Source organism: Pongo pygmaeus, chromosome 19 (assembly GCF_028885625.2).
Source record: "Pongo pygmaeus isolate AG05252 chromosome 19, NHGRI_mPonPyg2-v2.0_pri, whole genome shotgun sequence".
Classification (NCBI taxonomy): Eukaryota; Metazoa; Chordata; class Mammalia; order Primates; family Hominidae; genus Pongo; species Pongo pygmaeus.
The window spans coordinates 47883825-48016483 of NC_072392.2; the positions used below are offsets into that span (position 1 = coordinate 47883825).

At 42.6% G+C, this 132659-nt stretch overlaps 2 protein-coding genes, 1 non-coding gene and 1 pseudogene across 6 annotated transcripts; 1 reads left to right on the forward strand and 3 right to left on the reverse strand.

Annotated features, from left to right (window-relative positions):
- Window positions 1-722: 722 nt before the first annotated feature.
- ATAD5 (ATPase family AAA domain containing 5) lies at window positions 723-63598 on the reverse strand. Of its 4 annotated transcripts, none has more exons than XM_054459950.2 (23): window positions 63072-63598; window positions 59434-61334; window positions 58177-58285; window positions 54713-54877; window positions 51162-51288; window positions 50301-50382; window positions 40489-40673; window positions 38710-38867; window positions 37489-37651; window positions 35235-35414; window positions 30361-30457; window positions 27756-27835; window positions 26756-26895; window positions 26500-26650; window positions 20133-20309; window positions 19124-19257; window positions 18575-18668; window positions 17201-17265; window positions 9167-9347; window positions 3801-3982; window positions 2443-3299; window positions 1871-2029; window positions 723-1758 (listed from the first exon to the last, which is right to left on the reverse strand). In XM_054459950.2, exons 1-23 carry the CDS (start codon window positions 63135-63137, stop codon window positions 1680-1682), a joined length of 5532 nt encoding a protein of 1843 aa, XP_054315925.2. In that variant the 5' UTR covers window positions 63138-63598; the 3' UTR covers window positions 723-1679. The 4 variants fall into 4 exon arrangements, with proteins under 4 accessions (XP_054315925.2, XP_054315924.2, XP_054315927.2 ...); XM_054459949.2 differs by having other exon boundaries at window positions 35235-35417; XM_054459952.2 differs by lacking the exon at window positions 35235-35414.
- On the reverse strand, window positions 33931-34032 carry LOC129018457 (U6 spliceosomal RNA). Its single transcript, XR_008495285.1, has one exon. It is a non-coding gene; the product is annotated as a U6 spliceosomal RNA (small nuclear RNA).
- A 583-nt stretch (window positions 63599-64181) lies between the features above and the next one.
- On the reverse strand, window positions 64182-64599 carry LOC129018338 (small ribosomal subunit protein eS17-like; annotated as a pseudogene).
- Window positions 64600-70687: 6088 nt separating this feature from the next.
- On the forward strand, window positions 70688-120583 carry CRLF3 (cytokine receptor like factor 3). The gene is made up of 8 exons (XM_054459955.2): window positions 70688-70939; window positions 91273-91480; window positions 97924-98011; window positions 99001-99178; window positions 101663-101885; window positions 103198-103330; window positions 117238-117350; window positions 118814-120583. Exons 1-8 carry the CDS (start codon window positions 70811-70813, stop codon window positions 119068-119070), a joined length of 1329 nt encoding a protein of 442 aa, XP_054315930.1. The 5' UTR covers window positions 70688-70810; the 3' UTR covers window positions 119071-120583.
- Window positions 120584-132659: the final 12076 nt, after the last annotated feature.

Here is a 132659-nt window from a genome sequence, read left to right on the forward strand (position 1 = left end):
CTGGACAACAAGAGTGAAACTCAATCTCAAACAAATAAACAAACAAACAAAAATGAAAAGGCTGGGTGCAGTGGCTCACACCCATAATCCCAATGCTTTGGGAGGCCAAAAAAGGAGGATCACTTGAGCTCAGGAGTTTGAGGCTGTGGTGAACTATGATTGTGCCATTGCACTCCAGCCTGGCAACAAGAGTGAGATCAAGAGTGAGACCTCTTAAAAAAAAAAAAAAAAAGATAAAGATTTTTTCCCTGAATTATTATAAACCTAAAAATAAAAAAAAATTTAAAAATATTTTAAAAAATACTTCAGGCTGGGCACAGTGGCTCATGCCTGTAAACCCAGCACTTTGGGAGGCCAAGGCAGGCAGATCACCTGAGGTCGGGAGTTGGAGACCAGCCTGGCCAACATGGAGAAACCCTGTCTCTACTAAAAATACAAAATTAGCCGGGCATGGTGGCAGGTGCCTGTAATCCCAGCTACTCGGGAGGCTGAGGCAGGAGAATCGCTTGAACCTGGGAGGCGGAGGTTGTGGTAAGCCGAGAGCACGTCATTGCACTCCAGCCTGGACAATCAGAGCGAAACTCTGTCTCAAAAAAAAAAACTTCAGAAGATCTTATTCTCTCTTCTGTATAGGGATGAAATCTTTAAGTTATATCCTATATTCAAACCCATACAATATACATATTTATCAAGATGATTACATCTGAACTCTTTTTTAAACATTTCGTAAAGCCTTTAGCTTTAACCTTTAATTAGATCAATATACTAATTAATACAAGAAAAAGTAAATTGAACAAATAAGAGGTAAAAATATCTATCTTCATACACATTTGTAAACAGGTATGCATCTATACTGTTCAAAACTGTACAATATAGGCCAGGCGTGGTGGCTCATGCCTGTAATCCCAGCACTTTGGGAGGCCAAGGCAGATGGATCACTTGAGGTCAGGAGTTAGAGACCAGCCTAACCAACATGGTAAAACCCTGTCTCTTCTAAAAATACAAAAATTAGCTGGGCAAGGTGGCACATGCCTGTAATCCCAGCTATTCAGGAGGCTGAGGCAGGATAATCGCTTGAACCCGGGAGGCAAAAGTTGCACTGAGCCGATACCAGGCCACTGCACTCCAGCCTGGGTGACAGAGCGAGATTCCGTCTCAAAAAAAAAAAAAGCACACACAAAAAAACTGTACAATATAAGGATCCTTAACTTTTAGGTTAAAAATATAATTCACCAGATAATGTTTTTGTTTTACTTTTTTTTTTTTTTGTAAAGCCAGTCAAATTTAGCAGTGGGAGATTGTATACCAACTTTAGTGACACTAATGTTAGCAGCCAAGATAATGTATCTGAATATTAAGCTAATATATAATATAAACACTTGAAATAGGGAGTTCATCTTAATGAACTCTACCTTCCAGAAACAGTTCACTCACATACAAAAAATACTCCAACAAAGCTAAATCAGATAATACAAAAAATTCAGAAAAAAATATTACAATCATATATACAATTTGTAACTCAAATATTTTAAATATTTACCCGCCAATAAAAAAATATACAAATTGTTTGTTTAAAATGTACATTGAGAAATATACTTTTCCATGAAGATCTACGTAATATAAAAATGTATCTTGAGGACCACATGATAATCTATACAAAGCATTGTTAGTATGGAACATTAAGGGAAGTCAGCTGCCAAAGTATTCACAGTCTCTTTTGGAATGTCAAGATGAATTCCTTCAAAGTAGTGCAGGAATCTGTCAAAATTACAAAGAAAAATACAATTTAATATTAACATTTTCATCTTATGAAAATATGTATTAATCTTGAAAAAGCTATCTAAAATGTTGTTTTTAATAAAGCTTTTACCTTCTTTTACTTTTTCCTTGTTCTTTTAGCTTCTCAGTCTTACAGATGTTTCGAAGGGTTGGCAGGTATTCAATTATACTAGCTTGTCTATTACCCACATAGAGAAGAGATCGACTCGAAAATACACTTTTAATGAGTGATATCCTCTTCCAAGCATTGCTGTAAAAGTAATGCATTGTTTTTAATTTTTAATGCCCAAGAAAAATGCAGTAATCCCAATCACAACCAGTTTAGTTTCCTTGCCTCTGGTCTAGACCAGATGACATTTCCAGATTAATTTCCTGTCAACACATCAATCACTCCCATACTGAAAAATCTCAATAACTATCACAGCAAGACCAAACTCCTTCCTGAGTCATTCAAGCATTACCTAAATCCACCCCAATCACTCATTATTTCTCTTCCCAGTGATCAAGCTGGTCTCTTTAACTGTCTCATTAGAAGCTACATTATTAATGTTAAGGGCTTACCATGATCAATAGTACAGCATTTTTAAATTAAGAAAAAACTCTAATGATTTCCCCTTTACCATTTATTACCAAAAAATAAAAAGCAAAGGAAGTAAGACTTACTCTAAATTAGCTGCTGACTGACTAAAGTATACATTATTGCGCTTTTGTGAAACATAAAAAGTAAGATCGTTGGTTGGATCTCTTCCTAATTTCTTGCAAGAATTCAAGGTTTCCAATGCTTTTGAAATAGCAGAAGAACATTTAGTAAAGCTGAGAGCTTCTGCAGCTGCCTTTAATTCTCCAGAGCTTTGAGAAGTCCATCCATCATTACTCTCAAGACTAAACTCATCACAAAGTCCACTTTTAACATTTCCATTTGTCCAACTAAAGTCATTTCTACCGTATTCGTTTTGTTCCCTTACATCAGTTAAAAGGGCATCTAAGAAGGACATGTTATCCATGAACTCAGAGAGAGAATTTAAACAATGAGAAACAAGGGCAGAACATTTTTTTTCTGCAGTTGTTTTAGGAGGACAAGGAATAGATTTCTTTGTCTCTGGATTGTTTCCTTTGTCTCTGGCTTTGCTTTCTTCGTCCCTGGTTTTGCTTTCTTCTGAATTTGAGGAAGACGACACAGAGGACAGGCTAACAGATTGATCAGGAAAGTCCAAGTCAGTGTCAAATAGATCACTATCATCTAATATTACCAATATTTTCTTTCGTTTCTTTTTCTGGGACTTTTTCAATGGCTGTTCTCTTTCAGAATGTTTCCTAGCAAGACAATTCATACTTTTTGTTGCTGCACTGGCATCCACAGTTACTGATGGGCCACAAAAGTTTTTAGTTTCTGGAATGGTATCAACTGGTAATGGTAGAATGAACTCAAGATTACTATATAAAAAATCTACATTCCGCATTTGGAATTCTGTAAGAAGCTGGATGAGTTTATGCCATTCTTCCTTCGTTGTGATTTTGTGCTGAAAAACAATTTTGAGTAAAGAAATGTTACAGCAGTACATAGTTTGAATACTTTTCTACCTGTATGAATACAGTGTTATCCCTATTCTAAATTCAAAGTACTGAGTCACTACCCCTCATAATTTTATTTATCTATATTTAATATATCAAAATAGTACTATGTCTAAAAATTAAATTTAGACTATTAATTTGGAGAATTAAATTCTCTATGTATTTAGTATATACTCCAATATTATTAGAAGCTCATTTATTTAAAACCACTTCTCTGAAATAGTCTATCTGAAAAATTTTCTAAATTCTATTCTAAATCCTATAATATGCATTCAGAGCAATGCCTATGCACCATTTGTCAAAGTGGTAGGATGTGTTAAAATCGGAGACCTAAGGCTTATACAAATCATAGGCACATTTAAGTTAACTTAAGATTCAAAAGATAGGCTAATGTTGGGAATATGAAAAGGAATATAAATTCAACATTGCAAAATAGACATTGAAAATACCTTTAAAAATGAAAATAAGTCTTCAGATGGGGAAAAAATGTTCTTAAGGCCAAACAAGGTCTCAGCACAGCCACTGTCACATTTTGGAAGGTCTACACGTTTCTTTTTAGTATTTTTAGGGTAAATTTTGTTATCAAGGCCATGTTCAGAGCAAACTAGTTGTACATTTCTGCTATTTCCACCTACAAAATAAAAGAAAATCTTAGCTCTCTCTATATATATTAAACAAATTGTATCAAACAATTATTTAAAGCCTGAGATCCTTTGACATCTTCTGGACAAATACCCCCATTTAGTTCTCCACATATGTGTTTAATTCATTAAGAGTACAATATAAGCATTATTATTATTTTTTTTTTTTAAAAGACAGAGTATCACTCTATCACCCAGGCTGAAGTGCAGTGGTGCAATTTCAGCTCACTGAAACCTCCAGCTCCTGGGTTCACGCAATTTTCCTGCCTCAGCCTCCCAAGTAGGTGGGATTACAGGCACGCGCCACCACACCCGGCTACTTTTTGTATTTTTAATAGAGACAGGGTTTCACCATGTTGGCCAGGCTGATCTCGGACTCCTGACCTCGAGTGATCCGCCCCCTTCGACCTCCCAAAGTGCTGGGATTACATGCGTGAGCCACTGCGCCTGGCCATAAGCATTATTTCTACCAAGAGATAAATTAAGTGAGGTGATGGTGGGGGACTTTCAAAGCCATCCAACAGAAAAAGTGCAAGGACTGTGAGCAGGCAAGTCACAGAAGAAAAATAAATACCTAATAATTTCAGGCCAGGTGAGGTGGCTCACGCCTGTAATCCCAGCACTTTGGGAGGCTGAGGCAGGTGGATCACTTGAGTTCAGGAGTTCAAGACCATCCTGGGCAAGTTCGAGACCATCCTGGGCAACATGGTGAAACCTTGTCTCTATTCAAAATACAAAAATTAGCCAGGCGTGGTGACGCATGCCTGTAGCCCCCGCTATTAGGGAGGCTGAAGCAGGAGAATAGCTTGAACCTGGGAGGCGGAGGTTGCAGTGAGCCGAGATCACGCCACTGCACTCCAGCCTCGGCAACAGAGCGAGACTCCGACTCAAAGGGGGAAGAAAAAAGAAACAGTAATTTCAGCTGGGCGCAGTGGCTCACACCTGTAATCCCAGCACTTTGGGAGGCCAAGGCAGGTGGATCACCTGAGGTCAGGAGTTCGAGACCAGCCTGGCCAACATGGCGAAACCCCATCTCTACTAAAAATACAAAAAATTAGCTGGGCATTAGTGGTGTGTGCCTGTAATCCCAGCTACTTGGGAGGCTGAGGCAGGAGAATCACTTGAACCCGGGAGGCAGAGGCTGCAGTGAGCTAAGACCACGCCACTGTACTCTGGCCTGGGTGACTGAGTGAGGCTCCGTCTCAAATAATAATAATAATAATTTCAAAGACCTAATAAAAAGATATGCAATTTCACCACTAAGCATGGAAATGTAATTTTAAAATAAGATACTGTACATGTTTCACTTTTTAAATTGGCAAAATTAAAATAATTATAATGTAGTTCTGTCAGCAGTACACATAAAAAAACCATCATATACTATTCATGGGAGCATAAGTTGGTACAATTATCATCAGAGGGCAGTCTGACAACAACTATCAAAATGTAAAGTATATACACCGTTTGTGACCCAGCAGTCATACTTCTAGAATTCTCTCCATCAGTATTACAGACATTTTCAAGGATATATGTATAAAGATATTCACTGTATTTTAATGACAAGTCGAAGATAATGTAAATGTCTGTAAGTAATGGTTAAATTACAGTACATCCATTCTATTCTATAGAAAAGCATGCAGCTGTGAAAAACAGTGGGATAGGACCGTATGTGCCAACAATAAACTTAAAAATAACTAACAACATATATAATACTGGTTAATTTTGCTAAATAAGTATGTATCTTTATGTTATACGCATAAAGGTCTAACTGTGGCTACTTTCAAGAAGTAGGGGAATATTGTTTTATATATCTGTTTTTTTTTTTAAGGGCAGGGATGAAATGTATATAAAAAAAGATTTTTAAGAAGAGAAACTGGCCCCAGCCAAGTGCTGTGGCTCATGCCTGTAATCCTAGCACTTTGGGAGGCTAAGGCAGGCGGATCACAAGGTCAGGAGATCGGGACCATCCTGGCTAACTCAGTGAAACCCTGTCTCTACTAAAAATGCAAAAAATTAGCTGGGCGTGGTGGTACACGCCTATAGTCCCAACTACTCGGGAGGCTGAGGCAGGAGAATCCCTTGAACCCAGGAGGTGGAGGTTGCAGCAAACCGAGATCGCGCCACTGCACTCCAGCCTGGGTGACAGAGCCAGATTCCGTCTCAAAAAAAAAAAAAGAAGAGAAATATGCTGTACTTATTTTGTGTCTTCTAAAGTTTCTTGCTGTAACAATTTATATCTAGTGGTATATCAAAAAGTTATTAACTAATTTGTTACACCAGGATATTTTCCATGTGTTATGTATTATACTTACTTTTGAGAAATGGTTAAAGCTATGGGCTTACACGGAATAGAATATATAGGCATATCTACTTTGAAAAAGAATAATGTGAAGCTGGGTGAGGTGGCTCATGCCTGTAATCCCAGCACTTTGGGAGCCCGAGGGGAGCGGATCACTTGAGCCCAGGAGTTCAATACCAGGCTGGGCAACATAGTGAGATCCCCGTCTCTACAAAAAATAAAAAAAATTAGGTGTGGTGGTGCACGCCTGTGGTCCCAGCTACTCAGGAGGCTCAGGGGGGAAGACAGCTCGAGTCCAGGAGATTGAGGCAGCAGTGAGCCATGACTGCACTGCCACTGCACTCCAGCCTGGGCAATAGAATGAGACACTGTCTCAAAAAAAAAAAAAAAAAAAAAAAGAAAGAAAAGAAAAAAGAAAAAGAATACGTTAAAATGTTAAACTAATTAAAAGAAAAAACTGATAAGGATTAGTATTACATAATTTCACCTTGGTTTCCTTGAAATATTTGTGTATTTACCAGAATAGGATCTGTAACTACAGAACCATGACTATGGAGCATGGAAACCAAACTAAAACTTCAGGCAAGGAACCATGTGTTAACACCATGTAAACACAAGACCTGGCATGGAGAAGGTACTCACTTGAATTAGGTAACAATGATGACTGAAAAAAAATAAGAAATAAAAGCATTTCTGAAATAATAAAGTATTTAGGAAAGATAGAATTTAAAGACTCCTGAAGCTAAAAGTGATTGTACATTATAGTTACATAAGAATACTATATATCTATATATATATACTCATGTAGAAAAATCAATGTTTTTAGTAAGTGAAAAAGTTGTTAAATAATAATTATAGTATCATTTGTTTGTAAGTACTATGTTATAAGTACTTATATATGTTAATACATGTATAAGTAACAGTTTGAAAATTTAAGAGTCAAATTTCTGGGGAGGAAGCTGAACACAGTGGCCTTCTCAGGAGGCTAGGACAGGAGTATCCCTCAAGCCCAGGAGTTCAGGGCTATGCATTATGATCCTGCCCCGAATAGTCACTATACTCCAGCCTGGGCAATATAGCGAGACCCTACCTCAAAAAAAAAAAAAAAAAAAGAAAAACAAGAAAAACTTTTGAAGAGGAAAGGAGAACAGGGTGGGAGGTTTTTTGTGTGTGTTTTTTAATTTTTTTTTTTTTTTTTGAGACAGAGTCTCACTCTGTCGTCCAGGTTGGAGTGCAATGGTGCGATCTTGGCTCACTGCAGCCTCCGCCTCCTGGGTTCAAGCAATTCTCCTGCCTCAGCCTCCCGAGTAGCTACAGGCACGTGCTGCCACAGCCGGCTAATTTCTGTATTTTTAGTAGAGATGGGGTTTTACCATGTTGACCAGGAAGGTCTTGATCTCCTGACCTCATGATCTAACCGCCTCGGCCTTCCAAAGTGCTGGGATTACAGGCGTGAGCCACCGCACCCAGCCTGTGTGTGTTTTTTTAAAATTAAACAATGAGATAATCTTAAAAGTTCAACTACAGAAGAATAAGTAACTTATAGATTAGTTCAGATCTCTCCTTTTTTAGGTGAAAAAACAGGCTCAAAAAGGTAAAGTGAATTTTGGAGCTTATATATTAATTGTAAAGAGTAGCATAACCAGGAAAAAAATCCAACTTTCTAGATCCAGTTTAATTCTATTTACTCACATTAACTGCAAAATTTTTTTTTTAGTCAGAGTCTCACTCTGTCACCCAGCTGGAGTGCAGTGGTGTGATCTTGGCTCACTGCAGCCTCGATCTCCCAGATTCTAGCGATCCTCACATCTCTGCCTCCCAAGTAGCTAGGACCACAGGCACGCACTACCATGCCCAGCCAATTTTTTGTAGAGATGGGGTTTCGCCATGTTGCGCAGGCTGGTCTCAAACTCCTGACCTCAAGGAATCCACGCCCCTTGGCCTCCCAAAGTGCTGGGATTACAGTTGTGAGACACTGTGTCAGGCCAAAATGTTTTATGAACAAAGTTGACATGTGCATATTTATTTTGAAGATTAATATAACAAGTTGCTTAAAATTTTTATAATCTTTCAACTATTCTAGCATAGCACAGAGTTTTTTTAATTAAAAAAAAATTTTTTTTAGGGCCAAGTATGGTGGCTCACGCCTGTAATCCCAGTACTTTGGGAGGCAGGTGGATCACGAGGTCAGGAGTTCGAGACCAGCCTAGCAAACATAATGAAACCCCATCTCTACTAAAAAGACAAAAAAAATTGCCGGGCATGATGGTGGGGGCCTGTAATCCCAGCTACTTGGGAGGCTGAGGCAGGAGAACTGCTTGAACCTGGGAGACAGAGGTTGCAGTGAGCCGAGATCGCACCACTGCACTCTAGCCCAGGCAACAGTGCGAGACTCCATCTCAAAAAATATAAATAAATAAATTTTTCTTTTTTTAGAGATGGGGTATTGCTCTATTGTCTGGGCTGGAGTGCAGTGGCATAATCATAGCTCACTGCAGCCTCAAACTCTTGGGATCATGTGATCCTCCTACCTCAGCCTCCCGAGTAGCCAGTATTACAGGCACATGCCACCCTGCCCAGCTAATTTTTGCAAATTTTTTTGTAGAGACAGGGGTCTCGCTTTCTTGTGCAGGCTGGTTTTGAACTCCTGGCTTCAAGTGATCCTCCCGACTTGGCCTCCCATAAATTTTCTTGTAGAGACAGGGGTCTCACTACGTTCAGCAGACTGATCTGGACCTCCTGGCCTCAAGAGATCCTCCCACCTCACTCCCCCAAAGTGCTGGGATTACAGGCATGAGCCACTGCACCCAGCCATAGCACAGATTTTTAAATAGGGTCCCATAATAGAAATTCCTTTAATAACAAATCAACTTACGATAAAGGGTTAATGGTCGTTCTTCTAAAACTCCACCTCCACTTCTAATCCAGAATTGTAAGTAAAGGATACTTTTTCTGATATCACAAGTATTTGCAGTTAACAAGGTTACAAAGTCTTTTACATCAGTTCTAAAATTCTCAGTTAAGCAAATCATTTGTAGGTAGCTGGCAACATTTAGCTTCAAAACAGAGAGAGAAATGTGGTTAACTGCTGAGTTCAAAAGATACAGCAATAATACATACAAATAGTATCTAAAAGTGAGACAAATTTTGCTAAAATTCACATTATCTTAAATGCTCTTCTTGAGGATGAAACTGCTTTAAAAATATAAGGGAATATACTACTAAATTAAAAGCATTTACATGTATTTCTTTTATTAACTGTATATTGTGCAAGACAGCAAGGAAACTTTTATAGGAGATTCTCCAACCTGAACACTGAAGGCAGTTTTATAAACCTTGATAAAACCCCTTAGGATTAAGTAACAGTATAGCTTGATAGAATATCTTACAACAAAATTATAAACATGAATACTATAACACTGAAACATACACAATTTTTTAAAAACCAGGTTAGAAATTGTACTAATGAGTGCATAAAGCTAATTAATTTTTTTTTTTTTTTTGTAGAGATCAGGGTCTCACTATATTGCCCAGGCTGGTCTCAAACTCCTGGCATCAAGCAATCTTCCTGCCTTAGCCTTCCAAAGTGCTAGGATTATAGGCATGACCCACTGTGCCTGGCCAAGAAATTGAGAGAGGCTGAGGCAAGGGGATCACCTGAGGTCGGGAGTTTGAGACCAGCCTGCCCAACATGGTGATACCCCATCTCTAATCCCAGCTACTCGGGAGGCTGAAGCAGGAGAATCGCTTGAACCTGGGAGGTGGAGGTTACAGTGAACCAAGATCACAGCATTGCACTCCAGCCTCGGCGACGGAGCAAGACTCTGTCTCAAAAATAAATAAATAAATAAATAAATAAATAAAATAATTCAATTTATCAAAGATTTTCCCACAAAGAAAACTCGTAAATTCACTGCTGAAGTATATCAAATACCAAAAAATAAAGAATATCAACCCTATACAAACTCTTAGAAAAAAGAGAAGGAAACATTTCTCAACTTTTTTTTTTTTTTTAATTTATTATTATTATACTTTAGGTTTTAGGGTACATGTGCACAATGTGCAGGTTAGTTACATATGTGTATACATGTGCCATGCTGGTGCGCTGCACCCACTAACTCGTCATCTAGCATTAGGTATATCTCCCAATGCTATCCCTCCCGCCTCCCCCCTCTCAACTCTTTTTGAGGGCAGCTTAACCTTAATACATAAAGCTAACAAAGATAATTCTTAAAAAAGAAAAAAAGTTACAAAGTAGTATTCCTCAAGAAAATAAACATATAAATCCTTAATAAATTAATCACAAATCTAATCCATCAATATATAAAGTGGATAATACATCATGACCAAGGGGGGTTTATCATTAGAAAATCAGTCAGTATAAATTCACCATAGAGATAAAGTAGAAAAATATGATTTCAACACATGCAAAAGAAGCTGTTGATAAAATCCAACACCCACTCTCGATAAAAATTCTAAGAAAATTGGAATAGGCCCAGGGCCAAGGCTCACGCATGTAATCCCAGCACTTTGGGAGGCCGAGGCGGGAGTTCAAGACCAGCCTGACCAACATGGCGAAATCCCATCTCTACTAAAAATACAAAAAATTAGCCAGGCATGGTGGCACTTGCCTATAATCCTAGCACTCAGGAGGCTGAGACAGGAGAATCGCTTGAACCTGGGAGGTGGAGGTTGCAGTGAGCCAAAATCGCCCCACTGCGCTCCAGCCTGGGCGACAAGAGCGAAACTCCATTTCAAACAAAAAAAAAAAAAGAAAGTTGGAATAAAAGAAATTTCCTTAATCTGATAAAAAGAAGGTATGAAAAGCCTATAGCTAACTTTGTATTCAACAGTAAAATAGTAAACACTTTCCATCTAAGATCAAGCACAAGCTAAGGATATCCATTGTTACCACTTCTACTTAACATTATATTGAAGGTCCCACCCAGTGAAATAAGGCAACAAAAAGAAATAAAAGGCAGAAAAAACAAAGGAAAGAAAACTATCTCTGTTTGCAGATAACATGATTGAGTACATAGAAAAACCTAAGAAACTGACAGTTGTGGTGGCTCATGCTTGTAATCCCAGCACTTTGGGAGGCCAAGGTTGGGGGATCACCTGAAGCTAGGAGTTTGAAGTTACAGTGAGTTATGATCACACCACTGCACTCCAACCTGGGTGACAGAGAGACCCTGTCTCTAATAAAAATTTAAAAAATAGAAAAAAAGCAAAGAAAAACCTAAGAAACCAACAAAATAACTACTATAACTAATAAGAGAATTTAGCAAGGACAAAGGAAAAGAACGTCTAGAATCTACAGCAGTACTGTCCATTAGAAACATAAGGCAAGGGCAGCTGGGCACAGTGGCTCACACCTGTAATCCCAGCATTCTGGGAGGCAAAGGCGGGCAGATCACACGGTCAGGAGATCCAGACCATCCTGGCTAACACGGTGAAACCCCGTCTCAACTAAAAATACAAAAAATTAGCCGGGTGTGGTGGTGGGCGCCTGTAGTCCCAGCTACTCGGGAGGCTGAGGCAGGAGAATGGTGTGAACCCAGGAGGCGGAGCTTGCAGTGAGCCGAGATTGCAACCACTGCACTCCAGCCTGGGCGACACAGCAAGACTCCGTCTCAAAAAAAAAAAAAGAAAAAGAAATATAAGGAAAGGGGCAGGTGCGGTGGCTCATGTCTGTAATCCCAGCATTTTGGGAGGCTGAGGCGGGCGGATCACTTGAGGTCAGGAGTTCGAGACCAGCCTGGCCAACATGGTGAAACCCCATATCTACTAAAAATACAAAAATTAGCAGGGCGTGGTGGCACGTGCCTGTAGTCCCAGCTACTCGGGAGGCTGAGGCAAGAGAATTGCTTGAACCCGGGAGGCAGAGGTTGCAGTGAGCCGAGATCGTGCCACTGCACTCCAGCCCAGGTGACAGAGCAAGACTACATCTCAAAAAAAAAAAAAAAAAAAGTATAATGCAAGTAAAACACTGTAAGCTATATACATATTACGACTTAGATGAACCTTGAGGATGTTATGCTAAGTGAAATAAGCCAGTCACAGCCTGGCGCAATGGCTCATGCCTGTAATCCCAGCACTTTGGGAGGCTGAGGCAGGAGAATCGCTTGAACCCAAAGGCAGAGGTTGCATGACCAAGATTGTGCCACTGCACTCCAGCCTGGCAACAGAAGGAGACTCCATCTCAAAACAAAAAAGCCAGTCACAACAAGCCAAATCAGTATGATTCCATTTATATCTAGCGTAGTCAAATTCATATAAACAAAGTAGAATGGTAGTTGCCAGCAACTACTGGACAGGAGGAAACAGGGAGTTTCATTTAACAAGCGTAGAATTTCAGTTTTGCAAGAACAATGTGAATATACTTAACACTACTCAACTGTACACTGTTATGTGTTCTTTACCAAAAGCAAATTTTTTAATACAAAAATTTTTAAAACCAAGCCATATATGTAATTTAAATTGTCTAGGAGCCACATTAAAAAATTAAAGAAACAAGTAAAATTAATTTTAGGGCCAGATGTGGTGGCTCACACCTCTAATCCCAGCACTTTGGGAGGCCGAGACGGGCGGATCACGAGGTCAAGAGATCGAAACCATTCTGGCTAACACGGTGAAATCCCATCTCTACTAAAAAATACAAAAAAAATTAGCCGGGCATGGTGGCAGGCACCTGTAGTCCCAGCTACTCGGGAGGATGAGGCAGGAGAATAGCATGAACCTGGGAGGTGGAGCTTGCAGTGAGCCAGTGATTGCGCCAGTGCACTCCAGCCTGGGCAACAGAGCGAGACTCCATCTCAAAAAATAATAATAATTAATTTTACTACATTTCTTTTACAACAATATATCCAAATATTGCAAAATGTAACCAATATAAAAATTAGTGAGATGTGTTACATTCCTATTTTTTGCACTGAGTCCTCAAAATCTGGTGTTAGCCAGGCACTGTGGCTCACACATGTAATACCAGCACTTCGGGAGGCTGAGGCAGAAGTATTACTTAAGCTCAGGAATTCAGGACCAGTCTGGGCAATATAGTGAGACCTCATCTCTACAAAAAAAATTTTTTAATTAGCTGAGCGTGGTGGCACATGCCTATGGTCCCAGCTACTCGGGAGGCTGAGAGGGGAGGACTGCTTGAGCCCAGGAGGTAGAGGTTGCAGTGAGCTGAGATTGAGCCACTACACTCCAGCCTAGGAGATAGAGTGAGACCCTGTCTCAAAAAAAAAAAAAAAAAAAAAAAAATCTGGTGTTTATATTACACTTTAGCACAAAGTAGAGACGGGGTCTAGCCACATTTTAAAAATATATAATAAGTCGTATTTAGATATAATTCATATACTATACAATTCACCCACTTAACATGTAAAATTCAATGGTTTTAGTATATTTATAGAGTTTTGCACCCATTACCACTATCTAATTACAGAGCATTTTCATCATCCCCAAAAGAAACCCCAGACCAATCAGCAGTCACTCCCTATTTCTACCTAGCTCCTCTATGCTTAGGCAGCTATGAATCCACTTTCTGTCTCTATAAATTTGCCTATTCTGGACATTTCATACAATTATTATCATACAAAATGTGATCTTTTATTAACTGTAGACTAGCCACATTTTAAAAGCTCAATAGCTTCATTTGGGTAGTGGAGACCATATTAGCATATAGCTGAAAGCCAACAGTGAAGGTAAAATGAAATAATATACTTGGTTAATCCAAAAGACTGCAGAAAAGGAAGAATGAAGAATTGTCTAGACAAATTGTTTTTTTTTTCTTTTTTTCCAGAATCTCACTCTGTTGCCCAAGCTGGAGTGCTGTGGCACAATCTTGGCTTCCTGCAACCTCTGCCTCCCAGGCTCAAGCAATCCTCCTGCCTCAGCCTCCCAAGTAGCTGGGACTACAGGCACATGCCACTACACCCAGTTAATTTTTTTTCTTTTTACATCCAGCTAATTTTTGTGCTTTTAGTAGAGACAGGATTTCGCCAATGTTGCCCAGGCTGGTCTTGAACTTCTGGGCTCAAGGGATCTACCCACCTTGGCCTCCCAAAGTGCTAGGATTATAGGCATGAGCCACAGCGCCCAGCCTGTTTAGACAAAAATTTTTTTTTTTTTTCAGACAGAGTTTTGCTCTTGTTGCCCAGGCTGGAGTGCAATGGCGTGATCTCAGCTCACCGCAACCTCTGCCTCCCAGGTTCAAGCAATCCTCCTGCCTCAGCCTCCCGAGTAGCTGGGATTACAGGCATGCACCACTACGCCCAGCTAATTTTGTATTTTTAGTAGACACGGGGTTTCTCCATGTTGAGGCTCATCTCGAACTCCTGACCTCAGGTGATCCGCCCGCCTCAGCCTCCCAAAGTGCTAGGATTACAGGCGTGAGCCACTGCGCCTGGCCTAGACAAATTTTTAAAAATATTCAATTATGTGTTATTTAAGAGAAACAATTTTTTTTTTTTTGGGTGGGGGGACAGGGTCTTGCTCTGTCACCCAGGCTGGAGTGCAGTGGCATGATCTTGGCTCACTGCAACCTCTGCCTCCCATGCTCAAGTGATCCTCCCACCTCAATCTCCCAAGTAGCTGGGACTACAGGTGTGCGCTACCACGTCAAGCTAATTTTTAAAATTTTTTGTAGAGACAGGGTTTCACCACATTTCCCAGGCTGGTCTCAAACTCCTGGACTCAAGCGATTCGCCTGCCTCTGCCTCCCAAAGTGCCGGGATTACAGGTGTGAGCCACTGCCTCCAGCTAAGAAACACAATTTAAAAGTAAGAACAGGGTCGGGCGCGGTGGCTCACGCCTGTAATCCCAGTTCTTTAGGAGGCCGAGGTGGGTGTGTTACTTGAGGTCAGGAGTTCAAAGCCAGCCTGGCCAACATGGTGAAATCCCATCTCTACTAAAAATACAAAAAAAATAAGCCGGGCTTGGTGGTGTGCGTCTCCAATCCCAGTTACTAGGGAGGCTGAGGTGGAAGAATTGCTTGAATCCAGGAGATGGAGGTTGTAGTGAGCCAAGATCGTGCCACCGTACTCCAGCCTGGGCAACAGGGCAATTGTGCCACTACACTCCAGCTTGGGTAACAGAGAGAGACCTTATCTAAAAAAATAAAATAATCCATACAGTAAAATTGACCTGACCACAATCATACCTCACTGCAGCCTGGAACTGTTGGCCTCAAGCAATCCTCTAACCTCAGCCTCCCAAAGTGCTGGGATTACAAGTATGAGCCACCATGCCCAGCAACTCAATGTTAATTTTAAACTTTTTTTTTTTTTAGAATGAAAAACAAACAAGAAAAAGGAAAAAATAAGAAAAAAAGACACACACACGAAAACACTTTCTTTTTAAAGGTTAAAAAAGTGCCTTGTTCATCATCGTAAGAAAAAAAAAAGGTGGCTATTTCTGGTGGAAAAGGGGATTCTTACTAGAAAGGGTCCATGAGAACTTTAGGAGGTAATGGAAATGCTCTATATTCTGATCTGCATAATGATGACACTGATTTTTACATGTTATATGTACAAAATATATTCATTAGGTTATTCATGTAAGGGCATTTTAACTCCATTTAAATTTTACCTCAGAAAAGCACTTTTACTAGGCAAAAAACCTAGTGAACATTGAAGCCTAGTAAAAATTATTTTAAATTTAAGAAAAAACATTTTTAAAGCAAAAAAAAGAGAAATAATCAGAAGTTTCCTAAAACTTAAAAATTTTAACATATTCCTTAGAAACCACATTTAAATTATAGCTTTTTTTTCTTTTTTTTTTTTGAGATGTAGTTTCACTCTTGTTGCCCAGGCTGGAGTGCAATAGCACGATCTTGGTTCACCACAACCTCCATCTCCCAAATTCAAGCGATTCTCCTGCCACAGCCTCTCAAGTAGCTGGGATTACAGGCATGCGCCACCACGCCCAGCTAATTTTGTATTTTTAATAGAGACGGGGTTTCACCATGTCTCTATTAGCTGGTCTCAAACTCCCAACCTCAGGTGACCCACCCTCCTCGGCCTCCCAAGTGCTGGGATTACGGGCGTGAGCCACCACGCCTGGCCAGGTATTTTTTTTGAGACAGAGTCTTGCTCTGTCACCCAGGCTGCAATGCAGTAGCACAATCACAGCTCACTGCAGCCACAGCCTCGACCTCCTGGGCTCAAGCAATTGTCCCACCTCAGCCTCCTGAGTAGGTAGGACTACAGGCATGTGCCACCAAGCCTGGCTAATTTTTTGTATTTTTGTGTAGAGACAGGGTTTTGCCATGTTGCCCAAGCTAGTCTCGAACTCCAGAGCTCAAGCAATCCGCCCTCCTCAGCCTCCCAAAGTGCTGGGATTACAGGCATGAGCAACTGTGCCTGGCCTTATTGATTGATTGATTGATTGACCAGGCTAGAGTACAGTGGCACAATTTCAGCTCACTGTAACCTCCGCCTCCTGGGCTCAAGTGATCTTCCTGCCTCAGTCTCCCAAGTAGCTGGGAGTACAGGCGTGATACCACACCTGGCTAAATTATAGCTATATTGGGCCAGGCGCAGTGGCTCACGCCTGTAATCCCAGCCTTTGGGAGGCCGAGGCGGGCGGATCATGAGGTCAGGAGATCAAGACCATCCTGGCTAAAATGGTGAAACTCCGTCTCTACTAAAAATACAAAAAATTAGCCAGGCATGGTGGCAGGCGCCTGTAGTCCCAGCTACTTGGGAGGCTGAGGCAGGAGAATGGTGTGAACCCGGGAGGCGGAGCTTGCAGTGAGCCAAGATCGCGCCACTGCACTCCAGCCTGGGCAACAGAGCAAGACTCCGTCTCAAAAAAAAAAAAAAAAAAATTATAGCTGTATTTAATAATAAACAACTTTTACATGATTGTGATATGTAATTTATGGTTATCAAAATTTAAAACTTACCAGGGAAGGAGTACTGAACTTGATTTCTTCAAAGCAGCCATCAAACATTAAACTAAATGTTGGGTCTACACACACACACACACAAAAAAAAAAAAAAATCTTAAACACTAAGACCACTAAATAACTTTTTCGAGTTAGACTCTTCTATGAAAATATTCAGCACCCGCCTCCCCACCACCGCCTAGTGCTATGGTGCAGTCATAGCTCACTGCAGCCTCAAACTCCTGGGCTCAAGTGATCCTCTGCCTCAGCTTCCCAAGCAGCTAGGATTATAAGCTCAAGCTGCCACGCCCAGATAATTTTTAAGTTTTTTTGTAGAGATGGGGGTCTCACTATGGTGCCCACGCTGATCTCAAAACTCCCAGGTTCAAGTGCCCACCTTAGCCTCCCAAAGTGCTGGGATTAAAGGCATGAGCCACCACACCTGGCCAACTATGATCTTCTAATAAAACTACCAGCTGGGCACAGTGCCTCATGCCTATAATCCCAGCACTTTGGGAGGCCGGTGGATCACATGAGGTCAGGAGTTCGAGACCAGCCTGACCAATATGGTGAAACCCTGTCTCTACTAAAAATACAAAAATTAGCTGGGCATGGTGGTGTGTGCCTGTAGTCCCAGCTACTCAGGAGGCTGAGACAGGAGAATCGCTTGAACTCAGGAGGCAGAGGTTGCAGTGAGCCAAGATGGCACCATTGCACTCCAGCCTGGGTAACAGAGTGAGACTCTGTCTCCAAAAAAAAAAAAAAAAACCCACCACCTAACTTGTGATTAATAAGATTTTTCTCCTCAATATTTTAAGAGTAGAATCACTACCAAATGGGCATTAATTTGTAAGTAGAGACTAGCCTCATGAATATTTATAATTCGAAAAATATTAGAATATTATAGTATTTCCAATTTTTTGAAAAAGAAATTGAATGAGTTTTTAAAATGAAACATTCTGTGATAATTCTTTAGAAGATGGATCAATTCTATTAGGCTGGTGATAGCTAAATATACAATAATTCCTAAGAAAGTGTTATCAGGGGCAAAAGAGTGGCTAAGTTCAGTATTAAGGAACAGCAGAAAGGTTGGGTTCCATAAAAAATCCTGACCACTAAATCAGATTTAGTGATCTGATTATGGGTATGATAAGGACACCAGGAGAAGAATCTAGTATTTTCCCTACCAAAATACCTTTACTAGATCTCTTATTTGCATTCTAGAGATTGTTCTCCAATTCCTAAATATCTAACACCCAACACAGTAACCCAAAGTAGTATAAATTTTAAAAAAGTAATTGCTATTTGTGAATTAATTATAATTACTCCAGTCTGCAGATGAATTACAGATTTGAGCAACTGTTTAACTGAAGTAAAATCATTGTTACCTACCACTTGTAGTAAGGATTACAGGTCGTTTAGTTGTTGCCATGAATGTTTTGATTGCATTCAAAAACCCAGCATCTTCATCAAAAATTACATCAACCTACAAACAGTTTATTAGAATATTAATATATTAATACACTTACTAATATCAGTTATGTATACATAGTAAATATTCTATATGTTAGAGACAAAATTTATGAATTTATGAAGTATGAATTCAGCTCATGTTGAAAGTTTATGTCATACACTATAATGAATTTTAAAATGATCAACTATCAAATGTTAAAAACAAACGCAGCCACCTATAACTAGACAGATATGAATCAGAATAATTTATACAATCATTTAACAATAATTAGCAGCTGTGAATTACATTAATCATCTTCCTGAAAAATTATTCTAGAGTGGACAGTTTCATTTGCTTTAATTTCAAATAGATACACGTATTCCTGACCTCCTTAGCTATTTTACAATTCTTTATAAGAAAACATATAGTATTCTTTAAAGTAAGTCTTTGTCATGAGCTCTCAGAAATGTATACTTCTATAAGCCTACCTCCTCAAAAAGAATAAGAGATGTTGCATTTTTTCTGCTGGGTTCTTCAGCTCCAACGTCTTTGACATTTGAATTAGTTGCATTTCTAGATTTAGTCTGAGTAATTTGTTTCTGTTCAAAAGAATTTTTTATTCCTGCATAAATACAATATTAATATTTTAGGTAAAATCAACTTTTGCTAAGACATTGGATATGTCCACAGAATAAGCTCAAACTGAAATCCATTATCAAAACTGAAACAGGACGGGCGTGGTGGCTCATGCCTGTAATCCCAGCACTTTGGGAGGCCGAGGCAGGTGGATCACCTGAGGTCAGGGGTTCAAGACCAACATGGCGAAATCCCAACACTACTAAAAATACAAAAATTAGTTTGGTGTGGTGACACACACCTGTAATCTCAGCTACACGGGAGGCTGAGGCAGGAGAATCACTTGAACCCAGGAGGCGGAGGTTGCAGTGAGCCAAGATCGCGCCACTGCACTCCAGCCTGGATGAAAGAGTGAGACTCCGTCTCAAACAAACAGAAACTGAAGCAAGCTGGGCGTGGTGGCTCATGTCTGTAATCCCAGCACTTTGGGATGCTAAGGTGGGTGGATCACTTGAGGTCAGGAGTTCAAAACCAGTCTCACCAATATGGCAAAACCCCATCTCTATTAAAAATACAAAAATTAGCTGGGAGTGGTGGTGTGCACCAGTAATCCCAGCTACTCGGGAGGCTGAGGCAGAAGAATTGCTTGAACCCAGGAGGAGGAGGTTGCAGTGAGCCAAAATTGTGCCACTGCACTCCAGCTTGGCCTGGCAATAGAGCAAGACTCTGTCTCAAAAAAAAACAACAACAACAACAACAACAAAAAAACGGAAACAAAATATTAACACTTCTACATGTAGAACCTTCAGTGTAGCTGAGATTTAATAAATAGCAACAGGAACTCGTAAAATGTGTTCACGTTTTTAGGTATAAGGGTCATTATTATTAAAAAATATCAAATTCGTCAATTTAATGTCTTACCTTTATTATTTTCTAGAAGCATTCCTATTTCTTCATTATTTTTAGGTTTGGGAGATACTTTAAAATAATTTGCCAAGGTTTTGGGAGGAAGTGCTCGCTTTGGTCCACTACTTTTTGGTGATGGTGGAGGAACTTTTCTTGGTGATGTAACAACTTTCTTAGGGGAGCTTATTTTTTCTGCCCAAAAACAAATTGCATTTAAAGATAAATATTCTAAAAATCATACAGGTAGCAAGATAGTTAGCCACATTCTGTACTTCTACTCTTAACAGTTAAAAATCAAAGACACAGAAATTTTCTTTCATTCTTACAAATACTTTGTACATTCAAATATTACTATATTTATTTATTCTACCAGTACAGAAGGTTAAGCCAATCATTTATTTATTTTATTTTATTTTATTTTTTTGAGACAGGGTCTCGCTCTGTCGCCCAGGCTGGAGTGCAGTGGCGTGATCTTGGCTCACTGCAAGCTCCACTTCCTGGGTTCACGCCATTCTCCTGCCTCAGCCTCCCGAGTAGCTGGGACTACAGGCACTCGCCACCACGCCCAGCTAATTTTTTGTATATTTAGTAGAGACTGGGTTTCACCGTGTTAGCCAGGATGGTCTCTATCTCCTGACCTCATGATCCACCCGCCTCGGCCTCCCAAAGTGCTCGGATTACAGGCATGAGCCACCGCACCCGGCCAAGCCAGTCATTTAGAAAAGACACTCTACTCCAAAGAAACACACTTTTTTTTTTTTTTTTTTTTGAGTCAGGGTCTCACTTTGTCACCTAGGCTGGAGTGAAGTGGTATGATCTCAGCTCACTGCAGTTTCCACCTCCCAGGCTCAAGTGATCCTCCTGCCCAGCCCCCCAAGTAGCTGGGACTATAGGAGCACACCACCACGCCTGGCTAATCGTTTGTATTTTTGGTAGAGATGGGTTTTGCTATGTTGTCCAGGCTGGTCTCAAACTCCTGAGCTCAAGCGATCCGCCTGCCTCAGCCTCCTAAAGTGCTAGGATTACAAGCATGGGCCACTGTACCCGGCCAGAAATACACATTCTTACAACAAATACTGTTCACAGTCCCTCTGTTCATTTTTTTCTACACCTGCTTAAAGAAAGAAGACGGTGGAGGGAAAATAACAGTATACACTGAGCACATTACAGAACTTTGTTGTTCAACTTTAATTTAGACCTGCAGTAAATTAATATTGCAAGCCAATAAAATGTATTTTTAGAGATGCTTTGGAAGATAGATACAAAGTTAAAAAATAAATAGTTCACCTCTATTCTCCAAAAGCCCCATGGCATTTTTCCTCAAAATATATCCTCTCTTCCCCTCTAGGTACCTGGATTTAGTCCTTACAAATCCTAATTACTGTATGGCCTCAGAACAGGATCTTCCTCACATACCATCTCATGATCACAGTTCCATATCTGTGTCCTATTCTTTTTTTATACCCTCTATCTCCATAGATCTTATCATAGCCCTTGTATATTATTTTTTTTGTTTCTTTTGAGATGGAGTCTCGCTCTGTCACGAGGCTGGAGTGCAGTGGCACAATCTCAGCTCACTGCAACCTCCGCCTTCCGGGTTCAAGTGATTCTTCTGCCTCAGCCTCCCAAGTAGCTGGGATTACAAGCACATGCCACCATGCCGAGCTAATTTTTGTATTTTTAGTAGAGACGGGATTTCAACATATTGGCCAGGATGGTCTCAATCTCCTGACCTCGTGATCCGCCCGCCTCAGCCTCCCAAAGTGCTGGGATTACAGGCATGAGCCACCGTGCCTGGCCTTTGTCCTTATTTTTCTTATTTTGATATAGACCAAGGACTGCTTGATCATGTATGAATACCAGTCCAAAGACTGGTTTTATCTATTTATTTTTTTGAGACGGAGTCTCACACTGTCGCCCAGGCTGGAGTGCAGTGGCACAATCTCAGCTCACTGTAACCTCCACCTCCCAAGTTCAAGCAATTCTCCTGCCTCAGTCTCCCAAGTAGCTGGGATTGCAGGTGTGCACCACCACACCTGGCTAATTTTTCTATTTTTAGTAGAGATGGCATTTCACCATGTTGGCCAGGCTGGTCTTGAACTCCTGACCTTGTGATCCACCTGCCTCAGCCTCCCATAGTGCTGGGATTACAGGCGTGACCCACTGTACCTGGCCCAAAGACTGGTTTTAAAAATACATGCTTAGCCAAGTGCAGTGGCTCATACCTGCAATCCCAGCACTCTGGGAGGCTAAAGCAGGAGGATCATCTCCTAAAGCAGGAGTTCAAGTTTGCAATGAGCTATGATTGCATCACTGCAATCCAACCTTGGCAACAGAGGAAGACCCCATCTTTTCAAAAAAAAAAAAAAAAAAAAAAGCAATTTTTATTTTAAGATACTCCGTGAGTAGTTGGCTAAACTATATCAATATATTCTTTCTAAAAAAAATTGGCCAGGCACAGTGGCTCATGCCTGTAATCCCAGCACTTCAAGAATCCAAGGCAGATGGATCACCTGAGGTTAGGAGTTCGAGACCAGCCTAGCCAACATGGTGAAACCCTGTCTCTACTAAAAACACAAATATTAGCCAGGCATGGTGGCACACACCTGTAGTCTCAGCTACTCGGGAGGCTGAGGCATGAGAATCACTTGAACCCGGGAGACGGAGGTTGCAGTGAGCCAAGATCACGCCACTGCACTCCAGCCTCGTGACAGAGCAAGACTCCATCTCAAAAAAAAAAAAAGAAATTTCACACCAAAAGAACTACCTTCTTGCAGAAACAGCTAACTAGGTCTGGGACATCCTGACATGCCAGAAAGCAAGGAAAATATCAACTATTGCTGGGGTAATGTCAAAAGGACACAAACCAATTAAAATAGTTCCTTGCTAGTCAAAGATGGAAAAATATGAGCACCAAAAGAAAATAAGATGGGATTCTGCTTCTAGTCAAGGTATAGAACTGGCACTGGATTTATCCTCCCATCATAAATAAGAACAAGAAAACTGGACATAATATATGAAATAACACTTTTCAAGACTTTTGTCATGATGCAACAATGGACAGTAATCTCTGAGATACAAAAAACAAATAAGGTGAACACTAGGATTGCCCAGCCTATTGCCCTGAGAAAATTTCCATAGTGAGGGGAAAGTCAATCCATGTTTTCTGAGTTGAGACTGCACTAGAAACCTGAGGAGGTTGGCTGGGTGCGGTAGCTCATGCCTGTAATCCCAGCACTCTGGAAGACCGAGGCGGGCGGATCACGAGGTCAGGAATTTGAGACCAGCCTGGCCAACATAGTGAAACCCTGCCTCTACTAAAAATACAAAAAAATTAGCTAGGCGTGATGGCAAGCGCCTGTAATCCCAGCTACTTAGGAAGCTGAGGCAGGAAGATCACTTGAACCTGGGAGGCAGAGCTTGCAGTGAGCCAAGATCGCACCACTGCACTCTAGCCCAGGCAACAGTGTGAGACTCCGTCTCAAAAAAAAAAAAAAAAAGAAAAAGAAACCTGAGGAGGCCAAGCAGACAGAGATGGGAAGAATACAGAAGAAACAGCTGGGCAAAGCTCTGGAAATTTGCAGAGTCCCCCTCAAGTCTAAAATTGAGTACTCTTCAGTGAAAGATCAGAGGAAACAATCTCTGAGGCTCACAGAGAGCTGTGAATGATTTGTCTTCCCATCAGGTAGACCGGCAAACATAACTAATGGAATATTGAAGCACTCAGAAAGGTTTTGCCTAAGGAGTGGGGCAAAATTAGCCCTAGACTAAATGCTGCTACTGTTTTGCCTACTACAGTTTAAAAGACCTGAAAAAGCTGGGCGTGGTGACGGCTCACACTTGTAATCCTAGCACTACGGGAGGCCAAGGCAGGAAGACTGCTGGAGGCCAGGAGTTTGAGACTAGCCTGACAACACAGCAAGACCCCCTCTACAAAAAAAAATTTCTTTTAATTAGCTGAGTGCGGTGGTCTGTAGTCCTAGCTACTCAAAAGACTAAGGTGGGGGGATTGCCCAAGCCCACTTCGAGGTGGCAGGGAACCATAATCATGCCACTCCACTCCAGCCTTGGCAACAGCTTGAGACTGTCTCAAAAACAAACACATACAAGACCTAAAGATAAACTTTTCCCAACTAACTTAACCACATCACAGAAGAAAGTTAACGAACAGTTATAGGTACAAAAAGTGCAGGATTGATAAATTAAAAAAAAAACCAGTCAGGAATACATAAATATCCAGCACCCAAGAAGGTAAACTGTACAAAGTCTCACATGCAATCAGAATTATCAGGCATCCAAAGAATCAGAAAAATACAATCCATAATGAAAGAAGGAATAATCAATCAATTGAAAAAACAACTCAGAAATGACACAGGTGGGCCAGGTGCGGTGGCTCATGCCTGTAATCCCAGCACTTTGGGAGGCCATGGCGGGTGGATCACCTGAGGTCAGGAGTTTGAGACCAGCCTGGCCAACATGGTCAAACCCTGTCTCTACTAAAAATACAAAAAAATTAGCCGGGCGTGGTGGCGGGTGCCTATAATCCCAGCTACTCGGGAGGCTGAGGCAGGAGAATTGCTTGAACCTGGGAGGCGGAGGTTGCAGTGAGCCAAGATTGTGCCACTGCACTCCAGCCTGGGCGACAAGAGCGAGACTCCGTTTCAAAAAAACAAAAATTACACAGATGATAGAATTAGTAACCAAGACCATTAAAACAGTTGTTATAACTGTATTCCATATGTTCAAAAACCTACAGGAAAGACTGGGCACATGGTAAGTAGAAACACAGAAGATATAAAAAGGACCCAAATCAAACTTCTAGAAATGAAAACTATACTTATAGCAGTGACAGCATACTAGATACTACAGAAGAAAAGATGTGTAAACTTGAGTCAATAGTAATAATAACTAACCAAACTGAAACAAAAAGAGGAAAAAGACTGAAAAATTGAACAAAGCATCAGTGTGCCAGGAGACAATTTCAAGTGGTCTAAAATACCTATAATAATAACTGGAGTTGCCAAAGGAAATGGGGAGGACAGAAAAAATATTTTAAGAAACACTGGTTGAAATTTTATCAACTTTGATCTTCCCAACTATAAACTCATATATGCAAGAAACTCAACAAATCCCAAGCACAAGAAACATGAAGAGAAGTACACCAACATCATAATCAAATTACTTGAAACCAGTGAGAAAATCTTCAAAGCAACAAAGAATAAACACAAAGAGGTGAAACATATTATATATATAAAAATCCATGAGTTCATAACAACACTTAAAAAATTAAACTACACAAAAACTCACTGGTCAACTGTCAAGGTTGCTAGGACACCATCACTCTAAGTACTAATAAATAAAGGAAAGAATGAAGTATTTCTGGTGCCTATAAACTGTATTCCAAAGCATCCAAAGAGTTGATGAGGAATAGTGCTTCCTTTTAAAATTCTAATAAATGCAAAAAAGAGAATTATAAAATTATCATTTTGTAATTTACAATGGATAATCTGCTATGATGTCATAGGAAGTACACAGGCCACCTGTATATGTATGCCAGACCCAGAAAAGAACCTGAATCTAATAAAGCCCATAGATCTAACTGCCAGTTTACAAGAAATATAGGGAAGAGGACTATATTAACTGACACTATGAGGATATAATCAGCAGACAAATCCAGAATGTGAAAAATTTCATGACAAATGACTCAGATTCTTTAACAAATTAATGACATGAAAAGAAAGGTGAGTGAATTGTTAGCGAGATTAAAAGAAAGTTAAGAGACCTGACTCAAATGTAAGATATGAACCTTGTTTGGATCCAGATTTGAACAAATCATTTGAAACAATAGAAAATTGACATTAGACTATGTATGAGATGATATGAAGAAATACAGTTAATAGATCTTTTTTTTTTGGAGATGGGATCTCACTCTGTCACCCAGGCTGGAGTGCAGTGGCCCAGTCACAGCTCACTGCAGCCTCAACCTTCTAGGCTTAAGTGAAACTCCCACATCAACTTCCAGAGTAGCTGGGACTACAGGCATACACCACCACACCTAGCTACTTTTTTTTTTATTATTTGTAGAGACAAGGTCTCGCTATGCTGCTTAGGCTGGTTGTTAACTCTGTTGGGTCTGATGATGATATTACAGTTATGCTTTTTTAAAAGTCCTTATCAGATAGAGATAAATATTGAAGAAGGTATGGGTGAAATGATATGATGGTCTTCAGATTTGTTTTAAAATAATCTGGCAGGGGTGGGCAGGGAACATGTGTACGTGTAGAAGATAAAAAATAAATGGCAAAATGCCGAGAATTAACATTATTTTCTTAGATTTTGTTTTTTTCAAAACATTATGGCTTAAGGAAAATAATTTACTTACTTGGTGACTTGCCTATGTAGTAGCTATTAAAAAAGCAGGGTTTTTGTGAGTTTACACCTTGTTTGTCTACTTGATGGGACTGAGTAGCTTCCTTCAACTGAGATAGAATTTGTCTACCACTGCGCTGGGAAGAGGCATTCACTTCAAATATCTAAAAGAAGAATATAAGAAAAAATGAAGGGAGAATGGTTTATGTTTCCTTTTAATCCAAGGGTAATTATTACATTAACATTCTCTCATCATAGCTGTTACTAACCTTAAATCCAAGCTCCTGGGCACAAGCATACACTGCAGCAGTTTTTCCCACTCCTGTTGGCCCTGTTATAAGGACAGTATTGCAAAGACGACTCTCTTCATCATCTGAACTGCCTTTAAAGTCTATGCCACCTGAGAAATCTGAAAAATTATTCAAATGCATATAAAATGACGATTGCTGAGGAAGCAATTCTACCTTATGAAACCCAATGATCAAATCCCACAAACTTCTTGCAATAAATGCAGAAAAATTACTTTATACAGGCCGGGCGCGGTGGCACATGCCTGTAATCCCAGCACTTTGGGAAGCTGAGGCGGGCAGATCACAAGGTCAGGAGTTTGAGACCAGCCTGGCCAACATGGTGAAACACCATCTCTACTAAAAATACAAAAATTAGCCGGGTGTGGTGACACACACCTGTAGTCGCAGGTACTCGGTAGGCTGAGATGGGAGAATCGCTTGAACCTGGGAGGTGGAGTTTGCAGTTAGCCGAGATCACACCATTGCACCCTAGCCTGGGTGACAGAGTGAGACTCCATCGCAAAAAAAAAAAAAAAGTAGAAAATCAAATATAAAATACCAATTAAGAAATTTTATAGGCCAGGTGCAGTGGCTCACGCCACTGCTTAATCCCAGCACTTTGGGAGGTCGAGGTGGGTAGATCACGAGGTAAGGAGTTCAAGACCAGCCTGGCCAAGATGGTGAAACCCCGTCTCTACTAAAAATACAAAAATTAGCCGGGCGTGGCGGCAGGCGCCTGTAATCCCAGCTACTCAGGAAGCTGAGGCATGAGAATCACTTGACCCGGGAGGTGGAGGTAGCAGTGAGCTGAGATTGCGCCACTGCACTCCACTATGGGAAACAGAGCAAGACTCTGTCTCAAAAAAAAAAAAAAAAAAAAAATTAAAAAAAAAAAAGAAATTTTACAGAAAGTTTTAGTTAATGTAACTCTAAAAATGTTCAGTGAGATGGTTAAAAAAAAAAAAAAGACACAAAATACCTTCATGTTTCTCATCTCTTTTTCCCTTCAGATTCTGCCTTTCTTCCAATTCAGCTCTTCTTTTCCAGTCTTTCAACCAACTGCCACAAGAAAACGTAATAAAAATAATTCACAGAATATACCTATGCCTTAGGCTTTATGTTAAAATGATTATCGGGGGAAGTTATGGTATATTGTTAGTTTCTCTGCCACTGGCCATTCAACTGATGAAGGCTTTCTTGTTATTTTTACTAGTACAGCTTTATATGGCATATTGTTAGTTTCTAAACACTCCACAGTGCTTGTGAATCAACTAAAGAGTAAAATAGTTTTACATGGACATGAACATTTTTAAATGAAGTAGTTTCTGCCAAAATATACAAGACTATATGTGTAAGAATATTCACTGTAGCATTGTTCATATTAGCCTCTAACAGGAAAAACATAAAAATACACCACTGGGGAAAAATACATTATAGTACACTCACTTAGAAACTGGTATACAGCAATTAAAAATAACTGAGGTGGCAGGGCAGGCACAGTGGCTCAGGCCTGTAATCCCAGCACTTTGGGAGGCAGAGGCAGGTGAATTGCTTGAGCCCAGGAATTTGCAACCAGCCTGGGCAACACAGCGAAACCTGTCTCTACAAAAAACAACATTAGTCAGGCATGTTGGTGCACACCTGTAGTCCCAGCGACTTGGGAGGCTCAGGTGGGAGGATGGCTTGAGCCTGAGAGGCGAAGGTTGCAGTGAGCCAAGATTCCACCACTGCACTCCAGCCTGGGCAACAGAGCAAGACCCTGTTTCAAAATAAAAAAAAAGAACTGCAGTATATTGTGTAATTACATGAAAGATGCCTAATATACAATGTACAACAGAAAGATTAAGTGCTAGTCTAGAGCTAGAATGCCTGAGTTTAAATCCCAGTTCCATCACTTTCTAGCTGTGTGACTTTGGACAAATAACTCAGCCTCTCTAGGCCTTGGTTTCTTCATCTATGAGATGAGGACAACAGTATTTATGCTCATAGTATTTTTCTTTTTTTGAAACAGTCTTGCTTTGTCACTGGAGTGTAAGGGTGCGATCATAGCTCACTGCAGCCTCGAATCCTTGGACTCATGTGACCCTCCCACCTCAGGCTCCTGAGTGGCTCAGAATCCAAGTGGGCGCCATCATTCCCAACTATTTTTTTTATTTTTTGTAGAGATGGGGTCTCCCTATTTCGCCCAGGCTGCTCTCAAACTCCTGGCCACAAGCAATCCTCCTGCCTCAGCCTACGAAAGCACTGGGATTACAGTACAGTTGAGCCACTGTACCCAACTGCTCACAGTACCGTTCTAAGGATAAAATGAATTAAGAAGAGTACAAGTAAAAAAAAAGAAAGAAAGAAAGAAAGAACAATACAAGTACTTAGAACAGTAGTACCAAGTTCACACTATTAACTGTAATTATGGGTCCGTAAATCCTTATATGAAATCCTTTGGACCAGGTTGTTTTAGAATTAATTTTTCAGATACTTAAAAGGTTATTTGGTACATATACTGCATATTACATAATACCCCTAATGGGGTCCAAGCAGTACACCCATAATCACTTAAGTTGGTTTGGTTTTTTTTTTGTTTTGTTTTGGGACAGAGTCTTACTCTGTTGCCCAGGCTGGAGTGCACTGGCACGACCTCGGCTCACTGCAATCCTCACCTCCCAGGTTCAAGAGATTCTCATGCCTCAGCCTCTCCAGTAGCCAGGATTACAGGCATGCGTCACCACACCCACCTAATTTTTATATTTTTAGTAGAGATGGGGTTTCACCATGTTGGCCAGGCTGGTCTCGAACTCCCAGCCTCAAGTGATCTGCCCGCCTCAGCTTCCCAAAGTGCTGGGATTACAGGTGTGAGCCACTGTGCTGGGCCATCACTTAATATTTTTATTAAAAAATATATGAATTTTGGCCAAGTGCAGTGGCTGACACCTGTAATCCCTGCACTTTAGGAGGCCAAGGCGGGTGGATCACCTGAGGTCAGGAGTTTGAGACCAGCCTGGCCAACATGGCGAAATTGTCTCTACCAAAAATACAAAAATTAGCCTGGCATGGCGGTGCACCCCTGTAGTCCCAGCTACTCAGGAGGCTGAGGCAGGAGAATCTATTGAACCTGGGAGGCAGCGGCTGTAGTGAGCCAAGATCGTGCCATTACACTCCAGCCTAGGCAACAGAGTGAGACTCTGTCTCAAAAAAAAAAAATTTGTAAATTCTACTAAGTGTAAAGGTATAACAAATTTCATGTAATAAAGTCAATAAATTTTCATTATTCAGAATTTTTTGGATGTGAGAATTGAAGATGAAGGACTGGGGACCTGAATTAGTAGTAATGTGATCCCATTTGTTAGAAAGGAAGGAACTAACATATGCATAAAAATATTTTTCTGGAAGCTTTTACAAAAAATTTTCAATGATTATCTCTGAGAAGTAGAAATGTAAGAAAAGAGGGCTACTTTTCACTTAAACTTCTACCAGTTTTTTGAAGATTTCATCATGAGATATATTACTTTGTAACTACAATTTCGAAACAAAAATAGTAAAACTAAGTTTGTAAACTATTTCCCAATTCCTTTACACATTTTACCAACCTATGTAACTTTTTTATAGCTAACTCATTTCCTATAAGTTCACTGGCAGTCTGAGGTTGATACTTGTCTGTCCAAAGCATGTCTTCAGTTCCAGAATCTAAAGCAAAAAAAAAAAAAAAAAAAAAAAAAAATTTAAGGTATTCATTCCTTGACATAAACATATATGTAAATGACATATATATTAGTCATTTACATTATTGTTACAATGTCACAGTAGGTATTTGCAGAAATATTTATATTTACAAAATGCCAGAGGTACTTTTAAAACAACATTACATTTAAAATTCTTCACACCAAACCCTTCCCCCTAAAAAAAAAAACCACCATAATCTTATTAAAATATTAAAGTGCACACTTACACATTGTTTTTTTTTTTTTTAGGATGACCATCTGGCCCAGCAATCACATTACTGGGTATATACCCAAAGGAAAATAAACTGTTCTACCAAAAAGACACATGTACTCACATGTTTATCAGCACTATTTAGAACAGCAAAGAGACTGAACCTGGGAGACGGAGGTTGCAGTGAGCCAGGCTTATGCCACTGCACTCCAGCCTGAGCAACAGAGTGACAGTCCATCTCAAAAAAAAAAAAAAAACAAAAAAAAACAAAAATGGAATCAACCTAAGTGCCCAAAAATGGTGGATTGGATAAAGAATTTGTAGGACATATATACACCATGAGATAGTATGCAGCCATAAAAAAGAAAGAAAGAAATATCCTTTGCAGCAACATGGTTGCAGCTGGAGGCCATTATCCTAAGTGAATAAATGCAGAAACAGAAAACCAAATAATGCATGTTCTCATTTATAAGCAAAACCTAAACACTGGGTACACATGGACATAGAGACGGGAACAAAAGACGCTGGAGGCCACATGTGGTGGCTCACACCTATAATCCCAGCCCTTTGGAAGGCCAAGGCAGGTAGATCACTTGAACCCAAGAGATCGGGATTGGCCTGGGCAACATAGTGTGACCCTGTCTCTTAACAACAACAAGAAAGACACTGGGGACTACAAAAGGGAAGAGGGAAGAAGTGAGGACAAGGGTTGAAAAACTATCTATTGGGCACTATGTTCACTATTTGGGTGACAGGTTCAACTGAAGTCCAAATCTCAGCATCATGGAATGTATCCATGTAACAAACCTGCACATGTGCCCCTTGAGTTGAAAATTAAAAATAAATAGTTTTTTTCTTTTTTTAAGAGATGAGGTCTTGCTATGCTGCCCAGGCTGGACTGCAGTGGCTATTCACAAGCACAAACACAGCTCCCTGCATTCCTGAACTTCGGGCCTCAAGCTCCCACCTCAGCCTCCCGAGTAGGTGGGACTACAGATGTGAGCCACCACAAACAGCAATATTTAAATTTTTAATAACCACTGAAGAAACATGAACGATGAGAAATAATTTGTGGAATAAAACCGATAATCGGGATGGGTGCAGTGGCTCATGCCTGTAATCCCAGCACTTTGGGAGGCCGAGGTGGGCAGATCACTTGAGATCAGGAGTTCGAGACCAGCCTGGCCAACATGGTGAAATCCCATCTCTACTAAAAATACAAAAAGTAGGCCGGGCTCGGTGGCTCACATCTGTAAGGCCGAGGTGGGAGGATCACTTGAGGTCAGGAGTTCGAGACCAGCCTGGCCAACATGGTGAAACCCCGTCTCTACTGAAAATATAAAAATTAGCCAGGCGTGGTGGCACACGCCTGTAGTCCCAGCTACTAAAGAGGCTGAGGCAGGAGAATAGCTTGAACCTGGGGAGGTGGAGGTTGCAGTGAGCCGAGATTGTGCCACTACACTCCAACCTGGGTGACAGAGCGAGACTTCGTCTCAAAAAAAAAAAAAAAAGCTGGCCTGTAATTCCAGCATTTTGGAAGGCTGAGGAGGGTGGATCACAAGGTCAGGAGATCAAGACCGTCCTGGCTAACACGGTGAAACCCCATCTCTACTAAAAATACAAAAAATTAGCCGGGTGTGGCAGCGTGCACCTGTAGTCCCAGCTACTCAGGAGGCTGAGGCAGGAGGATGGTATGAACCCAGGAGGCAGAGCTTGCAGTGAGCCGAGATCGCACCACTGCACTCCAGCATGGGCAACAGAGTGAGACTCTGTCTCAAAAAAAAAAAAAATACATAAAGTAGCTGAGCATGGTGGTGGGCTCCTGTAATCCCAGCTACTCAGGAGGCTGAGGCAGAAGAACCACTTGAACTCGGGAGGTGGAGGCTGCAGTGAGTCCAGATCATGCTAGCACAGTCCAGCCTGGGCATTTTGACTGTGACCAGAGGTTAGATATGGAATTTTCTTTTTTTCTTGAGACAGGGTCTTGCTCTGTCACCCAGCCTGGAGTAGTGGTACAATCATGGCTCACTGCAGCCTTAACCTCAAGTGATCCTCTCACATCAGCCTCCTGTGGAGCTGAGACTACAGGCATGTGCCACCATGCCTAGCCAATTTTTTTTCTTTTTTTTTTTGGTAAAGGTGTGGTCTCCCTGTGTTGCCCAGCCTGGCCTCAAACTCCTGGGCTCAAGCAATGCTCCCACCTCAGCCTCTCAAAGTGCTGGGATTATAGGGATGAGCCTGGTGCCTGGCCCCAGGTATGGAATTTTCCACTTATGGCACCATGTCAGCACTCAAAATGTTTTGGATTTTGGAGCATTTCAAATTTCAGATTTTTGGATTAGGGATACTCATCCTGTATAAAACTATATAAATGAATTAAATCAATAGCATACTTTGGAAAAGCTACATAAACTGAATGGGGCTGGGTGCGGTGGCTCACGCCTGTAATCCCAGCACTTTGGGAGGCCAAGGCGGGTGGATAACCTGAGGTCGGGAGTTCAAAACCAGCCTGACCAACATGGAGAAACCCAGTCTCTACTAAAAATACAGAATTAGCCGGGCGTGGTGGCACATGCCTATAATCCCAGCTACTCAGGAGGCTGAGGCAGCAGAATTGCTTGAATCCGGGAGGCAGAGGTTGCAACAATGAGCCAAGATCATGCCATGGCACTGCAGCCTGAGCAAAAAGAGTGAAACTGTCTCAAAAAAAAGTAAATAAATAAAATAAACTGAATGGGAACATGTCAGAGATACGTGAAACATGGTGTAAAATAATATGTATGGGATAATACCAGATTTTTTTTTTTTTAACTTTGTTACCTTTTTTTTTTTTTTTCCCCTAGACGGAGTCTTGCTCTGTCTCCTGGGCTGGAGTGCAGTGGCGAGATCTTGGCTCACTGCAGCCTCCGCCTCCCGGGTTCAAGCGATTCTCCTGCCTTGGCCTCCCAAGTAGCTGGGATTACAGGCACGCACCACCACACCTGGTTAATTTTTGTATTTTTAGTAGAGACAGGGTTTTGCCGTGTTGGCCAGGCTGGTCTCGAACTCCTGACCTCACATGATCCACCCACCTCGGCCTCCCAAAGTGCTGGGATTACAGGCATGAGCCACTGTGCCTGGCCACTGTGTTACCTTTTTTTAAACTTTTTAATTTTAAAATTGTCATCCCTTCACTTGAGGTCAGTTTGAGGCCAGCCTGGCCAACATGGCGAAACCCCATCTCTACTAAAAGTACCAAAAAAAAAAAAATTGTCATCTTTGCACAAGGGGCCATGCTAATTTTCTCTGTATCATTCCAAGTTTAGTATATGTGCTGCCGAAGCGAGCATAATACCAGATTTTTTTTAAAAGCACATATATTGGCCGGGTGCAGTGGCTCATGCCTGTAATCCCAGCACTTTGGGAGGCCAAAGTGGGCAGATCATTTGAGGTCATGAGTTCAAGACCTGCCCAGACCACACGGTGAAACCCTGTCTCTACTGAAAATACAAAATTTAGCTGGGCATGGTGGCGTGTGCCTGTAGTCCCAGCTACTCAGGAGGCTGAGGCAGGAAAATCACTTGAACCCGGGAGGCAGAGGTTGTAGTGAGCTGAGATCAGGCAAGCGACGGAGAGAGATGCTGTCTCAAAAAATAAAAAATAAAAAAATAAAAGCACATGTATTTATGGAAACACAGAAAAATCAAAGACTGAACACTTATCTATTAATATGGTCATTTGTAAGCCCATAATCTGTGAGGTTCTATTTATTTCAAAGACATATTTATTGTTTGAAAGTTGCAATGAGCAAAAGAAAAAAAAAAAAAAGAGAGAGGAGAAAGAATGAAAAGTTAAAAAACAAAAGAGTTCTAGGACTAGAAGGAAAAACTTGAATTTACCAGGAATGGAAGATGTTAACATTTCTGGTCATCATCTATTAGAATATCAAAATCTGCACTTTGGGAGGCCAAGGGGTGGATCACCTGAGGTCAGGAGTTCGAGACCAGCCTGGCCAACATGGTAAAACTGTCTCTACTAAAAATATAAAAATTACCTGGGCGTGGCCAGGCGTAGTGGCTCACACCTGTAATCCCAGCACTTTGGGAGGCCGAGGTGGGTGAATCATGCGGTCAGGAGTTTGAGACCAGCCTGGCCAATGCCGTCTCTACTAAAAATACAAAAAATTAGCTGGGCATGGTGGTGGGCTCCAGCCCGGGCAACCGTGCAAGACTCCATCTCAAAAAAAAAAAAAATTATCTGGGCGTGCAGGTGGGTGCCTGTAATCCCAGCTACCCGGGAGGCTGAAGCAGGAAAATCACTTGAACCCAGGAGGTGGAGGGAGGTTGCAGTGAGCGAAGATCGTGCCATTGCACTCCAGCCTGGGTGACAAGAGCGAAACTGTGTCTCAAAAAAAGAAAAAGAAAATCTAAAATTAAAATACAATTGAATTAAAATTTTTAAAGAAGAATATCAAAATCTTCTACTGCTTTGGTTTCCACTTTGCATGTACTCAAAGCAATCTATTTCTTTTGGGATGTTTTAGAAAATATACCTTTGGAAGAATCTAGCTTTATCCCAGAAGAGCTGTTTCTTTTGCTAAGTTCTTCTGACTTCCTATTGGTCTTCTCCAGATTTTTTGAATACTCATTTGGTTTCTTTCTTTTTGACTTAGAATTTTCTGCTTCCACAAGTTTCCTTTTGGTTTCTTTATGGCTGACATCAGCCTCTAGTTCTACTTTGGGAATTAAAGAAGTACATGTGCTTAATAATCAACAAAAACCAGTAATATTAATATCACTTCCAAGTATCCAATAGTCTTGTAACTTTAAAATGCAAAGGCAATCCAGGTGCAGTGGGTCAGGCCTCTAATCCCAGAACTTTGGGAGGTTGAGGTGAGCGGACTGCTTGAGTCTACGCGTTTAAAACCAGCCTGGGTAACATGGGGAAACTCCATCTCTACTAAAGATACAAAAATCAGCCAGGGGTGGTGGCATGCACCTGCAGTCGCAGCTACTTGGGAGGCTGAGGTGGGAGGATCACATGAACCTAGGAGATCGAGGCTGCAGGGAGCCATGATCACACCACTGTACTCTAGCCTGGGCGACAAAGTGAGACCCTGTCTCTTTAAAAATAAATAAATAGGCCGGGCGCGGTGGCTCACACCTGTAATCTCAGCACTTTGGGAGGCCAAGGTGGGTGGATCACCTGAGGTCAGGAGTTCAAGACCAGCCTGGCCAACATGTTGAAACCCCGTCTCTACTAAAAATACAAAAATTAGCCAGGCATGGTGGCGTGTGCCTGTAATCCCAGCTACCTAGGAGGCAGAGGCAGGAGAATCGGTGGAACCTAGAAGGCTGAGGCTGCAGTGAGCCGAGATCACACCACTGCACTCCAGCCTGGGCGGCAGAGCAAGACTCCGTCTCAAAAAATAAAAATAAATAAATAAATAAATAAATAGGCCAGGTATGGTGGCTCATGCCTATAATCCCAGTGCTTTGGGAGGCTGAGGCGAGTGAATCACTTGAGGTCAGGAGGTCAAGACCAGCCTGACCAACATGGTGAAACCCCATATCTACTAAAAAATACAAAAATTAGAAAGGCATGGTGGCAGGTTCCTGCAATCTCAGCTACTAGGCAGGCTGAGACACCAGAATCACTCAAACCCGGGAGGCAGAGGTTGCAGTGAGCTGAGATCGCACCACTGCACTTCAGCCTGGGTAACAGAGCAAGACTCTGTCTCAAAAAATAAATAAAATAAAATAAAATAAAAAGGCAAGAATCAAATATAACATACTGAAAGCAAGCTGGAGATTTTAATACTTAGACTGTCTTTTATACAAGCTATATAAGCTAAAATTATCTAAGGCATTCCTTAAGTAAATAATATTTTAACATAATTAAAGCTGTCTTTGAGTTGGCATTTTTGGAAACTGGCAGGGATTAACGTTGCACATTGCATTGTACAAGATACTTTTACTTCAGCTGAATAATTCTCCCTGCCAACTGTAAGCAACGTTGTCTGTGGTGAACACTTCCAAGTGTCATTGGTTAAGTCTTAGTGTTTTCAAAACTGACATGTTAGGCCGGGCGTGGTGGCTCATGCCTGTAATCCCAGCACTTTGGGAAGCTAAGGCGAAAGGATCACTTGAGCCCAGGAGTTCAAGACCAGCCTGGGCAACATGGCAAGACCTGGTCTCTACCAAAAATACAAAAACTAGCCAGTCTCATAACTCAGTCTCAAGAGAATAAGTAAAAATTTAAAAATAAAATAAGCTAGGTGCAGTGGTGCAAGCCTGTGGTCCCAGCTACTCGGGAGGCTGAGACACAGGAATCACTTGAGCCTGGGAGGCGAAGGTTGCAGTGAGCCAAAGTCGCACCACTGCATTCCAGCCTGGGTGACAGAGCAACACTCTGTCTAAAAAAAAAAAAAAAAAAAATAGGCCAAGCGCAGTGGCTCACGCCTGTAATCCCAGCATTTTGGGGGCTGAGGTAGGTGGATCACCTGAGATCAAGAGTTCAAGACCAGCCTGGCCAACATAGTGAAACCCCATCTCTACTAAAAATACAAAAATTAGCAGGGTGTCATGGTGGGTGCCTGTAATCCCAGCTACTCAGGAGGCTGAGGCAGGAGAATCGCTTGAACCCAGGTGGCGGAGGTTGCAGTGAGCTAGGTTTGTGCCATTGCACTCCAGCCTGGGCGACAAGAGCAAAACTCTGTCTCAGAAATAAAAATAAAAATAAAATAATAAATAATATAAAAACCCAAAACTAGTATGTTAACATAAATGATAATAATGATCACTAACCTTGTTTACTATGACACTCGGAAGAAAGTACTTGGTGCTCAATTCGTTTTTTTAGGAGTAAGGGAAAATATTTTTTCAATGAAAATTCAGGATTTGACCACCTAATTTCCTCAAGCAAAAGATTTCTTACTTCTTCAGTAAATTCCTTCCTTGTCCTCATGAACTGCAATAAAGAATAAAATGCACAATAACAGACCAACATCATCCATTCATGTTAATTACAATACTACCAACGACTTTCTGTCCATCATAAATCAGTATCAACATAAGATTAGCTTTAGGCCGGGCATGGTGGCTCACGCCTATACTCCCAGCACTTTGGGAGGCCAAGGAGGTTGGATCATCTGAAGTTAGGAGTTTGAGACCAGCCTAGCCAACATGGCAAAACCCCGTGTCTACTAAAAATACAAAAATTTGCCGGGCATGGTGGCGTGTGCCTGTAATCCCAGCTACTAGGGGGAGCTGAGGCAGGAGGATCACTTGAACCTGGGAGGCAGAGGTTGCAGTGAGCCGAGATCGTGCCACTGCACTCCAGCCTGGGCAACAGGGCGAGACTCCATCTCAAAAAAAAAAAAAAAAAAAAAAAAAAATTAGCTTTAGTCACTAAATACAAAGCTTATGAAGGATTAATTTATTTTTCTCCCTTTGAACTAATTACATCTATTAGATTATATGACCTACTTATAAAGTATCTAAATGTGCTATGTAATCTAACATTCTTTCAGAACTGGCAATCATTAATTCTTAAAATGTTTTTAAAGCTCTATGGGTATTTAAAAGAAATGTGTACTACAATTAGGATTTATTTTTAAATATTAGGCTGGGTGCAGTGGCTTACGCCTGTAACCCCAGCACTTTGGGAGGCCGAGGCGGGGGAATCACCTGAGGTAGGGAGTTCAAGACCAGCCTGACCAACATGGACAAATTCCGTCTCTACTAAAAATACAAAAATTAGCCGGGTGTGGTGGTGTGTGCCTGTAGTCCCAGCTACTCGGGAGGCTGAGGCAGAATTGCTTGAACTCAGGAAGCAGAGGTTGCAGTGAGCCAAGATTGTGCCACTGCATTCGGGCCTGGGCAACAGAGGAAGACTCTGTCTCAAAAAAACAAAAAATTAAACTCTAGGACAATACTCGAGGCTATGAGAGTAGATATCCAAAAATGTTTTTCCTCTGCAAGATGTAAGGGAAACACTCTACAATGGATGAACTATTTAATACTTACCACAGCAGCAGAGTTACTGCTTCTCAACTTTGAATTCAATGTTGAAAATTCACCAAGAGCAATACCACATTTTGAGAGATCTATTACTTTAGTGTTCAGTTCTTTAAATTTAGTTAAGAGAGGACAAGAGGGTGGTTTCAAATGCCACAAACAACACCCTAAAGAAAAATAGAAAAATATCTTAATAAACCTTATTTATACACTATCCATTTACTGAATGTCAAATATGTAAACATGAAAAGTCTTGACAACGGCATAATTAACACAAACGTACCAAAAACCACATGACTATAAAGGGAACAAAATCCTACCCTCCAACAAATAGAATTAATAAAAATCACCTAGACTTCCCTTCCAGTTGTTTAAAACAAACAAGTATTAACAAACTTTAATTTCTTTTCAAATCAACCTTGATACTCAGGTTAAAACTTTTAGGAGGGCCAGGCGTGGTGGCTCACGCCTGTAATTCCAGCACTTTGGGAGGCCAAGGCAGGTGGATCACTTGAGGTCAGGAGTTCAAGACCAGCAATCCCAGCTACTCAGGAGGCTGAGGCAAGAGAATTGCTTGAACCCGGGGGACAGAGTTTGCAGTGAGCTGAGATCTCATCACTGCACTCCAGCCTGGGCAACAAAGCAAGACTCTGTCAAAACAAACAAACAAACAAACAAACAAACACCTTTTAGGAGGCAGTTAGCAACCTGGTCTAAAATCTAAACTTTTAAGTTAGACCTGGATTCAAACCCAACCTCTGCCACTTACTAACCTTGTGAGCACTGGCGAGATCCTAAATCTTAGTTTCTTCATCCTTACATTCAAAGTGAGGGTGATAATTATAATACTCAACCTCTTAGAGTTGTTATCAGGATTAAACTAGATATGTATATGAATTGCTCAGCAGAATTCCAGACAATAGTAAGTGTTCAATAATTCTGAAGGTTGTAAGAGAGGTTCCCTCTATGCTTGCCTCTCTGCTCATCTACAAATAGATATGCTAAGTTTTATAGCAGCACTCCTGTGAAAATGTTTATCAAAATGAGGCAAGAAAAGCATAACTAATTTCTACAGTTGAACATACTATTCGAAAATGCTATATAAAGCTGTACTAGTAAAAATACAAGAAAGCCTTCATCAATTGAATGGCCAGTGGCAGAGATGGGAAATAAGAAAAAGTAGAATAAATTACTGAAAGACTAGCTGGGAAATTCCCATGTACAGAAGAAAGGCTAAACTTTTTTTTTTTTTTCTTTTTTTGAGACAGGGTCTCGCTCTGCCACCTAGGCTGGAATGCAGTGGCGTGATCACGGCTCACTGCAGCCTTAACCTCCTAGGCTCAAGTGATCCTCCCACCTCAGCCTCTCGAGTAGCTGGGACTACAGGCATACACCGTCATGCCCAGCAAATTTTAATTAATTAATTAATTTAGTTAGTTAGTTTAGAGACAGGATCTTGCTGTGTTGCCCAGGCTGGTCTCGAACTCCTGGGCTCAAGCTCTTCTCTTGCATTGTCCTCTCAAAGTTCTGGGATTACAGGCATGAGACACCACACCCAGCCTACACCATTTTATACAAGAAACTTGAGCATCCATGAGTGCTAGTATCCACAAGGGGGTCCTGGAATCAAACCCCATGGATAGTGAGAGAAATTGTCCTTAAAATTCCCACTAAAGTCACCATAAGAATGATAATTAAACTTCAGCCTCATCTTTAAGAAACTTACATAGTTTAATGTTCCTGCTAACAGCTGAAGAGTAAATATTCAATAATAAAAAACAAACTTACCATCATCCTTTTGTTGCACATGTACGACTCTCTGGAAACTGGTACTCACTGCATTGTACACATCCAACGCAGCAGCTTTCTTTGCAATTTGCCGTTTCAACAAATCTGGCAAACCACTCATTAGGAAGTCACGCTTTGCTTTACATTGAACATCACAATCCTGAGATTTTTCAGATGTATCTTGACTTTTAAGAAAATGATTTGAAAAAGAAAAGCCAAGGTTATAAACATTTAAAGGAATAAACTATCTGGAAAATAAACATTTTTAGGGCTGGGCATGGTGGCTCATGCCTGTAATATAAATACTTTGATAGGCCGAGGTGGGCGGATCACTTAAGGCAAGGAGTTCAAGACCAGCCTGGTCAACATGGTGAAACCCCATCTCTACTAAAAATACAAAAATTAGCCAGGTGCGGTGGCAAATGCCTGTAATCCAAGCTACTCAGGTGGCTGAGGCACGAGAATCACTTGAGCCTGGAAAGCAGAGGTTGCAGTGAGTCAGGATCACGCCACTGTACTCTATCTAGCCTTCCAGCCTGGGCAACAGAGTGAGACTGTCTCGAAAAATAACAAAAAACAAAACAAAACAAAACAAACAAAGAAAAAACAGAAAAGAGAAGAAACACCTTTAAATTTAATTTTTAAAAATTAAATAAATTGGCAGGGCATGGTGGCTCACGCCTATAATACTAGCACTTTGGGAGGCCGAGGAGGGTGGATCACCTGAGGTCAGGAGTTTGAGACCAGCCTGGCCAACATGACAAAATGCCATCTCTACTAAAAATACAAAAATTAGCTGGGCATGGTGGCGAGTGCCTGTAATCCCACCTACTCAGGATGCTGAGGCAGGAGAATGGCTCAAACCCCGGGGGCAGAGGTTGCAGGGAGCCGAGATCATGCCACTTCACTCCAGCCTGGGTAAAAGAGGGAGACTCCACCTCAAAAAAAAAAAAAAAAAAAAATTTAAATTAATTTAATAAAATGTATTAAATAAATTCAATAAATTAGTATTTTAGATAATAAATTTACCTAAATATAAAATATATATTAGGTAATTGATACAAAATACTTAAATATTAGCTTTATGTATAAAATATAATTATATAATTTATATATAATTATATAAAAATTTTGTTTTAGATTTTATATAAAATATTGACAAATATTAATTTTGTTAAATTTATTTAATACATTTAGGTAATAAAATTACCTAAAATATTAGCTGGTCAAATTCTTTTTTGCTTATCACAAAAATGAAAGTCTACCCATGTTAAGACATTAAATAAAAATAAATATGTATAGAAAAAAGTGACTTAAAGGACATCCACCAAAATGTTAACGGGGGCTATCTTTGGGTGGTAGGTGAGTTTTTTCCCTCTTGTCTTTTGTTTTCTTGCTAAACAATCAGAAAAAAAAAAAAAAATCACTGTCATATTTCAAACAGTTAATACAAGAACTTCTGATGTAATATTGTTCCCAGTGTAACAGGAGGAAGAGTAGGGTCCTTATTATTGTCTCAGTTTTGCCGAGTTTATCTTCAGATTGTAAATCATAGGGAGGCTGACTACAATGGCAGGAGTGGGACAGAGGCAAAAGGGTAGGGAGAATGGGAGGTTGGAGTAGTGGAAGATGGTGTGTCACAGCTTATATGTCCTTCCTAGCCTGCCTGTAGAAAGAACAAGACTCACAATATTCTGTGCAATTAGATATTTTGGTTGGTAATTCAAAAGAGACTACAAAAACTTTTTCTGTATTTCTGTTTTCCTTTCCTCTTTGAGTGAAATGAAGGGAAAATAAGCTATGAAGCCAGATAGATACTAAATGAGATATCTCTTTTCTTTTTTAGAAAAGAGGAAGTGTATTTTTTTTAACTGTTAATTGGAGGGAAGGAGGAAAAGATGGGTAAAGCTGTAGTTAAATTAGTATGTCTCTATAGCAGAAGGTAGGTGTTAAGGAGAGGGGTACAAGGTACTAATAAAAAATATACATATTATATATAATGTATCATATATTACATATATATTACATGCATATACATATATTACACACATATAAATAGTTTTAAATGTTTGTGTGTGTGTACACATATACATACATATATAGCTGGTATGGTTTGGATGTGTGTCCCCTCCAAATTTCATATTGAAATACAGGCCAGGCGCAGTGGCTCATGCCTGTAATCCCAGCACTTTGGGAGGCTGAGATGGACAGATCACCTGAGGTCAGGAGTTCAAGACCAGCCTGGCCAACATGGCGAAACCCCATCTCTACTAAAAATACAAAAATTAGCTGGCCGTGGCGGCAGGCGCCTGTAATCCCAGCTACTCGGGAGGCTGAGGCAGGGAGAATCACTTTAACCTAGGAGGCGGAAGTTGCAGTGAGTCGAGATCATGCCATTGCACTCCAGCCTGGGCAAAAGAGGGAGATTCTGTCTCAAAAAAAAAAAAAAAAAAAGAAATAGAACCTCCAATGTTGGAGGCAGGCCTAGGTGTTTGGGGTCATGGGGGCAGATCCCTCATGAACGGATTGGTGTTGTCCTCACAGTAATGAGTAACTTCTCCATCTATTAGTTCACCCGAGAGATGGTTGTTTAAAAGAGGCTGGTACCTCCTCCTCTCTCTTGCTACTTCTCTCGCCATGTGACCGGCCTGCTCTCCCTTCACCTTCTGCCATGAGTTAAAGATTACTGAGGCCTCACTAACAGCCAAGCCGATGCTGGTGCCATGCTTGTACAACCTACAGAGCTGTGAGCCAAATAAACCTCTTTGTCTCTATAAATTACCGAGTCTTAGGTATTCATTTATGGGAATGCAAAACAGACAAACACAATATCCTAACTTTATCTACTGAAAAGGCCTAGAAGCACTGCCACATCAGGAGCAATGAATTTAATGCTAGACCTTCGTCTCTAAATACCATCCTCCACGAAAAGGAACCAGGGGTCCATAGAGAAATGGCTAACTGCAGAGCTGAGACAAAGCAAGTAAAATAGAAGCCTAGAATATCTTCCTGTTCCAGAAATTAAGAAATGCTCCATAAATTATGAGGACATGTCAAAGGGACATAGAAACCAAGCTGAAGAGCTCACACTGGCCAAATTAAAAACAATTTGAGCATCAAAATAAGTAATATGAATGGATTAAAATCCACTGAATAAAATAAAAATGAAGAAATAAGTGAATAAATAGATAAACTGAGGAGACAAAAAAGCTCTTATAGCAGCCAACTAAGAAAGAAAGAATGACTGCAATAGAGAATCACCATTTGGAAACCATCGTCATGTGGTTAATTCCATTGGAATTCATCAATATTAAGGCCCATAATTGCAGGTTTGATGAGAAACAAGATTTTGGCATTTGGCCAGGTGGGTGGCTCATATTTGTAACCCCAGCCAGGAGTTCAAGACCAGCCTGGGAAAAATAGTAAGATCTAGTCTCTATTTTTAAAAAAGCAAAAGAGGCCAGGCAAGGTATCTCATGCCTGTAATCCCAGCACTTTAGGAGGCTGAGGCGAGCAGATAACTTGAGACCAGGAGTTTGAGACAGCCTGGCCAACATGGCAAAACCCCATCTCTACTAAAAATACAAAAATTAGCCAGGTGTGGTGGTGCATACCTGTAATCCCAGCTACTTGGGAGGCTAAGGCACGATAATCACTTGAACCCAGGAGGCGGAGGTTGCAGTGAGCCAAGATAGTGCCACTGCACTCCAAAGCAGTCCTCCTGTCTTGACCCTTGACCTCCTGGTCTCAAGCGATCTGCCCAACTCGGCCTCCCAGAGTGTTGGGATTACAGGTGTGAGCCACTATGCCTGGCCTACCCTTAGGATTTTTTTTTTTTTTTTTTTGAGATGGAGCCTTGCTCTGTCGCCCAGGCTGGAGTGCAGTGGCGGGATCTCGGCTCACTGTAAGCTCTGCCTCCCAGGTTCACACCATTCTCCTGCCTCAGCCTCCCAAGTAGCTGGGACTACAGGCGCCCGCCACCACGCCTAGCTAATTTTTTGCATTTTTAGTAGAGATGGGGTTTCACCTTGTTAGCCAGGATGGTCTCGATCTCCTGACCTCGTGATCCACATGCCTCAGCCTCCCAAAGTGCTGGGATTATCGGTGTGAGCTACTGCGCCCAGCTAAGAATTTTTAAATATATATTTTTAGGGCCGGGCACGGTGGCTCACGCCTATAATCCCAGCACTTTGGGAGGCCGAGGCAGGTGGATTACCTGAGGTCAGGAGTTCAAGACCAGCCTGGCCAACATGGTGAAACCCTGTCTGTACTAAAAATACAAAAAAAAATTAGCTGGGCGTGGTGGCACACCCCTGTAATCCCAGCTACTCGGGAGGCTGAGGCAGGAGAATTGCTTGAGCCCAGGAGGCAGAGGTTGCAATGAGTCGAGATCGTGCCACTGTACTCCAGCCTGGCTGACGGAGCAAGACTCTGTCTCAAAAAAAAAAAATATATATATATATAAAATAATTTCTTTAAAATAATGATTTTTTAATATATGATTTGCAAATAAGGATAGTTTTACTTCTCTCCTTCTAAACCTTTATGTCCTTTTATATATTCTTCTTTCCTAATTGAACTATCCAGGACCTCTAGTAAGAGATGTCTTAGAGCTTGGAGGATATTACGTTAAGTGAAATAAGTTGAACACAGAAAGATAAATACCCCATGTTCTCACTCTTATGTGGAAGCTAAAAAAGTTAACCTTAGCCTGGGTAACATAGCAACAACTTGTCTCTATCAAAAAAAACAATTAGCTGGACGTGGCGGTGCACATCTGTGGTTCCAGCTATTTGAGGGGCTGAGATGGGAGGATCACTTGAACCCAGGAGGTCGAGGCTGCAGTGAGCTGTGAGCGCACCACTGCACTCCAGCCTGGGCAACAGAGCAAGTTGCTGCCTTAAAAAAAAAAAAAAAAAAAAGAAGTCTCACAGAAGTAGAGAGTAGAATAGTGGTTAATAGAGGTGGGAGAGGGGAGGGGCGAGGGAGACATAGCCAGAGGTTGGTTAACAGATATAAAAGTATAGCTAGATAGGAGGAATAACTTCAAGTGTTCTACAGTACTATATGGTCACCATAATAAACAAAAATTTATTATATATTTTCAAATTTTGAAGAAGAGCAAAAAAAAATTTTTTTTTTTTTAACGACCGTGTCTTGCTCTGTTACCCAAGCTGGAGTGCAGTGGCGTGATTACAGCTCACTGCAGCCATGACCTCCCAGGCTCATGTGATCCTCCTGTCTCAGACTCCCAAGCAGCTGGGCCTATAGGCATACACCACCATGCCTGGCCAGTTGTTTACTTTTTTAAAGAGATGGAGTCCCACAGTGGTGCCCAGGCTGGTATTTTTCTGTTCTTATACCAATACAACACACTTCTATTACTGTAGGTTTGTTCAATGTCTTGAAATCAGGTAGTGTAGAGGCCTTCAAATTTTTCTTCTTTTTCAAGATTATCTTGTCTATTCTAGGTTCTTTGTGTCTTTTAAATGTTAGGTTTGTCAAACCCATAAACTGGACGTCATCAAACTTCTGTACTTCAAAAGACACAACAAATAATAAGGCAAGGTAATATATTTGCAAAACATGTATCTGACAGAGGACATGTAGTCAGAATATATAAAGAATCCTCACAACTCAACAAGAAGAAAGACAAGTCAGTAAGAAAAGGGGCAAAAGATTTCCCTAAGGAAGATATACAAAAGGCCAATAATCACAAGATGTTCACCATCAGCAGACATGAGAAAAATGTAAATTAAAACTATGAGATATGACTACATAGCCATTCAAATAGATAAAATTAAAAAGACAGAGAAATGAAGATGTATATCCACACAAAGACTTATACATGAATGTTCATAGCAGCTTTATTCCCAATAGCTTCAAATTGCAAACAGCTGGGTGCAGTGGTGCACGTTTGAGTCCCAGCTGCTCAGGAGACTGAGGAAGGAAGATTGCTTGAGCCCAGGAGTTCAAGGCCAGGCTGAGAAACACAGCAAGACTCCATCTCTTATAATGGAGGGAAAAGACAAAAGGAAACAATCCAGATGTCCATTAATAGGTATATGGAGAGACAAAAAGTGGTATATCCGTACAATGAATACTACTGAGCAAAAATATAGCCAGGCACGGTGGCTCACACCTGTAATCCTAGCACTTTGGGAGGCCAAGGCAGGCAGATCACTGGAGGTCAGGAATTCAAGATCAGTCTGGCCAACATGGTGAAACCCTGTCTCTATAAAAAATACAAAAATTAGCCGAGCATGGTGGCGTAGGCCTGTCGTCCCAGCTACTCAGGAGGCTGATGCACAAGAATCACTTGAACCCGGAAGGTGGAGACTGCAGTGAGCCAAGATCATGCCACTGTACTCCAGTCTGGGTGACAGAGCGAGACTCTGTCTCAAAAAAAAAAAAAAAAAGAAAAGAAAAAGAAAACTAATGATATATTTGACAACGTGAATAAATCTCAAAATCATCATGCTAACTACAAGAAGCCAGACACAAAAGAGCATATACTATATGATTTCATTAATATAAAATTCTAGAAAATATAAATTAGTATAAAGAAAAGAGACTGGCGTTTGCCTGGGTTGGGGCCACTTAGAGAACGGACTACAAAAGAGCATGACAAGTCTGAGGCAGGCAATGGAAATAACTTGGTATCTTGATTATGGTGGTTTCACTGGGTGTACAACTGACAAAGCTCACCAAAATATACACTTTGAATTGATAGAATTGACCTTGCCTTCTGGCTCACGCCTGTAATCCCAACACTTTGGGAGGCCAAGGTGGGTAGATCACCTGCATCCAAGAGTTTGAGACCAGCCTGGGCAACATGGCAAAACCCTGTCTCTACCAAAGAAAAAAAAATACGAAAAATTAGTTGGGCATGGTGGCACATGCCTGTAGTCCCAGCTACTTGGGAGGCTGAGGTGGGAGGGAGGATCACCTGACCCTTGGAGGTCACGGCTGTAGTAAGCTGTAATTGTGCCACTACACTCCAGTCTGGGGATGACAGAGTGAGACTCCGTCTCAAAAAAAAAAAAAGCCTGATAATGCCAAGTGTTATCAAAGATAGGCAGCTACTAGAACGCTTATACATTGCTGGTGGGAGTGTAAAACCGAACAACCACTTGGGACAACAGTTTGCCAGGTTCTTATAATGTTAAATATGTACCTCCCTAATGACAGAGCAATTCCACTTCTAGGTATTTATTTACCCAAGGAAAATGACAACACTTGTCCATACATGTGTATAAGAATATTCATAGCAGTCAGGCCGAGCGCAGTGACTCGCGCTTGTAATCCCAGCACGATATTGGGATTTTGGGACTTTGGGAGGCCGAGGTGGGTGGATCATGAGGTCAGGAGATCGAGACCATCCTGGCTAACATGGTGAAACCCCATCTCTACTAAAAATACAAAAAAATTAGCCAGGCGTGGTGGCAGGCGCCTGTAGTCCCAGCTGCTCAGGAGGCTGAGGCAGGAGAATGGCATGAACCCGGGAGGCGGAGGTTGCAGTGAGCCTAGATTGCGCCACTGCACTCCAGCCTGGGCGACAGAGTGAGACTCCGTCTCAAAAAAAAAAAAAAAAAAAAAAAACGTTCATAGCAGTCTATTTAATAATAGCCAAATACTGAAAATAACCCAAATAACCATTAATAAAGAATAAATAAAAAATACTGCAGTAGGCCAGGCACAGTGGCTCACGCCTGTAATCTCAGCACTTTGGGAGGCTGAGGGGGCCGGATCACCTGAGGTCAGGAGTTAGAGACCAGCCCGACCAACATGGAAAAACCCATCTCTACTAAAAATACAAAATTAGCCAGGCGTGGTGGCACATGCCTGTAATCCCAGCTACTCAGGAAGCTGAGGCAGAAGAATCACTTGAACCTGGGAGGTGGAGGTTGCGGTGAGCTGAAATCACACCATCGCACTCCAGCCTGGGCAACAAGAGCGAAACTCCGCCTCAAAGGACAAAAAAAAAAAAGAAAGAGAGAAAATAAAACTCAAACTGTTGGCCGGACACGATGGCTCACACCTATAATCCCAGCACTTTGGGAGGCCAAGGTGGGCAGATCACAAGGTCAAGAGATCGAGACAATCCTGGCCAACATGGTGAAACCCCATCTCTACCAAAAATACAAAAATTATCTGGGCGTGGTGGTGCGTGCCTGTAGTCCCAGCTACTCAGGAGGCTAAGACAGGAGAATCGCTTGAACCCGGGAGGCAGAGGTTGCAGTGATCTGAGATGGCGCCACTGCACTCTAGCCTGGCGACAGAGTGAGACTCCGTCAAAAAAAAAAAAAAAAAAAGAAAAAAAAAACCTCAAACTGTTTACTTAAAATGGGCACATATTATTATATGGACAATATATCTGAATGAAGTTGATTTAAAAATATGTATGTGTGCATGTGTTTATGGGCGTGTATACTATGCAAAAGCAGCCAGACACAAAAGAATATATATATGAAGTTTATGTGATGTTCTAGAATAGACACAATTAATCTACAGTAATAGAAATCAAACTAATTGATGGAAATAGAAATCAGAATATTTTGGTAATCTTGTGGTGATGGTGGTGGTGGGGATAATAGGAAAGAGGACACAAAACCTTTCTGAGCTAAAAAGATTGTTATTTCTTGATAAGATGCATTTGTCAAAACTGCATACTTAAGATGTGTGTGCTTAACAATATATAATTACACCTCAGTAAAACTTGAACAGAAAAAAAAGATAATCTGAACCCATGTTGCTCCTAGACCTGATCTTCCATCATGCCACCCAGGTGCATAAACTAGAACTTACATGTCATCCTATACCTTCCACTCCCACACCCTCACCCCCACCCCCACCCCCACAAATCTCATTAATCATCGAGAGATTTTTAATTCATCTCCTAAAATCTTTTCGTATGTCATCCCCAACAACCTAGTCCTTACCTCCATCATCTCACAATACCTGGACTCCTACATCTACTCTAACCCCTCTTCCATTCCATTCTTTATCCAGCAGGCCGATTAAACTCCTAAAATCCAAATCTGTTTAGGTCTATATTTATGTTTAAAACCCTTTGGCTGCTTCTTATTTGCTCTTAATATAATAATAAAATCCCTTAACATGGCCTCCTAGGTCCTACAGTGACTGGCACCCACCTCTCACCCTTGTTCTCTGTGCTCTAGTCACACTAGCATTCTATCAGTTTTTGGTATTTAGCAAGCTCCTTCCAGCCACAGAGACTTTACATAGACAGTTTTCTCTGGCTGAAACACAGTTCCTCCTTCTGATGAACTCCTGCTCATCCTTCAGATTTCAGTTCAGACATCATTTCCTCATTGAAGTCTTCTTTAATCAGACCAAACCTCCTCAATATGAATTATACCTCTCCTTAGCACAACTGCAATTTTTAATTTGTTGACCCAATGAATGTTTAATCATAGACCATCTTCCATCTCCACTTAAGCCACAGGACAGGGAATGTGTCCTGTCTTATCCCCATAATATCTCTGATACCAAAAACAGTACCTGGTACATACTAGTAGGTATTTAAATATTTACTGAATAAAATTCATTATCAGCTTTTTTGTATTTTTGGTTTGCTTATTTTTGTTTTGTCTAGCGACGGCCAAAGCACTTGCAAAAAAACAAGATATTCAAATAGCAGTTGCAGCATTGTCAATATTGTCAACTTTGAAACTGGACTTACTAGAGCTTCAAATGATAATTCACATGCTTTCTCATCAAAGTAAACACATCAATACAAATACATTCCATAAAACATTTTGGCATTTAAAAATTTGTATTGGACTGACCTGCTTTCATCAAAACTAGGGACAGGATCAGCTGCTTTTTGTGATTTTCTGACAAGAAATAAAGGAGCGACTTTCATTTTTCCTTAGAAAAATAAATACTTAGGTTAGTATCAATGTTTACCATCTCCACCTTCAGCTACTTTCTTTTTTTTTGAGATGGAGTCTCACTCTGTAGCCCAAGCTGGAGTGCAGTGCCACAGTCTTGGCTCACTGCAACCTCCACCTCCAGGGCTCAAGTGATTCTCATGCCTCAGCCTCCCGAGTAGCTGGAACTACGGGTACCTGCCACCACACTCAGCTAATTTTTTGTATTTTAGTAGAGCAAGACTCTGTCACAAAAAAAAAAAAAAAAAGAAAAACTCTTCACTATACCATAATTTTACTTACTAAAATAGAAATATAATACAGTTAAAATTTTACATAAGATACTAAATTTCAATCATGAGCACATTCGGAATAATACCCCAAAACACAGGCCGGGCGCAGTGGCTCATGCCTGTAATCCCAGCATTTTGGGAAGCCAAGACAGGCAGATCACAAGGTCAGGAGTTCAAGACCAGCCTGGCTAACACTGTGAAACCCAGTCTCTACTAAAAATACAAAAAATTAGCTGGGCATGGTGGTGGGCGCCTGTAGTCCCAGCTACTCAGGAGGCTGAGGCAGGAGAATCACTTGAACCTGGGAGATGGAGGTTGCAGTGAGCCGAGATCCCGCCGGCGCTGCACTCCAGCCTGGGTGACAAAGTGAGACTCCGTCTCAAAAAAATAAAAAATAAAAAAATAAATACCCCAGAACACAAAAACAAAACAAAAACCCCAAAACATTCTAATACACATCATAAATATTATTAACTCTGATTACCAGGTACATTTTTAGTGGATGTGTTAAGTTTTTTTCCTAGCACATCATTCAAACTCTGAAGTTTCTTCTGATTTTTCTCTGGATGCTTTAAAGCAGTAGGACTTGAATCTATTATTATAACAGAATCCTAAGACAAAATAAGAGAAAAAAATTTAATTAAATCATATAATTAATATCATTCAAATTTCAAAAGAATCACAGTGATAGAAACCATAGAAAGCATAATTAGCAGCTCCATACACCTCCCATCAGATATTATCTCATTGAAACAGAAAACACACGATAGAATAGCAGGAGTCCATGCTTACATCAAACAAGTTTATATGATATCAGGGTACGTTTATTATGACCATGGGCTTTCTTTTTTATTTTTATTCTTTTTTTTTTTGAGATGGAGTCTCTTTCTGTTGCCCAGGCTGGAGTGCAGTGGTGTACTCTTGGCTCACTGCAACCTCCGCCTCCCGTGTTCAAGTGATTCTCCTGCCTCAGCCTTCCAAGTAGCTGGGATTGGAGGTGCGTGTCACCACGCCCAGCTAATTTTTGTATTTTTAGTAGAGATGGGGTTTCGCCATGTTGGCCAGGCTGGTCTCGAACTCCTGACAGGTGATCTGACCGCCTTGGCCTCTCAAAGTGCTGGGATTACAGGAGTGAGCCACCGCGCCTGGCCTCATGTTTTTTTTTAAATTGAGACAGGGTCTCACTCTGCCACCCAAGGTGGAGTGCAGTAACATGATCATGGCTCACTGCAGCCTCAAACTCCCGATCTCAAGCCATCCTCCCACCTCAGCTGCCCAAGAAGCCAGGACTACAGGCGCACACCACCACGCCTGGCTAATTTTTGTGTTTTTTGTAGAGCCAGGGTCTCCCTATGTTGACCAGGCTGGTCTCGAACTCCTGGGCTCAGGCAATCCTCCCACCTTGGCCTCCCAAAGTGCTGGGATTACAGGCGTGAGCCACCAGGCCCAAAAAGGCTTTCTTTTTTGAAAAAGCAACTAATGCCGGGATGGTGGTTCATGCCTATAATCTCAGCACTTGGGGAGGCCAAGGCTGGGGGGATCACCTGAGGTCAGGAGTTCAAGACCAGCCTGAGAAACGTGGAGAAACCCCGTCTCTACTAAAAATACAAATTAGCTGGGTGTGATGGTGCATGCCTGTAATCCCAGCTACTCGAGAGGCTGAGGCAGGAGAATCACTTGAACCCAGGAAGCGGAGGTTGCAGTGAGCCGAAATCGCGCCATTAACTCTAGCCTGGGCAACAAGAGCAAAACTCCGTCTAAAAAAAAAAAGCAACTAACATACGACCTGGTATTCATATGCAGAAAATTTTTAAAAAGCAACTAACAGACTGTACTCCAAATAAAACAGTCAATATGACCAAGCTATAAAAAGTCTGGTTATAGCCCTGTTGGAACTGTACATCCTGGAAATGTGATGAAGTCTGTGATTTTCCTGTCATCAGCATAGATTTACCGAGCACTTACCATGTGTGAAGCAATATAGAGGAAATTGGGAATACACAGACAAAATTCAAGAACTGGCATCAAATGTTACATTTGAATGTAGGGGAGAGAGGGAGAGCTAGCCCATGAGCAGATAGTTTAACTAGTTACAATACAGCATGGTGAGTGCACCATCAACACAAAAAAATATACAAAAATACATATCAGGAAAGAAAATATTTGTCTTGAAGGCATCAGCAAGCACAGTTTTCATTATTTTCATTATTTTATTTTATTTTTTATTTATTTATTTATTTATTTTTGAGACGGAGTCTCACTCTGTTATCCAGGCTGGAATGCAATGGTGTGGTCTCAGCTCACTGCAACCTCCGCCTCTCGGGTTCAAGTGATTCTCCTGCCTCAGCCTCCAGAATAGCTGGGACTACAGGCACCTGCCACCACACCCAGCTAATTTTTGTATTTTTAGTAGAGACGGGGTTTCACTATGTTGGCCGGGTTGGCCTCAAACTCCTGACCTCGTGATCCACCCACCCCGGCCTCCCAAAGTGCTGGGATTACAGGTGTGAGCCACAGTGCCCAGTTATTTTATTTTATTATTTTTTTTTTTGTGAGTCTAGCTTTGTCGCCCAGGCTGGAGTGCAGTGGCACGATCTCGGGTCACTGCAACCTCTGCCTCCCAGGTTCCAGTGATTCTCCCGCCTCAGCCTCCTGAGTAGCTGAGATTACGGGCTCACACCACCATGCCCGGCTAATGTTTGTATTTTTAGTAGAGACGGGGTTCCACCATGTTGGTCAGACTGGTCTCAAACTCCTGACCTCGTGATCCTCCCGCCTCGGCCTCTCAAAGTGCTGGGATTACAGGTGTGAGCCACTGTACCCATCCCATTATTTTATTTTTTTAATTTTTTTTTATTTTTTCTTTTTATATATTCAACCAGAAGAGTCTTGAATACAAGCACACTTTTGAAGAGGAGGGGGTAAAATGTTCAGAATAGCCAAAAAGTGAAAACAACCCAAATGTCCATCAGGTGATGAATGGGATATTTGGCAACAGAAAGAAAAGAAATACTGAGGCTGTAACATAAATCTTGAAAACACATCCTAAGTAATAGAAGCCAGACACAAAAAACCACATGCTATATGATACCATTGATATGAAATGTCCAGAACAAGTAAATCTACAGAGACAGAAGCAGGTTAGTAGTTAGCTATGGCTGGTGGAATGAGGGGATTGGGGGGTGACAACCAAGAAGAAAAGAGTCTATTTTTGGGGAAATGAAAATGTTCTAAAACTGACTATGGTAATGGATGCACAACTCTTTCAATATACAAAAGTCACTGAATTGTACACTTTAAATGGTGAAATGCATGTATATGAATTATATCTCAAACTATTTTATTAGAAAGAGGTAACTGGAAATTAGCAGGATCTCAAAGTTTAAGTAGGAATTCCTCACATAGAAGAGAGTACCTGGAACGTATATTTCAAGCTGATAACAATAAAACGAATACCGTGAAAACTGCACCATTTAGGGAGAAATGAACAATGCTGTGTGACTAGAGCAAAGAGTCGTTTTGAAGAAAGGGAAGAGGGCTGGCACTCTAGCAGGCCAAGGCAGGTGGATCACCTGAGGTCAGGAGTTTGAAACCAGCCTGGCCAATCACCGTGAAACTCTGTCTCTACCAAAAATACAAAACTGGCCAGGCATGGTGGTACACACTCGTAATCTCAGCTACTTGGGAGGCTGAGGCAGGAGAATCGCTTGAACCCAGGAGGCAGAAGTTGCAGTGAGCTGAGATCCAGCCATTGCACTCTCGCCTGGGCAACAAGAGCGAAACTCTGTCTCAAAAAAAAAAAGGGAAGAGGTAGTTCAGCTTATGAAAGATCTTGAGTGACTTAAGAAGGATTCAAACTGTATTCTGCAGACAAAAAAAGCAGAAGGCTTTTAAAGCAAAACTGAAAATGATATTCTCTCTACCACTTCAAGCTATCACACAAACCTACCTTATAACTTTATAATGGTTTCCTTCTCCCACTCCAAACAGCAAAATAGGAGAGAATTTATACCAACAGATATTTGTAATACTTACTTCTGTTTCTGACAATTTCTTCCTTTCAGGAAGTGTCTGATGTCTAGCGGAGCGCCTTAAGGGTATCGCTATTTCTTCAGTCACCTTTGACCTACTGATGTGTAAAGCTTTTGCTTTTTCAATCAATTGTTTTGCTTTTGATATGTTTTTTGAAGCATTGCTTGCCTAGACAAAAAATTGAAATATTAATTTACATCACAAGAAAATATTTTATATTTAATAATAGAAAAAAATACAATCACAAATCACATTAAATAATCAACAAAGAAATGGTTATTCAAATCTTACCAGGGACCTTAAATTGAAATGTGTCTGGTTATTATTAGTTTGCCTTTATTTCTTACTTGAAATCATCCAGGTAAATATATTTACGTGTCAGCAAAACACCCAAGAGGATGTCTGTAGTATAGACTTGGCAATCTATTTTTTAATTTTAGTCACCAAATTCAGGCAAAGTACTTTCCAAATCCAAACAGTTACCCAGCCTACTATATGAATGGCTCTAGGCTGGATACTATAAAGAAAACAGTATTATAATACATGGACCTTGGCCTCAAGGTTTTTTTTGTTGTTTTTTTTTTTTTACAGAGTCTAGCTCTGCTGCCAAGGCTAGAGTGCAGTGGCATAATCTCGGCTCAGTGCAACCTCTGCCTCCCGAGTTCAAGCGATTCTCCTGCCTCAGCCTCCCAAGTAGCTGGGACTACAGGAGCACACCACCACACCCAGCTAATTTTCGTATTTTTAGTAGAGATGAGGTTTCGCCATGTTGGCCAGGCTGGTCTCAAACTCCTGACCTCAGGTGATCCGCCTGCCTCAGCCTCCCAAAGTGCTGGGATTACAGGCGTGAGCCACCACACCCAGCCTCAAGCTTCTTATATATGATAAAGAAGAAAGAGTCTGGACACAGTGGCTCATGCCTCTAATCCCAGCACTTTGGGAGGCTGAGGTGGGTGGATCACCTGAAGTTAGGAGTTCCAGACCTCTCTGGGTCAACATGGCGAAACCCCCGTCTCTACTAAAAATAACAAAAATTAGCTGGGCTTGGTGGCGGGCGTCTGTAATCCCAAAGACTTGGGCGGCTGAGGCAGGAGAATCGCTTGAACCCGGGAAGCCGAGGTTGCAGTGAGCCAAAATCGCGCCATTGCACTCTAGCCTGGGCAACAAGAGGGAAATTCCGTCTCAAAAAAAAAAAAAAAAAAGAAGATGGCCGGGTGCAGTGGCTCACGCCTGTAATCCCAGCACTTTGGGAGGCTGAGGTGGGCAGATCACAAGGTCAGGAGACTGAGACCATCCTGGCTAACACGGTGAAACCCCGTCTCTACTAAAAATACAAAAATTAGCTGGGCATGGAGGCGGGTGCCTGTAGTCCCAGCTACTCAGGAGGCTAAGGCAGGAGAATGGCGTGAACCCGGGAAGCAGAGTGCAGTGAGCCGAGACCGTACCACTGCACTCCAGCCTGAGCAACAGAGCAAGACTCCGTCTCAAAAAAAAAAAAAAAAAAAGATATATCTATTTAAGCAGAGAAAAAATGTCTGGAGAGAAAAAAATCTAACTATTAAACTATTATCTGAAAGGATAAACAATAAGCTGTTATGAATATGGGGCTCTTAGGAGAACCAGTTTACTCCTTATTCTCATAGAAACATTAAAAATCTGGCCAGGCACAGTGGCTCATGCCTGTAATACCAGCACAGCACTGTGGGAGTCCAAGGCTGGATTGCTTGAGGCTGCAGTTCGAGACCAGCCTGGGCAAAATAGCAAGACCCTGTCTCTACAAAAATAACAAACGAAAAGGAAAAAGAAATAAAAAAGAAAAATCTCACCCAGAAAATTACTAAGATTTTCTCCTAGAGCTAGTACACAAGCCTGGATAAGTCTTCAGTGAACAACAAGGGCCCTGTGGTAAGAAGTTCATTGACAGAGTATGAGATAAAATAACTGATCTAAGTAAGTTTGGACAAAGGTCCCAATTTGGATACATTTAATTTTGAGACTTCTCTTGGGGAAAATTTACTATTAAATCCCAATTTTAAGTAGTACATGAGGCAAACCAAGGTATAATTATCTCTAAAAAAAATTAAAGTTGAAGCTGTCCTCTAGAATTAAATCAAGAAGAATAAAATATGTGGGACAAAGTTCACCACAGAGACTTTTAACCTTTAGCTGTAGCACAATCAGCTGGAATCTCGCATGTTTTCCAAAAGACTAAAGACCATCTTTCTAACTGCTTGTAGTTGTATAACTCTAGGAAAGACACTTCCCAGAATCACAAATAAAAACACATGTTTCCTCACCCTATGAACTAACAGCAAGTTTCTTCATCTATAAAAAAGGGTTAAATAATATTTACTTTATGAGATTAATGATGTGAGTACTAAGCACACTGCCTAGAATGTGGTAAGATGCCAAAAAATGACAGCTGTTAAATAAAAGCAAAGGAGATACCAATGTAGCAGTGGTTTTCACTCAAGGATTAATTCAGAGTCACCTTGGTGGCTTTTTCGAAATACACATACCTATACCTACTTCAATTCTGCCATGGTGGGGACAAGGAGCTTATTTTGCAAAAACAACTAAACCATTCTTATATATCTTACTTCTCCCTTTAGAGCTGTAGTTTTTCAAGTGGAAGTGATTATTTTCCCCTCCAGGGGATATTTAGCAATGTCTGGACACATTTTTGGTTGTCACTATACAGGAGTTAGTTGGGTGCTACTGGCATCTTATGGATAGAGGCCAGAGTGTTGCTAAACATCCTACAATGCACAGGACAGCCCTCCACAGCAAAGAATTATCCAGCCAAAATGTCAATAATAGCAAGGTTGAGAAACTCTGCTTTTTAGTCTCTATAATCTATAGAAATAAATGAAAAATTCAATCATGACCTATAGGCAGTGTTACAGACTGAATATATCCCCTGAAAATTCATATGTTGGAATCCTAACCCACTATGTAATGGTATTAGGAGGTAGGGCCTTTAGGAGGTGATTAGGTCATGAGGGTGGAGCCCCCTCTCTCTAGCTCTTCTCTATCATGTGCGAAAACAAGAAGACAGCTTCACCAGACACTGCATAGCTGATGCTTTGATCGTGCATTTCTCAATCCTCATAACTGTTAGAAATACATTTCTGTTGTTTAAGCCACTCAGTCTATGGTAATTTGTTACAGGAGCCCAAACTAAGATCGGCAGTGTTAGGAAAAATGATCACGATGTAAACTCACTAAGAAAGCTTTTTATAAGTAAATTATACACTACCTTTATCAATTGCTTTCACCTCACAATATCTTAATTAACTAGAGGGACGGGATAATAGTGAAAAATATCATAGGGTTGTAGTTAACCAATTTATGAAATACATGAATTTTATTTTGGCTCATTACTTCCCATAGTAATGTGGGGTTTTTTTGTTTGTTTTTTAAGGAAACAGAATGGCACTTATAGGACTCTCTAATATTTTAATTACCTTTCTAGTCTGAGAAATAAAATCTCCATCAGTTGCTTCAGATTTCTCAGATCTTTTGTTAGATTTTTTCTTAGCTTTTTTGGGAGTACTAATTCTGGTGAATTTCATTCTGAAATAAAAATAACGTATTCAGAAACATTTTCATGATTATAACATACACAAGAATCTCAATTAAATATAGATAAAACAGAGCTGGTGCAGTGGCATCTGCATGTAATCCCAGCTACTCAGGACCCTAATATGGAAGGATTGCTTGACCCCAGGAGTTCAAGACCAGCCTGGGCAACACAGTGAGAACTTGTTTCCGATAGATAGATAGAGATGCACAGACAGATAGATAGATAGCTAAGAACCAACTAGGGCTCCAATTTCTGGAATGTTCTGAAACAGGAGGAAAAAAATAATTCCCATCAGTTTCAAACCACTGATTCAAAAGTAATCAAACTTGCCAGGTGTGGTGGCTCACACCTGTAAGCCCAATACTTTGGGAGGCCAAGGCAGGCAGATCACTTGAGGTCAGGAGTTCGAGACTGGCCTGGCCAACATGGTAAAACCCCGTCTCTACTAAAAATAGAAAAATCAGCCGGGTATGGTGGCACGCACCTGTAATCCCAGCTACTCAGGAGGCTGAGGCACAAGAATCACTTGAACCCAGAAGGTGGAGGTTGTCGTGAGCTGAGATCATGCCACTGCACTCCAGACTGGACAACAGTGAGTGAGACTCCATCTCAAAATAAAATAAAATAAAATAAAATTAAAAATTAAAATTAAAAAAAATTTTAATTACATGTGGCAAACAAAGAAGCATTTTTGAAGCTCTGTTCTTTTTCTTCCAGGCCAGGCGCAGTGGCTCACGACTATAATCCCAGCACTTTGGGAGGCCAGGTGGGTGGATTGCTTGAGGTCAGGGGTTCAAGACCAGCCTGACCAACATGGTGAAACCCCATCTCTACTAAAGATACAAAAATTAGCTGGGCGTGGTGGCGGGTGCCTGTAGTCCCAGCTACTTGGGAGGCTGAGGCAGGAGAATTGCTTGAACCTGGGAGGTGGAGGTTGCAGTGAGCCGAGATTGCCCCACTGTACTCCAGCCTGGGCGACACAGCAAGACTCCATCTCAAAGAAAAAAAAAAGAAATCCTGTTCTTTTTCTTTTAAACAGCTGTGTTCTAGAAAAAACCCTCCAATACTTGAAGCATTTTTGTCCCCAGCTAATAATACATGCAGAATACTAGAACGTTAGAACAAAAACAAACCTTACCTAATAGGGCTCTCTGAATCAAAGGGTATTGTTATTAATTCTGCTGTATATAAGCTGTGCTTTTCCGATAAGTTGGCTGCTTTTGGAGTGGAAGCCTTTAGTTGACTATTATCTTGTACATCTTCAGAATCAATACCTCTAATGGTTTCTGTAGTAGGTGTGCTGCTAATTCTTCCAGATCTTCTGGTTGACTTGGGCATGGAAACATTTAGCAAGCTGGCTTCAGATTCAGATTTAGACTGTGTAAGCTTGATATCTTTAACTGGTATGCTGGTTTTTCTTGACAATTTATTATTGTTACACAGAGAGGGAACCTTTAGAAGGTCATCATTTGCTGTATCTTCATAAACAAGACTTTCATTGTTAAATAAAGTGCTGCTTTTGAAAAACTCTGTTTTCCTTTGTCTTAAACTCATTCTATTTTGATATTGTTTCTCTTTTAAGAAAAAGGTTGTTTCTTTCTTTTGAGTGTTTCCCTCTCTGTTTTTGCCTGGTATAGCCCCAGTATCTAATGTTTTCTTATTCTTCTTCTTTAGCTTTTTATTTTTCTCCTTCAGGAAACTTCCTTTATCCATGTGTAACAGTAAATTGCCATTTTTTGAAACCATTTGGATACCAGAATTTTCCATGATTTTTTTAGAATTATCATCTCTTCCTACTTCATATAGACATTTTTCATTAAGGTCTTTCTGCTTATCAGAAGACTTTTTAACTCCATTTTTAAGTGCATCTGATGCTGGCTGCCTAAATGCTTTCATAAATTGCTGTCTTTCTTCTAGAGTGCATTTTGGTTTCACAGCTTCAGAACTTCCAGCTTCCAAAACAGCCAATTCTAATTCTTCCTCCTGTATAACAACATTAGATTTTCTTTTCTGAACTGTCTGTTCATTCTCGGGATCAGATAAACTATTTTCCATTTCAAATTGCTTTTGTTTCAAGAAAATTCGGGGTATTTTCCCTGTCTTTTTGGGCGGAATAGGGTGAACCTGTGCAAGAACAGTAACTGTCTTAAAGCGTACCTGCTGGGAAATTTCAGAGTTTTCTGATTCACTTATATAACCACTTTTGACTATTTCTTCAACAGTTTCAGAAGGAACACAAATTGACATTGTAGAGTCTGGTATCTCTTCCACTTTATTTTCCTTGTGACTTTTTAAAAATTCCTCATATGAGACAGTTATTATACTATCATTTAACTGGGCTGCTTCAGTTACGTTATCTCTAGAGTTTGCATGGCTTGTAGTATTCTCCATCTGTTTAGTATCTTTACCATCTTTTTTAAGCAAATTTAGTTCCTCTGCCAAGGGTAAACTTTCAGATAGATCTACTACATCTCTGCATTTCCTTTTTCTCAACTTTTTGAAGTCATTTTTTGTGGTCCCTTGTTTAGGATTTACTTTTTTAGAATTTTGCAGGGAGGTCATAGTATTTGGTTGACTTTTTGTATCTTGCATGTTTTCTGCAAGTACCTCTACTTGTTTCTTGTAATGTAAAACAGAAGTACTACTTTCCAAAAAATCATTATTTAAACTATAGTCTTCTTTGCTATCGTCGCTACTAATTTCAATTGGAGCTTCATTTTCAGTTTTAATATTATTTAGTTGATGAGATAAATTAACCCTCTTTCTTTTCTTCTTAAACTCTACATTTGAGAACATTTCCAAAGGTGTCGTACAGTCTTTGTTGCTGTCAACAGGTACTGATTCAGATGACTTTATCTTGCACTCTTTCCCTAATTGTGTCTTCTCATTTGTGGGTGAAGTCTTTCTAAAATAATCCAGAATATTACTAGGTTTTGGTGGAGCAAAAACCCTGTCTCTAGTCTTCCCTAGTGGTGATAAATATTTTGTAATTCTTTTGTAGGAAGATGTGTCATCATCTTTCTTTCGCTTTTTGCATGGCTGGCAATTTAAAAGAGAAAAAGGCACTTATTTCAAGCAATATAATACAAAATATAAATTTTAAACATGGATCTAATAGTTTACATAATAGGATTAAAAAAAGGAAGCCTCCTTTAGGTGAAAAACATGATATATTAGAAAGAAAATAAGCTTTAAAGTTAAACCAGGCCAGGCGTGGTGGCTCACGCCTGTAATCCCAGTACTTCAGGAGGCCAAGGTGGGTGGATCACTTGAGGTCAGGAATTCGAGACCAGCCTGGCCAACGTCGTGAAACCCCGTCTCTACTAAAAATACAAAAAATTAGCTGATCGTAGTGGTGCACGCCTGTAATCCCAGCTTCTCCGGAGGCTGAGGCAGGAGAATCACTTGAACCTGGGAGGCAGAGGTTGCAGTGAGCCAAGATTGTGCCACTGCACTCCAGCCTGGGTGACAGAGCAAGACCTTGTAACAAAAAAAAAAAAAAGAGAAAGAAATCATACATGTATTAGAAAAACGCCATTGAGTTATTATTTATAAAGCTGCAATTGTATCAAAGGCAACATACATAGGCTCTGGAGTCAAGCAAATCTAAGTTAAATGCTGGCTCTGACATTTACTGGTGTCAAACGTTAAGCAAATTACTTTTAACTTTTCCATTTACTTTTTCAAAAAAATTAACTTACTTTTAGCTACTTTTTACCTTCTTTCATTTGTAGAATACAGACAATAGATCATAGGGTTGCTGTTAAGCAAAATAATGTGTTTAAGGTTCTTACCCTTAACATATTAAATGGTAAGTATCGTTATTATGAAATAGGGTTTCTTAGCATTAGGGCACCAAAACCAGAAACTGTAACGGAAAGATTGATAAAACAGACCACATAGAAATCAAGAACTGTGTACATCAGGTACCAGAAGACAAGCTGAGTAACTAACTGCCTTGATTTAGCAAAGGAATTATCAGCATAACAACTAAGTAGACAAAACAAAAACTAAGTAGACAAGTCACCAGATTCTGCAAAAAACAACTGGTCGCAGTTAAATGAACATACATACATCTTAACTCTCTTCAAGGACGCCAAGATACATGCTTCAGTTAGAATGCTAGTCTGAGATGAAAAGGTGTAAAATATAACAAGTCTACCTTAAGATGCTAGCCCACTACTTCATGGCATTAGAATCTCTTTATAATGACCGCTTAGTGCCTGTCACTGAAACCTGATAAACCCAAAAGAACATGTTATACTGCGATTCCTAACCGCAGATACTAAGCCATGAGAAACTGTTTTAAGTACCTTGCTTGATTTCTGTAGTGACATTCTAAAGTGGCATTCCAAGCACAGGTGGATGTATGAACTAGTTTAACTTAAAGATCTTCTTCAGCGCTAAAGTTCAGTGATTCCGTATCACGAACCCAGAACTTGACCCTGGGATCCTCTGTGACACGTCGGAAGTCCAAAACATCACGTTCCACCAACCTTTCGGGATCTGGGAACTGGCCGTGTTATCTTAAGTCCCCAATTTACTGTGACCCCGCAAATATCTCACAATCCAAATGTTTATCAAGACTTGACACGACTCTAAAAAACGACACACTCTGGCAACTGTTGCACACAATGTGTCACAGCTGTGGGTCCTCACAATGTCCCACCTTTCCCCTTACAGAGGGAAAGTCAGGATCACCTTCCCCCAAGACCCACCTTCCAATCCCCCAAAAGATAGAAGAAGGAACTCAACAGATCCTCGACTCAACCTCACCTCAATCTCGTAGTCCTTCACGGGAGGGGGAGCAGCTGCAGCCGCCATGGCCAGGACCCCCACCATACTCCCCGCTTCCCGGAATCCCGTCTCCTAGGACCTTACGCGGTCCAGCCCGGCCTGCCTGGAGGCCATGGAGGCCATGGAGGCGGCCCGCTCCAGTAGCAGCAAGCTGCTGGGATTCTGCTGAGCCGTTTCGGATTCCCCTGCGCCCACCGACAGAGAGCGGGAGCGGAGGCTGGGCCCAGATCAGCCGAGTCGAACACGGAAAGAGGCAATGAGAAAGCGCGGGCAGCGAGATCCCTGAGGCGCGGCCAGTGTATGCAGGGTGCCCTCGAAAGCGGCGCTTCAGGCTGAGCGCTCGGGACCGGGCCCGGGCAGGGAAAGCAAGCGGACCGCAGATCGGACCACAGAGCTTCGGAGGGAATTCTTGTCAATTGGGTTTTCGCGCCGTCCTGAGCGCAAGGGGCGGAGTTTACGGCTGCTTCAGAAGGCTGCGCGGACGGTGAGCCGAGAGGGCCAAAATGACTCCCTTGGAGAACTCGCGGGAGGCGGAACCATTGCACCATGGAATTGAAAGCCAACCCGGGAGTTTGGAAATTTGAACTTCTGTTTTATCAGTTTCACCGTTGAGGACGTGATTTCACTAAGTCACCTAGTCAGTTGTTGACAGAATTAAAATTTAGACTTTTAACGCCCTAGGCTAGCCCCTCTTTAAAGGCGAAATTTGAAAAATGCAGAAAAAGGAAATAATTGATTTACGTTGTTAACGTGCACAATAAAATGCTAATATTTGGGCGAGCTTTCTACCTCAATATACGTCCTCTCAGGATCCGAAATTCTACTTTTATACCTATAAAAGTCGAAGTACCTATTCGACTAAGGAGGCATTTCTTTCTGTAGATTTCGTCCTCTCGAACAGCCGAGTCATTGCTTCATCTGGTTGGCCTGCGTTCAGTCCTCGCAGGGTACCTACCAGTAGTTTGCTGGTTTCTGATCTCATGCATCATTTGCATTGTTTTCATGGGTTTGGTTAGCCTTTACTTTTTCTCTTTTCTTTTTTTTCATTGTCCCAAGGTTATTGAAAATATTACAGCATTACAGAAAGACTCAAACAGCTCCCCGAGGCGTTTTGAAATTCATCTCAACTGTAGGCTGAGTGACCTACAGGTTGGACAGACTGCCGAAGTCCAAAAGTTTCTGCATTTCCTTAGTGTCAGGATTCTACTTCAATGAGCTCCTGATCCAGAGCTAAGACCTCGGGAACACAATTGTCTCTCCTTTCTCTCTCCTCCTCCTGCAGCTTCATGGAGATACCTCTCTCTCACTGGCCCCCTCTGAATCCGCTTTATCAGATGCGTGACATAGCCTGCTATCTTGTTGCGGGGCTTCTTGCTGGGAATAATGGCGATTTCCTCGCACACGCGCTTGTTCGTGTGGAAGTCTTTGCCCAGGCGCATGTAGTACTGTTCTATGATGACCCGGGCCGCCTTCTTTACTTCACGGTTTTGGTGCGAACGCGCCCCATGTTGGCGGGTCCTTGGTAAATTAGCTCTTTTTTTTTTTTACGTTAAAGTTGCAATTACATTAAATATAGCATGTTACATTTGTTTGAGTGCATCGTTTTTAGTGTTGTTGTTTGTTTGCTTGACACGGAGTCTCCCTCTGTTGCGCCAGGCTGAAGTGTAGTGGCACGATCTCGAATCACCGCAATCTCCGCCTCCCGGGTTCAAGCGATTCTCCTGCGTCAGCCTCCCGAGTAGCTAAGACTACTACAGGCGCGTGCCACCATGCAGGACTAATTTTTGTATTGTAGTAGAGATGGGGTTTCGCCATGTTGGCCAGGCTGGTCTCGAACTCCTGACCTCAGGTTATCTGCTCAACTCGGTTTCCCAAAGTGCTGGGATTCCAGGCTTGAGCCACTGCGTCCGGCACTGCGCCCCACCAGCAACTTGCTGGGTTTCTTTTTTTTTTTTTTTTTTTTGAGATGGAGTCTTTCTCTGTCACCCAGGCTAGAGTGCAGTGGTGCAATCTCTGCTCGCTGCAACCTCCACCTCCCCTGTTCAAGCGATTCTCCTGCCTCAGCCTCCTAAGTAGCTGGGACTACAGGTGCGTACCACCATGCCCAGCTAATTGTATTTTTAAGAGACAGGGTTTCGCCATCTTGGCCAGGCTGGTCTGGAACTCCTGGCCTCAGGTGATCCACCTGCCTTGGCCTCCCAAAGTGCTGAGATTACAGGAGTGAGCCACTGTGCCCAGCCAATTTGCTTTTTTTCACTCAACTTTTTTTTGAGACGGAGTCTGGCTCTGTCGCCCAGGCTGGAATGCAATGGCGCGATCTTGGCTCACTGCAACCTCCACCTCTCAGGTTCAAGCGATTCTCCTACCTCAGCCTCCTGAGTAGCTGGGATTACAGGCTCGTGCCATCATGCCTGGCTATTTTTTTTTTTTGTATTTTTAGTAGAGATGGGTCACCATGTAGGTCAGGCTGGTCTTGAACTCCTGACCTTGTGATCCGCCCACCTGGGCCTCCCAGAGTGCTGGGATTACAGGCGTGAGCCACCACACCCGGCCTCACTCAACATTTTTTTCAAAAGCCATCCATGATACATATAGATTTGATTCATTCCCTTTCTTTCCTGAGCATTCTATCTATGCAACACATTTTATTTAGTCATTTCCTTATTATTATCATTTTTGTTGTTGTTGTTTTGTTTTTGTGTTTGAGACAGGGTCTCACTATGTCACCAAGCTTGAGTGCAGTGGCATGATCTCTGCTCACTGCAGCCTCAAACTTCTGGACTCAAGCAATCCTCCCACTTCAGCCTCCCAAGTAGCTGGGACTACAGGAGTGCGCCACCACGCCTGGCTAATTTTTTGTATTTGGAGAGAAGAGGTTTGGCCATGTTGCCCAGGTTGTATTATTATTATTTTTTTGAGACAGGGTCTCACTCTGTCACCCAGGCTGGAGTGCAGTAGCGTGATCACTGCTCACTGCAGCCTCCACATCCTTGGCTCAAGAGATCCTCCCACCTCAACCTCCCAATTTGCTGGGACAACACGTTCGCCATAATGCCCGGCTAATTTTTGTATTTTCTGTAGAGACAGGGTTTTGCCATGTTGCCCAGGCTGGTCTGGAACTTCCTGGGCTCAAGCAATCCTCCCTCCTTGGCCTTCCAAAGTGCTGGGACTGCAGGTGAGCCACCTGTATCCATTTCCTTACTGATGAATATTTAAATTGTCTCCAATTTTCTGTTATTCAAATGCTGAGGCAATGAACAGTCTTGTCCATGTTTTCTTCAACACGTGTAATGTTTCTCTAGGATTCACATCTAGAAATGAGATTGTTGGGTTGTATAGGGTGTTCTCTAGTGCTTTTTATTCTTCTGAGTTACAAAGCATTTAAACTGCATTAAGTTGTTAAGCATTTCCACTGAGTATTTTTAGATACATAGTATTTTACCCACCCTTATTTAGGAGCTCATGGCTTTTATCAATTTTAATCTAAATGAACTCTCACATTGTAAAGCAATTCATAGTTTACAGAGTACCCATGTCATTTTAGATTATCTTCCCCATCTGTCTAACACCTACTTTTAAAAATCGTTATTGTTGGCTGGGCGGGGTGGCTCACACCTGTAATCCCAGCACTTTGGGAGGCCAAGGTGGGAGGATCACCTTAGGTCATGAGTTCGAGACCAGCCTGACCAACATAGTGAAAAACTCGTCTCTACTAAAAATACAAAATTAGCTGGGGGTGGTGGCGCACGCCTGTAATCCTAGCTACTCAGGAGGCTGAGAATCACTTGAACCCGGGAGGCAGAGGTCACAGTTAGCCGATATCGCGCCACTGCACTCCAGCCTGGATGACATGAGAGTGAGACTCTGTCTCAAAAAAATTAAAGGAAGAAAATAAAGAAAAAATATGGGTGGGGCATGGTGGCTCAGGCCTGTAATCAGAGCACTTTGGAAGACCAAGGCAGGGAACTGCTTGAGCCCAGGAGTTCTAGATCAGCCTGGGAAACATACAGAGACCCTGCCTCTACAAAAAAAAAATTTAAGGCTGAGGCCAGGAGCAGTGGCTCACAACTATAATCCCAGCACTTTGGGAGACTGAGGCAGGTGGATCATCTGAAGTCAGGAGTTCAAGATCAGCCTGGCCAACATGGGGAAACCCCCTCGCTACTAAAACTACAAAAATTAATGGGAGTGGTGGCTCACGGCTGTAGTCCTTGCTACTCGGGAGGCTGAGGCAGGAGAATTGCTTGAACCCGGGAGGTGGAGGTTGCAGTGAGCCAAGTTCCTGCCACAGCACTCCAGCCTGGGTAGCAGAGCAAGACTCCATCTCAAAAAAAAAAAAAAAAAAAAAAAATTAAGACTGGGTGCAGTGGCTCACGCCTGTAATCCCAACACTTGGAGGCCAAGGCGATGGATTGCTCGAGGTTAGGAGTTCAAGACCAGCCTGGCCAACTTGGTGAAATCCCATGTCTAATAAAATACAAATATTAGAGCCAGTCGTGGTGGCTCATGCCTGTAATCCCAGCACTTTGGGATGCTGAGGCCAGCAGATCACAAGGTCAGGAGTTCAAGGCCAGGCTGACCAACATAGTGAAATCCCATCTCTACTAAAAATACAAAAAATTAGCTGGTGGCCAGGGCCTGTAATCCCAGCTACTCAGGAGAATGGGGCAGGAGAATCGCTTGAACCAGGGAGGCGGAGGTTGCAATGAGCCGAGATCGTGCCACTGTACTCCAGGCTGGGTGACAGTGCAGGACTCCATCTCAAAAAAACAAAAACAAAAAAAGAAAACACAAAAATTAGCTGGGTGTGGTGGTGGGCGCCTGTAATCCCAGCTACTGTTGAGGCTATGGCAGGAGAATTGCTTGAATTCAGGAGGTGGAGGTTGCAGTGAGCCGAGATGGTGCCACTACACTCCAGCCTGGGCAACAGAGGGAGACTCTGTCTCAAACAAACAAACAAACAAACAAAAATTTAAAAAGTATCTGGGTCTTCTGGCAGGTGTCTATAATCCTACCTACTAGGCAGACTGAGGTGGGAGAATCGTTTGAGCCCAGGAGATCAAGGGTGCAGTGAGCCCTGATTGTGTCACTGCACTCCAGCCTGTGTAACAGGTGACAGGCAAGCCCCTGTCTCAAAAAAAAAGCTGGAATGAAAGGTGAAGTCAGAGAGCAAAAAATTGTCAACTATGTGTCCAGTACAGTTAGGAGCGTTCTTTTTCTTTTTTTTTTTTTTTGAGACGGAGTCTTGCTCTGTCGCTCAGACTGGAGTGCAGTGGCACTATCTCAGCTCACTGCAACCTCTGCCTCCTGGGTTCAAGCAATTCTCCTGCCTCAGCCTCCTGAGTAGCTGGGATTACAGGTGCGCGCCACCACCATGCCCAGCTAATTTTTTGTATTTTTAGTAGAGATGAGGTTTCACCCTGTTAGTCAGGCTGTTCTCGAACTCCTGACCTCGTGATCCACCCACCTTGGCCTCCCAAAGTGCTGGGATTACAAGCATGAGCCACCACGCCCAGCCCAGTTAGGAGCTTTCTGAGAAGAGGTTGGAGACAGGAGAGGGAAAAAGCCTTTGCTGAACAGATGACCAACGTATTCTGATCTGAATCCAACTCTCTGGTTATAACTTGATTTTCCAGCTATTGTGATATTTTTCAACAATTATATTTCTATTATAAATAAATTGGCAAGCTGCTCAGTTTGTTTCTTGTAAGTCCTATTAGCAAGAGTCTGTCCCCTGGAATCCTCTGGGTACACTTGAAAAGTCAGTTCTGGACCAATGTGATGCCATGGAGATATCTCTGTAAAACCCTGTCTGATGGCTAGCTGACATCTACTTCTAAACCAGCTTCCTCGAGAGCATTTACCCTTTAGGAATTCATGCTCTAAATTTAAAAACAATGCATCTAAAAATGTCAAGTCTAGGGGTAAGCAGTTTTAGAATATTTCCTTCAATTTTCTTATTTGTTTTGTTTTTGGGTATAGTATAGATGTATTAGATACACACTTTCTTGCCTTCCATCAGACTCAGAAAACAAAGTTGAATGAGACCAAGATTCGTGTCTTGGTTTTGTGGAAGTTTTCCTTGTAATTTTACTTATTTATTTATTTATTTTTATTTTTATAGACATAGGGTCTTGTTATGTTACCCAGGTTGGTCTCTAACTCCTAGGCTTAAGGAATCCTCCCACCTCAGCATCCTGAATTGCTGGGACCACAGGAGGGCGCCACCACCCGCGGCTAATTTTTTTTTTTTAATCTTTTTGTAGAGAGGAGGTCTCCTGCTGCAAAGGCTGGTCTCCAACTCCTGGGCTCAAGCAATCCTCCCGACTCAGCTTCCCAAGATTACTGGTGTGAGCCACCATGCCCTGCCCATAAGGTTTTGTTACATACAGTCACACCTAATTGTGACAGATACCTTCTGGTCTGGCAAGCCCAAGCCCAGCTTATTCACTACGGTCCTTACAGATAACACTTGCCAACACCCTTCTTGGACTTGTGCCAGAATTGCCGTCCTGCTGGTCATCTCTTGGGCCTCTCTCTTGGATCCCCCATTCGTCCACGAGCTTCTGGGTGGTGACACCTGGGTTTTGTTGCTGTTTTTTGAGACCGAGTCTCGCTTTGTTGCCCAGGTTGGAGTGCAGTGGCACAATCTTGGCTCACTGCAACCTCTGCCTCCCGGTTCAAGCAATTATCCTGCCTCAGCCCTCGAGTAGCTGGGATTATAGGCGCCCACCACCACACCCGGCTAATTTTTGTATTTTTAGTAGAGATGAGGTTTCACCAGGTTGGCCATGGCTGCTCTTGAACTTCTGATCTCAGTGATCCACCCGTCTCGGCCTCCCAAAGTGCTGGGATTACAGGCTTGAGCCACCGCTCCGCGCTGACACCTGGGTCTTGGTAACCTCACCTAAGGCCTGTTCTGCTCTGAAGGACCAGAGCTTTTGTCATCAGATCTGGGCTCAAATCCTGCGGCTTGGACCTGTCGATTTGCTACTTTTTAAAATTTTTAATTTAAAAAAAGTATTTCTTATTTAGAGACAGGGTCTCGCTCTGTCGCCCAGGCTGGAGTGCAGTGGCTCCATCACAGCTCACTGCAGCCTCGGCTCCCGGGCTCAAGCGATCCACTGGGACCACAGGCGTGCTCCACTACGTGTTGCTAGTAGTAGCAGTAGTAGTAGTAGTAATAGTAATAGCAGTAGTATTTTTGGTGAGAGAGGGTTTCGCCGTGTTGCCCAGGCTGGTCTCGAACTCCAGAGCTCAAGGGATCCGCCCGCCTCGGCCTCCCAAAGTGCTGGGACTGCAGGCGTAGAGCCACCGCGCCGGGCCGATTCCCCCCTTTATCCCTCAATTTCCTCGTCTGAGCAATGGAGATACAGGTAGGGCTGAAGGTCAGGCAAGAATGCGATGAGCTGTGAGAAGCACTTGGCAAGGTGCTGGTTATCAACCTTGGCAGGCCTCAGCACGTTTCCCAAGGAGGCCCAACCAGCAGCGCTGTGCCGCAGCACGGAAGAGGCGGGATGAGCCGCGGGGCGGGCGGCGCTGGGACCCGGACGCCACCCGCGCGAGGCGCCGCCGTGCGCCCGTCAATCAAGGTCGCCGTGGGGCGTGGCGCGGCGGGGCGGGGCGGTGCTTCCGCCTGCGCGAGGCCGCGCCGGGCCGCTCGGAGGCGCCCGGTACAGTCGGGAACCCGCGCTAGGTGTCGCCGGCCGCGCGGCCAGATGAGGGGGGCGATGGAGCTGGAACCTGAGCTGCTGCTGCAGGAGGCCCGCGAGAACGTGGAGGCAGCGCAGAGCTACCGGCGGGAGCTGGGTCACCGGCTTGAGGGGCTGCGGGAGGCGCGGAGGCAGGTCGGAGGGCCACACCCACAGGGGCGCTGTGGGCCCGGGGGTGGCGCGGGTGCCGGGCGAAGGCAGGGAGGGCTTTGAGGGGTGGGAGTGTCCGAAAACTCTGCAGTAGGGAAGAGGCATTCATTTGAAAGGAGACCTAGTGGAGTCTGGGAACGGGGAAGGTGGGAGTTGAGGAGGTCGTAAGGGGAAGTTTTGGGGGTGGAGGGAGGGTGTGAGGAGCGTTCACTAAACTGTGGGGCAGCGATGGGAGTAGCGGTGGCGTCCGAAGTTTGGGACCAGAGCAGAATCCGAGGGGGTCATGCGGGTAGTGATGACTCGGGGGAGGAGGAGACTATTTGGTAAAACCTGCGGTAGGTAGACATTGATTTTAGAGAGCCTGAGGAAAAGGTGGGACAGTGACCTGGGAGAGCTGAAAGTGGAGACAAAATGGATATTGGAAGGGGAGGACTAAGGGGCGAGAGTGAGGGAGAGGTAGGGATTGAGAAGCAGTAGCGTTGACACTAAATAAATGCGGTTAATGCCTGAATAATATGTCATACGATCTTGAATGCTTTTTAAAAAATCATTTAGAGTAATCCCGTTCTAGAAGGTTTAAAATTTAAGGTGAAGGTGAAGCTATGTTGGAAGAGCAGAAGGAAAATGGTTTCATTTTCCTTGAGAGAGGGAATACAAAGGTATAGAGAAATGGAAAAATAGATTTTAAGAGAGGAGTGCTGAAAGGAAAAGCTAAATATAATTTCAAGGGGTGCAGTTATCTGTTTCACAGGGCAAGAGTTATCAAAGATACAGGAAAGCCATATGGTTTCTCTATAGCCTCGAACATATATAAAGATATAACCCGCTGCCAATTGGAGATAGGACGGATAATCTTCAGACTACTATTAACGCAACTGCTTAAGAAGTGCTTATTGAGTGAGTGGGATTCCATCTGAATTTCTCTGGGTCATACTTGATATTAATCTAGATGGTCGTCTTAGCACTTCCTTGCTGCATAGAACCTGAAAATGGTAGAAAAGTGCTGTGCTAACAGTGTCTTTGGATATTCTCATCATTAACGACTCAACATGTTTTGGGTTTTTTATATATATATATAAAACATATACAAACATATATAAGTATGTATATATATAATCTGGTTTTTTTTGAGACGGAGTCTCGCTGTGTCGCTCAGGGTGGAGTGCAGTGGCACTATCTCGGCTCACTGCAACAACCTCCGCCTCCCGGGTTCAAGCGATTCTCCCGCCTCAGCCTCCTGAGTAGCTGGGATTACATGTCTGCGCCACCACACCCGGCTAATTTTTGTATTTTTAGTAGAGGGGAGGTTTCACCAAGTTGGCCAGGATGATCTTGAACTCCTGACCTCATGATCCACCTGCCTCAGCCTCCCAAAGTGCTGGGATTGCAGACGTGAGCCACCGCGCCCGGCCGAGTTTTATATATTTAAAAATATTTGTAAAGCCAGTGTAGGCCAGACATCATTTGTATTTTAGTAGCGAAACCGGAAGCAGAATCTAGATATGATTATGCTGATTTGGTGAATACTTTTCAAGGCCTTTCAATGCACTCATCTCTATTTCTCTTTGAAAATATCTGCATTATTCCTTCTGCTATTTTGAAATAGGGACTCTAGATGTAAAACATTGTATGAAAAGAAAGATATTAAAATACCATCTAACATTTCAGTCAGTTAAGATGTATTGTATTTGACCATGATTATTGTTTTTGTATTAGCAATTAAGAATCAAGAGTTGACACTAAATGAGTGAGTTTAGCACCTGGGAGTAATTAATTTCTCTTGATATTGGATGCATTAAAAAAAAATCATGTGATTACACCCTAGATGATTCAGTATTCAATTTTCAAACCTATATTTTTTCAATTTTATATCCAACAATTTAAATACAGGACATGCTTTTCTGTAGTTTAGTTTATTATGAGCTTTGTTTTGTTTTGTTTTTGAGGACCATTGTCTTGGGCTTGAGACAGAAAACACTAAATGAACATCCATCACAATTAGGTTCCTGATGACATTGCCTTCTGACTAGACTGAGTAATAATGTAGTTCTCTTTTGTGAGTGTGAGTCTCTTTTGGGAATGTGTTTTGTGCCAGTGGCAGTTACAACAGCATATCTCGAAGCTAACTCTAGTGGATTGTGCATGTTTGGGTTTGTGGCATAAGTCCTCTGTCAACTTGCATTTTAAGGAAGGTCTGTGGTACAAAAATATTATCAAAATAAGCAGCTGCTTTTGTTTGGTGGTTTGGATATTTTTAGGTTTCCAGTCATTTTCAGAATAACTATGTAAAATATATGGCACTTTAGTCAAGGATTTTGCATGGGAGAAGCATGAGAAGAGCAGAGAGGAAGGGATGCCACCTGTTGTCTGTATTTTTTACTTGCTGATTTTATATCTTTTTGGCAGATGATTTATTTTCTTTTCTTTTTTTTTTTTTTGGTGGGGGTGCGGACAGGGTTTTGTTACATTTCCCAGGCTGGTCTCCAACTCCTGGGCTCAAAAGATCCTCCCACCTCTGCCTTCCGGTGATGGAATTACAGGTGTGAGCCACTGTGCTGCCGGGCATGTGACTTTTTTTATTGAGATATAATTCACACGCCGTAAAAGTCATGCCTTAAAGTTTACAATTCAGTGGTTTTTAGTATATTCATAGAGTTGTCCAACCATCACCAGTGTCTAATTCAAGTATACATTCATCCCCCCAAAAAGAACTCCTTAGCTGTCACTCCCACCTGGCAACCACAAAACTACTTTGTCTCTATGGATTTGCCTATTCTGGTCATTTCATATAAATGAACTCATACAGTATGTAGCCCCTTGAGACTGACTTCTTTGACTTAGAATAATGTTTCAAGGTTCATTGATGTGGTAGCATGTAACAGTACTTCAAACCTTTTTATGGCTGAATAATTGTTATGTGGATATACCACATTTTATTTATCCATTCATCAATTAATGGACATTTGGATTATTTCCACTTTGACTATTGTGAATAATGCTTCTATAAAGAATTTGTAGACAACTTTTTGTGTGGACATGTTTTCAGTTGTTTTAGAATATAGCTAGGAATGGGTGGATCACATGGTAACTTTTTGTTTAACCTTTTCAGAAACTCTTGGCATAATTTTTTTCTTTTCTTTTTTTTTTTTTTTGAGAGGACCTCACTCTGTCACCCAGGCTGGAGTGCAGTGGCACAATCTCGGCTCACTGCAAGCTCTGCCTCTCAGGCTCAAGTGATCCTCCCATCTCAGTGTGCCGAGTAGCTGGGACTACAGGCACGTGCCATCACACCTGGCTAATTTTTTGTATTTTTGGTAGAGATGGGTTTCGCCATGTTGTCCAGCCTCCTGGGCTCAGATGAACACCCACTTTGGCCTCCCAAAGTGTTGGGATTACAGGCTTGAGCCACCGCACCCAGCCTCTTTTTTTTTTGAGCCAGAGTCACCCAAGCTGGAGTGCAGTGGCATGATCAGAACTCACTGCAGCCTTGACTTCCTAGGTTCAAGCCATCCTCCTGTCTCAGATCCCCAAGTAGCTGGGGCTATAGGTACACACCACCACGCCTGCCTAATTTTGTTTAATTTTTTTAGTAGAGATGATGTCTTCTGTGTTTCCCAGACGGTTTTTTTTTTTTTTTTTTCTTTTTTTGAGAGAGTCTTGCTCTTTTGCCCAGGCTAGAGTGAAGTGGCACAATCTTGGCTCATTGCAACCTTCAGCTCACTGCAACCTCCGCCTCCTGGGTTCAAGAGATTCTCCTGCCTCAGCCTCGCGAATAGCTAGGATTACAGGCGTCTGCCACCATGTCCATCTACTTTTTGTATTTTTACTAGAGACAGGGTTTCACCATGTTGGCCAGGCTGGTCTCGAAGTCCTCACCTCAGGTGATCCTGCCCACCTCAGCCTCCCAAAATGCTGGGATTACCACCGTGCCTGGGTGAGCCACCGTGCCCAGCTGCCAGGCCGATTTCTAACTCCTGAGCTCAAGCAATCCTCTTGCCTCAGCCTCCCAAAGTACTGGTATTACAGGTGTGAGCCACTGCATCTGGCCTACCTTTTATCTTTGCTTTAGTTTCTTATCCTTTAAACTCTAGCATGAAATTTGTCTCATGTTGAGAAATCATGTTGTATGAACATTTAGAAGGAAGAAGAATAAAAATGTTTTTAAGTTATTCTGTCAAAACTGCCAACATGTAGCAGTTTCTCCTCTTGTGGTTAAGTTTGGGCTCTACCCTCTGTTTTCAGAGAAAAGGAAGTTCTGTGTAGGAATGCAAGGATTGTCTGTAACTCTTAATGCTTGAATAAGTTAAAGGCTAGAAAGCTGTTCATTGTCTTCAGGAAATCAGATAATGTTTACAGCCAACTTGGCCTAGCTGATGTTGAAATCATTAAGAATAGTTCTCTATAGCTCACTGGAATCCTTGGTACTAAGATGTAAATACCAAAGAAATTAACTCCCACTGTCCTTAAATATTCATTTGTTCATTCACTCAATAAATATTTATTGAGTGCCTACTGTAGGGCTGAGAAACTTCTAGGTCCTAGATTCTGTGTTCAAGGAAATAGATCACTGCCCTCACGGATTTATGCTTTCCTCTTTCCTTTGGTGGCTGATACTTAGGTTACTACCCCTAAAAACAAAACAAGTAAGAAAAATATAAGTTCTATTTATGTATTCATTTTTAGATTTCACTTCTATTATATCTTTCATCACTTGTCCTATTTCTACAGCATTGGCTTTTCTGTTTGTTATAAGTAGAGATCCAGCCTGGCCAATATGGTGAAACCCCGTCTCTACTAAAAAAATACAAATTAGCCAGGTGTGGTAGCAGGCACCTATAGTCCCAGCTACTCAGGAGGCTGAGGCAGGAGAATTGCTTGAGCCGGGGAGGCAGAGGTTGCAGTGAGCCAAGATCACACCACTGCACTCCAGCCTGGGCGACAGAGCGAGACTCCATCTCAAAAACAAAAACGTAAGTAGAGATAACTGATCAAAATGTCATGTAGTGATGTCAGCTGGCTACTCAGGCCTCAGAGTGGCACCACCTTGATGACATTGTCAAAGTCAGGGCCTGGTCTTTAATCTTTGTAAGTCCAAAAACTTCATCTTTGTACATTATCAAAGGGGAATTAGTTGAGGTACTGGAGGTGTCTACAGTGAGAAATGCCAGTATTTTAGTCTGTGTGTTCTAGTTTACTCTATAAAATGACTATGTTGGCTTTCATGTACCTTTTGGTATTCTGATTCAGTATTTCTCAGGACACTGACAAAAGCAAGTCTCTGCTCCTTCAAGAGCAAATGGTAAGATCCTGGTACCTAATTAAGATACTAGTTGGTGGCTGGGCACAGTGGCTCACGCCTGTAATCCCAGCACTTTGGGAGGCCGAGGCGGGTGGATCACATGAGATCAGAAGTTTGAGACCAGCCTTCAACATGGCAAAACTCTGTCTCTACTAAAAATATTTAAAAAATTAGCCAGGTGTGGTGGCATGCACCTGTAATTCCAGCTACTCTGGAGGCTGAGGCAGGAGAATTGCTTTTACCTGGGAGGCAGAGGTTGCAGTGAGCTAAGATGGCACCACTGCACTCCAGCCTCAGCAACAGAAGAAGATTGTCTCAAAAAAAAAAAAAAAAAACACTCAAAAGTTATTTCAAAAAACCAAGACAGGAAGTCTCAGTAGCTTAGCAAAGAAAAGAAAGCTGTTGGCCAGGCGTGGTGGCTCATGCCTATAATCCCAGCATTTTGGGAGGCCGAGGCAGGCGGATCACCTGAGGTCAGGAGTTTGAGACAAGCCTGACCCATACGATGAAAACCTATCTTTACTAAAAATACAAAAATTAGCCGGGTGTGGTGGTGGGCGCCTGTAATCTCAGCTACTCGGGAGGCTGAGGCAAGAGAATTGCTTGAACCCAGGAGACGGAGGTTGCGGTGAGCCGAGATCATGCCACTGCACTCCAGCCTGGGCAACAGGAGTGAAACTGTCTCAAAAAAAAAAAAAAGGAAAAGAAAAGAAAGCCGTTATTGCTCCTTTTATCTCCCACTTCCCCTTCTGTTACCCATTTTGAAAACACTACAAAAATCTGAGTATAATTTGTTACAGTAGTAGTATTTAAAGTGTCCCTATTATAGTATTCTAAGAAAAGTTTAAATCCAGATACAGGGAAAACCAAGAACAGATGAAATTTTTTTTTTTTTTAAATGAAGTTTCTCTCTTGTCGCCCAGGCTGGAGTGCAATGGCGCAATCTTGGCTCACTGCAACCTCCACCTCCCAGGTTCAAGCAATTCTCTTGCCTCAGCCTCCCGAGTACCTGGGATTACAGGTGCCCGCCACCACGCCCAGCTAGTTTTTGTATTTTTAGTAGAGACGGGGTTTCACCATGGTGAAAGCTGGTCTCAAACTCCTGACCTCAGGTGATCCGCCCATCTCAGCCTCCCAAAGTGCTGGAATTACAGGCGTGAGCTACCACACTCAGCCCAGATGAAATAGTTTTAAAATAACCTATAATTCTACTACTTACAGACAACTGCAGTTAACTTTTTTTTTTTTTTTTTTTGGATGGAGTCTCACTCTGTCGCCAGGCTGGAGTGCAGTGGCGCCATCTCGGCTCATTGCAACCTCTGCCTCCTGGGTTCAAGCCATTCTCCTGCCTCAGCCTCCTGAGTAGCTGGGACTACAGGCGCCTGCCACCACGCCCAGCTAATTTTTGTATTTTCAGTAGAGATGGGGTTTCACCATGTTGGCCAGGATGGTCTCCATCTGTTGACCTCATGATCCACCTTCCTCGGCCTCCCAAAGTGCTGGGATTACAGGCTTGAGCCACCCTGCCCGGCCTGCAGTTAACATTTTGATGTATCTTTCTATATATACTATTCTGCAAAGTTGAGAGACTACTGTATATGCAACTTTGTATCAATTTTTAATTTTTATAAACATTATAAGCATTTTGTTAGCATTATAAGAATTTTGGTAACATCATAAGCATTTACAAGAATATTTTTCCCATGCAAAGCTTTTTTTTTTTAAGACGGTCTCACTTTGTCACCCAGACTGGAGTGCAGTGGCACCACCTTGGTTCACTGCAACCTCCACCTCCCGGGTTCAAGCGATTCTCCTGCCTCAGCCTCCCGAGTAGCTGGGATTATAGGCGCATGCCACCACACCCAGCTCATTTTTTGTATTTTTAGTAGAAGGAGGTTTCACCATGTTGCCCAGGCTGGTCTTGAACTCCTGAGCTCAGGCTGTCCACCCACCTTGGCCTCAAAAAGTGCTAGGATTACAAGCGTAAGCCACTGCGCCTGTCCCACAGCCTCATTTTTAATGCAGAGGTGGAGTCTATTGTAGATATTTAAAGGAACATTTGTTGGTGGTAGGTTGCAATGTATTGATTCTGGCACCCCAAAATACTGGAAGCAAAACTAATTGCAAATAAGGGTGGTAAAAATAAAAGCCACACATATACAGTCAAAACAACAGAGATATATTCTCAGAAATGTGTCATTGGGCAATTTTGTCATTGTACAAACCTAGATGGTATCATCTGCTACACACCTAGGCTGTATGGTATATTCTATTGCTCCTAGGGTACAAGTCTGTACAGCATGTTACTATACTGAATACTGTAGATAGTTGTAACATAATTGTAAGTGTGTATCTAAACATAGAAAAGGTGCAGTAGGCATTGCTGGGTCACACTTGTAGTCCCAGCACTTTGAGAGGCCAAGCAGGGAGGATCTCTTGAGCCCAGAAGTTTGAGACAGTCTGGGCAATATAGGGAGACCCCCATCTCCACAAAGAAATTAAAAATTAGCCAGGTGTGGTGGTGCATGCCTGTGGTCCTAGCCACTCGGGAGGCAAAGGTGAGAGGATTTATTGAGCCCAGGAGGCTGAGGGTGCAGTAAGCCATGATCACACCACTGTACTCCAGCCTCGACAACAGAACTAGACCCTGTCTCAAAAAGAAAGAAGATACAGTAAAAACATAAAAATATAGTAATATAATCTTATGGGACTACCATTATGTATGTGATTGTCATTGTCCAAAACATCATTATGTGATGCTTGGCTGTATTTGTTTGCAAAAGACCACATATTTATATTGGTTTTTGAGTCAATCTTTTCACCAATAAATCTTTTCACAAGTTGTCCTTTTTTTTTTTTTTTTTTTTGAGATGGAGTCTTGCTCTGTCACCCAGGCTAGAGTGCAGTGGTGCGATCTCGGCTCACTGCAACCTCTGCCTTCTGGGTTCGAGTGATTCTCCCACCTCAACCTCCCGAGTAGCTGTGACTACAGGTGCATGCCACCATGCCTGGCTAGTTTTTCTATTTTTAGTGGAGACGGAGTTTCACCATATTTGCCAGGCTGGTCTCGAACTCCTGACCTCGTGATCTGCCCGCCTTGGCCTCCCAGAGTGTTGGGATTACAGGCGTGAGCCACCATGCCCGGCCTACAAATTGTCTTTTTTTTTTTTTTTTAAAACTCTTTATTTCCTGAGCAACACCGATGTACAGAAATCATCTTTAAATATGGTACTCTGAAAGCTGCTGGTTGAGTTTAAAACTCCCCAGAAATATAGAAGGAGGTCAAGGAGAATTAAAACGAGCCATTCTGGCCGGGCTGGGTGGGTCACGCCTGTAATCCCAGGACTTCGGGAGGCTGAGGCGGGCAGATCACCTGAGGTCAGGAGTTCGAGACCAGCCTGGCCAACACGGTGAAACCCCGTCTCTACTAAAAATACAAAAAAGTTAGGTGGGTGTGGTGGTGCACCTGTAATGCCAGCTGCTCAGGAGGCTGAGGCAAGAGAATTGCTTGAACCTGGGGGTCGGAGGTTGCAGTGAGTCGAGATTGCGCCACTGCACTTCAGCCTGGGCAACAGAGTGGGACTCCATCTCAAAAAAAAAAAAAAGAAAAAAAAAGAAACTAGCCATTTTCTGGTCAGGCATGGTGGTTTACTCCTGTAATACCAGCACTTTGGGATGGCAAGTTGGGTGGATTACCTGAGGTCAGGATTTCAAGACCAGCCTGGCCAACATGGTGAAACCCCATCTCTACTAAAAATACAAAAAGTTGGCCAGGCGCAATGGCTCACACCTGTAATCCCAGCACTTTGGGAGGCCAAGGCGGGTGGATCACCTGAGGTCAGGAGTTCGAGACCAGCCTGGCCAACACGGTGAAACCCCGTCTCTACTAAAACTTCAAAAATTAGCCAGGCCTGGTGGTGGGTGCTTGTAATCCCAGCTACTCGGGAGGCTGAGGCAGGAGAATTGCTTGAACCTGGGAGGCAGAGGTTGCACAGAGCCAAGATTGCGCCACTGCATTCCAGCTTGGGCAACAGTGCAAGACTTCATCTCAAAAAAAAAAAAAAGAAAAAAGAAAGAAAAAAATGTGTGTGAATGTTATAGAGGTATATTTTTGTGTGTAGATTTTTTTTTTTTTTTAAAGACAGAGTTTCGCACTTGTTGCCCAGGCTGGAGTGCAATGGCGCAATATTGGCTCACAGCAACCTCTGCCTCCCGGGGGTTCAAGTGATTCTCCTCCTTCAGCCTTCCGGGTAGCTGGGATTACAAGCATGCGCCATCACACCCGGCTAATTTTGTATTTTTAGTAGAGATGGGGTTTCACCATGTTGGTCAGGCTGGTCTCAAACTCCCGACCTCAGGTGATCCACCTGCCTCGACCTCCCAAAGTGCTGGGATTACAGGCATGAGCCACCATGCCCGGCAATTTTGTTTTAGTGTAGATTGTAATGTATACAATTTTGATGGAGAACTATTTTTTTTTTTGAGGTGGAGTCTTGCTCTGTCACCCAGGCTGGAGTGCAGTGGCACGATCTCAGCTCAGTGTAACCTCTGCCTCCCGGGTTCAAGCAATTCTCCTGCCTCAGCCTCCCGAGTAGCTGGGATTACAGGCTCCCACCACCACGCTCGGCTAACTTTTTTGTATTTTTAGTAGAGACGGGGTTTTGCCGTACTGGCCAGGCTGGTCTCCCAACTCCTGACCTTAGGTGATCTGCCTGCCTTGGCATCACAAAATGCTGGAATTACAGGCATGAGACACTGCTCCTGGCCAATAACTATTCTTATTGCTATAAATCTGGTAAAGAATATGACTAATTTGTCATCTAAAAAGCCAAACAAATATATGACAGCCTTTTGTTGTTATTACTATTATTATTATTTTTTCGAGACGGAGTCTTGCTCTGTCACCCAGGCTGGAGTGCAGTGTCTCAGTCTCGGCTCACTGCAACCTCTGCCTCCTGGATTCAAGCAATTCTTCTGTCTCATCCTCCCAAGTATCTGGGATTACAGGCGTGCGCCACCAAGGCCAGCTAATTTTTGTATTTTTAATAGAGACGAGGTTTCACTGTGTTGGCCAGGCTGGTTTTGAACTCCTGGCCTCAAGTGATCTGCCCACCTTAGCCTCCCAAAGTGCTGGGATTACAAGCGTGAGCCACCACACCCAGCCCAGCCTTTTTTTATTATTGAGGGCTATCAGTGAGTCACTAATATTTGCAGTTATTTTAGTTGTTCCTGTTAGCCATGAAAGCTTGAGAAACTAAATTTTCCTAATCTTCAGTTTCCTTCTGTGTAAAATGAGGATAAGGGTAGTATCTGCTTTACCTGGCCATTGTGGGAATTAAAATGAGAAACTTATTTAAAATGCTTAGCACTGGGTGTGGGGAGGGGGGAGGGATAGCATTAGGAGATAGATATACCTAATGTTAAATGATGAGTTAATAGGTGCAGCACACCAATATGGCACATGTATACATATGTAACAAACCTGCACGTTGTGCACATGTACCCTAAAACTTTAAGTATAATTATTTAAAAAAAAAAAAAAACGCTTAGCACAGTGCCTAGGACATAGGAGATTCTTAATTAATGTCAGCCATGATAATACTAAATATTATTGTTATTCAAGGTGACATCCCCTGTTCCTCCAACTGACAACTTATTCTTTAAATGTCTCCTACTCTCTTTCCCATCATAATGCTCTTTTATGCTCTGATGGCAGTTTGTGGCTGCCCCAGATATGTAAGAACATAATTCATTTCATTATAGTTACTTTTGCTTGCCATCCCCCTTACCAGAATGAGAGTTTTTGAGGTGAAGACCATGCTTTATTCATCTTTATAACCCTAATTTCTGACACATACTAGGCCTGAATAAATGTTGAATGAATGCCTTTATGAATGTTGTGGGTGTAATTTGGCAGACATTCTTTTTTCGATTGTCTTGGTCTTGATGATGTGCACTCTATTAGTATAGATAATCAAGAATTAAACATGTATTTTTTTATATGATTTGTTTACTGCTACGTAATAAATCTGTGCCAAAGCTTAATGACTTAAAAAGCAACCATTTTATTTGCTTACAATTCTGGAAGTTGACTGGGGCTCAGATAGGTAGTTCTCCTGGTTTTGCTTGGCAACACTCTTGTGGTTGCAGTTGCAGCTGGAATGTCTGACAGAGAACATTCACTTATATTTGGAGACTTAGTATTAGCTAGTCTCAGTTGGAACACTGGCATACCTGGGTTTTGGCGCCAGTCTCTCTCCCTGTCTTCCTCCCTTCCTGCCTTTTCACCTTCCTGTCTCTTTCCCCTTGTCCTCTCCAGAAAGATAGGCATACTTCTTTCATGGTGGCCTCCAAAAAGCAGATGTTGACAGTTCTTCTGAAGGATGAGGCCTAGAACTGGCACAGAATCAGTTTCACTCTATTGCTGTGCACGTGTGACTGCACTGCTAGTCACAGGCCCAGCCCAGATTCTGGGGGAGAGGACCACACAAGGCCACGAGTAGTTGGAAGTGTGAATTCCTGGTTAATTGGCGGCCACTACTGTAACAGATTACCAAATCATATAATATACGTTTTCTGTTTGAAAGTTCTCAAATAAGCATTTTTTTTTCTAAAAAAGTCATAAGTGTGAGAGAAACAAGGAGAAACATAGCAGTGCTTACAAGTCCATTTTTGAGTCAGACTGAATTCAAAATCTCTGCCTCTTCACTAACTTTGTGATATGGCCAGTTTCATCTCTCTGACTCCCATGTTACTCATCTACACAGGTTCTCTTCACAGGGTTATGGTAGAGTTTAAATGAGACCACAGGTACAGTTTTACCTGGCATACAGGTACTCAGTAGATGATAGCTGCTGCTGTATTGTTGCTGTTTCCATTATTACTAATGACTGGTGTCTTGGTGTCAGCACAAAGACAAATAGGTAATGTAATATACATTTCACAGAAACTGAGAAAAAATGTGTTGATTAGCGTCATCAATTTCAGTTGACTATTTTTTATCTTCGTCTTTATTTATTTATTTTATTTTTATTTTTATTTTTTTTTTAGACGGAGTCTCGCTCTGTCACCCAGGCTGGAGTGCACTGGCGCAATCTCGGCTTGCTGCAAGCTCTGCCTCCCTGGCTGATGCCATTCTCCTGCCTCAGCCTCCCGAGTAGCTGGGACTACAAGTGCCCGCCACCAAGCCCAACTAATTTTTTGTATTTTTAGTAGAGACAGGGTTTCACCATGTCAGCCAGGATGGTCTTGATCTCCTGACCTCATGATCCGCCCGCCTCAGCCTCCCAAAGTGCCAGGGTTACAGGCGTGAGCCACCGCACCTGGCCTTTTTTTGTTTGTTTGTTTGTTTTTGAGACGGAGTCTCGCGCTGTCGCCTGAGCTGGAGTGCAGTGGCACGACCTTGGCTCACTGCAACCTCCGCCTCCCAGGTTCAAGCAATTTTCCTGCCTCAGCCTCCTGAGTAGCTGGGATTACAGGTGCCCGCCACCATGACCAGCTAATTTTTTTGTATTTTTAGTAGAGACGGGGTTTCACCATGTTGGCCAGGCTGGTCTTGAACTCCTGACTTCGTGATTCGACCGCCTCAGCCTCCCAAAGTGCTGGGATTACAGGCATGAGCCACTGTACCTGGCTGTCTTTTATTTTTGATAAATATGTTTTTCTGTTTTTTTGTGGTGTTTTTTGTTTGTTTGTTCGTTTGTTTGTTTGAGACAGAGTCTTGCTCTCTCACCCAGGCTGGAGTACAGTGGCGTGATCTCGGCTCACTGCAACCTCCACCTACTGAGCTCAAATGATTCTCCTGCCTCAGCCTCCCAGTAGCTGGGATTACAGGCAGGCACCACCAAACCCAGCTAATTTTTGTGTTTTTAGCAGTGACAGGGTTTCACCATGTTGCCCAGGGTGGTTTCAAACTCCTGAGCTCAGGCAATCCACCTGCCTCAGCCTCCCAAAATCCTAGGATTACAGGCATAAGCCACTGCGCCTGGCCAGTTTTTAATCAGTATGTTCTTGTTAGCAAATAGTTTTGTATTTTGTGTATGTGGTTTTCTTTTTTGTTTGTTTGGTTATTTTTGAGGCAGGGTCTCACTTTGTCACCCAGGCTGGAAGGCAGTGGTGCAAAAACCACCCACTGAAGCCTCAACCTCCCAGGCTCAAGTGATCCTGTCACTTTAGCCCTCCAAGCAGCTGGGACTACAAGCCATGCCACCACACACAGCTGATTTTTTGTATTTTTTACTAGAGACAGAGTTTTGCCATGTTGCCCAGGCTGGTCTTGAACTCCTGGACACAAGTGATCCGTCCTTCAAAAGTGCCGGGATTATAGGCATGAGCCACCGCACCAGGCCTCTACATATGTCTTTTTAGTAACTAAACTCTGGAGGAAAATATATCAGTCACTATTGTTTTGGAGGGTTGTGAAGGAAATACTCCCTAAGCTTTTGGGTGGCTTAGTATTGAAATACAAACTTGATGAATTTTTGGCATTTTGTGAGCTCTTAATCATGTTAAAATTTTAAAACAGTTGTTTTGGGGTTATATTCAGCTGTAGTGGAAACTTTGTAAGTTTTGTTTTTTATTATTTATTTATTTTTTTTTTTTTTTTGAGGTGGAGTCTTGCTCTATTGCCCAGGCTGGAGTGTGATGGCACTATCTTAGCTCACTGTAACCTCCACTTCCCGGGTTCAAGTGATTCTCCTGCCTCAGCCCAGTAGCTAGGACTACAGGCGTGCACCACCACGCTTGGGTAATTTTTGCATTTTTAGTAGAGACGGGGTTTCACCATGTTGGCCAGGCTGGTCTCGAACTCCTGACCTCCTGACCTCGTGATCCACCTGCCTCGGCCTCCCAAAGTGCTGGGATTACAGGCATGAGCCAATGTGCTCAGGCCAAAACTTTGTAAGTTTTAATGGTCTGTTACATTAAAGGTTTTAGTGGCAGTTATTTCAAAATATTATTAATCAACATAAACAATATATATTACAGTTTCCTGTTTGAAATCTTGTCTGTCATTTGTATTCTTAAATCTATTTTGTTACAAATCACCACAGTTGTTTTTGCCTTGAATGGCTAGGTAGCATTTGAAGCTGATTGGTTGTCCACCACACAATTCTTTACACAGGGACAGGAAATACTACGTGTTATACCAAGAAGTGTCTTTAGCCAATACATAATTTACAGATTTATCTGGGAGCGCTTTTAAAATAGTGTTCTGTGGCCGAGTGCGGTGGCTCACGCTTGTAATCTCAGCACTTTGAGAGGCCGAGGCAGGAGGATTGCTCGAGTCCAGGAGTTCGAGACCAGCCTGGGCCACGTGATGAAAACCCGTCTCTACAAAAAATACAAAATATAGCTGGGTGTAGTGACTGACACATGCCTGTGGTCCCAGCTACCTGGGAGGCTAAGGTGGGAGAATCACCTGAGCCCAGGAGTTCGAGGCCGCAGTGAGTTGTGATTGTACCACTGCTCTCCAGCCTGGACGACCAAGTGAGAACCTGTCTCAAAAAAAAAAAAGTGTTTCTGTAAGTACAAAACAGCATGGTGTAATGAAAGAGCATAGTCTTTGGAGTTAGACTGTTTCTGGCACTGTGAAGCCTTAGGTAAGTTGTCTTCTTTGTCTTCTTTGGTCCTCACTTTCTGAAACTGCATTGTGAAGATTTACTGAGTTAACAGTGAACGCATGGAACCATTGGTACCACATCAAATATGAAGAAATTCACTCAGCAGTGGAGCTGCATTTTTAAATTAGTTTCATAAAGTCAAGCAAATGAACTTGATTGGTTACATGATTGGATTAAAGGTGACTCGGCTTTAAATCATGAAATATTTCAAGGAAAAGAAAATGATCCCATGGTAGTATCAAGTTTGAAATGGCAGTGGTTGGGATTCTATGAGCAAAAGGGACCAAATTTACAATGAGAGTACAGGAGGTGAATTTGGAAATTGAGTCTCACTTTTTTAGCCCTCTCTCTGTTTTGTGTTCACATACTTCCTTTTTTCTGAGGTTCTGAAACAAAAACAAAACGTAGGCTCTGCAACAGCTGAAGGAGCTTTTGAATTCTTTCTAAAGAGGAAATTGACTTCACCTAACCAATGCACTTCCTGTGTATGCTATATCCGCTAAAGAGCAAGACAGGACCTCAGAGGCACAGTGCTCAACTGCAGAATTTCCTCTTGGCCATTTGAAATGTATTACAGCGTTCTGACACAAGGTCTTCATTTATTCTGGTATCTGTAATATGTATACAAAGCAACTGAGGGTCCTGTTAAAAATACAGGTTTGGCCGGGTGCGGTGGCTCATGCCTGTAATCCCAGCACCTTGGGAGGCTGAGGCGGGCAGATCACAAGGTCAGGAGTTCGCGACCAGCCTGGCCAAAATGGTGAAACCCCGTCTTTACTAAAAATACAAAAAAATTAGCTGGGCGTGGTGGCGCATGCCTGTAATCCCAGCTACTAGGGGGGCTGAGGCAGGAGAACTGCTTGAACCCGGGAGGCGGAGGTTGCAGTGAGCCGAGTTGGCGCCACTGCACTCCAGCCTGGGCGACAGAGCAAGACTCCAAAAAAAAAAAAAAAAATACAGGTTTGGCTGGGTGCGGTGGGTCACGCCTGTACTTCCAGCACTTTGGGAGGCTGAGGCAGTAGGATCATCTGAGGTCAGGAGTTCGAGACCAGCCTGACCAATATGATGAAACCCCATCTCTACTAAAAATACAAAAATTAGCCAGGCATGGTGGCATGCGCCTGTAATCCCAGCTACTCAGGAGGCTGAGACAGGAGAATCACTTGAATCCGGGAGGTGGAGGTTGCAGTGAGCCAAGATTGCTCCATTGCACTGCAGCCTGGGCAACAAGAGCAAAACTCCATCTCTGAAAAGAAAAAAAAAAAAAAATACAGGTTCTAGGGGAGGAGGAGGAAAGAAAAAAAATTCATGTTCTGATTTAGCAGTTCTGGGTGGGGCCTGAGATTCTGAATTTCTAACAGTATCCCAGGGGTTGTGTTAAAATCATAAGGTATTCTCTCTTTGGTTCTTTTAGAAAGTTCTTTGAAACACATATGATTAACTGCGTTTTCACTCAACAGCACTTGTTTGCCAGATGCTATGTAGATGAGGGCCCAGTTTGCAAAGATCTCATAGTTGAATGGTGAGCTGAATCAAGTGCAATTTGGGTTTATGGCCTTTCTTTCTTTTTAAAATTTTTACTTGGATTTATTTCACAGAAATTCTTTGGTAACTACAGAAATTAATTAACAATTAATTTAGGATTTCTCTTTGTGATTTAAAGAATTATTTTACTAACTGCATAAATATTATTATAACTGCGTTAATGTCAAATGGAGAGAAAAAGGCCGGATGAGGTGGCTCACGCCTTATCCCAGCACTTTGGGAGGCTAAGGTGGGTGGATCACCGGAGATCAGGAGTTCAAGACCAGGTTGGCAAAACTTTGTCTCTACTAAAAATACAAAAATTAGCCGGGTGTGGTGGCATGCACCTGTAATCTCAGTTACTCAGGAGACTGAGGCAGGAGAATCTCTTGAACCCAGAAGGCAGAGATTGCAGTGAGCCGAGATTGCGCCACTGCACTCCAGTCTGGGCCACAAGAGTGAAACTCTGTCTCAAAAAAAAAAAAAAGGAAAGAAAACTGTTTCTATGATCTGCCCACCCAGTAAATGATACTGCTGTTTTCCTGTTTTAGTCCTTGGGCATGGGCATTTTTTGTTTTTACATGGTCGTGAACATTTCTGGGAAACAGTGTTGTATTCTGCTTTTTAAATTTAGAGAGAATTTAGAGAATAAATAGAAAGTTTTTAAATCTATTAACTGTTGAAATATTGTCCTTTATTCATATTTTGATATGTTCTTTCTTGGTGGATTTTTCTTATACTTTAAACTTTCTTGGTAAGAGAAAGTTAACAAAAGGGTTATGGTGGTAAACAATATGTCATATGAAACTAAGATAATAATATCTGGAAAGCAAAGTATGTTTTTGCTTTAACTTATCGGAGTGGCTTATAGTTAGAATTTTCCCATTAAGCGAGAGAAAATGAGTTATATGTTACCTGAATTGTTTTTTGAGAAGAGGGCCTTGCTCTGTCGCCGAGGTCAGGTTGCAGTGGTGATCCTCCCACCTTGGCCTCCCAAAGTGCTGGGGTTAGAGGCATGAGCCACCATGCCTGTTATCTGAAGTCTTTAAAATAAAAATCTGGACCACTCCTGTAATCTCAGCATTTTGGGAGGCCAAGGTGGGAGGATTGCTTGAAGCCAGGAGTTCAAGACCAACTTGGGCAACATAGCAAGATCTCGTCTCTACAAAAAGTGAAAAATAAAATTAGCCAAGTGTGGTGGCCCGCGCCTATAAGCTCAGCTACTCAGGAGACTGAGGCAGGAGGATCACCTGAGCCCAGGAGTTCAAGGCTGCAGTGAGCTAGGATGTGCAACAGAGTGAGACCTTGTCTCTGAAATAAAAGAAGAAAAATCTGGTGTCTGTATAAACAATCTATTTATCTTCATAATATATTTGACAGGAAGATTTTCCTGTCATATCCCCTAGAATATGGGTTCTTAATCTGAGATCTGTAGATTTAGGGCAGTGTTTCTCAAATTGTGGGCTACAGAATCACAGGTGTGCTTGGAAAAAATGAGAACTCCATCCATACACTCCTTTAGCCCCTCCTGTCATTTTCTGGTTCAGTAGGTCTGGGATGGAACTCTGCAGTCTGAATTATAACAAGTAGCCTACATGATTCTTCTGCAAACGAAGTTTTGTAATTACTGCTCCAGGCAAGCCATGGTTTGGCTCTGAGGGAATTTGTAAACTTCTGCAATTGAATAATTTTTTAGGGTATAGATTATTTATTTTTGGGGGAAGAGGCTTTTTCTTCTCTTTCAATAACTTTGAAAAGAAGAGGCCTTATAAACCTCTCATTTAGATTGACAAAGAGCACTATGATTCAAAAAGGATTAAGTCATTGTCCCAGCTCTGCCTCCTACAGGCCTCTTTGGTTTTTAAATAATTTTTGGTTTTCTTTTAGCATAATGAGGGCATTTTATCCATGAGTTTTTTTGTTTGTTTGTTTGTTTGTTTGTATTGTGGCTTTTCATTTTTATTTAGAGACAGGGTCTCACTCTGTCACCCAAGCTAGAGTGCAGTGGTGCAGTCACAGCTTACTGCAGTCTCGACCCCTGGGCTCAGGTGATCCTCCCACCTCAGCCCCCTAAGTAGCTGGGACTACAGGCATGTGCCACCATGCCCGGCTAATTTTTGTATTATTTGTAAAGGCAGGATTTCTCCATGTTATCCAAGCTGGTCTCAAACTCCTGGGCTCAAGTGATCCTCCTGCCTCAGCCTCTCAAAGTGCAAGGATCATAGGTGTGAGCCACTGCACCCGACCATGGCTTCCTTTTTTTTTTTTTGAGACGGAGTCTCACTCTGTTGCCCAGGTTGGAGTGCAGTGGCACGATCTCAGCTCACTGCAACCTTTGCCTCCCGGGTTCAACCGATTCTCCTGCCTCAGCGTCCTAAGTAGCTGGGATTACAGGCACGCACCACCAAACTCAGCTAATTTTTTTGTGTTTTTAGTAGAGACGGAGTTTCACCATGTTGGTCAGGCTGGTCTTGAACTCCTGACCTCATAATCCACCCACCTTGGCCTCCCAAATGCTGGGATTATAGGCATGAGCCTGCATGCCCAGCTGACCATGGCTTTTTAATCTACCATTTCTTTGCTGCTTTTCAGTAAAATGAATTTTAATCCCCTCGTAATTAAACAATTTTTAGTATTGAAACGTACAATTTTCAAGAACAACTTTGTATAGATAATAATAATTTATAACGTTTTTTATCGAGTATAACAATGTGCCATTTATTTTACCCACTGTAGTACCTAGATTATTTTAACTTATCCTCACAGCAACTCCATGAAGTAACTATTATTTATTTCTCTTTTTTGAAATGGAGTCTCACTCTCTTGCCCAGCTGTAGTGCAGTGGCGCAATCTTGGCTCACTGCAACCTCTGTCTCCCAGGTTCAAGCAGTTCTCCTGCCTCAGCCTCCCAAGTAGCTGGGATTACAGGCCCGCACTACCACGTCCAGCTGATTTTTGTATTTTTAGTAGATACAGGGTTTCACCACATTGGCCAGGCTGGTCTCGAACTCCTGACCTCAAATGATCTGCCCTCCTCGGCCTTCCACAGTGCTGGGATTACAGGTGTGAGGCACTGTGCCCGGCCGAAATAACTATTATTATGCTCATTTGACAAATAAGAAAATTGAGGCATAGAATACTTAATTAACTTAACCAAATTGACATAGTTTGTGAATGATGAAACCAAGATTTGGCTTATTCTATCTGACTTGAAGGGCAATTCTGTGTACTTCTGCCTGTTTGTGCAAATGAATCACATTTGGTTTATCAATGAATGGAAGATGTATATATACAATGGAATGCTATTCAACCTTAAAAGAGAAGGAAATTCTGTCATTTGTGACAGCATGGATGAACCTGAAGGACATTATGCTAAGTGAAATAAGCCAGATACAGAAATAAACATACTGCATGATCTCATATGTAGAATCTAAAAAGGTCGAAGTTATAGAAGCAGAAAGTAGAATGGTGCTTGCCAGGGATGGAGTTGGGGATGGGGAGATGTTGGTCAAAGGTACAAAGTTTCAGTTATTTAATATGCGTAAATTCTAGAGAGCTCAAGTACAGGATGGGGACAATAGTTAATAATAGTGTAATGTATACTTGGAATGTGTTAGGAGAGATCATAAGTGTTCTTACCACACACAGAGGTAACCACGTGAAGAGATGGACATGTTAATTAGCTTAACTATAGTAACAGTTCACTATGTATATGTGTATCAAAATATCACACCTTAAATATAATTTCATTTAATCTTTTTTTTACTAAATTCAAGATGATGGTTATACAGTGCTTTTAGATTAATGTGAATTATACCTTTGGATTAGCCTTTTTTAAAGATTCTGATTTCGAGTATTTTGTTATTTCTTTTTAGATCAAAGAAAGTGCATCACAGACAAGGGATGTTCTCAAACAGCATTTTAATGATTTAAAGGGAACCCTTGGAAAGCTCCTGGATGAGCGATTGGTGACCCTTTTGCAAGAGGTGGACACCATTGAACAGGAGACCATTAAACCACTAGATGACTGCCAGAAGCTCATAGAACACGGAGTCAACACTGCAGAGGACTTAGTCCGAGAAGGTGGGAGACCAGGGAGCCTGTTGCATTAGTGCATTCGTCCATTTTCACACTGCTGATAAAGACATACCCGAAACTGGGCAATTTACAAAAGAAAGAGGTTTAATGAACTTACAGTTCCATGTGGCTGGGGAGGCCTCACAATCATGGCAGAAGGTGAAAGGCACAACTCACATGGCGGCAGACAAGAGAAGAGAATGAGAGCCAAGCGAAAGGGGTTTCCCCTTAAAATACCATTAGCTCTCATGAGACTTATTCACTACCAAGAACAGTGTGGGAGAAACTGCCCCCATGATTCAGTTATCTCCCACCGGGTCCCTCCTGCAACACATGGGAATTATGGGAGTACAATTCGAGATGAGATTTGGGTGGAGACACGGAGCCAAATTATATCACAGGTTAAATGTGGTTCGTTCAGATTGACATTTTGCTGATTTCTCAGGATAGCAGCAGGCTTCTTGTCAGCTGTGGGGTTCTTAGAATGTTCTTACCTAGAGACAGTTTGTAATATAGGATGACAGATATACAGTTAGGTATCCCATGGCGAGTGCAGTTGAAGCGTTAGTTACAATTAGTTATAAAACAAGAAAGAATAAATGATATGGGGCACATTGAGATGTTTTGATACAGGCATGCGGTGTGTAATAATCACATTGTGGAAAATGGGGTATCCATCCTCTCAAGCATTTATCTTCTGTGTTACAATCAATCAAATTATACTTTTTTTTTTTTTTTTTTGACACAGGGGTTTTGCTCTGTTGCTCAGGCTGGAGTGCAGTGGCGCTATCAGAGCTCACTGCAGTCTTGACCTCCCTGGCTCAGGTGATCCTCCCACCTCAGCCTCCCAAATAGCTGGGATTACAGGCACATCCCACCATGCCTGGCTAATTTTTGTATTTTTAGCAGAGACAGGGTTTCACCATGTTGCCCAGGCTGGTCTCGAATTCCTGGTCTCAAGCAATCTTCCCATCTTGGCCTCCCAAAGTGCTGGGATTACAGGCGAGAGCCACCACAATTACGGTCTCCATTGTTTTATTTAGAAAGTTTAAAAAAATGTGATTGGTGTTTACTCCTATCTTTGCCAATTATTTCCACTGTGTCATGCCCTGCTGCCTTCCTTTCTTCATTCTACCACCTTCCTTCAACAGAGATCTTTGTCAGGCACATAACATAAACAAGGGGGCCAGGTGTGGTGGCTCACGCCTGAAATCCCAGCACTTTGGGAGGCTGAAGTAAGTGGATCACTTGAGGTCAGGAGTTTAAGACCAGCCGGGACAACAGCCTGTCGCTACAAAAAAAAAAAAAAAACTTAGCTGGGCATGGTGGCATGCACCTGGAGTCCCAACTACTTAAGAGGCTGAGGTGGGAGGATCCCTTGAAGCCAGGAGATTGACACTGCAGTGAGCTGTGATTGCACCACTGCACTCCAGCCTGGGTGATGGAGTGAGACCCTGTCTCAAAAAATATAAAATAAGAATAAGAATAAAGGCTGGGCACGGTGGCTCATGCCTGTAATCCCAGCACTTAGGGAGGTCGAGGTGGGCGGATCATCAGGTCAGGAGATCAAGACCATCCTGGCCAACATGGTGAAACCCCGCCTCTACTAAAAATACAAAAATAGCCAGGCGTGGCAGCGCATGCCTGTAGTCCTAGCTACTCGGGAGGCTGAGGCAGGAGAATTGCTTGAACCCGGGAGGCGGAGGTTGCAGTTAGCCAAGATCGTGCCACTGCACTCCAGCCTGGGTGACAGAGTGAGACTCCCTCTCAAAGAAAAGAATAAAATAGGTGAGAGTTCTTTCTTTTGGGATTCAGAGCCCAGTGAGAGACAGATACATGCTAAGAGATGAAGACCTTATTGGAGCATAGAGGAGGAAGTTCTTAACTTTGTCTGGAATAGTGTAGGATAGCTTTCTGCAGGAAGAGTTCCACAGAGGCTTGAAGCAATTCATCAAGCAGACATAGGAAAAACAGGAGGTAACAGCATGATTCCAAGCAGAAGTAACATTATCATAAGTGGAGTGAATGGCATATTCAAGGATTAGTTGAAGCATTTTAAGCAGCAGAGTGACATGATCAGATGTGCATTTAAAAAAAAAATGACCCTGCCTATTTGGAGACTATGTTAGAGATTGTAAGACTAGAGGGAAAAGAGACTGATTAAAAAGTTATTAGAGGCCGAGGCCAGGCTAACACCTATAACCCCAGCACTTTGGGATGTCAAGACGGGAGGATCACTTGAGGTCAGGAGTTTGAGACTAGCCTGGCCAACATGGTAAAACCCCATCTCTACTAAAAATACAAAATTTAGCCAGACGTGGTGGTGGGCACCTGTAATTCCAGTTACTCGGGAGGCTGAGGCAGGAGAATCGCTTGAACCTGGGAGACGAAGGTTGCAGTCAGCCAAGATCGCAACACTACACTCCAGCCTGGGCAATACAGCGAGACTCCGTCTCAAAATAAAAAAAAATTATTAGAAACTGGGCACGGTGGGCATGCTTGTAATCCCAGCACTTTGGGAGGCTGAGGCGACATAATGAGACCCCATCTCAAAAAAAAAATTAGAAAGTAATCCAGGTAGGAATGGTAAAGGCGGTGGCTGGTAAAGATGAGGCAGGGCTGATTTTAAGAGATTTTGAGCCAGGCACAATGGCTCACACCTGTAATCCCAGCACTTTGGGAGGCTAGATAGGAGAGGAGGATCATTTGAGGCGAGGAGTTCAAGACCAGTCTGGGCAACGTAGTGAGATCCTTGTCTCTAATTTTTTTTAAAAAAATTAGGCGGGCTGAGCGCAGTGGCTTACACCTGTAATCCCAGCACTTTGGGAGGCTGAGGCAGGCAGATCACGAGGTCAGGAGATCGAGACCATCCTGGCTAACACAGTGAAACCCTGTCTCTACTAAAAATACAAAAAATTAGCCAGGCATGGTGGCAGGCGCCTGTAGTCCCAGCTACTTGGGAGGCTGAGGCACGATAATGGCATAAACCCAGGAGGCGGAGCTTGCAGTGAGCCGAGATCACGCCATGGCACTCCAGCCTGGGCGACAGAGCGAGAGTCCGTCTCAAAAAAAAAAAAAAAAAAAAAATTAGCCAGGCATGGTGGCACACAGAAGTTGTCCCAACTACTCAGGAGGCTGAGGTGGGAGAGCTTGAGCTATGATTGCACCACTGCACTTCAGCCTGGGCAGCAGAGCAAGACCCTGTCTCTTAAAAATAAAAACAAAAAAACAAGACAGAGTTTTTTGTTTTTTTTTTTAGAAATAGAATTATTGATGATTTTACTGAGCAGTGACTGTTATCTGTAGATGATTACCTACATATGTGATGGAGGGGAAAGGAAAGGATTTGTGATGACAAAAATCAGCCTACTTTTGGATTCTGAATAAATAGTGGTGCTGTTTTTGACAAAGGAATTGAAGGAGAAGGCGGGTGCTTAGTACATAGTTAGGCATTTGGCTTGGGCATGTTGAGTTTGAGGTGCTTAAGATGGAAATACGGGTATGATTCTTAGGAGATCATACCAGGCGATGTCAGTATGGCAGTTAATGGCATATATATCAAATCTGAATCCATTGGAATAAGTATAATCATCAAGGGACACCGTGTAATGTGAGAAGAGCAGATGAAAGAGATTAGAACGCTAAGGGGCACCAACATTTAAAAGTCAATTGAGGAAAAAGGAGCTAGGGAAGGAGACTGAATTCCATCCCTTCTGCAGAATGAGTGCTGGGAGTGGTGTGGGAAAAAAGTGTGGATGATTCACAAGGCTGCCACTCCACCTGGAAGTTAATCTTCTTTTGGTCCCACTTAGAATATAGTACGGGTGTTATCTTAACATTGCTGGTTACATTTTTGTCTTGTCTTCAATGAGAAGTGTTTATTTGCCACTGACCATAACAGTGCTTTTGAGAAAATTCTAGCAGTACCATGAAATGTCTTTCCCTGGTGGCTTTGCATTTGGAAACAAACCTAGAAGCAGTGCACCATGGGCCAGGAGTGTACACTTATCACCCTGAGGGCTGATCATTTGTTTTTATTTTAGAAGATAAATCCTGGCCGAGCGCGGTGGCTCATGCCTGTAATCACAACACTGTGGGAGGCTGAGGTGGGCGGATCATCTGAGGTCAGGAGTTCAAGACCAGCCTGACCAACATGGTGAAACCCCGTCTCTACTAAAAATACAAAAATTAGCTGGGCATGGTGGTGGGCACCTGTAATCCCAGCTACTCGGGAGGCTGAGGCAAGAGGTTGCAGTGAGCCGAGATTGCACCATTGCACTCCAGTCTGGGCGACAAGAGCGAGACTCCATCTCAAAAAAAAAAAAGAAGATAAATCCTGGCTGGGCATAGTGGCACATTCCTGTAGTCCTAGCTACTTGGGAGGCTGAGGCGGGAGGATCCCCTGAGCCCCAGAGTTTGAGGTTGCAGTGAGCTGTGATTATACCTCACACTCCAGCCTGGGTGACAGAGTGAGACTCTGTCTCAAAAAGAAAAAATCCCTTTGAGGCAGTGTGAGTGTTACAGCATTTGATACTTGAATATTTTTGTATGTCCAAAATTTAATTTAATTAATTTATTTATTTTTGAGATGGCATGTTGCACTGTTGCCTGGGCTGGAGTGCAGTGGCACGATCTCAGCTTGCTGCAGCCTCTGCCTCGCGGGTTCAAGCGATTTTCCTGCCTCAGCCTCCTGAGTAGCTGGGATTATAGGCGCCTGCCACCACGCCTAGCTAATTTTTTGTATTTTTAATAGAGACAGAGTTTCACCATGTTGGCCAGGCTGGTCTAGAACTCCTAACCTCGTGATTCACCCACCTCGGCCTCCCGAAGTGCTGGGATTACAGGCGTGAGCCACTGTGCCTGGCCTATGTTTTTTAATTAAAAAAAAATTATTATACATCTCAGCAGCAGAAGGAAACTTCAGGAATATTTTTAATGTCAAACTCTTTCCTATTCTCCTGAGGGATAGAAACTTACTTATGGAATTTTGAGGATTTTATTTATTTATTTATTTATTTTTGAGACATAGTCTCACACTGTTGCCCAGGCTGGAGTGCAGTGGCACGATCTTGGCTCACTGCAACCTCCACCTCTCGGGTTCAAGCAATTCTAGTGCCTCAGCATCCCTAATAGCTAGAACTACAGGAGCGTGCCACTATGCCCAGCTACTTTTTGTATTTTTAGTAGAGACGGGGTTTCATCATGTTGGCCAAGCTAGTCTTGAACTCCCAACCCCAGGTGACCCACCAGCCTCAGCCTGCCAAAGTGCTGAGATTATAGGCATGAGCCACAGTACCCGGCCATGTCTCTGTTTTTCTTTTGGTTAAGGAGAAGGTCATATGGTCTCAAAAAACTTGAGTAACTACAGGGCACATTCAGATGGAAAAGAGTTCTGGCAGTGTTCTTCAGGGCTGTGGAAGGACATAGAAGTTGGTCATTTTCATATCATATGCCTCTATGTAACTTTTTTTTGCAGAGGGGACGGAATCTCGCTCTGTTGCCCAGGCTGGAGTGCAGTGGTGCGATCTCGGCTCACTGCAACCTCCATGTCCCAGATTCAAGCAATTCTCCTGCCTCAGCCTCCCTAGTAGCTGGGACTACAGGCGCCTGCCACCACACCCAACTAATTTTTGTATTTTTAATAGAGACAGGGTTTCACCATGTTGGCCAGGATGGTCTTGATCTCCTGACCTCGTGATCCACCTGCCTCCGCCTCCCAAAGTGCTGGGATTACAGGCGTGAGCCACCGCGCCCAGCCTGACATTTTCTTTTTATTGTTCTGTTGAATAATTTGTAATCTGATATATGATACTCTTTTAGGAAAACATAGATGCATCATTTGGCTTTTCAAGCCTTATGCCCAGCCTGGGCAACATAGTGAGACCTCGTCTCTACCAAAGAAAAAAAAATAGCTGGGCATGGTGGCGTGCACGTATGGTCACAGCTACTTGGGAGGCTGAGATGGGAGGATTGCTTGAACCTGGAAGTTCGAGGCTGCAGTGAGTTATGATCCTACCACTGCGCTCCAGCATGAGCGACAGAACAAGACCAGTCTCAAAAAAAAAAAAAAAAACACCCTATCCCCTATTGCTCCTCTCAGGGCAATATTTTGTACTGGCTCCTATTGAAGTTCATAATGATTCTGTAGGAGAGATGGAAAGAAGTCCCTGGGCTTTCGGCTTTGCCTAAAATTGGTTGATTTCCTTGTATAGAGTAGATAGATTTTTCATCTCTGGCAAAATGTTGCCACCGTATATCCCTTTTCCTCTTGGATTTGATCTTAGAGTCACTTCTAAAATAGTTTCTACTTTAACTTTTTGGGAATTTGACTGTGGCATCACTTAAGAACTATTTGCAAGAACGCTAGAGACCCACCCAGACATGAGTTGTGTTGATTACTTTATATGTGACCATTTTCATTGTTCTAGTTCTCTTATTCTTGATTGTAGGTGAGATCGCCATGCTTGGTGGTGTGGGAGAAGAGAATGAGAAACTGTGGAGCTTTACCAAAAAGGCCTCGCATATTCAGTTGGACAGGTAAAAGAGTTTGTGCCTTTTGGACTTACTTTTAAGCATTTAAACTATGTCTGCTTTTTTCCTCCCTCTGTTCAAGATTCTGATTAAGGGAGATAGAGAATATATATTTCAAGGTTTTCAGGCCGGGCGTGGTGGTTTACACCTGTAATCCCAGCACGTTGGGAGGCCAAGGCCGGCGGATTGCTTGAGGCCAGGAGTTTGAGACCAGCCTGGCCAACATGTTGTGAAACCCTGTCTCTACTAAAAATATAAAAATTAGGCGGGCATGGTGGGGCATGCCTGTAATCCAGCTACTTGGAGAGGCTGAGACAGGAGAATTGCTTGAACCCGGGAGGCGAGGCAGATGTTGCAGTGAGCCAAGTTTGCACCACTACACTCCAGCCTGGGCAACAGAGCAAGACTCCATCTCAAAATAAATATAAAATAAAATAAAAAATTATCTGGGCATGGTGGCGTGCGCCTGTAGTCCCAGCTACTCGAGAGGCTGAGGCAAGAGAGTCACTTGAATCGGGGAGGTGGAGGTTGCAGTGAGCTGAGATCACACCACAGCACTCCAGCCTAGGGGACAGAGTGAGACCCTGTCTGAAAAAAAAAAAAAATAGCGTTTTACTGCCCATTACCACTGTTACTAATGAAATAGTTGTGATTATAATCCTTGGTATAGTATTACTACACATTTTTTCAATCCAATATATAAAAGAATTGTTAAATTTTAGAAATTCTCAATGTATTGTTGAAACGGAGTCATATTCCAGTAAACCAGATCTTTTGGCATAAACTGGACAGTTATGATCCTACGAATTTTCTGTCTTACTTATATTTATTTGAAAAGAGAATCTTTGTGTAACATCTTGCAAATCCCCTACTGCCATGAGAATTATTTACTGGGGGCTTCAGGATCTTTCAAGCATGTGACTGCTCTAAAATATTTCTTGTATTTTTTAACTCTCAGTTAGAGGTCTCATAACACATGAGCTTCGTTTCCTCAGCTTGCCAGAAGTACCTTTACTGGTTGATGTGCCTTGTTTATCTGCTCAGTTGGATGACTCAATTCTTAACATAGTGAAAGACCACATTTTTAAGCATGGAACAGTAGCATCTCGCCCACCAGTACAGATAGAAGAACTAATCGAGAAACCTGGAGGCATCATTGTACGATGGTGTAAGGTATGTAATTCAGAATTCTAGAAATGACTTCCACATTATAGGTTTGAGATTTGGAGGCCTTTCAGATTTTTTCGTTGACTACTTTTAAATACATTCTTTTCTTCCCAAACAAAAATCTCTTTTACTTTACAGTTAAAATGAAGTCACATGGAACACTGAGGTAGCTCTTCCAGTTTTATTTTTATTTTATTTATTTATTTTTTGAGACAGAGTTTTGCTCTTTCACCGAGGCTGGAGTGAAGTGGCGTGATCTCGGCTTACTGCAACCTCCATGCCCTCCCCCGCCTGCCGCTTCCCCCAGGTTGAAGCCATTCTCCTGCTTCAGCCTCCTGAGTAGCTGGGATTATAGGCACCTGCCATCACACCTGCCTAATTTTTGTATTTTTTGTAGAGACAAGGTTTCACCATGTTGGCCAGGCTGTTCTTGAACTCCTGACCTCAGGTGACCCACTCGCCTCGGCCACCCAGAGTGCTGGGATTATAGGTGTGAGCCACCGTGCCTGGCCTTTTTTTTTTGAAATGAAGCTTTGCTCTGTCGCCCAGGCTAGAGTGCAGCGATGCAACGTCCGACCTCACGTGATCTGCCCACCTTGGCCTCTCAAAGTGTTGGGAATACAGGTGTGAGCCACTCCAGGCCTGGCTGACATTTTCTTTTTTTTTTTTGAGACGGAGTTTTGTTCTTGTTGCTCGGGCTGGAGTGCAATGGCACGATCTTGACTCACCACAACCTCCGTCTCCCGGGTTCAAGAAATCCTCCTGCCTCAGCCTCCCAAGTAGCTGAGATTAAGGCATGCGCCACCATGCCTGGCTAAGTTTGTATTTTTAGTATTTTTGTATTTTTAGTGGAGACGGAGTTTCTCCATGTTGGTCAGGTTGGTCTCAAACTCCCAACCTCAGGTGATCTGCCCACCTCGGCCTCCCAAAGTGCTGGGATTACAGGTGTGAGCCACTGTGCCCAGCTGAGATTTTATTAAAAGGAAATTTTTTTTTCTTTTTTTGTAAACATGCTGTTATTATTTCATAACAGGACTGTCATTCCATTTTTATTATTTTTCCTATCAGTGGACCTAGTTATTTCCAGTTTTTTGCTATAAGTATTTTTACTTGTGTTTCTTTATGGACATATGTGAAGTTTGTAAAATATTAATATTTACCTAGCTGTAAAATTATGAGGTCTTCTTAGAGTATTGGATCCATAGGCTGATAGGTAATAACAAACTTTCCACAAGATGATAGTATCAATTTAGCCTTCTAAGCAGTATATGAGTTTCTGTTATTCCATATCTTGACCAATAATTGGCATTGTGAGACTTTATATTTTTGCCTAAATGTAGCTTGTTGTGGTTTTATTTATTTGTTTGTTTGTTTTTGAGACAGGGTCTCACTCTGTCACCCAGGCTGGAGTACAGTGGCACAATCATGTCTCACTCCAGTCTCAACCTCCTGGGCTCAAATGATCCTCCCGCCTCAGCCCCCAAGTAACTGGGACTTCAGGCATGTGCTTCCACAGCCAGCTAAGTTTTGTAATTTTTTGTAGAGATGGGGTTTTGCCATGTTGCCTAGGCTGGCCTCAAATTCCTGGGCTCAAGTGCTCCACCCGCTTCGGCCTCCCAAAGTGTTAGGATTATAGGCATGAACCATCATGTCTGGCCTTGTTGTGGTTTTAGATTGTATTTGCCATATTACAAATTAGGTTGAATATTTATAGTACATATTTTTGGCTATTTATGTTTCTTCTCCTGTAGAACGCTTATTTATGTCTTTTACCCATTTTTCTATTGGGTGGCTAATTAACATACAGAATATATGCAGGATCCCTAAAAATTAATGGAGGTTCTGTATACTGTATGTTAATTATCTCTTGGTTATTATGAATGATGTATGGTTGTGGGAAACTTATTGAATCTTGAATGTTTTATCTTTGGCATTGATTGAAAAACATGCCATTTCTTCAAAGGAGGCAGACTTTTTAATATCAGACTGGGAAATATAGAACACATGGTTCAATAAAGAAAAGAAGGGAGCCCAGGCGCAGTGTCTCACGCCTATAGTCCTAGCACTTTGAGAGGCTGAGATGGGAAGATTGCTTGAGCTCAGGAGTTAAAGATCTGACATATGGTGAAAGCCCGTCTCTACAAAAAATACAAAAAATTAGCCGGACATGGTGGTGTGCACCTGAAATCCCAGCTACTTGCGGGGTGGAAGGAAGAGGATGGCTTGAACCCGGGATGTGGAGGCTGCAATAAGCCGAGATCACGCCACTGCACTCCAGCCTGGGTGACAAAGTGAGACCCTGTCTCAAAAAAAAAAGAAGGGAGATAATGATGTGATGGCATATTTTCTATGGCCTTCCCAAGAATACCCCATATTCAGCATGTGGGCCTGTCTGCTTGGTCCAAAATGGCTCCGTTCAAAGTTTTTAAGCAGTGATGCTGAGAGAAGTCATTTTCTGTTTTTTACCTAACATAAAGCTTTTCTCCCTAGGTGGATGATGACTTTACAGCCCAAGATTACAGGCTCCAGTTTCGTAAATGTACTTCAAATCATTTTGAGGATGTATATGTAGGTTCTGAAACTGAATTCATAGTATTGCACATAGACCCCAACGTTGATTACCAGTTCAGAGTCTGCGCCCGAGGAGATGGTCGACAGGAGTGGAGTCCTTGGAGTGTCCCCCAGATAGGTCATTCCACGTTGGTGCCTCATGGTATGCTGGTAACCTTTTCTCTCCTGAAGCCTAACTATATATTAGAATACCTGTATTCTGTGCTAAGGGCAGCACACTGACAACCAGCTATTCTAAGCATAGATCCTGAATTGATAAGAACAACATGCACCATGTCTTTTACTCAGATTACCTCATGTGATTTTTGTTTTCATCAGTTCTTATCTTCAGAGTCCAAAAAAAAAATGCTGGACAAGATTTTTAGCCTCACTGAAAACCAAAGATTGAAAATATTATGTAGGACACTGATGCTCCTTTTTCTTCTTCTTTTTTTTATATTTTAATGTTATTTAGTTATTTTTTTTGAGACAAGGTCTCACTCTGTCGCCCAGGCTGGTGTGTGGTGGTGCAATCATGCAGCCTGACCTCTAGATCCTTCTGCCTCAGCCTCCCAAGTAGCTGGGACCACCTGCATGCACACCACACCTGGCTAATTTTTTATTTTTTTGTAGAGACTGGGTCTTGTTATGTTGCCCAGGCTGGTCTCAAATTCCTGGGCTCAAGCAATCCTCTTGCCTTGACCTCCCAAACTCCTGGGATTATAGGCGTGAGCCACTGTGCCCAGCTGATGCTGATTTTCCAAACTCTCAAGAAATACCTGGAGAGAGACATTTTCTTAAAAGTCATGATTTGAGGGCTGGGCACGGTGGCTCACACCTGTAATCCTAGCACTTTGGGAGGCCAACGCAGGCAGATCACGAGTTCAGGAGATCAAGACCATCCTGGCTAACACGGTGAAACCCTGTCTGTACTACAAATACCAAAAATTAGCCAGGCATGGGGCACCTGTAGTCCCAGCTGCTTGGGAGGCTCAAGCAGGAGAATGGCTGAACTTGGGAGGCGGAGCTTGCAGTGAGCCGAGATCGCACCACTGCCCTCCAGCCTGGGCAACAGAGTGAGAATCTGTCTCAAAAAAAAAAAAAAAAAAAAGTCTTATGATTTGAAATTGATCTCTCTCCTGCATTCTTTTTTAGAAGATGTAGACTCATTTATTAATTAGATTTTTGTCAGGTTGGAATAAGTTCAAGCAATTATGCTTGTACCATGATTTTATTAGATAAGAGATAACACTTGTTTGATTTATTATGTCAAAATTATGCAGGAATATACTAAAATCTTTTTTGTAATTTGTGGGACTGATCATGATACCCTGTTAATGGAATCTTTTATTTTATTGAACTTGACCATGGCCCCTAAGAGTAGTCTCCCATTTCCACGTTTTATTTAACGTGTCTGTATTGAAGATATCCCTCAAGAGATTCTAACAGTTTTCAATATGTTTGCTTTGAAAAAGAGTGGACAGCTGGTTTTGAGGGGTACAGTCTGAGCAGTCGAAGAAATATAGCACTCCGGAACGATTCTGAATCATCGGGTGTTCTCTACTCCAGAGCTCCGACTTATTTCTGTGGGCAGACATTAACATTCAGGCAAGTAGATATTAAAACATCTCACCTGCCTCAGGAAGCAGAGTGAAGTGCCTAGAGCATACATAAGCTTTGAATTCAAAACATCCTGAGTTTATTCCATCATTTATAGGCAGTGTTATTGTGGGAAGGCTTCTTTATTTCCTGTAGCTGTAGTTTTCTCATTTGTATTCATAGGGTTACTACGTAGATTAACTGGGAAATGTATATAAAATGCTTGTTATTTAATATGTTTATATCTCTTTTCCTCTTGGTAAGTAGAGGTAAGTAGAATATCTCTCAAAAGTCAATCTTAGGCTGGGCACAGTGGCTGACGCCTGTAATCCCAGCACTTTGGGAGGCCGAGGCAGGTGGATCACCTGAGGTCGGGAGTTCGAGACCAGCCTGACCAACATGGAGAAACCCCATCTCTACTAAAAATACAAAATCAGCGGGGCATGGTGGCACATATGCCTGTAATCCCAGCTACTTGGGAGGCTGAGGCAGGAGAATTGCTTGAATCCAGGAGGCAAAGGTTGCAGTGAGCTGAGATCATACCATTGCACTCCAGCCTGGGCAACAAGAGCGAAACTCTGTCTCAAACACACACACACACACGCACACACATAAATATACAGACACACAAAATTAAAAAGTAAATCTTAAAAATTTAGAGGCCTGGCCAGGCACGGTGGCTCATGCTTGTAATCCCAGCTCTTTGGGAGGCTGAGGCGGGTGGATCACGAGGTCAGAAGATCGAGAACATCCTGGCTAACACGGTAAAACCCCATCTCTACTATAAATACAAAAAATTAGCCGGGCATAGTGGTGGGTGTCTGTGGTCCCAGCTACTCGGGAGGCTGAGGCAGGAGAATGGCGTGAACCCGGGAGGCGGAGCTTGCAGTGAGCCGAGATCACGCCACTGCACTCCAGCCTGGGCGACACAGTGAGACTCCGTTTCAAAAAAAAAAAAAAAATTTTAGAGGCCAAGAGACTGGACGCAGTGGCTCACGCTTGGAATCCCAGCACTTTGGGAGGCCGAGGCGGATGGATCACTTGTGGTCAGGCGTTCGAGACCAGCCTGGTCAACCTGGTGAAACCCCATCTTTACTAAAAATACAAATATTAGGCCAGGTGCAATGGCTCCCGCCTGTAATCCCAGCACTTTGGGAGGCTGAGGTGGGTGGATCACGAGGTTAGGAGATCAAGACACCATCCTGACCAACATGGTGAAACCCCATCTCTACTAAAAATACAAAAATTAGCTGGATGTGGTAGCGCACACCTGTAATCCCAGCAACTAGGGAGGGTGAGTCAGGAGAATCACTTGAACCCGGGAGGCAAACGTTGCAGTGAGCCATTGCACTTCAGCCTGGCAACAGGGCGAGACTCCATCTCAAAAAAAAAAAAAAAAGTTAGCCGGGTGTGTTGGCACACACCTATAATCCCAGCCACTCAGGAGGCTGAGGCATGAGAATTGCTTGAACCTGGGAGGCGGAGGTTACTGTGAGCTGAGATCGCGCCACTGTACTCCAGCCTGGGTGACTGAGCGAGACTCTGTCTCAAAAAAAAGAAAAAAAGCCTGGGCCGGGCGCAGTGGCTCACGCATATTATCCCAGCACTTTGGGAGGCCAAGGTGGGCAGATCACGAGGTCAGGAGATCGAGACCATCCTGGCCAACATAGTGAAACCTCGTCTCTACTAAAAATACTAAAAATTAGCTGGGTGTGGTGGGGTGCACCTGTAGTCCCAGCTACTCGGGATGCTGAAGCAGGAGAATCACTGGAAGCCTGGAGGTGGAGGTTGCAGTGAGCAGAGATCGTGCCACTGCACTCCAGCCTGGGAGACAGTGCGAGATTCCGTCTCAAAAAAAAAAAAGCAAAAAAATTTACCGGCCAAGAATTTGTTTTGTCCTTTGTGAATCATTAACAGCAAGTCTTTGTAAGAGACAACACTGTAAACATATTATGTATATGCTACTCTCTAAAGTAAAACTGAAAGTAAGCCTCCCCTACCACTAGTTAATGTTGTTTCTCTACCCATTTCTTTCTGTAATAGAAAAGTTTCTTTTTTCTTGTTTTCATATTATCTGAGATGTATTCTTTATAGTCATGTTTCTGAATAGCTCTTCGTAGAAACTAAAGACCAGTTTTGATTTAGAGAACTAAAGTTTGCCTGATTTTCACCATACTCACCTTCGTGTAACAAGCTCTCCTCTAAGTTTTAAGTCTTGAGATGGGATTTTATTGTGAATGCTTGACCCAAGTTCTTCTTGTTCTCAGGCCCTTATTATTTAAGGCATGGAGAATATCTGAATATTTTGTCTAAGCCAGTGTTGCTGTATTCCTCTCCAGCTAAGTAATTTGAATTGTCAGCAGTTGTCAGATTATACTAGTTTATGTTTTGTCTAATTTTTGACACCTCTTCTCACCCCTTAATGAAGAAAGAATGACTCAGTAAACAGAAAAATACCAACAGAGAGAGAGAGAGGAAAAAAAAAAAAAAGACCAATACCTAAAATCTGTTTAATTATTCCCCAGGTAATCATGAGTTTTCTGTACTTACATACCCCTTCTCTGCTTATGTCCCTTGTTTACAGAAACACTTCGGTTAGTGACTCTCCTGAGAACAAGGTATTTCTGTGCAATGACAGAGCTTCCTAACTTGATAAATTCAGGCCAGATATCTCAGACTGCAATAATGATGATAATAATAATAATTGCAGTTAATATTTAAACAGTATTTACTATGTGCCATGTACTGTCTTAAGTATTTTACTTGTATTAACTCATTTGATTTTCATAGTAACCCAGTGAGATAGATGTAGTTATTTATTTTAGGGATGAGGAAACTGAGGCATAGAGAAGTTATTTACCCAGTGTCACACAGCTAGTAAATGCCAAAACTAGGGTTTAAATCCAGGCAGTTCGACTCCAGACTGGTCTGTATTGCTTCTTTTTCATCTTTTTCATGGGAGAGTTAACATGATTCTAGTTAGTGTTGAAGTCTACAACTTCTCTATTACTGTGTCCGTAGCTCTTTAACTTTTACCTCTTATGACCTTTCACCACTTGATCTGATGCTCTCCTGCTTTTTAAATTCTTCCTCCTTGGACACATGGTGATGTCTGATAGATTGCATAGTTAGGTTTATTTCTTAGATCATTCAGTAAATATTTATTAAGATATTGGAAATTATACAAATTGATTTAAATTCACCTCTGCTGACCGTGATGTGAAAGACACATTAGGTCTCAATAAACTGTTGAGTCTGTCTGGCCTCTCCTAAAGATGCATCACCAGGCCGCACTTGGCAGGGTGATTAACTGAAATTCAGTTAAACTCAATATAATTGTAGCCAGCCTTTTGCATTTTTGTCATTTTTTTCTTTGTGGAATGAAATGTTTTCTCCCCTTGTTTAAAGGAATTTCAGGCATCAGCAGTGAAGCCAGAGATATGAATGCAAGGGGGACTCCATGCATAAGGGCATAAGGGAGGAGCAAGTCGCCTACTTGAATCAAGAGAAACAATATTTAGTTTTTTGAGGGTACTTAAGGGCCTAGTAGTTAGAAGGGAGACTATACTCTTGAAGGCACTACTTTAGCCGGGCGTGGTGGCTCACGCCTGTAATCCCAGCACTTTGGGAGGCTGAGGTGGGCAGATCACAAGGTCAGGAGTTCGAGACCAGCCTGGCCAATATGGTGAAACCCCATCTCTACTATAAATACAAAAATTAGCCGGGTGTGGTGGCGTGTGCCTGTAGTCCCAGCTACTCAGGAGACTGGGGCAGGAGAATCGCTTGAACCCAGGAGGCAGAGGTTGCAGTGAACCGAGATCATGCCACTGTACTCTAGCCGGGGCAACAGAGAGAGACGCTGTCTCAGAAAAAAAAGAAGGCACTACTTTGTTATTTATGCCAGTCAGTCCCTGCTGAAGCTTCTGGAAGGCTTGGAGCTGCTGAAGCCGGAGAAACCTGTGATACTGGCTGGATTTTAAGTCTCTAGACCCACTCTCATTAGATGCCCAGGTCTGCTAGCAACCCCCTCCTTCCAGGTCTCCCTCACTTCCTATATGAACATTCCTGCTCTTTCCTTGCTTCTAAGATTTTCTGATTTTTTAAAAAGGTTTATTTTCTTTCTTTCTTTTTTTTTTTTTTGAGACAAAGTCTCATTCTGTTGCCCAGGCTGGAATGCAATGGCACAATCTCGGCTCACTGCAACCTCCACCTCTCAGGTTCAAGCGACCCTCTCACCTCAGCCTCCTGAGTAGCTGGGACTATAGGCGCCTGCTACCACGCCCGGCTAATTTATTGTGTTTTTAGTAGAGATGGGGTTTCACCGTGTTAGCCAGGATAATCTCAATCTCCTGACTTCGTGATCCGCCCACCTTGGCCTCCCAAAGTGCTGGGATTACAGGCGTGAGCCACTGCGCCCGGCCTATTTTCTTTCTCATTCCCCTCCCCAGCTCTCCCCCTCTTTTTGTTTAAGACAAGGTCTTGCTCTGTCGCCCAGGTTGAAGTGCAGTGGCATGATCTCAGCTCACTGCAATCTCCACCTCACAGGTTCAAGTGACCCTCTCACCTCAGCCTCCTGAGTAGCTAGGATTACAGGAGCCACTACCACACCCAGCTAATTTTTGTATTTTTTGTAGATATGGGGTTTCACCATGTTGCCTAGGGTGGTCTCTAACACCTGAGCTCAAGTGATCTGCTCACCACGGCTTCCCAAAGTGCTGGGATTATAGGCGGGAGCCACCGCACCTGGCCCTGATATATGTTTTTTTTTTTTTTGGAAGACGGACTCTCACTGTGACTCCCAGGCTGGAGTGCAGTGGCACAGTCTTGGCTCACTGCAACTTCCACCTCTTGGGTTCAAGCGATTCTCCTGCCTCAGCCTCCCAAGTAGCTGGGATTACAGGTGTGTGCCACCATGCCCAGCTAATTTTTTTTTTTTTAGTAGAGACGGGGGTTTCACCATATTGGCCAGGCTGACCTCAAGTAATCTGCCCACCTCGGCCTCCCAAAGTGCTGGGATTACAGGTGTGAGGCACTGCACCCAGCCGATCTTGTTTTTAACCATATTTTTACTTCTCTTTACCACTGTTTTTCTCTAAAAAAGAGAGAAAGCCTACAAAAATTAACTGGGTGTGGTGGTGTGCGCCTGTAATCCCAGCTATTCAGGAGCTGAGGCAGGAGAATTGACTGAACCTGAGAGGTGGAGGTTGCAGTGAGCAGAGATCGCGCCACTGCACCTCAGCCTGGGTGACAGAGCAAGACTTCATCTCAAAAAAAAAAGAGAAAGCCTGTCGTTACAAGTGGCATGTGCCTGTAGTCCCAGCTACTTGGGAGGCTGAGGTGGAAGGATCGCTTGACCCAGGAGGCAGAGGCTGCGGTGAGCCAAGATTGTGCCACTGCATTGCAGCCTGGGTGACAGTGACGCCCTGTCTCTAAAAAAGAGGGAAGGTGCTTTAGGTGCTAACAGCCTTCTTTAATCCTAATAGTCTAGGAGGTAGGCTGTTACTGTCTTTCTTTTACAGATGAAAAAATGAAAGCAGAGAGACTAAGTGGGTTGTCAGGATTCAGATCCTGGCAGTCTAACTCCAAAGTCTGTGCTCTTAACCACTGTGTTACCTACCTCTCACTAATAACGTTAGGTGGGAAATCAAAGGAAGAATAAGACTATTCTTCATTAACTTTTTCCTTCAAAGGACATTAAAAAGTCGATGTTCCAGTTACCTATTGTTGTGTAAGTACTTCATAACATAGTGGCTTAGAAGAACTATAGGCATTTATTTTGCTCAGGAAACTGCAGTTTGGGCAGAACTTGGTGAAGACAGCTCGTCTCTGTTTCATGTGGTATAAGGTGGAGTAGTTCAACTAGAGATGACTAGTCTTCTAGTCTGCTTCAAAGATGGCTCACTCACATGACTGGCAGTTTGGTTCTGATTCTTTGTTCCTCTCCGTGTGGGCCTCTCCGTGGGCTGTTTGGGCTTTCTTACATCATGGTGACTGGACTCCAAGAATGAGCATGCTAAGAGATAGGAAGTATAAGATGCCAGTTTCTTAAAACCTGGGACTGGAAACATGTAGTATTACTTCTATCATATCCTTTTTTTTTTAATTTATTTTATTTATTTATTTTTTATTTTAAGACGGAGTCTCATTCTGTTGCCCAGGCTGGAAAGCAATGGCACGATCTCGGCTCACTGCAACCTTCACCTCTCAGGTTTACGTGGTTTCCTGCCTCAGCCTCTCAAGTAGCTGGGATTATGGGGACCCGCCACCATGCCCGGCTAATTTTTGTATTTTTAGTAGAGACGGGGTTTCACCATGTTGGCCAGGCTGGTTTCAAACCTCCGACCTCAGGTGATCTGCCTGCCTTGGCCTCCCAAAGTGCTGGGATTACAGGTATGAGCCACTGCACCCAGTCAAAACTACTTTTTTTTTTTTTTGAGATGAAGTCTCGCTCGTCCAGGTTGGAGTGCAATGGCACGATCTCAGTTCACTGCAACCTCTGCCTCCTGGGTTCAAGCGATACTCCTGCCTCAGCCTCCTTGGGATTACAGGCGCCTGCTACCACACCTGGGTAATTTTTGTATTTTTGGTAGAGATGGGGTTTCACCGTGTTGGCCAGGCTCGATCTCCTGACCTCATGATCCACCCACTTCCGCCTCCCAAAGTGCTAGGATTACAGGCGTGAGCCACTGCACCCGGCCCAAAACTACTTTTCTAAAATGTAAGGACAGTTCTCCTGATTAACTCCAATCTTTTCTCTTTGCATGAAGCTGATTGTTTTATTCAACCCTTATTCCACACAGGTGGTATTTGTAGTGCCTGCTATTGTAGGGAGTGCAAAGTTTAAGAGAAAAAAAAAAAAGCAGAACCTTTGGCTCAATAGCAAATAAGCAGTTTGTAAATTAATGTAAGAAAGATCCAGACTGCTGTGGAATATAGAAGAAGGAAAGGTTACTTCTAGATCAACAATTGGTGAAGTCTTTATCTGAAGTAGAGCTGGAAAGGACAGTTGGTGGGGCCAGAAAAGCAGGAACCAAAGTTATGGAGATAGAGAAAATGCATGGCCGGGTGCAGTGGCTCATGCCTGTAATCCCAGCACTTTGGGAGGCTGAGGCAGGCGGATCACGAGGTCAGGAGATCGAGACCATCCTAGCCAACATGGTGGAACCCCGTCTCTACTAAAAATACAAAAATTAGCTGGGTGTGGTGGTGCGCACCTATAATCCCAGCTACTCGGGAGGCTGAGTCAGGAGAATGGCTTGAACCCACGAGGCAGAGATTGCAGTGAGCTGAGATCGTGCCACTGCACTCCAGCCTGGCGACACAGTGCGACTCCATCTCAAAAAAAAAAAAAAAAAATTGCAAAGAACAGCAAGAACTGAGTCTGGATGGGGTTAATAGAGACAGGGAGTATAATTGAAGAGAAACCTAGAAAAGTAGGATGTTCTCTGGACAGGCTGTGTATATTTCTTCTTTAATTCCTGAAGGAAATACCTCTTTTGGAGGTCACCTATGCCCACTTATAAGGGGGACATTTGATACCACGTACAGAAATCTTTTTTTTTTCTTTTTGCCCAGCTGAGGTGCCATGACACAGAGATCATTTTTTTTCCCTGACGAAAGGCTCAATAGCCTCACCAAGTAAAACTAAATCAGTTTTCATAGCTTCAGGGGTCATCGTATGTATGTGACTTCTCATGCATTCATAAAGTTAAACTATGCAAAATAATATCAGCCAGATGCATTTTTTTAAGCCCTACTATGTGTCAGTTCCAAGTACTTAACTAAGTTAATGCTTGTAAATCCTTATTACAGTCTCGTGAGTCAGACATATTTTTTTAGATATGGAAACAGACATAAAACAATTAAGCAACCACACCATGCTCTGTGGCTTATGCCTGTAATCCTAGTGGTTTGGGAGGCCAAGATGGAAGGATTGCTTGACGCCAGGAGTTTGAGATCAGCCTGGGCAATATAGTGAGACGCTGTCTCTACAAAAAATTAAAAGTTAATAACTAGGTATGGTGGCTGCCTGTAATCCCAGCACTTTGGAAGGCCAAAGTAGGAGGATCACTTGAGCTGGGGTGTTCGAGACCAGCCTGGGCTGCATGGTGAGACTTTATCTGTATTGAAAAAAAAAAAAGAAAAAAAAAATTTTTTAATTGAGCAACTAGGCCGGGCGCGGTGGCTCACACCTGTAATCCCAGCACTGGGAGGCCAAGGCGGGTGGATCATGAGGTCTGGAGTTTGAGACCAGCCTGGCCAGTATGGTGGAACCCCATCTCTACGAAAAATACAAAAATTAGCTGGGCGTGGTAGTGGGCGCATGTCATCCCAGCTACTCGGGAGGCTGAGACAAGAGAATCGCTTGAACCCAGGAGGCAGAGGTTGCAGTTAGCTGAGATTGCGCCACTGCACTCCAGCCTGGGTGACAGAGCAAGACTCTGTCTCAAATAAAAAATAAATAAAATAAAAATAAACAACTTGTCTGAGGTTACATAGATCATGAATAGTGATGCTGAGATTCAAATCTTGACTGTCTGGACTGTTTGGACTCTGTTTTGACTCTGGGTGAGATGAGAGGCCATTGGAGGATACTGAGCAAATGAATGACATCATCTGACATTTTGCAAGTCATTTTAGTTGCTGTGTAGAAAATAGCCTGTAAAAAGGTACAGATACAGGTGGGGAGACTAGTTAGGAAGCTTTGTAATAATCTTGGTGAGACCCGATGGTGGCTCGGACCAGAATGGAGCAGTGGAAGTAATGGTAAGTGGTCGGAATTTGGATATGTTTTTTGTTTGTTTGAGACAGTCTCACTCTGTCACCCAGGCTGGAGTGCAGTGGCACGATCTCAGCTCACTGCAACCTCTGTGTCCTGGGTTCAAGTAATTCTCCTGCCTCACCCTCCCTAGAAACTGGGATTACAGGGGTATGCCAGCATGCTTGGCTAAGTTTTGTATTTTCAGTAGAGACAGGGTTTCACCATGTTGCCCAGGCTGGTCTTGAACTCCTGAGCTGCCCACCTCAGCCTCCCAGAATGTTGGGATTACAGGTGTGATCCACTGCTTCCAGTCAAAATCTGGATATGTTTGGAAGGAAGAGCTGACAGGATTTACTGACAGATTGTTTGTAGGATGTGAGAAAAGGGTCAAGTATGACCTCAGGGTTTTTGGACTAAGTAACTGGAAGGATAGAATTGCCATTTACTGAAGTATGTAAGGGTGGTCCTTCTTGAAATTTTGCATGAGTAGGTGGGAAATAGTATCTCATTGTATTTGTTATTTTCCCCAGTTTTCAGTGAGGTCATAAATCTTTTCATGAATTTCTTGGCCATACTGGTTTGTGTGTCTGTGAATCGCCTGACTATATACTTCACCTGTTTTTCTTTTGGATTGTTTGTTTCCCATTCATTTATTGATTGTCATATGCTACAACATGGGTAAGCTTTGAGGACATGATGCTAAGTGAAATAAGCCAGTCACAGAAGGACAAATACAGCATGATTCCACTTACATGAAGTATCTAAAGTAGTCAAACCATTAGAAAGAGGAAATTGAATGATGCTTGTTAGAGGTTTATAAAATTCTCTACTTACTGATAATAGCTATATTCTGCAACATCTCGTCAAATCCTTTTTTTTTAAAGAGATGGGGTCTCGCTGTGTTGTCCAGGCTGACTTTAAACCCCTAGCCCCGAGTGATCCACTTCAGCCTCCTGAGTAGCTGGAACTACAGGCATATACTACTGTGCCTAGCAAAAATCTTTTTTTTTTTTTTTTTGAGACAGAGTCTCGCTCTGTCGGCCCAGGCTGGAGTCCAGTGGCACAATCTCGGCTCACTGAAAGCTCAGCCTTCCAGGTTCACGCCATTCTCCTGCCTCAGCCTCCCGAGTAGCTGAGACTACAGGCGCCCACCACCATGCCCGGCTAATTTTTTTTGTAGTTTTAGTAGAGACGGTTTCACCGTGTTAGCCAGGATGGTCTCAATCTCCTGACCTCGTGATCCACCCACTTCAGCCTCCCAAAGTGCTGGGATTACAGGCATGAGCCACCGTGCCCAGCGTGCCTAGCAAAATTCTAGACTTCTTTGAGGTCATTTTTGTCCAGATTTCTTCTCAAAATAATTGTCCAGAATATTAAAAATATAGACCCTTCCATACCTATTTATTAATAATTGTCATAAAACAGGCTGGGATTACAGGCATGAGCCACCCCCACCTGGCCTGCACATTTGAAAGAATAGCTATCAGGTTGGGCACGGTGACTCACATCTGTAATCCCAGCACTTTAGGAGGCTGAGGTGGGTGGATTGCTTGAGCCCAGGAGTTTGAAACCAGCCTGGGCAACACAGTGAAACCCCATCTCTATGAAAATTTTAAAAATTAAAAAAGAATACCCAAAGGATTATAAATCATGCTGCTATAAAGACACATGCACACGTAGGTTTGTTGTGGCACTATTCACAATAGCAAAGACTTGGAACCAACCCAAATGTCCAACAATGATAGACTGGATTAAGAAAATGTGGCACATATACACCATGGAATACTGTGCAGCCATAAAAAATGATGAGTTCATGTCATTTGTAGGGATATGGATGAAGCTGGAAACCATCATTCTCAGCAAACTATCACAAAGACAAAAAACCAAACACCGCATGTTCTCACTCATAGGTGGGAATTGAACAATGAGAACACATGGACACAGGAAGGGGAACGTCACACACCGGGGCCTGTTGTGAGGTGGGGGGAGGGGGGAGGGATAGCATTTGGAGATATACCTAATGTTAAATAATGAGTTACTGGGTGCAGCACACCAACATGGCACATGTATACATATGTAACAAACCTGCACATTGTGCACATGCACCCTAAAACTTAAAAGTATAATAAAAAAAATTTAAAAAGAATAGCTATCTCTCCCAGTGTTTATGGACTAGCATTGTACTGGGAAAGTCTCTGTATGATGAGTCACCTTCACCAGTCAGCCCAACTGGATGTTCTGGGGGTCTCTGAAATTTTTTTGGCAGGTATGATTTCTCTGGGCCTCTGCCTGCATTTTCTGTATTCAAGAGGCTAGGTAGTTACTTTTTTGGAAGTTTGTAATTTCTTGTTCCTTCTGGTGTCTGTCTGTGAGTCATGCTGGCTGCAGCAAGCTGTGGCCCACTTTTCCTTGTTCTCAGCAACCCTCAGGGATCCAAAATTTGCCACCTCCATCAGTGCTCCAAGAGAGGCAAGACATAAACGAGTCTCAGCCAGCCCTCTGGAGAGCCGGAACACCAGTCGCCATGCTCTGCTATTCTCCCTCCCTCCTGAGGGAGAAGTCATAAGCTCAGGTGTTCTGGCCTGGCCCTGAGTTGTGCTGGTGTCGGGGAGGGGTTAATCAGGAAAGTTAAAATTATTATTCTTACCTGTGTCAATTTGCTGTGCTTGGCTTTGTGCTCGTCTGGGGTACTGCAACTTTTTTTTTTTTTTTTTTTTTTTTTTCTTGAGACTGTCTTGCTCTGTTGCCTGGGCTGAAGTACAGTGGCGTGATCCTGGCTCACTGCAACCTCCACCTCCTGGGTTCAAGGGAATCTCCTGCCTCAGCCTCCTGAGTAGCTAGGAATACAGATGCCGACCACCATGCCTGGCTAATTTTTGTATTTTCAGTAGAGACAGGGTTTCACCATATTGGCCAGGCTGGTTTTGAACTCCTGACTTCAAATGATCTGCCCACCTCAGCCTCCCAAAGTGCTGGGATTACAGGTGTGAGCCACCATGCCCAGCCGGGAAGTGCAACTTTTTAACTAGATTTTGGAATTCTCATGAAAGTATTTAGGTTTGTATATGTTAAATCAGTGTTTCTGTGGGAGAACGAGGGCTGAGACTTCCTCTTCTTTCTTGCTGACGTCTTCCTCCTCCCCATAAAACTTTTTGAGACGGAGTCTCACTCTGTCGCCCAGGCTAGAGTGCAGTGATGCGATCTCGGCTCACTGCAAATTTCGCCTCCCGGGTTCATGCCATTCTCTTGCCTCAGCCTCCCGAGTAGCTGGGACTACAGGTGCCCACCACCACACCTGGCTAATTTTTTGTATTTTTAGTAGAGACGAGGTTTCACCATGTTAGCCAGGATGGTCTCGATCTCCTGACCTCGTGATCCGCCTGCCTCAGCCTCCCAAAGTGCTGGGATTACAGGTGTGAGCCACTATGCCCGGCCCCTCCTCCCCATACTACTTCTTTAGACTGCTCAGATATGAAATAACTTCAGAAACCTATCCAAATATTTATTACGATCCTGCATGTTTGCTATTTCACAATCAATGACATTTTGAGGCCACATTGACTATAAATAATAACATCTGTCTTTGGAAAAGCCACATTCTGTTTCACACTAATTTTTTTTTTTTGTCCTTACAAAGTTGGCTTTCTGGATGGAGAGAATGATGTGTCTGGCAATAGGGATCTGTACATTTCCTATTTCAAGAGCACACAAAGTATTGACATCTGAAATGAAAACACAAAAGGAAAAGCTTAAACTTGCCACATAGAAAGTTCTTCAAGCTTGAATAGTGTCTTCATAACCATAATGGGTTTTTTTAGGATTATAATAGTTCTTTTTAAATGCTTTATTTACTTAACAAATAGTAATCAAATCATTGCAAATTCTTATATGGAAGATTTAGGCGCTGGCAGCAATAGTTACATAAATTATAATGTCAACTATGACAGACTTTCTATGTGTCTAGAGCTAGAATATAAAATAGAAGTGTGCCATCATGGCTACAAATGGTTAAGAATATAGATTCTAGGCCGGGCACGGTGGCTCACTCCGTAATCCCAGTACTTTGGGAGGCCAAGGAGGTTGGATCACCTGAGGTCAGGAGTTCCAAGACCAGCCTGAGCAACATGGTGAAACCCTGTCTCTACTAAAAATACAAAATTAGGCCAGGTGTGGTGGCTCACGCCTCTAATCCCAGCACTTTGGGAAGCCGAGTCAGGCGGATCACCTGAGGTCAGGAGTTCGAGACCAGCCTGACCAACATGGTGAAACTCCGTCTCTACTAAAAATACAAAACTAGCTGGGCATGGTGGTGCATCCCTGTAATCCCAGCTACTCAGGAGGCTGAGGCAGGAGAATCGCTTGAACCCGGGAGGCAGAGGTTGCAGTGAGCTGAGATCGCGCCATTGCACTCCAGCCTGGGCAACAAGGATGAAACTCCATTTCAAAAAAGTAGATAGATAGATAGATAGATAGATAGATAGATAGATTGATTGATTCTAGAGTCAGAATGCCTGAGTTTGAGTCCTGGTTCCACCAGTCATCAGCCAGGTAATCGGGATCAGGTTATTTAGCCATTTTTAATCTTTTTTTCTTTTCGTGCCTCATTTTCCTCACCTATAAAATGGGTATGTTAAAAATAGCACCTACCAGCTGGGCGCAGTGGCTCACGCCTATAATCCCAGCACTTTGGGAGGCCGAGGTGGGTGTTTCACAAGGTCAGGAGTTCAAGACCAGCTTGGCCAAGATGGTGAAACCCCATCTCTATTAAAAATACAAAACTTAGCCGGGTGTGGTGGCGGGCGCCTGTAATCCTAGCTACTTGGGAGGCTGAAGCAGAGAACTGCTTCAGCCCAGGAGGCGGAGGTTGCAGTGAGCCAAGATTGCACCACCGCACTTCAGCCTGGGTGACAGAGTGAGACTCCGTCTCCAAAAAAAAAGAAAAAGCACCTACCTCATAGATTGCTGTAAGAATGATAGATAGATATAAAATAATTAGAACAGTGCCTGGAGTATAGCAAGAACTCAATCATGGTTGCTGTTACTATTTAGAAAAAAACAATTGTGGTGAGATTGCTCTTTTTAAGCTAGTGGCTGTTAGGTATCATTCATGTTATATTTTTAAAAGTATGAAATGACCTTTCTACTGCATCTACAGAGTTGAAACTGTGGGACAACCAGACAGAAGAGATAGCATAGGAGTGTGTGCAGAAAAACAGGATGGATATGACTCTCTGCAGCGGGATCAAGCTGTGTGCATTAGTACAAATGGTAAGAGATAAATAACTGTCATTCTTTTGGAAATATATGAATTATTTTAGTAATATATGAATCTGTTCCAGTTCCATACATTTATAGTAGGAGATGAGAAAATTTAGGTATTTTTCTTTTTCTTTTTTTTTTTTAAATTATGAAGTCTCACTCCATCACCCAGGCTGGAGTACAGTGGCATGATCATAGCTCGCTGCAGCCTCAAATTCTTGGGCCCAAGCCATCCTCCCACCTCAGCCTCCTGAGTAGCCGGGACTACAGGTGCATGCCACCCTGACTGGCTAAATTTTTTTATTTTTACTTTTTTGTAAAGATAAGTTGTTGCCCAGGTGGGTCTTGACTCCTGGTTTCCAGCAATCCTCCCACCTTGGCCTCCCAAAGTGCTGGGATTACAGGCGTGAGCCACCGTGGCTGGCTGAAAGTTTTGGTCTTAATGACATAATTTATGTGACTACCATGTACCAGGCTTTGTTCTAAACTCTTTACAAATAATAAATCATTCAGTCTACATCCCTAGTGCTGTTTAAAAATCACTAGCCAGAGGCCAGGCACGGTGGATCACGCCTCTAATCCCAGCACTTTGGGAGGCCGAGGCAGGCAAATCACAAGGTCAGGAGTTCAAGACCAGCCCGGCCAACATAGTGAAACCCCATCTCTACTAAAAATACAGAAAATTAGCTAGGTGTGGTGGCGGGCGCCTGTAGTCCTAGCTACTTGGAAGGCTGAGGTAGGAAAATCGCTTGAACCTGGGAGGCAGAGGTTGCAGTGAGCCGAGATCATGCCAGGTGACAATGTAAGACTCTGTCTCAAAAAAAAAAAAAAAAAAATTCACTAGCAAGACATGTTAATATTTGGTGTTGTTGGCTGGGCACAGTGGCTCACGCCTGTAATCCTAGCACTTTAGGAGGCCAAGGTGGGTGGATCACAAGGTCAAGAGATCGAGACCATCCTGGCCAACATGGTGAAACCCCGTCTCCACTAAAAATACAAAAATTAGCTGGGTGTGGTGGTGCATACCTGTAATCTGAGAGGCTCAGGCAGTAGAATTGCTGAAACCTGGGAGCTGGAGGTTGCAGTGAGTCCAGATCATGCCACTGCACTCCAACCTGGGCAACAAGAGTGAAACTCTGTCTCCAAAAAAAAAAAAATTGTGTTGGTGAGTCAAGAATTCGGTAGAACAAGATTCTTTCTTGTTTATTCCATAAGAAACAGTCTTGCTATTTCACAGGAGGTAATTTTGTAACACTGTCAAGTTTCTTTTGATGACATTGATATGGGAAACTCATAGTCTCTGCTGGAAGAGTACAACCCTGGACAGAACTCTAAAATCTATGTCCAGTTGGCATTCCAGATTTTTAAAAATCTGAATTAGGAAATGAGCTGTGTTACTGGTAATCTAGAAACTATTTCAGATCTCTTAGTTATTGCTCACATGTAAATGACTCTTAACCTTAACATTTTAGGTGCAGTTTTTGTCAATGGAAAAGAAATGACAAATCAGTTACCCGCAGTTACTTCTGGGTCCACTGTCACGTTTGACATTGAAGCCGTGACTCTAGGAACCACCAGTAATAATGAAGGTGGACACTTCAAGCTTCGAGTAACTATAAGTTCAAATAATAGAGAAGTGGTTTTTGACTGGTTACTTGATCAGTCTTGTGGTTCTCTTTACTTTGGATGCTCATTTTTCTATCCTGGATGGAAAGTGTTAGTGTTTTAGATCGTTTGGGTGCTTGGCTTTGGTTTTCAGGGTCTAACGTAGCTGTCCTCAGCCCAGCGTAGTTGTAATTGCTTTAAAAAAAAAGTTGAATTCATCTCTAACTTAGGCCATTGGAAATGGAAAGTGTTTACTGGATTCATTTTGTAATATTTTAGCAAAAAGAGACTTGAATGTTGTGGACAAAATCATATAATTCAGTCAATTTTATTTTTAGCATACTGTTAAATATCACATCACAATAAAAATCAAATTGGCATTAAAAGTATGAGAAGATATAGAAAGTTCTATACCCTTCCACTGTACTTCTTAAAGTTGGTTATTAGACCAGGAAAACTTAATGTAATATTATTTTTAAAATCATCTTAAAGGATCCAAGTCCATGTAACTCTTTAGAATAAAACAAGAGGAATAGATCAGATAGAAGAAGCTGTGTAATGTGTTAATACATCCGCTCACGTGCTGTCCACATGAATGTGTTGACGGTGCTCTCCATGTTCAGGTATTTGTAAGCAGTGTTGACTTTTATCCCATCTTCAGTAATCTTTAAGTCCCCAAAACATAATAATTTTTTCTTTTTTTTTTGATACAGAGTCTCGCTCTTGTCACCCAGGCTGGAGTGCAGTGGTGTGATCTCAGTTCACTGCAACCTCTGCCTCCCAGGTTCAAGCGATCCTCCTGCCTCAGCCTCCTGAGTAGCTGGGATTACAGGTGTCTGCCACCACGCCTGGCTAATTTTTGTATTTTTAGCAGAGACAGGGTTTCACCATGTTGGCCAGGCTGGTCTTGAACTCCTGACCTCAGGTGTTCCACCCACCTCAGCCTTCCAAAGTGCTAGGATTACAGGCGTGAGCCACTGCAGTGGGCCAGTTTTTGTATTTTTTAAAATGCTTGACCAAGTGTCTAAAATAGGCAAGTTAGTACCTTTTGTTCTTTCATTGCAATTTGATTCAGTATAGGCTACAGTATTTTTACAGGGTAAAACTACTTATGGAAGTAGTATGCACAGCAGTGTTAGCCATTTCATATGTATGTAATATGCACATGTGTGTATCCAGCCTGCCTGTGACATGCATTTTACTCTTTGCAGAGAATGAGCTGCAGTCCAGTTTAATGTCAGTTTGATAAATGGTCTCTTTTTAGCAGATCAGAAAAATATAGGGTAAATACTTAACCTATTTTTTTTGAAAACTTAAATTTGTGTGTAAAATATTTATTTGAAGGACTTTAATATGTAAAAATAATTGTCTTCTATTCCAGCCTACAGATTTTATTTTAATGTGAATTATTTTTTTCATTTTTACCAGTAGTAAAAAAGTAGAAAAGCAAGTATGATATTTTTGTAAGATAATTTATTTGGGGATTCATGTTCCCTGTTAGACAATCATGACCTTTTCTACTTGTCTTTTTATGTATAAGTAGTAGATTTCCACTTGTTTAGGGATTAAGAAGATGTTCTAGAATGTAGATACCTTGTCCAGCCATCGGAATCAAAATAAAAAACTAAAAAAGTTCAGTGTGTGTACTTTTTTTCTTCTGTGAGATTTGGTGAATCCAGTTTTAACCTACTTTTCATTTGAAGGGAAAACAGGCTTCTTGTGGCTCCAGGCATTTTAGTAAGATATCATTGTTACTTGTGAAAGGGTACATGTACCTTCTTGTACTTTCTTTTAAAAACTTTTTTTTTAATATTTTTTGTAGAGAATGAGGGTATTGCTTTGTTATCCAGGCTGGTCTCAAACTTCTGGCCTCAAGCAATACTCCCCAGCCTTGGCCTTCCAAAGTGCTGGGATTATAGGCATGAGTGACCACACCCAGCTGGTTACTTGTACTTTCCTATATTCTGTGTCTGATACTGAGCATCTTGCCTGACACAATGTGTGCAGAACGAATGTTGGATCAAATGAGGATAGACGAGTCGTTTTCTCCAGATATCTTCATCTCATTCCTTAAATTCATCAAATATTTGTTGAACGTATTTATTTCTTAGCCTCTCTAGGGAAATGACATCTTAATTTATACCTATAGAATCTGCCTGTTCACAGGAGTGCCTTAAACCTAATTTGAGACAGGAGTGGTAATATTTGGAACTCTGAAACTAATTTTTTTTTTTTTTTTGAGACAGAATCTCACTTTGTTGCCCAGGCTGGAGTGCAGTGGTGCAATCTTGGCTCACTGCAACCTCTGTCTCCTGGGTTCAACGGATTTCCCTGCCTCAGCCTCCCAAGTAGCTGGGATTACAGGTGTGCACCACCACACCTGGCTAATTTTTATACTTTTAGTGGAGATGGGGTTTTGCCATGTTGGCCAGGCTGATCTTGGACTCCTGGCCTCAAGTGATCCTCCCACCTTGGCCTCCCAAAGTGCTGGGATTACAGCCGTGAGCCACTGTGTCCATCCTTGAAACTAATTTAAATACTGATTTTTTTTCTTGAACCGTGAAGATTTTTTTTTTTAAAATGAACTCATTGGCTGGGCATGGTGGCTCACGCCTGTAATCCCAGCACTTTGGGAAGCCAAGGCAGGTGGATCACCTGAGATCAGGAGTTTGAGACCAGCCTGGCCAACATGGTGAAACACCTGTCTCAACTAAAAATACAAAAATTAGCTGGGCATGGTGGTGGATGCCTATAATCCCAGCTACACGGGAAGCTGAGGCAGGAGAATCACTTGAACCCTCCGGGAGGCGGAGGTTACGGTGAGCTGAGATCACATGATTGCAGTCCAGCCTGGGCAACAAGAGCAAAACTTTGCCTCAAAAAAAAAAAAAAAAAAAACCTCATTCTGTTCAAATAAGTAAGGGAACCTAGTACTCCAAACCTATGTGCTTGGAGGGAAGAGTTTATGTGATGATATGATCATAAGAATAAGAATTGATTTTTTGGCTGGGCATGGTGGCTTATGCCTAGCCATTTTTTATTCACTTAAAAAAAAAATCTGGCTGGGTGTGGTGGCTCACACCTGTAATCCCAGCACTTTGGGAGGCCTAGGCTGGTGGATCACCTGAAGTCGGGAGTTCGAGACCATGCTGACCAATATGGTGAAACCCTGTCTCTACTAAAATTACAAAAATTAGCTGGATGTTGTGGCGCACGCTGGTACTCCCAGCTACATGGGAGGCTGAGGCAGGAGAATCGCTTGAACTCGGGGGTTGGAGGCTGCAGTCAGCCAAGATCTTGCCACTGCACTCCAGCCAGGACAACAGAGCAAGACTCAGTCTCAAAAAAAAAAAAAAAAAAAATTTAGCCAGGTGTGGTGGTGCCCACCCGTAGTTCCAAAGCTACTCAGGAGACTGAGGTGGGAGAATTGCTTGAGCCTGGGAATTCGAGGTTGCAGTGAGCCTAGGCAACATTGGTAGACCCCATCTCTTAAATAAACACAAACAAAACAAAGAAATAGACCAACTAGATAGATAACAAAAGCAAAATCCCCTGGATAATATCTACAGTAAGACTAGGTGACCACTTACCCCCTCAAATCCCAAAATACAAGCTAGTGAAGACGAACTACAAAGAGATGCAAGACCTGCCTGATCTCAGTGTCTGTGCAGGATGAAGAAGGCGCAAAGCCTGACAGATGTGAGAACAGGCGAAACCCCGTATCATCAACTGGAACTCCTGGAAAGCACCATGGAACAATTAAAAAGTAGCAGCTGAAACTCTAGAAATTTGTTTCCCTCCAATACTAGATGAGTGCAAGTGGGCCATGCGTGGTAAATGTGTTCAGGGGTGCTTAAGATCACTTTCAGGTTCAGTGTTCAGGGGTGCTTAAGATCACTTTCAGGTTCAGTGATTTGCCAGGACTCACAGAACTCAGAAAAGCTGTTAAACTCATAGTTACTATTTAGTAAAGCAAAAAGACACAGATTAAAATTAGCAAGTTTGGCCAGGACTGCTGGCTCACGCTTGTAATCCCAGTACTTTGGGAGTCCAAGGTGGGAGGATTGCTTGAGGCCAGGAGTTCAAGACCAACCTGGGCAACATGATGAGACCCCCATCTCTACCAAAAAAAATTTTTTTTAATTAGCCAGGCATAGCCAGGCATTAGCCAGCTACTCAGGAGGCTAAGGTGGGAGGATCACTTGCATTCAGGAGCTTGAGGCTACAGCGAGCTGGAGTATAGTGGCAAATGTAGTTCACTGTAAAAATAAATGGTCAGGCACAGTGGCTCACGCATGTAATCCCAGCACTTTGGGAGGCCGAGGCCGGCAGATCACGAGGTCAGGAGATGGAGACCATCCTGGCTAACACGGTGAAACCCCGTCTCTACTAAAAATACAAAAAAATTAGCCGGGCGTGGTGGCAGGCGCCTGTAAGTCCCAGCTACTCGGGAGGCTGAGGCAGGAGAATGGCATGAACCCGGGAGGCGGAGCTTGCAGTGAGCCGAGATCGGGCCACTGCACTCCAGCCTGGGTGACAGAACAAGATTCCGTCTTAAAAATAAATAAATAAATAACGTCTGGGTGCTGTGGCTCACGCCTGTAATCCCAGCCCTTTGGGAGGCTGAGGCAGGTGGATAAAAATACAAAAAATTAGCCGGGCATGGTGGCCGGTGCCTGTAATCCCAGCTACTCAGGAGGCTGAGGTAGGAGAATCACTTGAACCCAGGAGGCAGAGGTTGCAGTGAGCTGAGATCGCACCACCTACTCCAGCCTGGGTGACAGAGCAAGGCTCTGTGTCAAAAAGTAATAATAAATAAAATAAGCAATAGAAAAAGACATGCAGGGCAGGGGCCCAAAGACCAGGCACAAGCTTCCATTTATCCTCTCCCAGTGGAATCATGTGGACAGCACTTAGCTGCTCTTCAACAGTGTGTGACAGTATGAACAGAATATCATCAATCAGGGAACTTCACCTAAGTCTTGGTTTTTATCAGCAGCCAGTTATATAGGCATGGCTGTCCCCCTTTGTGGCTCACCTTAGTCCTCAGCCTTGCCTGAGCTCAGGCTGATACCACAAGGCTCAAGGCCCCAGGTAAACAAGGACAAGCTTATCAGGCAGGATATTGCCAAGGCCTACCCTTTCTTTAGGATCTGAAGGGTGTGGCCAACCCAGACCTGCTACTTAACCCTTTGCTGCACAGTAAGAAAATCTGAAGGACCTGGAGTGGTCTGGCTCTTACGGATTCTCAAAACTGACCTGCTAGACTGTTCTAGGATAGGCTCCGGCAATGAGGAAAAATTGGAGGGAGGAGAATTAAAATTGAGGATAATCAGCCGGGCATGGTGGCTCAAGCCTGTAATCCCAGCATTTTGGGAGACCAAGGTGGGCAGATCATGAGGTCAGGAGTTCAAGACCAGCCTGACCAACATAGTGAAACCCCATCTCTACTAAAAATACAAAAATTAGCTAGGCATGGTGGCGGGTGCCCGTAGTCCCAGCCACTTGGGAGGCTGAGGCAGGAGAATCGCTTGAACCCGGGAGTCAGAGGTTGCAGTGAGCTGAGATTGTGCCACTGCACTCTAGCACTCCAGCCTGGGTGACACAGCGAGACTCTGTCTCGAAAAAAAAAAAAAAAAATTTAAGGATAATACCTGACAGGAGATACTGTGATTGGGAAGGTGGTTTTCCAAGGGCAAGGCTTATTCGTTAGACTTTGGATGTATGGACCCCTGCGATTTCCTCAAATGTGGACATTTGAATGTCCAGTTTGTGGTAGTGAAGGGGCTGTGTGCTCTCCCCCTAAAAGTTTAAAAAAAAATGGAACAGAATAGATTCGAGGTGAAGGAAAGAAAAATCAAACCCAAAGTTGGGGAGAGGAATAGATAGAGACTAGAAATCCCTGAGGCCAGGCACAGTGGCTCACACCTGAAATGCCAGCACTTTGAGAGGCCAAGGCAGGAGGATCACTTGAGCCCAGGAGTTCGAGACCAGCCAGGGCAACATGGTGAAACCTCATCTCTATGAACATTTTAAAAATTAGCCAGACATGCTGGTGCACACCTGTGGTCCTGGCTGAGGCTGGAGGATCACTTGAGCCCATGAGGCAGAGGTTGCAGTGAGCCATGATTGTGCCACTGCACTCCAGCCTGGGCGACAAAGTGAGACCCTGTCTCAAAAAATAAATAAATGGGCCGGGTGTGGTGGCTCACACATGTAATCCCAGCACTTTGGGAGGCCGAGGCGGGCAGATCACGAGGTCAGGAGATCGAGACCATCTTGGCTAACACGGTGAAACCCCGTCTCTACAAAAAATTAGCCGGGCTCAGTGGCAGGCGCCTGTAGTCCCAGCTACTCAGGAGGCTGAGGCAGGAGAATGGTGTGAACCCGGGAGGCGGTGCTTGCAGTGAGCCGAGATAGTGCCACTGCAGTCCGGCCTGGGCGAAAGAGCGAGACTCCATCTCAAAAATAAATAAATAAATAAATAAATAAATAAATAAATAAATAAATAAAATAAATGTAGAAACATAAAAAGGATTCAAGAGAAGGTAGTGAATATTGAAGACGGTAAAGATAATCAAACATACAGACAACAAAAGTCCTCAAAGAAGAAAACCAAAAACAGGAAAATAGAATAAATGCCAAAAATTATAACTCAATAAAGCTTTTCAGAAATATAAAAAGATTTGAAACTACATATTGAAAGAGCACACTGTATACCTAAAAAATATCAACCCGGAGCAACCAACGTCAGGTTATATCTTAGTAAAAGTATTGGATTTTAGAGAAAAAAACAGTAGTCTAGGCATCCAGGAAAAAGAGTATGTGACTTATAAGGGAATGAAAATTAGATTATAATAAGAATAATTCTGACAGCACTGCTTTATGCCAGAAGAAAATGGAGTAACATATTTAAGAATATATATTTCCTACCTCTGTCTCCTGAAAAAGTACAAACAATGACTAACTCTAGCAATGAATATCCTTAGTGATCAGATTATATTCTTTTTTTTTTTTTTTCAGAGTCTCACTCTGTCCCACAGGCTTGAGTGAAGTGGCACGATCTCAGCTCACTGCAAACTCCACCTCCCAAGTTCAAGTGATTCTCCTGCCTTAGCCTGCCAAGTAGCTGAGACTGCAGTCACGTGCCACCACACCCAGCTAGTTTTTTTGTTTTCTTCAGGTTTTTGTTTTTTTTTTTTTGAGACAGAGTCTTAGCTCTGTTGCCCAGGCTGGAGCGCAGGGGCATGATCTTGGCTCACCTCAACCTCTGCCTGCCAGGTTCAAGTGATTCTCCTGCCTCAGCCTCCTGTGTATCTGGTATTACAGGCACGTGCCACCATGTCTGGCTAATTTTTTGTATTTTTAGTAGTGGGGGGTTTTCTCCATGTTGGTCAGGCTTGTCTCTTGAACTCCCGACCTCAGGTGATCCACCCGCCTCGGCCTCCCAAAGTGCTGGGATTATAGGCGTGAGCTACCGTACATGGCCTATTATTTTTATTTTTTAAATATTATTAAATTGGCCAGGCATCGTGGCTCACACCTGTAATCCCAGCACTTTGGGAGACCAAGGCTGGTGGATGACAAGGTCAGGAGTTCAAGACCAGCCTGGCCAAGATGGTGAAACCCTGTCTCTACTAAATATACAAAAATTAGCTGGGCGTGGTGGCCCATGCCTGTAATCCCAGCTGCTCGGGAGGCTGAGGCAGGAGAATCGCTTGAACTTGGGAGGCAGAGGTTGCAGTGAGCCGAGATTGCGCCACTGCACTCCAGCCTGGCAACAGAGCGAGACTCTGTCTAAAAATAAATAAATAAATAAATAAATAAATAAATAAATAAATAAATAAAAGAAATAGGCTGCACGTGGTAGCTCACACCTAATCCCAGCACTTTGGGAGGCCGAGGCAGGTGGATCATCTGATGTCAGGAGTTCAAGGCCAGCCTGACCAATGTGGTGCAACTCTGTCTCTACTAAAAATACAGAAAAATTAGCCTGGTGTGGTGGTGTGTGACTGTAATCCCAGGTACTCAGGAGGCTGAGGCAGGAGAATCACTTGAACCCGGGAGGCGGAGGTTGTAGTGAGCTGAGATTGCGCCACTGCACTCCAGCTTGGGCGACAGAGCGAGACTGTGTCTCAAAAAATAATAATAAAATAAATAAATAATTATTATTTTTCAAATTTAGCTATTCCAATTCCTTTTCCTCTTCATGTATATTTTAGACTAATCTTATCTCCATCTATAAAAAATATTTCTGGAGCTGGGCACGGTGGCTCATGTCTGTAATCCCAGCACTTTGGGAGGCCGAGGTGGGCAGATCACGAGGTCAGGAGATCAAGACCATCCTGGCTAACACAGTGAAACCCCGTCTCTACTAAAAATACAAACAATTAGCTGGGCATGGTGGCAGGTGCCTGTAGTCCCAGCTACTCGGGAGGCTGAGGCAGAAGAATGGCGAACCTCAGAGGCGGAGCTTGCAGTGAGCCAAGATCACGCCACCACACTCCAGACTGGGCGACAGAGCGAGACTCTGTCTCAAAAAAATAAATAGATAAAATATTTCTGGGATTTTGATAGGAATTGTGTTAAATCTGTGTTTTAGTTCAGGAAGAACTGACATCTTTACTATGTTGAATCTTCCAATCCTTGGAATCTTCAAATCTTTCAATTTCAACCCGTGAACACAATATTTCTCTTCATTTCCAGTTAGTATTTCTCTCCAAACATCTTTTATTTCTTTCATCAGCATTTTGTAGTTTCCAGCATACAAATTCTGTACATGTTTTGTTAGTTGTTTTTTGTTTGTTTTTTGAGACAGAGTCTCAGTCTGTCACCCAGGCTGGGGTGCAGTGGTGCAGTTCAGCTCACTGCAACCTCCACCTCCCAGGTTCAAGTGATTCTCGCACCTCAGCCTCCTGAGTAGCTGAGATTACAGGTGTGCACCACCATGTCCGGCTATGTTTTGTATTTTTAGTAAAGATGGGTTTCACCACATTGGTCATCCTGGTCTTGAACTCCCGAGCTGAAGCAATCCGCCTACCACAGCCTCCCAAAGTGGTAGGATTACAGGCATGAGCCACCACACCTGGAATATTTTTTTTTTTTTTTTTTTTTTGAGACAGAGTCCGCCCTGCTGCCCAGGCTGGAGTGCAGTGGTTCAATCTTGGCTCACTGCAATCTCCACCTCCTGGGTTCAAGTGATTCTCCTGCCTCAGACTCCCGAGTAGCTGGGATTACAGTGGTGTGCCACCACACTCGGCTAATTTTTTTGTATTTTTAATAGAGACGGGGTTTCACCATGTTGGGCAGGCTGGTCTTGAACTCCTGACATCAGATGATCCACCCACCTCAGTCTCTCAAAGTGCTGGCATTATAAGCGTGAGCCACCGTGCCTGGCCAATATTTTATTTTTAATACTGGTTTCTACGTGCCCATTGCTCACATGTAAATTTGATCTTTGTATGTTTGTCTTATACCTTGAAAAACTGCTAATCTCACTCATTTGGTTTGTTTCCCCACAGTGGCTTCTTCTTTGACCCATTAATTTTCTAAAAGTATCTTATTTAGTTTTTGAGTGTTTAAAGATTTTCCTGTTTTATTTTTACTTTTTGAGACAGTCTCGCTCTGTTGCCCAGGCTAAAGTGCAGTGGCATGATGTCAGCTAACTGCAACCTCTGCCTCCTAGGTTCAAGTGATTCTCGTGCCTCAGCCTCTGAAGTAGATGGGATTGCAGGCATGTGCCATCAAGCCCAGCTAATTTTTGTATTTTTAGTAGAAATAGGGTTTCACCATGTTGGCCAGGCTGGTCTTGAACTCCTGGCCTCAAGAGATCTACTGGCCTCAGCCTCTGAAAGTGCTGGGATTATAGGCGTGAGCCACCGTGGCCAGCCCCGGGATTTTAAATTGTACTTAGCAGGAGGAATAGGGAAAGCTATGCTACTCAATCGTCTCAAAAGCAGAAGTTTTGGAGCTGTGTAATAGATTTTATTATCAAAACTTCAAAAATGGTAGCGACAAAGAGTAAATACAGACCTTATAAGGAGTTTCCCTGTAGAATGGAATAAGCATGTAAGTTCCATTAAATATGAAGGAATTAGTGTATGATCAAGAAGTGAGATTTATTCAATTATTGACAACAATGAACTATAGTGACAAGTATTATCGACAGCAACACACTCATTTAGATATTTCCTAAACTGCTTCAAAATGGCCCACACATTTTAACCATTCAATGTCATAACGTAGTTTGCCTAGCCCAAATCTAGTGTTCCATCTCATGTTTCCAAACAGATACTTTGTTTCTTCTTTCTTGGATTAGTCCCTCATTTTAGCAGAGCACTTCCTCCACTTCCTGGGAGAGGGTGCCCAAGAGGTAAATTTTTTGAGAAATAGAAGTCTGGGCTGGGTGCGGTGGCTCACACCTGTAATCCCAGCACTTTGGGAGGCTGAGCTGGGTGGATCACCTGAGGTCAGGAGTTTGAGACCAGCTTTCACCATGGTGAAACCCCGTCTCACCATGTAATCTAACAAACACTTCTATTCTATAAAATTTAATGTCAATTTAAAAAAATTGGTCGGGTGTGGTGGCTCACGCCTCTAATTCCAGCACTTTGGGAGACCAAGGTGGGTGGATCACTTAAGGTCAGGAATTCAAGACCAGACCGACCAACACAATGAAACATAGTCTCTACCAAAAACAAAAACAAAAACAAAAACAAAAAAACACCAACATAGAATTAGCCAGGTGTGGTGGTGGGTGTCTGTAGTCCCAGCTACTTGGGAGGCTGAGGCAGGAGAATCGCTTGAACCGGGTAGGTGGAGGTTGCTGTGAGCCAAGATCACACCACTGCGCTCCAGCCTGGGGGACAGAGCAAGACTCTGTCTCAAAATAAATAAATAAATAAAATTAAATTTAAAAATTGACCTTTCTGTGCCACTTCTATGCATTAATCTTATATAAGGCAATATTGGAAAGTTGTGTTTTTGTAGAATTAGACTGTGTTTATATAATTTTAACAGATGTCCTTATTCTTAAAGTATCTTGAGGAAGAAAGGGCGAGCTTATACTATTTAGCATTTGAGTTCTCTTTGGAGGTAGGAGTGGAGGGTTGAGGTAGACCAAGTAGTTTGGTTATAGGACAGGAATGGTGATGCTAAACCAAGAGCCAGTTATTGTTCTAAGCACCTTGCTGAGGAAGGTACTTGTAATACCATTTTACAGTTGAAGGAACAAATTTGGCTTGGTTAAGTAACTTTCTGAGTTATGAAGTGGCAAGCACAACCAAAGCTGGGATTCAAATCCATGCCTACTTCCAAAGCCCATAATTCTTCCCCATACTATGCTATGTCCAGGACACGAGTCTGATGTTAGACATTATGGAACATCATTTACTAAAACATAAATGAAAATCTCCCTCACTAGAATTTAAGATTCATGGCGATGACAATGGTATCTGGCTTATTTATCTTTGTATCCCCATGCCTAATGCATGAGCCATATTAGATGCTAAGTAAGTCTTTAAAGAATAAATAAGGCTCTGTAATCTTAACTACCCATATAGCAACTATGATCCTTCCCCTACAAGGCCTGACAGAAGAATCTACTCCCCAAATAAGAAGAGAAATAGGTATAATTTAGACAACCCACTCGGTAGAAAATCTTGGTTGGATTAGTAAAGAAAGGAGCTAACATTTATTAGTCCCATTACATTCTAGGTACTTCAGGCAATTCATAAATTTATGTGTCAAAATATAAAAAACTTCTATTCCGATACCTGTATAACTTCACTTTTTCTCTGGAGTAGCAAGTAGTAAGTCTACCAAAGGGATATATGCTATTTAGGGAGAGAAGGAAGTTGTAAATGACTGCAGTTTTGACCTATAAACACAGGGAGAATCCTTGAAGCAGGATCTTAGTCTTACACAACTTCCCATTCCTAGTGCTTGGGAAAAGTGCTAGCACAGATATTCAATAGATGAACAGAAGAATGGCCACTAGTGATAGCACACTAGAAGAGCAGGTAGAAGCTACTTGGGTTATGAAAAAGGATGGCAGGCCAGGCGCAGTGGCTCACACCTGTAATCCCAGCACTTTGGGAGGTCGAGGCGGGCAGATGACGAGGTCAGGAGATCGAGACCATCCTGGCCAACATGGTGAAACCACGTTTCTACTAAAAATACAAAAATTACCTGGGCGTGGGGCCAAGCTCACGCCTGTAATCCCAGCACTTTGGGACGCCGAGGCGAGCGGATCACTTGAGGTCGGGAGTTTGAGAACAGCCTGACCAACATGGAGAAACCCCGTCTCAACTAAAAATACAAAATTGGCTGGGCATGGTGGCGGGCGCCTGTAATCCCAGCTACTTGGGAGGCTGAGGCAGGAGAATCGCTTGAACCCGGGAGGCGGAGGTTGCGGTGAGCCGAAATCATGCCATTGCACACCAGCCTGGGCAACAAGAGCAAAACTCCCATCTCTAAAAAAAAAAAAAAAAATTACCTGGGCCTGGTGGTGCGTGCCTGTAATCCCAGCTACTCGGGAAGCTGAGGCAGGAGAATCACTTGAACCAGGGAGTTGGAGGTTGCACTGAACCGAAATCGCACCACTGCACTCCACTCCAGCCTGGCGACAGAGCGAGACCCTGTCTCAAAAAAAAAAAAAAAAAAAGAGCCAGGCGCGGTGGCTCACGCCTGTAATCCCAGCACTTTGGGAGGCCAAGACAGGCAGATCACGTCAGGAGATTGAGACCATCCCGGCTAACACAGTGAAACCCCGTCTCTACTAAAAATACAAAAAAAAAAAAAAAATTAGCTGGGCATGGTGGCGGTTGTCTGTAGTCCCAGCTGCTCAGGAGGCTGAGGCAGGAGAACGGCGTGAACCCAGGAAGCGGAGCTTGCGGTGAGCCGAGACCCCGCCACTGCAGTCCAACCTGGGCGATAGAGCAAGACTCGTCTCAAAAAAAAAAAAAGGAAAAGAAAAAAAAGGAAAAGGATGTAAGGCATGTCATGTCTTTCTCAGAGAGACTAGGGTAGTAGAAGTGGTTGAATTGAAAAGTTTCCGTTTTTTTAATAAATGCTTCAATACTTATTGGAGAAGTAGGGTAGTATTATATTAAGCCAAATGTAAACCCATGTGGGTTGTCCTAACATAAACTGAAAAGAGGTAATTTCTTGTGCCCAATGGTCAGAATCGTTGCCAGACTTGTCCGGGGGAGGCTGGCTGGAGAATGAAGGGAATGAATGAAGTGTCAGGTATTTATGTCTTATATGCAGAAAGGACTACATGTAAATTCTTGGCAATTTAATTTTAGTACTTTTTTTTTTTTTTTGAGACGGAGCCTTGCTGTTGCCTAGGTTGGAGTGCAATGGCGGGATCTTGGCTCATTGCAACCTCCACCTCCCCGGCTCAAGCGATTCTCCTGCCTCAGCCTCCTGAGCAGCTGGGATTACAGGTGCCCACCAGCACACCTGGCTAATTTTTGTACTTTTAGTAGAGATGGGGTTTCACTGTGTTGGCCAGGCTGGTCTTGAACTCCTGACCTCAAGTGATCTGCCTGCCTCGGCCTCCCAAAGTGCTGGGATTACAGGCATGAGCCACTACACCCGGCCCTTAGATGTGTCTTGTGCTTTGTACGCAAGTGTGTGTTAGTAATGGACTTCTTTTGTAAAATAATTTTATTATACTAGAAAAGTGTATATATATATATAGTGTGTGTG

Bases quoted from the DNA above. Each gene is read 5' to 3' on its own strand.
- ATAD5 (XM_054459949.2), bottom strand. From the start codon at position 63,137: ATGGTGGGGGTCCTGGCCATGGCGGCTGCAGCTGCTCCCCCTCCCGTG. The intron at 40,674-50,300 runs GTCAGTCCAATA...TTTTCTTAAAAG, and splicing joins CCTAGTTTTGATGAAAGCAG to TCAAGATACATCTGAAAAAT. The intron at 9,348-17,200 runs GTAAGTTTTAAA...TCTGTTTTGAAG, and splicing joins AGTTCAGTACTCCTTCCCTG to CTAAATGTTGCCAGCTACCT.
- CRLF3 (XM_054459955.2), top strand. From the start codon at position 70,811: ATGAGGGGGGCGATGGAGCTGGAACCTGAGCTGCTGCTGCAGGAGGCC. The intron at 101,886-103,197 runs GTATGCTGGTAA...GCTTTGAAAAAG, and splicing joins TTCCACGTTGGTGCCTCATG to AGTGGACAGCTGGTTTTGAG. The intron at 117,351-118,813 runs GTAAGAGATAAA...TTAACATTTTAG, and splicing joins TGTGTGCATTAGTACAAATG to GTGCAGTTTTTGTCAATGGA.